Raw genomic sequence first — 109313 nt, 5'->3', positions numbered from 1 at the left:
CCCCTCGCCCAGCTCGCCCAGCTCGCCCCGCGCCTCTACCCGGAGCCCAGGGGCCTGGCGCGTCTCGCCCGCCTTTCCTGTCGCCCCCACTTGCCCAGAAGATGTTTCTCTCCCCCGGAGCACAGACTGGCTCGCTGGCTGCTGCGGGGACCCGGCCACGGTGCAGCCCGGTAACCTTGAGCCAGACCTCGCCCTCCCTGGTTCTCAGTTTCCCCACCTGTACGAGGGGGCCCAGCGCGCCGCCCAGGGACCTGTTGTGCGAGGCGGCGGGCGGCGGGGTGGGGGCGCGGGCCGCTCCCGCGCGTGGCCGGGCTCTGCAGTGAGGGGGGGCCGGCGGGGAGGGAGCGCTCGGCGGTCACGTGACGCCCCCCTCCCCGAACTGCGGCGGCGGCGGCGGCGGCGGCGAACGCGGAGCCGCGTCCCGGCAGAGCTGCAGCGGCCGCCGCGGGCGCCGCATCCCGAGCGCAGGACCCCGGCCCCGGCCCCGGCCCGCGGTGAGTGCGCCCCGCCCGGGCGCCGCCCTGGGGAGGGAGGGCGCGGAGGGCTGTGGGGGGCGGCGGGGACGCGGCCCGGGGGTGGGCCGGAGGGTGCGGGCTGTTCTTGGCGCGGCTGCCGGCGGGGAGTGAGGGGCCAGGCCTGGGCTGAGCCGGCGAGCCCCCCGCCTACGGGGTGGGGCCAGGCCGCCGTGGGGGGCTCGGGTCCCACCCGCCGGCGGGGGTGGGGGCACCTCCCGCTCCCCCCTGCGAGGGGCGCCTCGGGCTCAGAGAAGGGAACGAGGAGAGGGCAGGAATGGGCGCGTTCCCTGGTCCCTGGTCCCTGGGGCAGGGGGCTAACACCGCCCAGGATGAGGCGCACGGGTGCCCCGAGGGAAGTGGGGCCCCCAGGGCCAGCGCCCCCGAGCTGAGAGGCCGGTGATGCCCTTGCGTCCTCAGGACAGAGCGCGTTCCGCCGCCTCCTGCCCCTGCCCCGCCGCCCGGCTGGACTCGCGCATCACGCAGCGGGGCGTCCCCGCGTCGCTCCCCGGGCTCCGCAGGATCTGAGGACTCGGTGGGAGCCCACAGGGCGGTCCCCGCGCCCCGCAGGCGCCCCGGTGCCAGTCGTGGGGCGCCTGGGCTGGGGAAGACACACACACACACACACACACACACACACACACACACACACACACAACTAGCGCCCTCCATGGTCGTCAGACCCTGACCTGTGCGTGACCCCCAAGTTCCCTGGGGTCATACCCAGGCCTGGGGCAGGGCACCCGGGCATCTGTCTCCTGGCTTCACTCCCTCCCTCACCAGTCCGCGGCCAGCAGGAGGCACTGGGAGAAGCGGGGTCAGGCCGGAGCAGGGAGGAAGGAGGGGACATGAAGCAAGGAGGCGTCTTTTCCTTCCAGAAGGGAGCAGGGTTGGGCTCCCTGCCCACCCGCCACAGGACAGGGTCCCTCCTTCCCCAGGTGTTTGAGGGAAGAAATGAGGATGGGGAACAGCCCTGAGCTTTCTAGCGAATGAGAAGGAACTCAGTCAAAGGTACCCTGAAGGGCATCTAGGCCGGCATAGCGGGAGGGCAGCCTCTGGGTGGTCGTGCCTCAGCCTTGCTCCGAGACCCCCGGCAGTTAGAGGGCCGGGGCAGGGGAGGGGGCAACCCAGAGGCCTGGGAAAGAATTCCAGAGTAACGATTAATCCTCCTCCTCACCCACAGCAAGGTTTCAAGGCGGGGGCTCACGTCCCCATTGCACAGATAAGGAAACAGAGGCTCGGAGAGGCTGATAACCTGCCCAAGGTCACAGTCGCCCTCTGCCTGATCCGTGTGCATCTCTACAGCGGCGGGGTGGAGGAAGGTCATTGACGGGGTAGAGTGGCCACAGTGGGCCTGCTCCCCTGTGCCGTCTGGGGTGCATCTGGATGGAGGCGGAGAAGCTGGCACAGGTTGAGGAGAACCCCTCCACCTTCCTCAGGGTCCAGAACTCAGATGATCTCCCCCTTTGGAGCCCCATGCACGCTTTGCCACCCCTTCTCACAGCCAGGATGGTGTGCCCACCCTGGGACCTTCCCAGCTCACTACCTCCTTGGGCAAAGCCCTCTCCTCTTCTCTCTGCCCCATGGGGGGAGGAGGAGTGCGGGGGTCTCAGGAGGTCTCTCTCCTGGATCTACCCAGCAGCCCCGAGGGGACAAGAGGACTCTTCCTTGGGCCTCTTGAAATGCAGAGGGTCTCCTTTGGCTTGGGGGGTCTCTGCTGCCGTGGGCCTCAGCCCTTCAGCAGGATCTGCACAGGCCTGGGGTTAGAGAGTCCTGAGCCCTCTCTCTCACCTGGCCCTGCTCCCCCACCCCCCGCCCCCGCCTGGCTGTCCTGTTGCTGAGCCTAGAGGCCCTTGGAGGACTCCTGGGGCAGGTCTGTCTTCCGCGCCACCTGTCTGTCTACAGAGGCCTTTGTCCTGGCTGTCGGAGGCTGCCGAGCAGCCTCACATGCTGCTCAGACACCGAGACCCGCGCACAGCCAGACGCAAACGCCAACAGGATTCAACTCACAAATATCTGAGACCCAGACACAGGAACCCATGGGCACACCCAGGCCAGGACCCCTGCCTCCGACTCTGAGCGCATTACAAACACGAAACACACCATCCGGACGTGTGCACACAGATCGGAGGTGGTTGTCAGCAAGAGGAGCTTCCTCCAAAGCCCTCCACCGCTGATGTCTGTTCCCATGATCTCCTCCAGGGCGCACACATGATACATACACACGCGGGCAGGAGTACAGGAAAGCCCCATGCCCTCAGAAATGAGCATGGCAGACGTGCCCAGGCACCCACCCACGCCCAGGCCACCGGGGGTGTGCACACCCGTGAATGACATCAGCTTCCTGCGTGTGGGACGTGAACTCATCACCCGGGAGAGGGTGGCACAGGCCCCTCTGGCCACCCCAGCAAAAGCTCACCCCCTTCCTTCTTGTCTGCCTCGTGCGAACCCAGCTTGGCTCAGAGAACTGGAAAACTGCCTGGTGTTCCCCCTGGTGGACCCTCCTCACCCCCCCCTGCCCCCCCCCCCCCACACACACACACACCTACACCTGCCAGGTTGTGGGAGGAGCCTCTCCCACCAGGCTCCCCCTGGCTGCCCCTGAAGGTGCTGCTGCACAGGCCCCTCCCCAGTCAGAACACTCTCAGCCCAGACTCCAACAGCCCTGGGTTTCATTTCCTTTGCCACTTTTGCCAGGAGGCCTTGCCAAGTCTTTCTAGGGGCCAGCTGGTGTAAAGGGAGGGGAGTCCTCCGAGCTCCCCTCTGCTTACCTCCTCTCCTGGCAGAACCTCTGCAGGCTGGGCCTCTGGCACCGCTGGGGAGCAGCTCCTGTGGGCTCAGATGACCTCCAGGGCAGACTGGTGCTCGGCGGGGAGCAGGGAGGGGCTCTGAGCTTGGCCGTTCGCACTTGGGCACTCACCCTAGGCTTGCCAGAGCGCTGGTTCTGGGTCCAGGCCTGGCCCTGCCTCTCGCTGGCTGTGTGGCCCGTGCCAATCATTCCCCATCTCTGGCAACCATCTCCAGCTCTGGGAGGCAGCTCCACCTGTGTAGGGAGTGTGAGGTGGGAGGTGGCAGCCCTGTGCTAATGAGGAAAGGAAGTTTGGCTCAGTTGGGCAGTGTGGGCAGATTGGAAACTCTAGGCCCACACTAGGTCAAGCAGGGGTTGCCAGTCTGGGACTTCCTGGGGGGGGTGGCTACCCTGGGGTCAGCAAGGGAGGACCTGAGAGCAGGGGGCTGCAGGTATAGTTTATCTGTGGGTCTTTTTGTGCCCCCAAATGTGCTCTGTTTTTAGGGCTGAAGACTAGTACTTGCAGACAGTGACTCAGAGAGGACGAAGGGAGAAGCAGGAAGGTGCTGGTGGGGAAATACCCCAAAACAGGGGAGTCCCACTGCGACCCCAGCCTTCCCCACTGGAAGGAAGGAGCCAGACCTCGGAAGCTCATGCTGTGTGCGGGCACAGTGGTGGGGACCTCACTTGCACACTCACTAAGCGACGCTGAGTGTGTAGTATGTCCCAGGGACACAGAGATTAGCCGGCTGTGGCATCTTGGTCCCACCACGGCCCAGGGTGGTTTTCCTGTGGTCACATCTCAGAAGAGGAGGAAAGGCTCAAAGAGGTGAAGCACCGTGCCCACACCACACTCTGTTAGACAACGCCTCTGCCGGCATGACCCAGCTTCCCTTGGGCCTCCTTTCCGAAGAAGAAGACCTGAGTTCAAATTCTGACGTTGCCACTGACTAGTTGCACAACGTGGGGCAAGTTACTACATCTCTCTGAACCTCTGCTTCTTTAAAAAAAAAATATATATATATATATATATATATATATATATATATATATAGATTTCAGAGAGGAAGGAAGAGGGAGAGAGAGATAGAAACATCCCTGATGAGAGAGAATCATGGATCGGCTGCCTCCTGCAAGTCCCCCACTGGGGATCGAACCCACAACCCGGGCATGTGCCCTTGACCGGAATCGAACCTGGGACCCTTCAGTTCGCAGGCCGACGCTCTATCCACTGACCCAGTGAGCCAAACTGGCTCGGGCGTGCCTCTGTTTCTTTATCTGTAAAGTGGGGATCACCCACTTCATGCACCTGATGGGGTTGCTTCCAGGGTTAAGAAGACTAACGTAGGTAAGTACCCAGGGCCATGCCCACCTCCTCCTGGGCACTTGTGGACTAAGAGGATATGGGCTGGGGCTTGTCAGGAATCCCAAGTCCGGTCTCTGCTGTGTGACTTTGGACAAGTCACTTGCTCTCTCTGTGCCTCATTTCCTTCTCCATAGGAAGGGGTGACAATACTCACACCTGGGAGTGCTGTTTGTGCAGATCAGACATGATGGCTGGGAGCCGCTGTGAAAAACAGAGCTGCACCCAGAGATAGGAGAGCACAGAGGAAAAGCAAACACCAGAATAATGTGGAGAAAAAATGTTTTTTAAAAACCTTCAAGTATTTTATTACAGCAAGAAAAAGAATAAGTCTTCAGTTTTTTGGGGTAGTGGGCAGCTTTTTCATAATTTCACATTTACAGGGCAGTTGGCCTTGCTATCATCATGTGAGACGGGTAGTGTTCCCCCTGAGGAGTCAGTGTCTGGCACATAGTAGGTGGTCAGTAAAAGGTAATGATGGCTCCGAGGGGCACGGTAAGTTCTGTAGTGAACGGAAATAAGGTGTTTCTGGGTGGTGACTGCTGCACCATGGCAACCAGGACACTGGCTTTGCTTCCGTGGAAGGTATGTGTAGGGTTGAGCTGGGACAGTTTATTAGGACCTTGGATGCCAGGCTAAGGAGTTCGCATTTTCCTGGAAGCCAGTGAGGGAACCGACGGAGGGATTGGCTGAGCCTCCTGTGGGCAGGCCGTGGGTGCTTGGCCAGGCTCACCAGCCAGGAATGAGGGAATAGCCAGCACCGTTCTCTGCCCTGTCCCTGCTGGGTCCGTGTGGCTGTTTCCCTGGGCCTCCTTTTCCCAAGGAAGCCTCCAGCACGTTCCATCCAGGGGCAGGCGAGACGGCCTCGCACCAACCATCAGGGCAGGAGGGGGCTGTCATCTGTGCTGGAAATCAGGAGACTCGGGTTCCTCCCCTGACCCTACCCCCTGGCTGGGTGATCTTGGCCAAGTCGCCCGCCTCTTCCAGCCTCCCTTTCGTCTGTGCAATGGGTGTTTACAGTTTCTGCCGTTGCCGCGTGACACTAAGGAGACCGAGCTGGTGACCGTGTTAGATGAGCCTCAGGTGTGTCATGTCTCCGGGGGACTCATGCTGTTTCTTATAATTATGTATTCCCCAGGCTCCTCTGAGAAATTGGGGCTGCTGGGATTGGGGGGGACAGCAGGTGAGGACAGACTCCTTAGACACCAGAGAGGCCGTGACCTTCTCAAGGCCACAGGAGCCACATGCCTGCCACAGCCAGGCTGTTGGAGGGAGTGGGGGCCCAGCCTTCTGCTCTGCTCCTGAGTTCTCGGCCCTGAGTCTGTGCAAGAAAGACATCCCACCCCAGCTCAGAGGACAGCCCTCTCCAAAGCCCCGCTCCTCTGAGTTGGGGTCTTCGAGGTGGGATGGAGGTGGCCGACGGAGAGTGACCTTGGGAACTCCTCTGCTTGCAAGCTCCGTCAGAACCGAGGGGGCAGCCCTGGGTCTTCCGTTCTCATAAGTGGGGCGTGTCATTGACCTTTGAGGGGCTGCCGGGACAAGGCCCAGGCTGACGATGGGAAAGGCTTTTCCTAACCTCGGAGGTCCCCGGAGAGGCCATCCACCCTGGCAGACTGCTGCAGGCCCTCGGGCCAGCCCGGGCCGCAGGCTGTGGATGCCACTGGGTTGAAGGCTCTGAGTAGGTGGCTCCAGCCTTGCCCCATTCATCACCTGCCTCCACCTCACCTTAGACATGGGAGCTTTGCCAGGCACAAAGGGGTCCTTTCCAGTCCCTTCCCCGGGGCTTCAAGTCCCCAGAGGCGGGACTGGAAAGAGCCCTCACCTGTCCCAGTCACCAGGCAGACCCCCAGACCTCTCTGGCTGGCTAGAGAGGGATGGCTCTCAGTGGTCCTCAGAGGGGCAAAGAAAGCTGGGGCCTGCCCCCCCACCCCTGCCCTTGCTCCCACACGACACTGTTGGGGCCTGCCCCGTGTCTGCCAGGTGAGCACTGGCTGGCTGCGGGTCTCCAGGAGGCTTCTGGCAGGGGAGAAGCAGAAGGGAGGAGGCTGGTGACGGAACGCAGGTGGGGGCATGAATTGAGTGCTTACAGTATGCTGGGCCCTGTGCTAAGCACTTTTCACGGATCTATCTCATTTAACTCTCAGAGCAATCTTTATTAGCTGACCAAGGTCACCCAGCTGGTACGTGGCTGGGGCTGAGATTGAATTAAGGGCTGTCTGATCCCACTGTCAATCACTTTGTGCACTGCATACAGAATTAGGTGGGGAGGGGCGTGCGCAGTAGAGAAGAGCGGGCTGTGCCCTAGGGAACGGGGGCAGTTGGGGGCAGGGGCGGGGGCAGCTCCGACTCCCGGGCTGTCCCCACACTTTCAGGACCTGGCCCTAAGCCTCCAGATCCTCCTCCCTCCCTTTTCCCTTCCTATGGTCTGTCCTTGGGGCTCAGAGGCCAGGACGGGGTTGGGGAAAGAGGATGAATGGGGAGATCTGTTGGCAGACGTTCCCAGGGACGAGCAATCCCACAGACGCTGGCTTCTCCCGGCCCCCCTGTCTGCATGAAGTCCTAGCTGCGAACCCGGGAAATCCTCAGCATCAGAGCTGGAGAGGAGCCCGTGGAGATCAGCTGGCCCAACCCCCTCGTTTTACAGATAATAATTATCATGATTACGCTCGATGGTGGCAATTCACAAAGGGCTTTCACATCTGGGTTGCCTCTGTGCGTGCCAGAGCCCTTGGGGCTGGCAGAGCTCTGGTGGTAGTTTGTATGCCCCTCCCTGCTTTGTGACGGAGGAAACCAAGGCTTAGAGGCAAGGAGACGGGTCTCCGGCACACACCTGGCTTTGGTCCTGGGCTCCAAACCCAGATCCCTCTTTCCCCTGAGCTCATCCCACCATCTTGGGCCCCTGAGGCCCAGAGCCCACCAGGTGTGGCTCAGGACTACATCCTGCATTGGGGGCGGGGCAGGGCGCTGGTCCTGAGAGGTCAGCAGGGGAACAGGGAGGGATCAGGTGAAGCTCTGGGACTCCCAGTGCTGTCCACCTTGCCCCTTGTTGTGAGAACACAGTCCCCTTCTCCATGACAAGAGCGACAGACAGAGGGGCAGACCTGTTCTCTAGAGGCCTCCCCCCCACTATGCCCATGGGGACCAGGCCCCCCCCTAAAACCATGGGGACCAGGCCCCCCCACACTAAAACCATGGGGACCAGGCTGCCCCAGAAAATCAGACTTAGAAGGCACCCTGGAGGGCCCTCATTGTACAGAGAAGGAAACTGGGGCTAGAGGGGTAGGGACCTGCCCACAGTGAGCCAGTGGCAGAGCTGGGCCTAGGACCCGGGTCTCCTGACTGAACGCATGGCTGTGCCAGCACGTGCCCAGCAGCAGGAGTCAAGACAGTCCCTGTTTAGAGTTGCCAGGGCTGAGCACGTTACACTGAGTCCTAAGAACAAGTACTATTCTTATCATTACCACCCCCTTTTACAGATGAAGACACGGAGGCTTTGAGAGGTTATGAAAATGCCCCAAAGTCACAAACCAGGAAGTGACAGAGGCAAAGATTCAGACACATGTTCATCTGACTCTAAACCCATGCCAACCCATGCATATGTAATATGACAGGAATAGAGTTGATGTTATCTTTCTCCTTGTTCATGGCCAACCTAGGACGTCATTCATTCATTGAATATTTATGGAGGGCCTGCTATGCTGAGGAGACCAGGGAGCTGATCTGGGGTGAGAGGCTAAGAGCTAGTATAGCTCCCTTTTCCAGATGTGAGGACTGAGGGTTAGAGTCCCACAGCCCGAGACCGAGCCAACCCCTGCTCTGTCTGGCCTCACGTCCGTTTCACGTTTCCTTCCGGGTGGCTCCCTCGGCCACGCTCTGGGCCCAGGCTCTGTGGTTATGCATTTGGAGTCCTGGTTCCTGGCAGGCAGGGCTGCAGCCAGGCAGCAAGCATTCAGTGAGCACCTGCCCTGGGCCGGGGCAAGTGCTTCCTGGAGCTAAAAAGTGTGAGGCATGAGGGGCCCCGTGCAGCCACCCGCCCCGTGCCCTGAGGTAGAAGAGGCTGCCAGGCCTCCAGGGGTGTCAGGACGGGGCAGTGTGAGCTGGTTGAAGGGCTTTCTTCTTGGCAAGAGTGTTCCCCAGAGGGACTCAGAGCAGAGCTAAGACCTCAGAGGTCTTTGCAGCCACTTCTGCTCTCACCCATGCTTGAGCGGCCACTGGCCCAGCAGGCCCGTTCCTGGCCTGAACGGGGGATGCTCACAGCACCTAACTCACCGGGTAGTCATGAGGGCGGAACCAACAAGTGGGCTTGGCACAGGGCCTCGGAACTAGGGCTTCTCTTACGGAGCCGGGGTGCATGTCTGACGGGGTGCAGAGGTGGGGAGGTGGGGGGAAGAGGGCCTGAGGTCTGGAGGAGGCATCAGAGCGGCAGGATCTGCTTGTTCTCAGGCCTCAGTTTCCCCATCAGTCATGGTTGTCACGTAACTGTTGCAGGATCTGCCTCACGGGTCTGTCGTTGGGATCTCAGAGGTCCCAGGGCGCGTAGGTGCGGTTCGTGATCTGCGCACGGAGCGAACGGATCCCGGGCGAGGGGGCGGCCGAACGCGGTGGGCGGCGGCACATGGTGGCGCTCAGGTGTGGCATCGTGTCCCGGGAGAGGCGCAGCAGTTCGCATCAGGGAGAGGGGAGAGGGAGGGCAGGCTTTGGGGGCCGCCTCCGCGCAAGGGGGGGAGTGAGAAGTATGGGGGGAGCGGGTGTGGAGCGCAAGACCGGGAAGGCAGGGCGCTGCCTCCTGGCGCTCCCCGGGCCCCCACCCTCCTCAGGGGGAGACGCCCGGGGCGCTGTCCCTGGTCCTGGAGCCCGCCCGCCCCTTGCCCTGCAGTTCCTGTGATGGCCATTGGAGGTCGCCCGGGACCGCGGCGGACTCGCAGGCCCGGTTAGAACACGTTTTTTAACGAGCATTCCTTTTCCTGTAATGACCTACCTACACACCCAATTTCAAAAACCGAAAGATATCCTGCGCTAAGAGAGTAAAAGCCCTCGCCCTGGCTGGTGTGGCTCAGTGATTAGAGCGTTGCCTCGCAGACCAAAGGGTTGCAGGTTTGATTCCTGGTCAAGGGCATATACGTTGGTTGCAGGTTCCATCCCCAGCCCCAGTTGGGGGTGCATGGAGAAGACAACCAATTGATGTGTCTCTCACATCGATGTCTCTCTCTCTCTCTCTCTCTCTCTCTCTCTCTCTCTCTCTCTCTCTCTCTTTCTCTCTCTCTCTTTCTCTTTCTCTCTCTCTCTCTCTTGCCCTCACTTCCACTCTCTGTAAAAATCAATGGGAAAAAATATCCTCAGGTGAGGATTAACAACAACAACAAAAAGTAAAAGCCCTCTTTTCCATAGATACTCTAGCATGATCACACCCCAGGACCTAATAAAGTAATCAAGCACTTCAAATATAAAAGGCTAATATGCTAAGTGTCCTTCCCACCTTCCATCTGGTCGCTATGATGCACACTGACCACCAGGGGGCAGACCCTCAATGCAGGAGCTGCTGTGACAGGCACAGAGAAACGGCACCGCAGAGCTGACACCCAGAAAGCAACGCTCGGCTTCCCCCAAGTGGGACACAGGCCACACCACTACCCCGGAGTGACACCCCACCAAATCATTGTCGATGCTGCTGAGACCCCATGGTGCAAAATGAAGCCCATAGCCCAGCCCAGCCCTGAAACAGTCGCTGTGGGTGCTGGGTAATGACCTCACGTAGCAATGCCCGGCTTCCTCTCCCTAGCAACTAGCCTCCTTGGAGTTTCTTCAGCCCAGGAACACAGGTGGAAACATTTTACACTTTAACCCTGTGGTCGGCAAACTGCGGCTCTTGAGCCACATGCGGCTCTTTGGTCCCTTGAGGGTGGCTCTTCCACAAAATACCACGTACCCTAATTAAGTTAATAACAATGTACCTCCCTATATAGTTTAAGTTTAAAAAATTTGGCTCTCAAAAGAAATTTCAATCGTACTGTTGATATTTGGCTCTGCTGACTAATGAGTTTGCCGACCACTGCTTTAACCAAATGTCTGAAGCGTTTTCCCGTGCCTCATCTCATTTGGTCCTCACAGAAGTCCTGGAGTAGGTAGATACGAGACACGGTGGAATCCTATTTTCTTTTCATTAGCCAGAAAATGGAGATTTAGAAAGCTTGGAAACTTGACCCAACTGAAAAGAAGTAAGAAATGGTGGACCTTGAAAATGACTTCAGGTTTTCTCACTGCACAGAATATAGTCAAACACTGCTGCAGTTAAATATTTTACCCTTTGTTCGCCAGTCGCACACGTGTGTTTCCATTTGTCATTGTCGATCGTGAATTTGGTTGACACTTCTATTATAGAGAAAGGGCGAATAGCGATATTAAAAGATTTCTTCTAATTAATTTCCTTTCATTGTGTACGAATTTGTGCACCGGGCCACTAGTACATATATAAACCAATTAGGTTCTAGAATGGGATCAATGGGCTTTTCGCCCACATGAATATCTGGGGGGATATTTGATGCATGGCAAGTCTTCCTTGGGTGGAACCCTTCCCAGCTTAGCTTTCCTAGCCCCCACCCACTGAATGATAGTGGGAGTCCCCAGTAATTGCCAAGGACAAAAACCATCCTCATGTATTAATGCCCTCTAGGGAGCAGTGACACCCCCATTGAGAATGACTGTCAAGGTGGGGGACCTTGGCTGGGTGAAGAGGGGCTCACAGAATCCTGGACTGGCGGAATGGGAGGGTGGCACCTTAAGAAATTGTCAGGGCATCCCATCACCCATCTTACAGATGGAACAACAGAGGCTCAAAGTGGGAAGAGTCTGTGCTAAAAAACACAATGAGTGACGAGCAGAGCTGGGGCCACAACCCAGGTCTCCTGCCCCCCTGGTACAAGGCTCAGTAAGCCTAGCTGCACTGGGTAGAGCTTTGGGCATCAAGCAATCTCCCTTCCAGCTCAGCCTACATGCCCCTGAAGATGGGCGGCGGGGGGGCCTGCCCTTAGCAGGGGGTAGCAGAAGAAGGCTGTCTGGACTCCAGCCTACAATGTGTGAGAAGGGCCCTAGCTTCCCCTCTCATTGGGGTGCAGTAATTGCACAACCCTCAACCCCCAAAAAGCCATCCTCTCTCCTACCTTTATTTCTTCCCAATAGTTATCTAGGCACTGTGTGTGTGTGTGTGCGTGTGTGTGTGTGTGTGCACAGTGTGTCTGTATATTGCGTGTGAGCATAATGTGATCTAAGGGCGTGTAGGCCTGTGACTTCTGTGCATGAATCTGTTGTCATTGGTGTGTGTTCACATGTGTGTACAAACCCAGCCACAGTCGGGAGGTGAACACACACTGGTTTTGGAACGTATGGGTGTGAGCTTGATTTGACTTTTGCATGTGTATGTGCATGTGGGCTTGCAGTGTAGGGACTGACGTTCATGTGGGCATATCTGCATGAATTTGATCTGCTATGGCCTCTGGGCATGAGTTAGATGCCTCTGTGCACAACACAAGGGCAAGGGCATGTGTGTCGGTGAGGTTCCTGTGCAGGTGTGCACACAGACCCTCCCAGACGCGATGCCTTGTTTACCCTCTGTCACGAGAGCCTGAGCAGTGTCAGGTGCACAGTGGGTGCTCACTGGGCGTTAGTTGAATGGTTGAGGAAGGAAGAGACTCGCCCTTTTGTATCTGTGTTTCCAAAAGCACTTTGCTCTCAGGGACCTTTGGAGGCACGTGGTCCCTATGGTGACCAGAGCACGTCCTTAGGGGTGTTGGCCTGAGTGGAGGCATTTATTCTGCCCATTGTGTCCAGGCCAGATTGTCCTGGTCCCTGAAGGGGACCCGTTGAATAGGCAGGTGTCCCAGGAACCCATTGAATAAAGTAGGAGTCTTAGAGCCAGGACAGGGGATGGCTGGGTTGTTAACCTCACTGGACAGTTGCTGGGGAAATGGTGTGAGCCAAGCTGCACCCACTTCTCCCTCCCTCCCCAGGGCCTGGGGTCCCCCCCCACCCACCCAGACTCTCTCTCCAGGAGCTCAGGGTTTACAGCATGTGATTGGGTGGGTGTGGCTTGGCGACAAAGACCATGGCTAAGGGTAATGATACTTCGATAATGGATAGTGGATAATGGAATCCTCCAAAGGCAAATGCATGTTTCCATTATTTTGTCTCAAACCCAGCAAGGTGAGAGTGGGTGTTTATCAGATGAGCAAACTGAGGTCCGGGGAGGAAACCTGATTATTGCAGAGCCACACAGGAGGCTGCTGGCCAGGCAGCCGAGACAGATACCCTGAATGGGAATGACTGGGGCAAGGGAGGTTACTGGGGACCCCGGTAAGAATTGACCCCAGCAGTCCCACCTGGAGCCCAGGCCTGAGATCTTCCCAGGAATCTGCGCTTCGCTCACATTCCCTGCTGTGGGTTGGGAAGTGGAAGCTGGAGGCAAGTGGGTGGGACTCCCAGAGCTGAACCCAGGGTGAACTTGGAAAGAGCTCTGCAGCACTCCATCCTGTACCCTCCCTTCCTTCTGCACCGTGTCTGGCACCTGTTAGACTCAGGTGCAAACCTGGGAGGTCCAGCAGAGGGGGCTGCCTTCTAGAAGGAGGGCCTGACCCCTGGAGGGCAGCCTGGCTCTGGTTTCTAGGTGAGAGGCTGGAGGGAAAGGGAGGAGGGAGCTCTATCCCATCCCAAAGATGGCAGTGACCTCCTGGTGCCAGTGGGCAAGCACGGGCTCTGTGCTGACTCCTGGTCACAGTGGGAGGTCGGCTTTCGGGGGGCTATTAACTAATGTGTTTGAGATCACAGAGCTAGGGAGTGTGAAAGCCTTGCCCATTGCCTCTGTGTGTGTGTGTGTGTGTGTCTGCCTTGTAGGTTGTTCCATATGTCCACACCTAGGTCTGCCCCATTCCTTCCAACCGCTGGATGGCATTGCATGGTGTAAATGGATCTTAATTTATTTGTCTGACGCCCTCGGGATGGCCATTAGTTTGTTTTGGAATTCTTACTCTAAATCTTTGCTAACTACAAAAATCGTGATTTCATGTAGTTTAGCCCAATACAGAGGATGCTACAGCAAGTGCTTTCTTTAATGAGCACATGCTATTCAAATACTATTCTCAGTGCTTTATAAGTATTCATTTAAAGCCAATCCTTGGCAAAACCCTTTGAAGTAAGTACTGTTATCTTCATCATCAACCCCGTTTTGCAGATGAAGAAACTGAGGCACAGAAAGATTTAAGTGACTTGCCCAAAGTCACCCAGCTGACAAGTGGGAGGGCTGGGATTTAAACAGGGCGAGGTGTAAATTTCACAAGCATGAGGACATAAACTAGTGCTTCTCTGTGCCTTGTCCTTGGCCATTTATCTTCAGGCTCACATGCCCTGAAGTAGAGGCTACATTCTTGGAAGTGACCTTGCAGGTTAAGAAGGTGCTTTTCAATTATGCTGTTGCCTGAGGGGCCAGGAGCTGGCCAGGGAGTGTCGGTGCTTTCCTGGCTAAGGGAACGTGACCTCCACCCCCACCCCCACCCCCCACTCTTGCCAGTGAGGCAGCTGCAGCTGGTCAGAACCCAAGAGGCGGGAGCCCACACTGGGCTCTTTGTCTCCGGTGGGAACCCTGTGGCCCCCACGGCCCTTCTCAAGGGCCCACTGTCCCAACACCAGCAGGACCTCCCAGGGGCCAGGCCCGGCTGGGAAACTTGGCACATTGGAGGCCCTTGGCCAGCCTGCCAAGTGGACATGCAGAGCCCACTTATGAATCATTCCTACTGAAAAGACAGACTCGAGACAGAGGGCCATGTCCTAGGGGGTGCGGCAGCCTGGATGTGGCTGGAGTCCTGGGTCCCAGCCCTGGCACTCTGCACACCCCCATAGCCCAGGCCTAGCTTCTGGTCCTGCCTCCCTCCAGCTCTCTGCCCCCTTTCCCCACTGCCACCACTCAGGAAGGAGAGACTTCCTCCCTTCTCAGGCCAACCTCAGTGCCCCTCGGGGCCATATTGGATTGCCCTGTGAGGAGTGGGCATCCCTCACTGCCCTGGGGACGTCCCTCCACCCAGGAATCTGCCCTGGTTCCGGAGCACCCTGCCAAGAGGGAGCCAGACCCTCCGCGGAGAACCAAACCCAGCGGGTAGTTCTAACGCTGCAAGGGGCTCTCGAGGCCTCCTCTGCCCACCAGAGTGGGTAGAGAGGAGATGGATCCAGGGTGGGGGCAGAGAAGAGGCGGGGGTGGACCCCCCAAGAGAGCAGTGATTGCTGTGATCTGGGGTCTTCGTCTGAAATGGGGCGGCTGCTGCACCACCTCCCCCTGCCTGGGTGAGGAAACGGTGGAGCCTGTACCCAGACCGGGGAAGATGGCGCTAAGTGAGCCCAGGCCCAGGGCGCAGGCCGAACAGTTCCTGAAAGGCTTTTGAAGAATCCCTCTCACCCCGTCATCATGCCCCTGGCCGTCCTTCCTTCCTTCCGTGTCCCCCCACTGCATCTGCTCCCTGTAGTCCTTTTACCCAGAAAACCCCATGGAAAACCTGAAAGCTCGGGTGGCTTCCCTGGGTGCAGGGGGGTGGGGAATAACCCCCCTTCTTTGGGGCGCAGAGTGGGCATCTGGAAGGGGGAGGTGAGCCCTGGGGGGCAGGGCCAGTGTCCCCTGTCACCTGCCACATTTTTACTTGGGGCAGGAGAGGCAGCTTCCTGCTGGGTGGGCTGAACTGTGAGCTCTGGGGCAGAAGAGGGGCTCAGCGTGTTTGTTGAGTGAATACGTGACCAGCTGATGGACTCCGCGGGTAGGACCCCAGACTGGATGAATATTCAAGAGGAGGGCGGGGCATCTCCATTCCTGCCCCTGTGCGCCTCCTCCTCACCAGGGAGAGGGGGGTGAGAGTGAGCCATAGAAGCGCTATTGGAGACTCTGTTCCTTCTTGTGGGTGTTTTTTTTTTTTTTTTTTTCTTTTTCAAGTTTTACATATTCGTTCCTTTTTTAACACTTTATATTTTATTTTTTCCTTTTTCTGGGGTGACACTGGTCCGTTCCTTCTTTCACGCTCTCATTTGCCTGAGCAGAGCTTCTAACTAGTGCGGGACTCTTGCAGCTGCTATTTATTAAGCATTATTGTATTCACTCCTTCCATTACCACAGGGCGGGGGAGGGGGAGGGGGAGGAGATTAGTCCCATTTTACAGACGAGAAATTTGAGGAACGGACAGGGAGGGTACAGACCTGCCCACATTGCGACCATTGACCCCGGATTCCAAGTTCTTGACCCGAGCAGCTTGCTGTGATGACGGGGGCAGATCCACCCACAGCGCTAGCGGGGGATGGAAGAGGTGCCGCCCCCGAAGGAGGGTCTGCAGCCCAGTGCGCCCCCCTCCCTCCCCGGGTCTGGGGGTGAAGGGTGGGTCTCGTCTAACCCCCCTCCCTCCTTCTTCCCCGCCAACCACCCTCCCCCCGCCCCCGCCGCCCCCCAGGTCCCAGCTGGGAAAGTCCAGCGAAGCCCCCGCCCCGGCCGGAGGGCGGCGTGAACAAGCGGCCCTTTCTGCGCGGCCGCCCGGCAGCTGGACCGCAGCCCGCGGGGGCGCGGACAATCCCGGGGCCTGTGGCCGGGGGCGGGGCGGCCCGGGTTGCCAAGGTGACCCGGGCGGGCGCGGGGAAGTCGGCTCCGGCTCGGCTCCGGCCAGATGGGCGGGCGGCTGCGGGGGCACCATGAGCTGCCGGAAGCGCAGCTTCACCTTCGGGGCCTACGGAGGGTAGGTGCGTCGGGCGGGGGCGCCCGCGTGCGCGCGTGGGCACGTGCGCGCGGCTGCCCGTCCGGCTGGGGTTGGGGCGCCTGGGTGCCTGGCTGTGACTGTGACTGTGTGCTGGTGGAGAGGTGAGCGGCGTGATGGCAGTGTGGCGGGCAGTGCTGCTCAGTCGGTGTGTGCGTTCCTGCGTGTTGCGGTTGGGTGTCCGTGGGCACGCGTGGGGTGGGAACTTTCTGTGTTTGGGTCCCAAGTTCGTGACGGCTCTTAGGCATGAGCCTGGTGTGTGGACAGGAGGCTGGGCCTGTGTGTGTGCACTCCTGGCTGCATGCATGTATAGTGGGGTGGGCGGGGGCAGGTCAGGGAGGCCCTGCAGGGGCCCCCACTTGGTCTCTGAATCAGCTGGGCCCCTGCACTGTGGCTTTGGAAGAAGGGAACCGAGAAGCCATTAGCAGGCCCCGCCCACCCCACCCCTGGGCCCTTGGGCCGCCCCTATGTCATGCCCCCCGTCTCTCAGGGACCCCCTCCTCCCAGGGCTATTGGCTGCCGGGGCCTGGAGACCTGGGTGGAGGTAGTCACAGTGGTGGCTGTACATCTTGGGGTCACCATCCTTCTTGACCTCAAGTGCCCACCTCAGAGGGGTGCAGAGGCATGCCGGGGGTCCTGGCCTCAGGCAGAGATTTGGTCAATGGGAAGGGAGATGGGTAGGCAGACTGGGGCCAGACCCCTTCCCTGGCTGGACAAGTAGTTGCATAACCGTCACCAGGCCCTGCCTCCCTGCAGTCAGAGGGACACACACCTTTGGGGTGTGGAGCAGTTGGGGTTCACGCATGTCACGCTGCTGGTGCAGACTAGGTGCTCTTTGAGCTGTGGGCAGTGTGTCCGACGTGCCTGCCCTCTCTGGACACCCAGCCTCCCAGGTGCCTTCTCTGTTGGGGGCCTGGTAAGCCAGCAGGTGAGGAGAGGAGCCTGGGTTGAGCGCTGGCTGAGGTTCTGGTCAGCGGACTCGGAGAGGCAGGACAGGGCGCGGGGCTGGGCTCTGCTGTGTGACCTTGGGCAAGTCCTGGCTTCTCTGGCCTCACTTTCCCAGGCTGCAGAGTCCACCTCAGCTGACCCCCGGGAGACCCCGGTCCTGTCCCCCCAGAGGGTGCCCCTCGCTGGCGGAGTCTGGCTCGGTGCCCCTTTGCCATTCTCCGCTGGGCTCTGGGCAGGAGGCAAGAGTTGTTTGTTGTCCCAACAGCTGCTGAGCCCCTAGGCCCCCCGCTGGGCGGGAGGGTGGAGCCCTCTCCAGCCCTCCCAACCCCAAGGTGCCCTCAGAGGTGGGTCGGGGGAGAATCTACCCATTCTCTCTGGAGGGGGACCTGGAGGGGCTGGGGGGATAAAGCCTGGGGGTACGCTGAACTCTGGGAGCTTGAGGACTTCCCCTGGCTCTGCTTTGGGGGCAGGGTGTGCGTGTGTTGGGGTGGGGAGGAGAGGAAGCTCCTGTGGACCTCCAGCTCCCACATTCCCCGGCTTCTGTCCCCTGGTGGCTGTGAGTGAGCTCCAGCTCCAAGATCAAGGCAGGCTGGGGGAAGTGTGTGTGGAGGGTTCTTCCTAACCCCCACGTGTTTAGTCCCGTCTGGAAACACTGTGAGCGGCCTCAGCCACACCCCACATCTTTGCTCTGACCCCAAATGCTGTGGTCACTGTTCCTCTTCACCTGCTCCAGGACCTCCCATGCTGACCCCACCCCTCTGCCACCCCATAGCCTGGCCCCGGGCCCCTGCTCCCTACCCCCATGTCCCCAATCCTGCCTTTTCCCTACTCCTTTACCCCACACCTTCCCGTGCCCCTCATCTGACACTGGGGCTCCTGTAGCCTGTGGGGGACAGTGACATTGCGTTGAGCACCTCCTCCGGCCTCCTCTGGGTGGGGGGTGAGTGGGGTTGGCCTCACATGCTGGGCAAGTCCGGGTAAGAAGGGGCTGTTCCCTCACCTGTTGCCCCTCTTGCTGTGTTTCAGGGTGGACAAGTCCTTCACCCCTCGCCGGAGTGTGTGGTAAGTGCTGGGGCGGAGCTGCTGGGCTGGGCAGTCTTGAACTATTCATTACCACCCCCTATAATGCCAGACCGGACCCCGCCAACCTCTGGACACTCTCTCCAGGCGATGGGGCGGACCGACCCTCTTACCAGCTCTGCCCCCACGTATTGTCCCCCCAGGTTTCCTTCTAGAGCTCTCTGCCGGGGAGTCAGGCAAATCAGGTTACATGTCAGCTCTGCCACTGCCTGTGTGACCCTCAGCAGTCCACTCACCCAGTGGTCGGCAAACTCATCAGTCAACAGAGCCGAATATCAACAGTACAACGACTGAAATTTCTTTTGAGAGCCACATTTTTTAAACGTAAACTTCTTCTAACGCCACTTCTTCAACATAGACTCGCCCAGGCCGTGGTATTTTGTGGAAGAGCCACACTCAAGGGGCCAAAGAGCCGCATGTGGCTCGCGAGCCGCAGTTTGCCGACCACGGCACTGACCTCTCTGCAGCTCAGCGCTCCCATCTGAGCAGTGGGGATAGGATTGCCTGGGTAACAGTGGAAGTTGTAACAACAAAACCAAACGGCCGGGCATCCTGGAGGCCCTCGCTGAAAGGCTGTCCTTCCTTTCTCTTCTCCATTCCTTCCCACCTCGTGGCGGCTCCCGGCTGGGCTCGGGGTGCCCTTAGCCTCTTGGCTGACTCCCAAGCCCTCTAGTTCCACTTCATGCACAGCCCTCAGAACCCTCTCCTCCAGCCCGTTTCCTAAGCGGGAGCTGCCCTCTCTGTGGAGGAGGAGGGCAGAAGGCGGTTGTGCCTGCAGCTTCCCCAACACTGAGAGCCGTGGGTGGAGGCGCTGCCTGGCTTCCCTGGCCCCCGCACCACACAGGCCCAGCTGGCTGCTTCTGCTGCCACCTCAGCTCCATCAGGGGAGCCCCCGAGGGCTCTGGCTCCTGCTTCCTGCCCCTGCGGAGGGCTTCCCAGGGTCCCCAGGCCCTGCGGTGCCCCCAGCTGCTGGGCGACTCCTCTCTGGCATTATTGCCCCAGGAAGCCCTCTCTGGGGTGGGAGACACATGGGGTGCCCAGGCTGAGCTCCAGGGCCTGCCCTTTTCTTTTCCTTTGATGCGCTCTGTGTAACCCGGGGCCAGTTCCTCTCCCTCTCTGGGCTTAGACCCTGCTGCTGTGCCCAGTCCCTTTGAGGCTCTGCTCTGTGCCAGACTGTGTGCTGAGCCCAGAGCAGAGGTCGGGTGGAGGTGAGGAAGATGCCGTCTTTTCCTCAAGGGGTTCAGCAACGGCACCCCCACAACGGCCATTTGTCAAGCACCTGCTGTGACCGGCTACCGCCAGGTGCTTGAACTACATCACCTCACAGAGTCTTTCCCACCTCCCTGTGTTAGGGACTGTTATCTCTATTACAGATGAAAACCGTGATGCAGAGGGGGGCATTGACTTCCCCAAGTTCACACAGCTAGTCAGTGGCAGAGCTGGGGTTTAAATCTCGACCTTCTAGACTCTGCAGAGCCCAGAGTCTCACCCGCTCTGTCCCAGGGCCTCCAGGCCACAGAGCGGGTCTGAGTGAAGGATGCGCTTGGGGAAGACTTGAAGATGGAGGGTGACCCAGAGAGTCCACTCAAAGGAGCCCTGAATGAAGAGTCAGAGATAAGGGCCCAGAACTGATAGTAACTAACCTGCTCTATGATGTTGGGCAAGTCTCTTTTCCTCCCTGTGCCTCAGTTGACATCTATAACGTAAGATTCTGAAATCAGGATTTGCCCATGACCCACAACACCTTGCCCCACAACCTCCTTGCTGGAGTTGCTGTCCAAGGTGCTAACACCTAGATCCTCCCCCCCCCCCCATCCACCCCCACTTCTGGAAGTCAATTACTTAGCCCCCACCCTGTGCCTGGCATATAATTAGTGTGAAACGGGGGTCATTTTGACTGTTAGTTATGATTCCTGGCATTCAAGGCCTGTCTCCACCTCCTTTTCCAGCCTGGGACTCACGTCTCCCTTCCCTGCATTTCTCATCAGTGGGAACACGGCCCCTATGAGCGCGGCCTCTGTGCTTTTGCTCACATTCGCCCCTCCCCTTGCTATGCCCTCCCCTTCCATTTTCACAGGTCTTCGCCTCCAGCCCACCTTTGTCACCGTTTGCCGAGTGTTTTCTGTCCTGATCCCTGCGCCCCATCTTTCTCTCCTTAGAACACCTCCCCTCCTGCTGATCATGCCTGTAGAGCGCACATTAGGCTCTTTCCTGGGGTAGTGGGGAGGCATGGCTTTCAGAGCCTGACGGACATAGATTTGAAGCGGCCTCTGCCACATGTTAGTGATGTGACCTTGGGCAGTTCATTTCCCCTCTCTGAGCCACTTGGTGCTCAGTACGTACTTGTTGAATTGGATCTTCCAGGGAGCTGACCTCAGCTGAGTTGAATGTGTCTACATTATACTGCAGTGCAGGGCAGGCTCTAAGGTCCTTGGAAGCAGAAGTTACTTAAAAAAAAAAATATGTATTTATTGATTTCAGAGAGGAAGGGAGAGGGAGAGAGAGATAGAAATATCAATGATGATAGAGAATCATTGACTGGCTGTCCCCTACTGGGGATCAAGCCCGCAACCCAGGCATGTGCCCTCGATTGGAATTGAACCTGGGACCCTTCAGGCCACAGGCCGACGCTCTATCCACTGAGCCAAACCGGCTAGGGCAGCAGAAGTTACTTTTGACTTAGGCCCGCTTTCCAGCTCTAGTTCCATACAAGTTGGGCTCTGCTCTTCTGATCTTTCTGTCCTCCACACGGTCTGGCACAGCTGTCCAAACCCAGCAAATGCCTAATGGATGTTTGTGGAATTGAATCGGATGTGTCCAGAGAGTGGAACAGGTAAAACTTGGTCAAGTAAGCTGGGAAGGCTTCCTGGAGGAGGTGTAGCTTTCCCAACTCCTTTAAAAAAGGGGACTAAGAGATTGGGGCTTGCGTCAGGGGAGCAGTGAGGGCTGGCAGAGGCCAGATGTGATCATGACTGGATTCCCCCACCCCCTGCACCTCGTCAGCAGGTTATTTGCCGTGGAGGAGCTTAGAACAAGTGTGCAGATGTCGGAGGGCTGAGGCACGAGGCCCAGTGTGAGGACTGGGAGCCAGTGGGACAGTGGGTAACTCTGGTTCTGCAGCTGTAATGGGGGCTGGACATGTTTTTTCTTTTTTGTTGAATTTATTGTGGCGACACTGAGTAATAAGGGGGCTGGACACGGAAGGTGGGTTCGAATGATGGGGAGAGGGAGTGACCCTCGGGTGGGGGAATGGCGGGGTGCCGTTGTTCAGGGAAGGGGGTTCTAGAAGAGAAGAGTCAACTTTGACCGTAAAGCTGGGAGCCTCGGAGGAGGAGGCGGGACCCAGCAAGGATCAGGTGCCCACAGTGTGCCGGCCATTTTACTACGGTCGTCGCATTCAGTCATGATGGCAGTCCTGCAAGTTGGCTTAGTGTCCCCATTTTAGAGTCCAAAAACCCAAACTGAGGATGGTGAGGGAAGGCTCTGGCCCAAAGTCACAGAGCTGGTGAGGGCTGGATGTGAGTCCAGATTTTTCTCTTGCCAAGCAAGGGACCCGGCCAGGGATGAGGAAGCCACAGAAATGAGGGAAGTCCTGGTTCAGGGGTAAGCAGAGGGAGATGGCCCGCAGTACCTCCAGAACAGCAGTCACTGCACAGCCCCAGGTGCCCCACTGGGAGGGCCCATCTGGTCACTGAGATATCCCCCCTTGACAGTGATGGTCCCAGTTGCTCCCCATATGAAGCATTTCCTGGGTCCCACGTTCTGGGCTGAGCACTTCATCTGAATTATTTTATTCCATCTTTAAACAGCTTCTTCCCCATCTGTCTCCCCCATTTTATAGATGAGGAAACTGAGGCTCAGGGGAGGGACCTGTCTGGCGCAGAGAGGCACAGTCTAGGAGAGGCACGGTGGTCAGCCTGAGCCCAGACCTTTAACCCTTGCTCTCCTGCACGCTGCCTGTGACGAGTGCGGGGCTTGGGTGGGCAGCTCCTGTCCTCAGGTGGCTTCTCCCTGTAAGGACTGAGCCGGGGGCCCTGGGGGTAGGTGTGCCACTGCAGGAAGCACGAGGCTGGCCTCATTAGTGGCTCTGAAATGCCAGGCAGGCACAGCCCGCTGGGCCTCCTCATCTATTATGCATCCGGTAGGCAGGCCCCTGGCGGGTAGCTGGCAGAGCACAGGATGAGGGAGCTAGCAGCTGCTTCCTGAGCCCACACCTGCCACCATACCTCTGGGCAGGGATCCCCCAAGGCAAATGCCAAGGCAGCTCCTGCCTCATCTGCTTGGTCCAGCTGGGGAAAGGGGGTCCCACTGGGGACAGAGGCATGGAGGCTGGTCCCTACCTCATTAGCCTGCCTGTTCCAGTGGCCACTTCTAAGAAAGTCTGGGACCTTGATTGAGCTGGGGGTCATTTGGGACTAGGGTGGGAAGAGGTGGGCTAAAATAGAATCTTAAGTGCATAGCTTCCTATCTGTACCGCACCTCAGGGTGATAGAGCCACAGTCATGAATACATCATTCATTCATTCAGCCACAAGTTATTTCTGAGCACCTGCTGTATGCCACCCTGCAAATTCAGTGGAAAGTGAGGCAGGCCCAGCCCCTATCTCCGGAGAGCTTTGTCTGGCCAGTGCTTCACATCTTTGAGCCTCAATTTCCCCATCTGCAAAATGGGGAGTAAAGGACATGGCCTATAAATAGGTAAGAAAACAAACTGTGTGGTTGTGCTGAATTTTGAAGCAAGGGTACACACCTAGGAGAGCTGACCCTCACCTAGAGCCTTCTGGGTGCTGGGCTGTGTCCCAAAGCCCTTGCATGTATGGATGGATTTAACCCTCACAGCCGCCTCATGAGGCAGGGGCTGTTAGTATCCCTGGTTGAGAGCTGAGGAAACGGAGGCGTGGAGGGGTTACATAGCCTGTGTAAGGTCTCTTGGCAAGGCTGGGATTTGAATCTAAGCAATTGGCTCCCGTTTGCACATTACCCTAAGCCACAGGGATGGAGGATGACCGAGGAAGTCACAGAAGGCCTTTTTGAGGAGGTAGCGTTTGAACTCAAACCTGAAGAATGGGAGGCGTTGACTGTGGGAAGAGTTAGCAGGAGCAAGGGGGTCCGTCCTGGGAGAGGGGGGACAGGAGGTGCAATGGCCCTGAGGCAGGAACAAGCTTCGTTTGTCTGGGAGCAGGGAGGAGGCCGGTGTGGCTGGAGGGATGAGGGGGAGTGAGGGCAGGGGTGGGTTTGGAGAGAGTGGAGGGGCCCGATTGATCAGGGTCTTGCAGGCAGTATAGGAGTTAGGATGTAATGTCAGTGACTGACGTGCAGAACCACTGAATCTTAGACTTCTGGCTTTGTAAATATTAGAATCAGAAAATCTGGGTCTCCTAGAACCTTTGGAGATGGAAGAGACCTTTGAAGTACCCTCCTATGGCCTCCTGCTTAGCCAGAGACCCCTCCTTTGGTTCATGACCCCTTTGAATGTTGGAAGAAGCCTTTGGGGTCTCCTGAGAAATATGCAGCTTTTTCTTCAGCGGCTTCATGAACCTCTTGAAACCCATCATCCCTGGTTGAGACCATCACGACCGCTTCGCAGCTCCTTGACCAGCCCTTCCTTGCTTCAAAGTAGCCTGTCCCATTGTTGGGCAGCTCAGATGGATATCAAAAGTTCTTGCTTACTTAGAATTAGCTGCCTGAGCCTACGCGCACCCCCTGGGTCTCCCATCCCCCACGCGGGCTCTTCGGTGAGGGAAGGATGGGGATTACATGTATCTCCCCAAGTCTGCTCTCTCTGGTCTGATCAGTCACTGGTCCTGGCCTGCCCTCCTTTTCATTCTCTCGTCAGCTCAGCCCTTTGCAGGCCTTGAAGTCCCTTTATTCGTCTCTCTCTCCCTTCCTGTGGGGCCAGGAGATGCCCACTTCAGGGGAAGGGCACATCCTGGGAGAGGCCCCAGACCAGGGAGACCCCGTCTTCCACGAAAACGCGCCGCTAGCTTCAGCAGTCGGGAAGGTCCCCTCCAGATGGATTTTGGTCCTGGGCCTGCCATAATTTTCCCGCGTGATCATGGGAAGTGAGTCCCCATCTCTGGGCAGTTTCCCCATGCCCATCGTTGGCACAAGGAAGAGGCACAGAAGGCTCCTCGAGTCTCTTGCAGCTCTAAGGTTCCCAGCCTGGTGGCCCTGCTTGCCTCTACCTCCCGGCGGTGCTCAGGCTCAGGCATAGAAAGATCTGGGTTCTGTTCCGGGCAGACCTGACTTCCAATACCAGCTTCGACTTTTCTGACTTCCTGTCAGTCCAGGCGTGTAGGGTAACTGCTCTGGGTATTCGTCTCTTCACCTGTAGAATGCAGACACGAAAAGCACCAGCCCCGTAGATCGTTGTGGGGATTCAATGAGGCAATTTGTGCCACGGGCTAAAACCAGGGCCCGGCACAGAGTGATGCCGGGAACGCAGTTATTGCGAATCGTCTTATGTGCTGGGCCCTGTGAAGGGGGTGGAATTACTCCGTGTGTGGACTCTGCCCTCTGGAAGCTCACCACCTGCCTGGAGGTGAGACCTGCTTACATGTGAGCGTGCTGTCTGTCCTTGGGCACTGACCTTGACACCGGCCTGGAGAGCACCGGCCCTGCAGCCACACAGGCTTGTGCTGCGTCCTGGCTGGGTGACCTTGGGCGGCACCTCCCTGGCTGAGTGGTGGCACTGGTTTCTTTCTTTGCGCATTAGGTGGGGGTATTAGTAGTCCCCACCTCGGGGTGAGTGAGAGGAGTGAGGAGGTGTTTTAAAGCCCTGGCCTAGCACAACTGTGTGGTGGGGAGCCCAGGACCAAGGGTAACAGGTGGAGAGTACAGTGTGTGCAGAGGCCTGGAGGTGGGGCAGACACGCAGGGCCGAGTGGGCCGAGTGAGGCAGCTGAGTCTCCATCCTGCGTGCAGCGGGAAGCCGCTGGGGGCTTTTAGGCAGGTAGGTGATGATAAATAACACGTGCTCGCACAAACCCACGCACGCCCCAGACAGAGCACTTTCTCTCCACCCACATGTTACGTTCCTGCCAGGCCTTCCCTCCACATGCTCACCCACAGAGTCACACCCTCTCTCCACCAGGCAGGGCTGTAGAAAGCCTGGTGCTGGCTGCCAGCAAAAGTGTCAGACATGTATCCCACCGGCCTGCTGATTCTGTGGGGCAGGGTCCTCCACTCCATCCAGGAGCCACCTGTGTTCGCTCCACGTTTGCACAGGCGTGCACTTGTCTCAGGCGCACGTGTGCAGGATTGTGACACTCCCCTGCACCTGGCAGGTGGCCCCTAGCTCAGGGAATCTCACTCAATTCTCCCAGCAGCCCTGCAGAGACAGTGATCAACCCCAGGTCACGGCCCGGGGAATGGAGTCGCGGAGGCTTGGAGAGGCGAAGGGGCTTGCCTCACTCCACAGCGGGAGCCAGGATTTGAACTCAGTCCACCTGACTTCTGAATGTGTTCCCCGGCCCATCCAGCCATGGTCGTCCTCTTTCCAGGCTCTTGCTGGGAAGGTGGCAAGTGACCTTCAGTGCCAGATTGTTCCAGAAACAGGTTGATCAACATGGAAAGTTATTTAGAGTCCCAGCTCATGCCCACCTGCCTAGTGACCCTGTGGCCTTGGGGGGAGTGCCAGGGCTGGGGCTGGGTACCTGCCAGCCTGCCAGCCCAGGGCAGCTCCGGGCATGGAGTTGAAGCCTGGAGCGGGGCCTGCATTTGCATTTGCAAATGAGACAGACAGCGCTGGCCCCGGACATGCTAGCCTCAGCTGGCCTGGCTCCCAGGATGTGACAGCGGAGGTCCCAGGGCACAGCCCTGTGCCCCGTACCCAGACTGCTTCTCTCCTGCCTCCTCTCTTCCCTGACCCTCAGAGTAGGTTGCCTAAAGAGTGTGAGCTGTAGAGTCAGCCAGGCCGGGGTTACAGCCCAGCTCTGTCTCTCCTGGCTGGGGGACCGTGGCCCTGTGGTCCCTCGTGTCAGAGTCTCCTCCTTGGAATTCAGAGTGAAGGATATCTCCTCAAGATGATTGAAAAAGATAAAGGAGTCAGGTACTCAGAGAGCTGACTCATAGTAAATGTTCACTTTTAAGAAATATTTTTTTTTTTTTCTGGTCACAAAAATAATAACTGCTCATTGTAAAAATCCAAACCATGCAGACAAATAAATCCTGTAGAAGGCAGAGTTCTTTGTGGTCCTGCTTCCCAGGGAATAAGCCATGTGAACTTTTACATGTAATTTTAAATTTTCACAAGTGAGATGCTTGCTGTGCAACCTGCTGTTTTCACTTACTCGTAACCATTATGCCTCAAGCCCCTTTTCCTGCCAGGACCAGAGACCTTCTTTGCCATGACTGAGTCTCATGGTATTTCATGATTTGCATGTACCGTGATATAGTTACTTAACCAGCCTCCTTTGAATGAACGTTGGGGGTGGTGGCTTCCAGACTTTAACTGTTGCGTACCCTGCTGTAGTGAATGTTCTTCGTTCACATATTTTTGTGCATTTGTGTACGTATTCTGGAGGATAGATGTCTAGGAGTGGAGTTGCTGGGCCAGTGCACGTTTTCATCTTCGACAGGGATGGCCAAACAGCCCTGCAGAGACGTAGTAGCAACCTGTGTGCCCCAGTCATCCTGGGAAAGTCCATGTCCTCAAAATAATGGGAATGACCCACCGCCTCGGTCCTCAGTCACAGGGACCTAGAGTCATCGAGGCATAGAAACCACGTGGAGGCTCCCGGGAAGTCACCTAGTCACGCCCCGGCTTCATTCACGCCTCCCGTTCCCACACGTCTGTCTCTCACCCACTACACCCCGGAGAGGCTCTGCCTGCCTTCGCACGACAGGGAGCTCAGTACCGTGCACGGCCCGCGGTTTTACTCTTGAGCAGCTCCGGCACGCTGCTTCGGTGTTGTCCTCTAGTTTGCCTTCTCACCACTCTCACCTGGAATCCTGCCTTGCTTCTTAGCAACCTGCAGAGAAGGAAAGAAGGAAGGAAGGAAGAGAGACGGGAAGGCCAGGAAATGTTCATACTTTCCATGTAGTAATTTAGTCCTCATGACAACCCTTGGAGGCAGGCACTGCTATCCCATTTTATAGATGAGGAAACTGAGACTCAGAGAGGTTAAGTAACTTGCCCCAGGTTACACAGCTGTTAGGTGGCCGAGCTAGGATACAAGCTTCGGCAGTCTGGCTCCAGAGCCCACACCTCTGATGTTATACCTCTCCAGGCCGGAGCCTAGGATTTATTGAACACCTAACGTATACAGTTATGCGCCACTTAGCCACAGGGACACATTCTGAGAAATGCATCGTTAAGGGGATTTCATCGTTACGCAAACACCATTGAGTGCACGTCCACAAACCCCAGTGGGATGGTCTACTGCACACCTAGGCTAGCGGGTACAGCCTGTTGCTCCAAGGCTACAAACCTGTACAGCATGTTACTGTACCGCATACTGTAGGCAACGGTAACAAAATGGTAAGTCTTTGTGTATCGAAATATATCTAAACATAGGAAAAGTACAGGTAAATACAGGATAAAAGATAAACAATGACACCTGGGTAGGGCACTCACCATGAATGGAGTTTGCAGGACTGGGAGTTGCTCTGGGTGAGCAGGTGAGTGAGTGGGTGAGTGTGGGACCCAGGGCCTTGCTGGACACTCCTGCAGACTTTGTAAACATGTACATTTAGGCTGCACTAAATCTTCAAAACAACAGGAGATTAAATCAAGCTCGAGAGAAAACGATGCAATCAAGAGACTTGGTACACATGAGGTGTGTGCGGCTGTTGCCGGCATAACACAGCACACTGTTTTACAGCAAACTTCCCTGTATGTCAGTAGAAAGAGGGCACTCTGAAATAATGATAAAAAGCACAGTACAGTAAGTACATAGTCGTTCAGCATCATTATCAGGTGCTATGTACTGTGCATAATTGCATGTGCCGTGCTTTTATATGACTGGCAGGGCAGCAGGCTTGTTTACACCAGCATCGCCACAAATATGTGAGTAATGTGTTGCGCAGCAACATTAAGACGGCTACAGCGTCACTAGGTCACAGGAATTTTTCAGCTCCATTATAATATTACGGGGCCTCCAGCTTGCAGTCCATCATTGACCGAAACATCATTAGGCAGCACGTCTCTACTCAGCCCTAGGCTAGCCAGACTGCACATATAATATCTAATTTACTTTACACAACAACCCTGCAAAGTAGGTGTTACTATCCCATTTTGCAGATGAGGAAACTGAGGTTCAGAGAAGAAAAGCAGCTTGGAGAGGAGGCACCCTCCACAGCCCGCCAGGGTTCCAGTTTCAACCAGTCTTTGGCAGACTCCACTCCCAGTTTCCCAGCCTCCCATTCACCCTCCTGCACAATGTCTGAGCCAGATCTCAGCGTCATCTCGTTCAAGTCCCAGCTACCAGTGGAAACTGTTTGAAGAGGTTATGGTGACTTAATCTGGAACACAAGCGACTTAGAGACAGAGCCAGGGCTTTTCCCGCCGCCTTTGGTTAGGAAATGGTGACCTTGTCCCTCTCCAAGGGAGTTTTTCACCTTGGCCTGGCAGGATCTTCTGTCACCAGCCTGGCCTGGGGCCCGGGAGGCAATCCCACTGGCTAGGGTGGGAGAGGGATGGATTAAACAAGGCCTCAGCATGGGAGGGTTCAGTGTCTGAGCAGTGAGGCCCAAGCAGTGCCAGGAACAGTGAGAGAACAGTCGGGGCCTGTGCCGCCGGGGCTTTGCTTTGAGGTGGGGGAGGCCTGGCTCACCCAGCTTGGATGCCAACACCCAGCCCCATTGTCCAGCCGGGAGCCGGCAGCAGGACATGTGTCCTAAATGCGTGACTGAGCGTAGGAATGAAGGGCAAATGGGGGAGTGGGTGGATGATGGAGCGAGTGAGTGAAGGAATGCATGGAGTTCAGAGGAGGGAGGCCGCTGGCTGCGGAGGCCGTGAGGCCGGCGGGGGAAGGACAATAGGTTAGTGAGGGAGGTGGGGCATAGCATCGGGCCCCAGCCAATGAGTGCTGGGGTGGTCCTTTGGCATGGGCACTAAGGGTGCGCATCGCGTTGCAGGCCCATCACTGGCGGGGGGTTGTCCTGCGTTGATGGGGGAAGGGGTAGAGCAGCCGGGTGTGAGCTTGGGGCCTGGTACCTTGGGCAAGTCCCCCGGCTCCAGTTCTCTCCCGGCGGAATGGAGGTAACGTTACCGGACTTAGGTTCCTGAGAGGCTGTTGACAGGTCTAGAGGGAAGGCAGTTTGTAAACGGTGAAGTGCCAGGCTGGACAAACATGTTGTTACCTGAGCAGACGCCCCACGGCTAGGTCATCTCAGTGTCACTCCCCCCCCCCCCCCCCCCCGCCGCTGAGCAGGGAGGAGTCCATCCCTGGGAGGCAGGGAGGGGGAGGCTTGTGCCACAGCAGGGCTCAGGCCGCCTGGGCAGGGAGCAGGTGGATGGGAGGACCGGGCCCCAGGTGCCGTGGCCCCGGGTGGGGGCCGGTCCCATGACCTCGTCTCAGGGCTGCCAACCTGTTGTTTGCTCAGGAGGCTGCTGCCTGGCCCAGCTCCGGGATCCGGGTGTCTCGGCGCACAGCCAGCTCGGGGTGAGGGTGGGGGCCCCGGGTGCCACCTTCCAGCTCACCCCTCTGCCCGGCCTGGAGCCTGAGGCCCTCTCCTCCACCCGCGGGGGACCCTGCCAGCTGTACCCCTCAATGGCTGTGAGACTGAGGGCCCATCTTGCAACCTCCCTGAGCCTCCACCTCCTTATCTGTGAAGCGGGGTGAGGATAGCAGCGCCCTCAATCAGGGTGGTTGTTGTAAGGATTACAGGATATCACAGTGCTTGGCTCCCCCGGCCCCCAAGCGCCCCCTTCAGTCCTGGCAGAGGTCAGAGGTGCCTGGAAAAAGAGAGTCAGGGGCGGCCATGCCTGTGGCCCACCCCGAACCCCTCCCCGTGGGCCCTGGAGGAGGGGTCAGGCTCTCTGGCCTCACTTCAAAAACTCACTCACCAGGCTGCCCCTGGCCACCTTCCCTGGCACCTTGGCAGGGCTAGGGGCAAGCAGGGGGGCAGTGCCAGATGGTTAAGCTCTGGAGACAATGGGCCTCTGTGGCCCCTGGGCAAGGGGCAGTTCCAGGGCAGTGTCTGGTCTCTGGTTTCAGGAGATTAGAGTTCTCTCAGACCTGATACCAGGACTGGGAGACGGGGAGCGCGCAGGCCCCATCCAAAGGGGCTTCGCTCAGGGGCCCCTCTGCACCCTCTTCTCACTTGGCGGTCCCTGCCCCTCCCCTTTCGTGAATCGCCATAGAACCAGCTGGTCGCATGGGCCTCTGGTGAGGAGCGCTGGGCTGGGCTGGGCCCCTCAGGCCCCTGTCCTGGGCTGGTCCCCCCACATCCTTCTCATCCCTACCTTCGCTGGCTGGCTGAGCCCCTCCTCTGCCCCCGACCACCCAAGTCTGGTTTCCCAACATGCCTGTGTGCTGTCCAGCCCCCCTGCTCCCCATCACAGGCTCCCGGCCTCAGGGGTCCTGTGTCACCTGCTCTGGCCACCAGTTTCACCTGTTGGAGTTGAATTTTCAAGCACGGATAGGTCCCCAGGCAGCAAAGAGGGAAAGGGAGCCCCGGCGAGGCACGGCCTGTGCAGGGCCCTGCTGTGTGAAACTCGTGCTTTGGTTGAAAACGGCCTGCGGCCCGGCCAGGCTAGAGCAAGGCGACTGGGGCGGACAGAAAGGGGCTGGTGTGTGTGGAGATGCGGCTGGGAGAGCCAGCAGCAGCCTGACCCACCTGGGGCCTCCATCCAGAGCAGCAAATTGTGGATGGGCAAAGGGTCAAGTCCTACCCCCAGGACAGTCCGGTCCCCCCTCTGGTGCCCTGAGGGGGGGTCTCCAGGAGAGTGGCTCATAATAATAATAATAACAGCACACACTTCTGCAGCGCTCACTCTACTCCATGGCTCACAGTGCCTATGGGTGGGCACCTCATCTCTCATTTCACAGGTGAGAGGAAAGGGCAGGAGCTTCCTACCCACTCTCCAGCTGGTCAGCAGGTGGGAGGCCACCCAGGGAGGCCTCTGGTCACCTGTCCTCCGTCTCCCATATCTCCCCACCACGGCTGGGTCTGACCTGTGTTTTGCAGAGTGTAGGATGCCCCGCACCCCAGTGTGGCCTGTGAAGCCCTGCACTCATGGAAGGCCTGGGTTCTGGTCCCCGGTCTGCCCCCACCTTGCTGGGTGGCCTTGGCGTGGTGCTTTAACCTCTCCAAGCCTCAGTTTACCTTATGGGAATTGGGGATGCTAGCGACTGCCTTATCTCCGGATCCGACTGCCTTATCTCCGGATCCAGTTCCGGTGAGTCTCCCAGGGGTGAGCAGATGAAGAGGGCTTTTGAGAAGTACAAAGAGCTGTACTCACCACGGTGAGATTATTATTGTTACCTTGATGTGGAGATAAGGGAGGGGGAGGAGGTGCAGTGACAGTTGCCAAGAAACCCTGGCGCTGTCAGCAGCGGCTTCCGGCCTGGCCCATCCCACTCAGGAGCTGGGCCCCTCCCCCCACGCCCCTGTCGCACCCTTTCCCTGGGAGAGATGGGTGCTCGGACAGGGAAGGGAGCTGGGGCCAGCTGGCTGGCGGCCATGTATCTGCGGGGCCTGAAGGTGACCCAGGAGTGTGCCTGCCCCGAACTCCAGGTCGGCTCCAGCTTTCTCTGTGACCTTGAGCAAGTCACCTCCTCTCTGGCTACCACCTTTTCTGTGTCCAGGTGTTCTGTGCCTGTAGGCAGGTGTCCAGGCCAAACAGGGCAGGATTCCTGCTGGACCTAGGGAAGATGCCCGGCGGTGGCTGCAGGGTCAGGACCTGCGGTGAGAGGCCGCTGGGGGCCACGGCTGGGCAGCAGAACGGAGGGCCTGGGCTGGGAGCAGCTGTGATGTGTGTAGTGAAAGAACCCTGGGCTGGAGTCAGACCTTGGTCCTGCCCTTGTCTTGGTGTGACCTGGGGCTTGTCCCTTAGCCTCTCTGAACCTCAGTTTTCTTATTTGGAAAAAGGTTGATAATAATCCAACCTCACAGAGCTGCTGTGGTGATCACATGAGACAACGCCTGTGTAAACCGTAGAGTGCTGTGCAGATCCACGCCTATGGTCATGGCAGGGAAGGCATGCTCCAGGCACCTTCCAGATGCTGCATGTGCAGCAAGAATGCAAAGCATTTTAAGCTGGGCCAAGCCATAGCGTCAGGAAGGTTGTCAGAGGAGTGGGGAGGGGCAGAGGCCTGGGGACCTTATGTGAACGGAATGGTGGAGACCAGGAGTCAAGGGTGGGATAAGAGAGAGAGAGAGGTTCTAGTTCACGAGGAGGGAGGACACTGACCAAACTGGGGGAGGTCCGCAAAGGCCAGAGGCAGAGGGGAGGGAGGGAGGGGCCAGAAAGGTGGGGGAGAGAAGGTGAGAGGTAGGAAGGCTGAGAGGAGGAGGAGGCAGCAGAGGAGGAGAGAGGGGTGGGGAGGGAGGCGAGAGGCTAAGTTTATTCATTCCTTCAAAAGCATTGAGAAATTGCTATTTACTAAGAGACAGCGTAGTGTAGAGCGTTCGGGCACAGTACCTAGACCTGATGGTCAGGGGTTCAAAGCCTCCGTATTTCACTCACATTTACCACCAGCGCGACCTTGGACAAATTGCCTAACCTCTCTGTGTCTTAGTTCCCGCCTCTGAAAGGTGAGGATTAGGTGAGTTAATACAAGAGAAGCAGCGTTGCTGCTGTTGCTGTTGTCACGGTGAATATTACCTCTCCAGGGTGCCGTGCTGGGCCTCTCGTTATGTGACGTTCAGAACTTGGGCTCTGCACTGACAAATGTGGGTTCAAATGCATGCTCTGCCTCATGGACAGTGTGACCTTGGGCAAGTCAGCATCCCTGTCACCAGCCTCAGTTTCCTCACGTGTAAAGCCAGCCATCTTTGAGTGCCTGTCCCCTGGGGAAGCTCTGAGGATTGAATAAGGTCATACAAGGCACCGGTCAGCTATGGCTTTTGTTCTTATTGTCCTTCTAGCCCTCAGCTGGGCTGGTGGGCACAGGCAGGGCCCAGGGCCTCCGACTTCCTGCTGTCCTCATCCTGGATTCCTTTCCCTCCCCTGCCCTTTAGGACCTAAACATGACCTTTTAGGTGGAATTACCTGGGGGAGGGGGAGGGGGAAAGGGCTGGGCATTTCTTGTGAGGAGCAGGACTCTGGCCAGCCAAGACCTGGAGAGCCGAGGGCCTCGAGGCTGGGCCCTGGATGGAAGCCAGAGCCCCCTTGTCTTTGCAGAGTTCCCTAGTCCTGTGCCCACATGAACAGTCCTGACTGAGATGGGCACCCGGGCATGGGGAAACTGAAGCTGAGAGGGTTCTGGAAGGGGACCATGTTAGGGAGCTGCTGCCAGGCTGACCTACAGTGGCATGGCGGGGAACAGACAGGAGGACACCACCCAAGTAGCTCCATCGTGGGCAACAACCTCCACTCAGCAGCCAGGCCACGCCAAGACGGTGGTCCCTACCACCAAGGGGGCCAGCCTCACCCGGGCTTCAACCGAGGGCTTCCTGGCCCCTGCACACCCTCTGCTCTCCGTCCCACTGGCACTGGCCCTGCTCCATCAAGGGCATGGGCTTAACATCTGGCTCTGTCACCCACTTGCTAGGGGAAGTAGCTTCACCTCTCTGAGCCTCATTTCCCCCATCTGTAAAAATGGGGATAAATGATGCCAATCTTGTAGCACTGTAGTGAGGGTATGATGTGCTTGACACAGTTACCGCACACAGTAGGTCTCAATGAAGAGTCCCCATGGCAGCCACAGTGGGACTTGCTGGACCATTTCTATAGGCCTCTCTCTAGCCCCTCGTCTGCAGTCTCTCCCCAGGTCTTGCAATCTATAGGAACCTGTGTTTGGGCTGTTTCCCCGCCCCCAAACCTTCAATATCTCCCTGTTGCCAACCTTCATTGAGCCATTCAACTCCTCAGCGAATACTTAGTGAGATCCGAGATCCTAACTCGGGGAGCCAGAGTTTACCATGAATGAATGAATTAGCGAAGAATTTGTAGAGTGGATAGTAGCTGCCCAGGCTCTGTGTGAATTTTTTTTGGAAACTGAGGCCGAGAGGAGTGTGCCAGTGTTGGTCACACAGCAGGTGAGTGCCTGGGAATACTCCCCCACCCTGGTGCCACCGGCTGGAAATGCCACTGTCCCCATGTCCATCCTTCTGGGTCAAGACCTTCCTTTTAAGTCGCCCGCCCGGGAGGTGGAGAGGCAGCTGCCGCAGGGCTGTGGCCGGTTCCTCTGGGCCGCTGCTCCTACTAGACTCGGTGGGCTGAGGGGAGTCAGCAGGGGGGCCCAGAGTCCCTCAGGGTCTCCTTCCTGGGCCAGGTTCCTGCAGGCTCACCCCCTCCCGGGGTGTGGCAGTGCCAGCTTCACCTGACTCAAGCAGCTGGGTGCTGCTGAGGATCACCTGGCGGCTGAATGACACAGCCTCTTGGCGGATGGGCGTGGATACAGCCACCTCAGGGTGGCCCCAGGCAGCCAGCGGAAGCCAGGCTGCTCCCCGAGCCCTGGGCTCCCTGGGTCCCAGGAAGCACTGGCCCTGGAGGTGGCCTCCTCAGCAGGCTTTCTAGGATGACGGCGCTGACTTCACCCTCACCAGACCAGTTTCCTTTCCTCGGGGAAGGGCGTGGTGTGGGCACAGAGTTCGGGCTTGCCGTCGGTTGGGCCTCAGATGCTGGCTCTGCTGCGGACCAGCTGTGTGACCTCCACATACCGCTGGGTCCTTGTCTGTCGAGTGGGAATACCAGTGTGGTGAGCAGTCTGTGCCTCCGGGCCAGAGAGCGGGGCTTGGCACAGAGCCTGGCACCCAGTAGGCCCAGTGAGAGTCGGCTAATGCTATTCTCAATAACAACAGCCCAGTGGCCTCTCAGTCCTAAGGCTGCTGTCTCCCTGAGGCTCAGGAAGAGGTCCACAGAGGCTGGAGCATCCTGCTTAAACCAGAGGCCTGGGCTCAGCCATCTACAGCAACCCTCACTGCCTCAGTCTACCCATCTTCAGAATGGGCTATGGACATCCTCGTGGCTGGAGTATGTGTGAGGGAGGCCCAGTGGAGCGCTTGGGGAGAGACCCTGTCCGCATCTCTGGTCTCTGGGGAAGGAGAGCCTGTTTAGCAGCCCTTCTCAGCAAGCTCCTCCTCCCCCTCCTCCTGGGCAGCCCAGGACCCACGCCTCCGTGGAATCTGTGTCCCCTCACGTCCCCCAGCTCGGAGCTTGACTCTTCCTCCCCAAGTTCACCAATCTCCCCACTTGAGGCTCTCCCTGACCTCAGACTCTTTTTCTCTCCCAGGAGGAGTGATGGGCAGAACCAGCGCTTCCCTCAGGCACTAGACCTACCGAGAGTGGACTTAGTCTCCCCACCCGCTGCTTCACCCTACCCAAAGGTGAGTGCCCGCTCCCCACTGCCCTGGTCTGGAGGCCCCCAGGGCTGAGAGATGCCCCAAATGAGCACTGGGCAGAGGCAAAATGTTCAGGCTACCACTCCTCACCCCTGGGTGGGCCTGGGACAGGCTAGGAGGTTGAGTGGGGGTCTGTGGCACGGCTGGGGGAGGGGGAGAACAGCTGGGAATAAACTGGCCCAAGTATTCTTTTTTAAAAATTGATTTTAGAGAGAGGAAGGGAGAGAGAAACATCTATCCTGCATGTGCCCCGATGGGGGATCGAACCCACAACCTGGGTATGTGTCCTGACCAGGAATGGAACCCACCACTTTTTGGTGTACGGGTTGATGCTCCAACCAACTGAGCAACACTGGCTAGGGCACAACTATTCTTCATTTTCTTCATCATCAACATCACCATCAGTTTCCTCATCTGTAAACTGGGTATAATGACAGCACCCACTTCACAGGGCTGTTGTGAGGGTTAAATGGAAAAGTGCCCATAAAGCATTTCATACGCAATACCTGGACCAGAGGAAAAGCCCTGTAAATGAGGCTGTTGTTGTTATCATGGAAATCAGATGTTCACCCAGTATCTGATTTGTGTCAGACTTCGTGCTAGGTGCCAAGTGGCCAGTAATCAACCAGACACAGACCCTGCCCTCAAGGAGCCAGACTCCAGATTAGAGAGAAAGAATTAAACTTTTGCAGAGTGTCAAATACCAGTAATAAAGGCTAGCATTGATTGAGATTTACTGTGGGCCCCGTGGGTACTTAATGCTCTACATACAGTATTTCATTTCATCCTCAAGTAATAGGTTCTATTATTAGTCCCATTTTGCAGATGAGAAAATCAAGGCTCAGAGAGGTTAAGTTACTCATTCAAAGACACACAGGTAGGATGTTATGGCGTCAGGACTGTAACTCAAGCTACCTGACCAGAGGGCCTGGTCTTGTGGCCTCTCTGATGGCAAGGATCATAAGCCTGTACTGCAGTACACTTTACAGTTCTAAAGCATGTCCACAAGCATCATGCCTCTTGGTCCTGTCATTAAACTTCAGGTGGTAGGCATTGTCCAGATGAGGATCCAGATGCTCAGAGAGGTGAAGTGGTTTTCCCAAGGTCACACAGCCAGGAAATAGCAGAGGCAGGATCTGCCAAGCTCCTCTCCAAGCACCCTGGCCTGGAACAAGGCCATGTTCCTCTCCTGGGCTGGGAGAGCAGATAGCCAAGGAATGGTGTCCTTGTGGGGGACCACCACCACCAAGGGGGTCCCAAGTGGGGGTCCTGTGGACAGGACCAGGGGGATCCTGTCCTACTTTCTGTGTCTGGGCAACAGCTCAAGACGGGCCATGTGGGTCCTGGGGCTCGGCAGGAAGGGAGTGACTCGGCGGCAGCTGGGTTCGTGAGTGAGCATCTGGGAGGAGGCCTGTGTTCGCACCAGTGCTGCGTGCCCTTGGACTATCCCTTCTCTTCCTGGGCCTCAGTCTTCCAGCCGGAAAACGCGGGTTGGAGCAGCCCATCACCCGAGTCCTGCCTGCTCAGACAGCCTGAGGCTGCCCTTCTTGGATAAGTTCTGAGATGCCTCCCCTTGGGTTTCCTGGCCTCCACCCAGTCTGTCTAGAAACCTCCACTTGTGCCAACACAGCCCAGATGGGCGGCTCCCGACAACCCACCCCTCCCCCAGAATCAAGTGGACCACAGTCTGTGGATCACCCTCCTTCAACAGGAGGAAACCAGGGTCCAGAGAGATTGAGTGAGTCCGCTGGATCCCCAGCAAACCAGTAGTGGAGCTGAGGGAACCAGGCCGGAGACACACTCTCCACCCGCCTCGCCCAGCACCCCTAACTCTGCACACGTTTATAATGTTGATGGAGCCAGTTTGAGGGGCGGGGGGGTCTCCCTGTGCCAGTGGGCACATCCCTGCCCCTCTCTGGGCCTCCGTTTCCTCATCTGTAAAATAGAGGTGACACTTTCTTTTCTACCCACCTTGCCAGCTTGCAATTGAGTGATAACCCTGAAAGTAACTTTGGAAAGTAGAAATCAGGAAGCTGAACTGTTACCAGCATTATGTTCCCAGGATAGGACAGAACATCCAGAAGGGACTCTCTTCATTGAGAAGCCACACTTGAGATACCCAGGACCTTCCTACCCTGCCCCCTTATAGGGGTTTCTTCACTTGGGGATTCCGAAATCTGCACAGACATATGTACACCGCATGTATGCACGTGGACACAATCATGTGTCTGCACATGTATGCTGAAACTTGCACATGTACACATGCAAGCATGTACAGATACATATGTACAAACACACATACCCAGGATGTCCAGGCACACACAGTCACATCCTGTCCCAGTCACACACACACACATACAGCTGCTGCACCCCTTCCCCCACCCCCTCCACTCCACCTGGCACACAGGCATCTCCAGCGATAGGAGCAGGTCTTGCCTCCTCCCAGCGTGGGAATGGATGATTTCTCTGGTTGCTTTTTGCTGGGTGCCCGGAAGCGCTCAGGCCTGGAAGTGCCTGCATAAATCAATATTTGCTGCTGTTAATTATTAAAAACAAAGCTACACCATGTCTGGAACACACATCTCTGGAGTTCCCACTGGCTCCCCGGGCTCCAGCCTGACCCAGGGCCAGGTCTGGGGGAAAGGAAGGCGGAGTGCCTTCCTTCCAGGGGCCGTGGTTTGGAGATGGAGGGTGGTGGCAGCTCAGTTGGTCACTGAGCTGGTGGGAAGCCCTGCCCCTGCAGGGTCCAGAGCAGCTGTAGTGACGTGACCACAGCTCAGGAAGGAGTTGCTGCTTTCCCAGCATCTGTCTGGGAAGGGGTTGCTGAGGCCCCAGCCCTGCCTCCAAGGGACAGTGGCAGACACAATGCAGGGTCAGCGGGAAGGGCCTGCAGAGGCCTATTTTATAGGTGGGGAAACTGAGGGTTATAGAGATGGCAGGTTCTCATTCAAGTTCACCCGGCAAGTTGTAGCAAGGCCAGAGATGGAACCCGTATGTCCTGAAGTCTGCTCCATATGGTGGCACCTTGGCAGGCCCTCCCCAGGCATTGTGGTTGTCTCCCCCAGGGTCAGGGGCAATTAGGACAGAGGTGGGGTTAGTTAGCGCCAGGTATGGCCTGGGGCCTGGGGAAGGGAGAGAACAGGCCAGCCACTGTCAGGCATTAGGGAACAGGAGGAGAGGAGGAGGGAGGGGAGAGCAACTCCAGGCCTTCCCCTGGATTCCGAGTTCTGCCTTTCCTAGCTGTGTGATTACATATATATTTTTTATTTTATTATTTTATTTTATTGACTTCAGAGAGGAAGGGAGAGGGCGAGAGAGAGAGAAAAATTATTGTTCAGCTGTCTCCTGTACGCCCCACATTGGGGATCAAGCCCTCAACCTGTGCATGTGCCCTGATAGGAATCAGACTGTGACCTGGTTCACAGATAGATGCTCAACCACTGGGCCACACCAGCCAGGCGCGCTAGCTTTGTGATCTTGAGCATGCTTTCACCTTAGAATCAGTTTTCTTTTCTGTAAAATGGGAATGACACCCGCATCTCCTGGGTGGTGGGGAGAGAATGAGATTTGTTAAGGGTCCAGCGTTCAGTAGGTACTCAAGAAAAGTCTCCAAGGTAACCCCCTTATTATCCTGCCTGGCTTCACAGCCGGTCCCGAGAACCCCGTCCCGGAGGCCCTGAGGCAGGGTACCCAAAGTCTGGGAAGATAGAGAAGGCGGGGTGGGGGCGCGCTGGGGCGAGCCTGGGGGTGCCAGAGACCCCGTGGGCTGAAATCTTCAAACACTCCGGCAAGTGCGCGCAGGCGCAGTGTCCGGGGGCCGCGGGTCTGGCCGCTTGGGGGTGAGGGGAGGGCGGGGGGGCGGGATTTCTGTGTCCCCGCCCCGGATCTCCGCAGCCCCGCCCCCGCCCCGCGCTGCCCGTACCTGGCGCCCCGCCCCCTCCGGGCCCGGCCGCCCGGCGAGCCCAGCGCAGGCAGCGCGCCGCCGGGAGCCGGAGCGCGGAGCTGGGCGCTGCGGAGCCCGGGCCGGGGCGCGCGCGGGCCGGAGCCGCTGGGCCAACTGAAGCGCCACCGGGGCGGGGGCTGAGGTCGGGCCGGTCTCGGGATGGCACAGCTGCGGTCCCCGGCGCCCCCCAGCCGTCCGCGGAGGGGCTCGCTGCCCGCTGGGGCCGGCTGGCAGGTGAGGATCGGGACGCGGTGGCCTGGCCGAGGGGCGCTGCGGGTCAGCCCGACTTCCTTGGAGCCGGCAGGCTCTGCCCCAGCCAGGGCGCGTGTGCGAGGCACCGTCATGGAGGGTGTGCGAGCTTGCTCCCGGACCGACACCGTGCCACGGCGGCCGCAGGGCACACCCCTGCCCGAGGGTCGGGCCTCGGGCTCTCGCTGCCACTGCCCACGACAGAGAGCGCTAGTGGTGGCACTGTGGCCGTGTGTGTGTGTGTGTGTGTGTGTGTGTGTGTGTGTGCGCGCTCTAGCTTTGGGACCATTTCTCCATCCCCTGCCCCCTTTCAGGTGTGTGTCAGTGTAACTTTGCCTGACGCTCTGGGCCGCCTGGCTCAGTCCTCCATGTATCAGGGCATCTGGTGCTCCCGTGAGGCTGTAACTGCGGGTGTCACTTGTTGCTGTGTGAACACTCTGGTGACACTGCCATGTGTCAGTGTTGATGTGACTCCCGCTGCATTGTTCCTGGCCCTGTTAGGTCACCCTGAGGGGGTGGCTCTGGGGGAACATCAGTGCACCCCATCACTGCTGCGCTGAAGTTGTGTGGGCATAGATGCCGATGCCGCTGCCGCACAGGGTGCCGGGTGCACAGGCATGTTTGCCGACCTGCACTGCAGGTGTGTGTGGTTTCTGCTCTGCCTGCCTGTGGGATTGTATCGTCCCAGCTCAGAAGCAGTGGGTGTGGCCATAGGTGGCCATGGGTCAGTGTCTCCTGTGGTGCATTTCATGGGGTGGGTTTTGTCCCTGTGGTCAAGCCTCAGAGTGTACACATGGGGTGTTTGTGTCTCATGATTTTTAACAGAGGTGTGTGTGTGTGTGTGTGTGTGAGAGAGAGAGAGAGAGAGAGAGAGAGAGAGAGAGAGAGAGAGAGAGAGAGAGAGAAATGAGTGGTGTGTACTCAGCTGGGTGTGAGGGTCATGCCCGTGACCCTCACCCTTGGTGATTAACCACTCCGCAGGTGCTGTGCGCGTTTCCTTTTTATCGAAACTCATTGAACGTTGTGGGATCAAGTCCTTCATGCTTGCTCCGCAGGGTGTGTGATTCCGGTGGGGAAAGTGCGTGGGAGTGGGGCTCTGTGGCGAAGTTTCCATGAACGCGCCTGCCTGTGTCGTGAGTGCCTGTTCTTGTGTCTCCACACGCAGACCTGGTGTTTGTGTAGCTTCGTGTGCGATGGCTGGCGTGCAGGTCTGCACAGGGGTGGGCTTGCGTGTGTGTGTGTGGTTCTTGCACATGGACCTGTGTAGGAGGGGTGTGCTGTTGTGTAACTCAGGACACCAGCACGGGCATTTGCGGGTTAGGGTGTAGCTTGGTGGGTGTGCAGAGACCGTAGGCTTGTGTTTGCTTTCTTTGGTGCAGTGAGACCGTTTCAATATTGGTGTGTGGGCCTGTGCGTGTGTGTTTGAGCAAGAGAGAGAGAAGGAGTATGTGTTCCCTGGTGCACAGCCCCATAGCACATGTGTGTGAGCTCAGGTGGTGCCCCCACTGGGCGGCAGGAGCTGGGAGGGGTTGGGGGAGGGGCGCCCTCCTGGAGACTCTGGGGGCTTCCCAGGCCCAGCCCCCTGCCCCACCAGCCTGCACGGGTGCCGCCTTCCAGGAAGGCTCACAGGGAGTTGGCGCTGGAGAGGCCGAAGCTGCCAAGGCAGCTGGCAGATGCCCGATTAACCCTGCGTGTGCCCTGGCTAGCCACGGGAGAGGCTGTCTGTGAGGGGGGCACGTGGACTCGCACACACGCATGTTGGGCCAGTGGGACACCCCAGCGCCCTCGCCCCCAACAGCCCCCGACCCACACTGCTTGAGGGTGAGGGTGGAACCCCAGACCCTCCTGAGGGTCCCAGCTAAGCTCCTCTCTGGAGCTGGGACCTGGGGCTCTTCTCGGGTGCGTGGGCCTATCCTGGCACTGCCAACCTAGTAGTGACATGGGGAAGCTGTGTCTTTCCCCAAGGGTCACACCCCTCTGTCTGAGGCGCCAGCCTCCTCCTTTGGGGAGGAGGACTGAGTGGGGTGTGCTGCCCTGCGGGGGCCCGGGTTCTGGGTTGACAGGTCCAGGGTGGCTGGTCAGAGTTAGGGGGACCAGGACGGATGGGTGCAGACACCCTGGGGGCTCAGCAGGATCGGCTGGACCACCCTGAGGCCTCACCTGCTCTCTCCCCATCTCTGTTGCAGAACACAGATCTGTTTGAGATGATTGAAAAGATGCAGGTGAGGCTGGACCCACTGCCCCTTCCTGGGAGCCGCAGGCGGGCTGGGCTGGGGGTGGCAGGCCCTGGCTACACCTCTCTGAAGACAGGCCATGCAGGGCGGAGAGGGGGGCAGTGTGTTGTCCGGAGCAGAGGATGGGGACTGGCAGGGCCCAACTCCCTGTCTGACCCTGGGGGCCCAGGTTCCACATGTGTGCCTCCCTACCTTCCATCCGCCTCCTCTCACAGAGCTGGGGTCTCCACTCCAAACCCCCAAGAGGTATTACAGACTCTGCAGGACCTTCCTGTACAATGGGAGGAGGGGCAGATGCCAGGGCTCGGGGCAGCCAGAGCTGTGCTGCAGGGAGGGGGAGGTGTCGATGAGCTAGGCAGCCCCGCCCCCTCTGCCTGACCCCTGCCCACCCTCCACCGCCCTGCCCTGGGCTTCCAAACTCTTGTCTGTTTTGTGCAAGGGGATGTGCTGGGAGATGGTCAGGGGCTGGGATGAGCTGAAAAAGCCGCAGGAGCTTTCCCTGATGTCAGTCCACCCCCTAAACCCTCTCTCCTGCCCCTTCCTGTTTCTCTGCCTCTCTTATTTAGTCCTTCTGTGTCCATCTCTCCCCTCCTCCTCTCTCTTTTTCTTTCTCTCCCCCTCTCTCCCTCCCCCTCTCCGGGTCTCTCCCTCTCTCCCTCTCTCTCTCTCAACAACACGTATCTGTGTAGATGCAATAGCCTCCCTCCCAGCTCCCCACACTCACACAGGCACGCGCACACCACCCCTGCCCCCACTCCCAGCGGCAGGCATTCCCGCACAGAGCCCCCAGCCCCTCCCTGCTGCCGCCGCCTCCCACAGCCCAGGTTACTTACCAGCAGGACCGCCGGGCCTGCAGAGAGGCCTGAGTGAAGCAGCACCCTGCCCGGAGTACCCCACATCGGTGGGCTTTCCCCTTCTACACAGGAAGGGCTGTGAGCCCAGGGGAGGTGGCCCTGCAGCAAGCAGGGGAGGGGTGTGAAGGGGTGGGAGGGGTGTAACAGGAGGTTCTGCCCTCTCTTTGCAGGGAAGCAGGATGGATGAACAACGATGCTCCTTCCCACCACCCCTCAAAGTAGGTCTGGACCATGACCACCCTCCCACCCTTGGGCTTCCTCAGCCTCCGCTCCAAAGGGCTTGGGGACCCGGGCTGGGAAGAGCATGCAGACTCCCTCCCTCGGGTGGGGGTGGGCCTGGGAAGTCTCCCCACAGCTGCCCACCCAGGCAGCCAGCCCAGGAGAGCCCATCCCCTTTCATGAAGTAGTCCTCCTAGGGGCTGGGTGCTGGGGTACCCAACTCCATCCGGCCCTGTAGGAGTTCTGAGATGTGTGGAGCACCCCTCCCTGGCTGTAGGCCTGGGGCCTTCATTCCAGCTCCTCCCCACCATCTTGGGCACTGCAGACTCCCCCTGCCTCTCCAGGCTGCCCTGCCCAGAGTCGAAGCCCCATCCCTCACAAGATGGCCTGCGTCAGCCGTTTTCCTGGAGGCCAGTTATGATAAGCAGTTGTAGAAAGACTCACACTCCTGCTCCCTGTAGCTCCTACCTGAGAGGCTGAGGGGGAGGGGATTTGAGGAGGGGTAGCCTGGTTGCCCGCCCCCCCATCCTCCCATGAGGAGCCAGACAGGAAGCCGGGGAATGAAGGCGATGCAAGGAGGCTCTTGTTCAGTCTCAAATTTTTCTTGGGGGGCAAGGGGGACTGGCATATAGCCTCTCCAGGTAGGCATACGGTTCTCTGGTTGGTAATTTGGGACCCCAACCGTCCAAGAAGACTGGCAGCTGGGCCTGGGGGAGTGGGCTCAGGGCTGCAGGGGTGAGAATTAAAAGGGGGTGCATGGGCATAAGCCTGATCTTTGTCCAGGGCAGGGGTTTTCAGAGCGTGGTTCTCAGACCGGCCCCATCAACACCAGGAGCTGTGAGAATGTGAATTCTTGGGCCCCCCAGACCTAGGGCATCAGAAACTCTGGGGTGGCTTGTAGCCTCCTGTGTTTAATGAGCCCCCAGACTGTTCTGATGCACTGAGAACCACTGGTCTGGAGGTTCCTTCCCCGGGGGCAGTGAGCCGCCTCCTCCCCAAGCAGGCCCAGGCCCAGAGGAGGCCGCCAGCACTCAGTGAGCTAAGCCTGCTTCAGCCCAGCCTCGTGGGGTCACCCCAAAGCAAGCCCTGCCCCACCTGTGAGGTGGGGAGATGCTCCCAGCCTGCTACTGGCCAAACAAGGAGCATTCTGGGGAGGCTGGGAGTAAGGGGCGTGGACCCATCCCCGCTGGGCCTCGGCCCTGCTTGTGTTTTGCAGACGGAGGAGGACTACATTCCCTACCCAAGTGTCCACGAGGTAACCCGCTGGAGCCCCCTGAGCCCATCCTCCCCCCCAGCTGGAAGGCACTCACACGGGGAGTCGGGATGCCCCTTCTCCTCCCTCTCAGGAGTCTAACCTCCGTTAGAGACTCGGTTTAGAGGCCAAAGACTTCAGAGCGCCTCTGACCCCAAGGCCTCTGAGCCAAACATTTCAGCCTCTCTGCCAGGGTCCTGCTCCGAGCTCTACCCGTCCCCACCCCCACCCTTTGAGAATGGGACTTGGGGCTCCGTGTGGTCTGGGAGCCATGTAGTCTCTGGGTTGTCCCTAGGTCTGAGTTGGGGAGTTGTCCTGGGGTCCCCGGTGGGATGTAGTGTGGGTGGCTCTCAACCGAGTCCCCCTTCAGGTCCTGGGGCGAGAAGGGCCTTTCCCCCTCATCCTGCTGCCCCAGTTTGGGGGCTACTGGATTGAAGGCACCAACCACGAAATCACCAGCATCCCGGAGGCAGAGCCGCTGCAGTCACCCACGACCAAGGTGAAGCTGGAGTGCAACCCCACAGCCCGCATCTACCGGAAGCACTTTCTCGGCAAGGTGGGTGGCCCGCTGGGATTGGGGTCTGGGCCTGGGAGGGAGAGAACTCTTGGGCTGAGGCTGGGTGACAGTCCCAGAGCCCGGAGTCTCAGGGAGCATGCGTAGTGGATTCACTCATTCATTCAACAAACATTTGTTGCAAAAAGCGGTCTTATGGCGGAATGGCCAGTAGCAGAGACGCTCCCAGGGCCTGCGTCCTGGCTCTGCTGCTTGCTGCGTGGGACTTGAGGCCAGTGGCCGACCTCCCCGCGCCTGTTTCCTCAGCTGTGAAAACGGAGGTGATGGCGGCACCCGCCTCGGAAGGCTGCTGCAAGGCTTTCGTGACAGGGTGCTTGTGGAGTTTAGGATGGCGTCTAGCGCAGCGTGTGCCTGGCCCTGTTCAAGGCACCAGGTGTGGAGCAGCAGACAAAACATACCCAGGCCCTGCCCTCAGGCAGCTTGAGGTGGGGGTGGGAAGACGCAGTCATGTCATGGCGTGACCTGGATGGATGCAACCCCACCCCATCACCAGCCCCAGAGCAGGGACCCTGCCTGGTCCCAGCTTGTCAGAGGGTCACCCAGCGGTGTTCCAGGCCAGAGTTATTGGGCCAGTTTGTGGGCGTGGGAGGGAGGTCCCACGCTGGGACCCTGTATGTGCCCAGGTGCCGTCTCTGCGTCAGTTGTCTCTGAGGTGACAGGTGGTAGCGTGGCTCCAGGATCTCGAGGCCGGGGCGGGAATCTGGGCTCTTCCGTGTATTAATGGTGTGACCTCAGGCAAGTTATTTGACCTTCCGGGGCCTGTTGCCTTATCTATAAAAACGAGGTAATAAAAGTACACTAAAGCATAGGAAACCATACCTGAACCATAGCAAGTACTTGACAAACGTTAGCTGTTGTTATTACATCTTAATTACTCTGTGAGATCAGGATTGCCTAGTCGTTCAGAAGAGGAAACTGGGGCTCAGAGAGGGAAAGTGACTTGGTCAAGGTCACACAAGTACTGGGCTAAGAATTGACTTAGCTCTGGCTGACCTTCCATCAAGACACGCTATGGGAATAGACAACAATATTGTACTATAGTTATGTAATGCGATGAATACTGCTACAGTGACAATCATATTACAGTACACGAATGTGTCAAAGTAACCTGTTATAAACCTTAAATTTATAGTTATATGTCATATTTTTAAAAGGACATGCTTTGGGAAGGGTCCTGTTGCTAGGCGTGTGTGTGTGTGTGTGTGCGTGTGTGTGCACACACGTGTGTGTTGGGAGGAGGGGTGATTCCTTGGGGAGTTAGGAGCTGTGTGACCTCAGTCTGAGCCCAAGGCATTGGCCTGGCCCTGGTTCTGGAGCCATTGCCTGGGACAAAGCCAGTACAGGGCATGGGATTCTACCTCCAGCTGAGAGACCTGCATCCTGGCACCTCTGTCGGGAGGCGCTTAGCTGGGTCTGGCGGCTGGTGGGATCTGGGGGACTGGGTCGGCCTCGCACATAGTTGGCACTGAGAAAAGCTTGCCAAGGAATGACAAGTGACAGAGCGAGTGCCTCGAGCACAGAAGGATCTGAGGAGGCACACGTTGGCATGATGACCAGAGTCGGGTTGGCAACACAGAGCGGAGGGGACCCCGGGGGCTGGTAGAGAGCCAGGGCCACCTCTTGCCTCCAGGGGAGGTGACTGGGGAAGCACTGGGGCCAGTTCTGGCAGAGGGCGGCAGTTAGGATGACTTTGGAGACTGACTTTCTGGGACCCTGAGCCCACTTTCCCACTGCATGCTTGGGCTCAGGCCCGGGGTCTGGGGAAACTCCCCACCCTGAGGACTTGGTGCAGCCCTCCTTGCCAAGTGCCTGCCACTCCCTCTCTGCCGATGGTGCCAAGCACTTGGGGTTTTCCATCACTCTGTGCCCAGGCAGGGCTGAGGGGGACTCTGCCCCAGGTGCCCTCGGACTATCCCTGAGCACATCCCCGGCCCCTGCCTCCTTCTCTGCCTGCCCTCTGAGCACAGGCGTTCATGTTTAAACAGGACTGACTTCCAGGATGACTCCTGGGGTGGGTGTGGCTGGGGAGCCTGCACACTCCCAGAGTCGGGGCTGGCAGGGGGAGCCCAGACCAGGCTGGGGTGTAAGCTCCCAGCACTCCTGGCCCTGGGCTTTGGGACTTCCCCCCCCTGGAGGTACCAGCCCTGGGCTCCTCTCTGGGGGAACCGTCCCTGCAGCAGCTTCCCCTGTGGCCGCTGGGATATCTCTCCCAATCCTTCCCACCTGCAGCTTCTTCCGGTGAGGCAGGAGGGTGGGAACCTGCCCGGTCAGCCGCCCAGTGTGTTCATGAGATGTTTCACTTCCTGTTTCCCACGGGCCCTGGCTCCAGGGGCCACAGGTTGAGCAATCAGTCAGTCAGCGTATTTTCATTGAGCCCCTACTATGTGCTCAGTGCTAAGAAAGGCAGGGCTGGGACACAGATATGGAGATACCAGATGTGGTCCTGAAACTGTGAGAACCCTGAGAGCCGGGGCTTCTATAAACGTTCATTGAACACCGGCTCTGTGCCAGGCACTTGACCCCTTTCAGTCCCTGCCGCCTTCCCACAGGGAGGAGGCCTCCCTTCCAGTTCATAGACTGGGAAACTGAGGCACAGAAGCTGAGGTGACCTCCTCAGGCTCCCCAGCTGGCAAGTGGCCAAGTGAGACTTGAATGCAGGTCTGTCTGGTGCTGTTGGCCGGGACACGTGCTGCCTGGTGAAGGACCCATCTAGGAGCCAGCTGGCTTTCTCGTTTGGTTCCCAGAAACCCCATGCTCAGCCTCACCCACTCCCCTGGCCTCTCCCGCCCCCCACAGGAGCATTTCAATTACTACTCCCTGGACACTGCCCTGGGCCACCTTGTCTTCTCACTCAAATATGATGTCATCGGGGACCAGGAGCACCTGCGGCTGCTGCTCAGGTGAGGGTGGGGTGAGGGGCCCTGTGACAGCAGGGAGGGCTGAGGTCTTACAATCTGAGAATTCATCTCATTTTACCCACTCTTCTAATGGAGGCCCAGAGAGGGCCAAGGATTTGCCTGGGGTTGCACAGCACGTTAGTGCCCGAGCCAGGCCTGGCCCTCCCTGGGGTCTTGCTCTTGTGTGGAGGGGCTCCCATCTCCCTTCCTACAGCCTAGCCTTTCACCGTGGGCTTTCTCCTCCCAGGACCAAGTGTCGGACATACCACGATGTCATCCCCATCTCCTGCCTCACCGAGTTCCCCAACGTGGTCCAGATGGCAAAGGTAAGGCCTCTGCTCCTTCACGCGGGCCCCCCTTTGCACACCCCTGGGGGCGGGGGCACACAGCGTGAGGGCTGTGGCTAAGCCTTAGCATGCGCTCATCTTCAGCTCCAGGTCCTAGCCCTGTGTGCTGCGGCCCCATCTCTGAGGTTCTGCCTCTCACCTGTCCCATGACGTCCCTGTGCTGGGCCCTGTCCCCTGCCTCTGTGTTTTGGCGCTGTTTTAGAGCACTTTCAGAAACAGGGGACCCCAGTTCTCCACACCCCATTCTGAGCAGCAGTGAGCCCACAGTATTGCTTCCACCTTGGTTGTTCTCTTTCCTTTCTGCACCGTGCGTCCCGCCCCCCTTCCCCCTTAGCCTGGGAGGCCCAGAGGGCCCCCCCTTCTCCCGTCCTCACCTCCAGGCACCCCCATATCTCCTCCTGCAGCTGGTGTGCGAAGATGTGAATGTGGATCGATTCTATCCTGTGCTCTACCCCAAGGTATGGCGGGCCCTGGGTGCTGCTCACTGCAGGTGGGTGGGTAACCAGGGCACCGAGCATTTATGGGCACCTGCGGTGTGCAGGGTATTTTTCTTAAGTTTCTCATTTAATCCTCACAATAACCCTGCAAAGCCCACCGTTTATAGAAGAGGAACTGCAGCCCAGAAAGGTTCTGTGTCTTACCCAGAGCTGCACAGCAGATAATAAAGGTCTGCATTTAAACCTAGTGTTGGCGGCCCAAGGTGGGGGGTGGGGAGGGAGGGGTATGCCTTACCTCTGGAAACTCTCCGTGTGATTTGGGGACCCTCCCAAGGGCAACTGGTGTTCCCAAGCCAGGGGACTTCACTGGCCTCGCCTTCCGACCCCAGAGGGAACCTGGTGAGAGAGAATAGCACAGGCACCTTCCTCAGTGCTGCCCACAGACAGCAGCTGCACTCCCAGGCGCTGTAACCCTGTGGGGAAAAGGGTGGGACTTCTATCTTCAGCGAGCCAGGGGGCTTCCGGAAAGAGGTGGGCCCTGGAAGACACGTGAACCCTGTAGCTCTGACTGAATTCCGGAGCAAGATGCGGTGCCTGAGGGGTCATGTGGTCCAGGAAATGTCCCTGAAGGAAGGGGCCTCAGAAATTAGATTCCGTCTCAGTTACAGAAGAGGAAACAGAGGCCCAAAGTGAGGCGGGAACGAACGAGCTCGAGGGCCCACAGCCAGTTGGTGGGCCTTGGCCTGTGGTGGACCGATGAGGTGGGTCTACAGAGGAGCCAAGGAGGGAGCTGGGCGTTGTGGCATCGAGTAGGGGTGGGGGGTGATAGGCAAAACTCAGGAGCAATGAGCTTGAGCCTTGGAGTCCAACCGACCGGAGTTCAAGTCCCAGCTCTGCCTTGCAAGCCGTTGGCCTTAGACAAGCTCTGAACCTTGGTTTCTTCATCTGTAAAATGGGAGCGGCAGGAATGTCTTCCTCATGCGTTTGTTCTGAGGATTAAATGAGAGGATGCTCGTGGCAGCCAGCCACCGTGCTTGGCACCTGGTAAGAGCGGTAAGTGACAACCTGGAAAAGCCGTCTGCTCACCCACTGTCCTCCCCCCCAGGCTTCCCGGCTCATCGTCACCTTTGATGAACACGTCATCAGCAACAACTTCAAGTTTGGAGTCATTTATCAGAAGCTTGGGCAGGTGTGCTCCCCTCCTCCCCCCCCCCCCCCCCGTCCCCCACCCACCTGGCCCTGTACCTGGGACCGCAGCCCTTTGCCTCCCCAGGGACTCAGTTTCCCGGGGGCTGCCAGAACTCTTCCTTCCAGACTTCTCTGGGGTGGCGGGGGGAGGGGCGGCTCAGGTGCGGCAGCTCCATGACCTCTGCCCTCTGTGTCCCCAGACCTCCGAGGAGGAGCTCTTCAGTACCAACGAGGAAAGCCCTGCCTTCGTGGAGTTCCTCGAATTTCTTGGCCAGAAGGTCAAACTGCAGGACTTTAAGGGGTGAGCATTGGCGGGGGGGGGGGGGGGTTGAAGGGGGGATAAGCAGACTATAATCTTGGGCAGGGAGGGAGCCCCTGTCCTGGCCCCAAGGAGGCCTGGCTGGGGCTGAAGACTGAGCCGTGGCCTGGGGGGCCTGGGGCAGGTTCCGCGGCGGCCTGGACGTGACGCACGGGCAGACGGGGACCGAGTCTGTGTACTGCAACTTCCGCAACAAGGAGATCATGTTTCACGTGTCCACCAAGCTGCCCTACACGGAAGGGGACGCCCAGCAGGTAGCCTGGGCACCCACCCACCTGCTTCCCACCTGTCCTCCTGTCCCCCACTACCTGTCTGTTCAGTGTCCACCCCATCCGGCTCAGTGGGCCCTGGGATGGAGAAGATGGAAGTGATCCAGTCCCCCCTACTTATGGGCTCTAGTTGGGGCAGGGGAGACAAGCTGTTACAAAGTTGCAAAAGCCTCAGTTTCCATATCTGTGAAATAGGATAATAATGGCACCCACCTCATGGGTGAGCGTAAGTGAAGGATACACATGCAGTAACTAGAAGAGTAGCTGGTACAGCAAAAGCTCAACAAATATGAGTATTTTTACTGGGAGTGAAGGGCATTGTGGGGTCATGTGGGGGTACTTAGACTTGGCAGAGGTGAGTCAGGAAAAGCTTTCAAGATAAAGTGCCGTTAGGCTGTGGAGCAGCTGGGAGACGTGAGGGGGTATTCTGGGTGTCGAGAACAGCTTCTGTGAAGGTCCGGAGCTGAGGAAGGGAGGGCGTGTTCTGGGAGCTGAACTTAGGAATTTGTCACTTTGCCCTAAGCTGCCTGCAGGACTCTCTGCCTCCCCCACTCCACCCCCACCCCAGGGGAAGAAAACGGTAATGTGAGAAACAAATGAAAATATTTATTTCTTACTTTTACTGTCATTTTCTTTTAAGAAGATTTTCTGTTCATTTTAGCCACATGAATTTATACTGGGTGGAACTTGTTTGTTCAGGAGGGGCCATGTTTGGGGTATTTAGAAGGGCTGAGAGGTAGGGCCTAGGGACCAGGAGCCCTGGGTTCGAGTCCCCTAACTCACTGTAGGGCCTTGCAAGCCCTGTCTCTCTTGGCCTCAGTTTCCTCATCTGTCACAGGATTCTAAGAAAACGAAAATAATTTTAAGACAAGTTCCTCACCACATTTTTGGAGGGAGAAGCGAATCCTTAGCTGTGTCCCCTGCCTACCCCAGAGCTCTCCCACACCCCTGCGCCCCCCACTCCCCCCCCCCCGTCGCCCCGTGGGCCCCCCCCCCCCCCAGCCAGGTTGTGAAGGCCGTGGCCCTGTGCTCAGTTGCAGCGAAAGCGGCACATCGGGAATGACATCGTCGCTGTGGTCTTCCAGGATGAGAACACGCCCTTTGTGCCCGACATGATTGCGTCCAATTTCCTGCACGCCTATGTGGTGGTGCAGGCCGAGGGCGGGGGCCCCGATGGCCCCCTCTATAAGGTGGGTGACCTCAGAGCCTCCCAGGATGCGGCCTCAGTTTCCCCAGCTGTAAATAGGGGGACTGTCCTGAGGGCTCTAAGTCCCCCTCTTGCTCCAATGATGGAGGCTGCCCGTCCTGCCCTCTCTGCTCCCCAGAGTTTCCCTCTCACAGAGGCCGGGGAGCCTCTTCCCCCTTCATCCTCCCCGATGACTCCCGAGACCCCTTCCCACCACTCACATTCAGGGCCCAGCATGGAGGAGCTGAGATCCTGGGGTTCAGTCACTCTATCAGCAGCCACTGAACATCCCCCACCCAGGAGCAGGCCCTGTGCCCAGCATGGGACGGGAGAGGGAGGTGGAGTAAGGGCTCTGGCGGGTGTGGGGCCCCACAGGGACCGGTCCCTCCCTTCCAGGTCTCGGTCACGGCCAGAGATGACGTGCCGTTCTTCGGGCCCCCGCTCCCGGACCCTGCTGTGTTCAGGAAGGTGAGAGGCTGCCCAGCCCTGTCACGGGCAGGACCACTTTGGTGGGGGCTGAGAGGGGGACCCACACTCTGCCGTACGAGGTCCCGAAGCCCCACTGTGTGCCAGGGCAGCTGGGCTCCCCTAACTGTGCACCTGGGGCCTGGCTTTTCTGGTTATCTTGATAAAAACCGATCTTTATTTACAGTCCCAGAACAAACTATGTCATTGTTTTACGTTTTTTACGTGTTTCATAGCAGACTCTGTGGCCCTTCCTCATTTCTGGTATCTTTTTGACAGTTAGTGTTCTTTCGTCTAAAATGTCTGGGGAGGGGGCCCACGTCTCTCTCCTCTCTCCGCCCAGAAGCCACCTGGGAGCCTTGGCTCCAGTCCCCCACAGGCTGAGGCAGTCAGAGACCCCGACCCAGCCCCTGACGTCTGTGGGTCTGCTCCCCTGAGGGGTGGGCAGCCAGGAAGGGCAGAAGGGGCCCTCGCAGGGGCATGGGCTGCGGAGCTGAGCCAAGGAGGGGCCCTGGCGTGAAGAGGGCGACTTCTGGGCTCCAGCAGTTGGGGCTCCGGGGACTCCAGCCCGGGACACAGGGCTCAGCTCCTGTTTCTGTTCCCCTGACCCCCCCCCCTCTCCCTTTCTTTTCTCCACACTGGGGGCTCCCAGGGGCCCGAGTTCCAGGAATTTTTGCTGACAAAACTGATCAATGCGGAATATGCCTGCTACAAGGCAGAGAAGTTTGCCAAACTGGAGGTGAGGAGGGGCTGTTGGGGCCGAGTCCCTCCCCGCAGCTTGGCATTTCAGACCTGCCCCTCCCCACCCCCCCCCCGCCCCGCAGGGCAAAGCCTGTTCCGATCTCGGCCTTAGGGAGGCTGCCAGGGGGAGCGGGACTAGGGCTGTGCACGGCTGGGTCGGGGAGAGGATGCAGGCATCTCTGGGGATGCGTGAGGAATGCCCGGGCGGGCGGGGCTCGGAGCGGGCAGGCCCACAGAGGACTCCGTGGGGCTGGGGACAGGCGGCCAGATCCTGGGGCCTGAGGGAAGCGGAGGGGAGGCTTGCGGGGGCGCAGGCCCACTCCCCACTCTCTCGGAGAAGGTGGTGGGACCAAGGGCTGATCACTGGGTCCCTCCTGACGCGGCCCGGCCCCCAGGAGCGGACGCGCGCGGCCCTCCTGGAGACGCTCTACGAGGAGCTGCACGTGCACAGCCAGTCCATGATGGGCCTGGGCGGCGACGACGACAAGCTGGAGAACGGCGGCGGGGGCGGCGGCTTCTTCGAGTCTTTCAAGGTGAAGGGCCGGGTCCGCCTGGGCTCCGAGGGCCAGGGACCTGGGTATGGACACCTGTGGGGGTGTGGTTAGAGGCGGGCTCACCGTGGGGGTGGAGTTGGGTGGGGGCGTGGTTCTGGGGGTTACGGACACCTGTGGGGGTGTGGCTAGAGGCGGGCTCACGAGGGGGTGGAGATGGATGGGGGCGTGGTCGGGGTTATGGACACCTGTGGGGGCGTGGCTAGAGGCGGGCTCACCGTGGGGGTGGAGATGGGTGGGGGCGTGGTTCTGGGGGTTACGGACACCTGTGGGGGTGTGGCTAGAGGCGGGCTCACCGTGGGGGCGGAGATGGATGGGGGAGTGGTCGGGGGTATGGACACCTGTGGGGGTGTGGCTAGAGGCGGGCTCACTGTGGGGGTGGGGTTGGGTGGGGGCGTGGTTCTGGGGGTTACGGACACCTGTGGGGGCGTGGCTAGAGGCGGGCTCACCGTGGGGGTGGAGATGGGTGGGGCGTGGTCGGGGGTATGGACACCTGTGGGGGTGTGGCTAGAGGCGGGCTCACCGTGGGGGTGGAGTTGGGTGGGGGCGTGGTCGGGGTTACGGACACCTGTGGGGGTGTGGCTAGAGGCGGGCTCACCGTGGGGGCGGAGATGGATGGGGGCGTGGTAATGGGGGTTACGGACACCTGTGGGGGTGTGGCTAGAGGCGCGCTCACCGTGGGGGTGGAGATGGATGGGGGCGTGGTTCTGGGGGTTACGGACACCTGTGGGGGCGTGGCTAGAGGCGTGCTCACCGTGGGGGTGGAGATGGATGGGGGCGTGGTCGGGGTTACGGACACCTGTGGGGGTGTGGCTAGAGGCGGGCTCACCGTGGGGGTGGAGTTGGGTGGGGGAGTGGTTCGCGGTGGACTTGGGCTTGAGGGTGGGCGTAGATTAGTGGGTTCTGTGACCGGGTGGAATTCTCAGTTGGGACTGTAAAGTGGGGCGCTGCCCAGGGAGGAGTTAATGGTTGGCGGCGGGGCCTAGGCTAGTGGCCGAGGCTCCCTGAGGGTCGGGCTGAAGGCTGGAGTGTCTGGGTGGCAGTAGGGTGTCTCTGATGCCAATGTGGTGGCTACCAGGTTAGCGGGTGGAGGGGAGAGGAGGAGGCCTCTGTCCTGATGGAAGTAAAGAAACAGGTCCTGGAGGGGCGTGAGCCAAGCGGCCATCGGGGAGGGACCTGGCCTGTGTGACCTTCAGCTTGTGTGACCCACCCTGGCTGTCTCTGGTTTAGTTTCTGTTAAGAGCACAGACTCCCTGGGTTCAAACCCCAGCTCTGTCACTAGCTTGATCATTCCCTGAGCCTCCGTTTCTTTGTCTGGTGGGGTAATGACAACTTATACAATTGTTGACATTGGTAAAGCAGTTAGATCAGTACAATAAAAGTTAATGAGCAAAATGCAAAATTCTGTCCATCTATCTCAGCAACTGTTGTCCAAAGTGAGAGGCAGTTCCTTTTCTCCTCGGATAGTGCCCGCCCCCCCCGCCCCCCCCCCCCCCCCCCCCCCGCTCAGGCTGCAGGTCCCCAGGTGGTGGCTTCCTTGCCATTGTCTCCTCACCCACAGGAGGAGGATGCCCATCCTCCAAGGGCCCAGCCAGGCGGGCCGGGCCCCACCTCATCCCAGGCAGGCCACAAAGCTGGAGCCCTGGGCTGGCTTAAGGGGCTTAGCCCAGCCACTCAGGCCTGCCCTGAACGAAAGGGAACAGACTGTCTTTGAGAAAGAGGCCTAAGGAGGAAGCCTGCCTCTGCCCACTGGAGGCAGGGCTGGGTGGGGTGAGCATGGGTGTGGGTGTCTTCTTTGAGAGAGGGCTCCAGGGACCCCACATCGTGTGGGTGCTAGATGGTGGACCTGGATTGGTCCGAGCCCACAGTGAAGGATTTGGGTTTGACACGGGCTCCAGACTTGCTTCTGCTTTGGTTTCAGCCTGTGTAAAGTGGGCGTGGCAGTAGTGCCTGCCTCGCAGGGCGATGGCACGAGAGAGCCAATGCAGAGTGCCCGCCCCCCCCGTAAGCATTCGGTACGCACTGGCTGAGAGAAGCAGGGAGGGAGGACCAGAAGCTTTAGGAAGGCTTCCTAACAGGGGAGAACTGTGTTGGGAGGGCTCTCTGTGCACACTTTGGGCCATGACCCAGTATTTTCTTTTCTTTTCTTTTTTTAAATATATATTTTATTGATTTTTTACAGAGAGGAAGGGAGAGGGATAGAGAGCTAGAAACATCGATGAGAGAGAAACATCGATCAGCTGCCTCCTGCACACCTCCCACTGGGGATGTGCCCGCAACCAAGGTACATGCCCTTGACCGGAATCGAACCCGGGACCTTTCAGTCTGCAGGCCAACGCTCTATCCACTGAGCCAAATCAGCCAGGGCCCAGTATTTTCTTTAATACTCACCCCAGCCACACGAGAGGCTCACAGGCTCAGGGGGTGGGTGGCTTGTACCAGGTCACCCCGTGAGTTGGTGGCAGAGCCAAGGCCCAAACTCCCCTTGGCACCATGTGGACCTGACTCTTGTGCGGCCTCATGGGAAAGGACTTCTTGCATTCCGAGTGGCATCGGTGGGGAGGAACCAGGTGCCTGGGTTCCTGGGTTCCCCTGAGGAGCAGGTGTTTAAGAAACCTGTGCCTCCTCCGCCCCAACCCCACCTTCACAGCGGGTCATCCGGAGCCGCAGCCAGTCCATGGATGCCATGGGACTAAGCAACAAGAAGCCCAACACCGTGTCCACCAGCCACAGCGGGAGCTTTGCACCCAACAACCCTGACCTGGCCAAGGCCGCTGGAATAGTGAGTGCCTCCCCGGGGGCCTTCAGCTCTCCCCTGCCCCCAGTGTCCTGCAGTCTAAGGGTCCTCCATCCTGGGGCTCTAGACGCCGTCTAGCCACTGCTCTCCAGGGGGGTCAAGGGCCCAGGCCATGCACTGTGATGCTGAGAGCCTCCCGTCTCCTTCCCAGCTTCTCGACCCTCCACTCCTCCTGGCCCCTTATTCAGGCGTGACTTCGGGTCAGCTCTGGGGCAGCCTCTATATCACATTCCTTACTGAACACCTACTGTCTGCCGTGTGCTGGGGATTGGCTGCTGTGTGGGCACCTACTTGAATTTCTGGGAGCACCAACTGTGTGTCAGGCTGTGGGCATGCTCTGTGTGTCAGGACCTGGATTTCTGTGTGAGCACCTGCTGTGTGCCTGGCTCTGAAACACTGGTGGTGACCTGGATTGTTGTGTGGACATGTACTCTGTGAGCACCTACTGTGTGTCAGGTCCTGGGCTGTTGTATGGGCATAAACTCTGTATGCACCTACTGTGTGCCCAGCCCTGGGCTGTTGTGTGAGAACCTTCTGTATGTCAGAAAATGGACCGCTGAATGAGCACATCATGTGTGCTAAGCCTGAAGTGTCAGGAAGTGAGCTGCTGTGTGAGCATTGACTCTCTGAGCACCTACTTCTGTGTGCCTGGCCGTAGGCTGCCGTGTGAGCACCTGTGTGCCAAGGCCTATGTGGCTGTGGCTACCTAATGTGTGTCAGGAATTGTGTGGGCTTCCGTGTGAGCATCTCCTGAGTGAGTACCTACTGTGTGATTACTTACTGTCTGCCAGGCTCTGCGGGTTTCTGCTACTAATACTCAGGGTGGGTGCTGGGCACACAGGATGGGCAAGGCCTTCAATTGTGGGCCTCTCTGCTTTCTGCCGCCCCGTGGCCACCCCTGGCACTGCACCCACTGCTCTGCTCCCCCATCTCCATCCACCCTTCTTTATCCATGCATCCCTCCATCCATCATTTATTGACTGCTGCATGCCAAGCCCTGTGCTCAGTGCTGTGAGACTGTGTCACTTGTGGTGAGAGGGACCTCCCACCCCAATTCCTGCCCCATGATCTGGCCTGGCCAGGGAGCAAGTTCCTCTGCTGTCCAGCACTCACCAAGCCCACTCTCCCCCCAACCCAGATTTACAAGCTACCCCCTTCCTTGCTGGAGTGGCCCAGCCTCCCGTGGGTGGCTGTAGAGGGGCCCCAGAGACAGGGCCAGGCCAGCAGCACCCACCATGGCAGTAACCAGACCCATTTTGTTTTTGTTTTTGTTTTTACACAACTCTCCCCTCTCTTCATGTTGCTTCCTTTCCTTCCACTCTCTCCTCTCTCCTTGTTCTCTCTCCTCTTTCCTCCGCCCCTTGGCCTCTCTCCACTTCTTACATGTTTATATGTCTCCTGTCCTCTGGCACTCCCTCTCCTCCTCCTCCCTGCCACTACTCCCTCCCTTGCTTCTTCCTTTTTGTCTCTCCCTTGCTTCTTCCTTTTTGCCTCTCCCTTCTTCTCATTTTTGTCTGTCTCCTCCCATCCCTGTGTCTGTCTGTCTGTATTCCACTCTGTGCCCCTCTCGTGGGCTCTTCCTGTGTGTTCCTGTTGCTGTATAACCGTCCATTTGTCCATGTCTCTGTCTCTCTTCCCACCTCTCCTCTCCTCCCCTCCCCCTGCCTTTTCTTTCTCTCTCCCAACCCCCCTGCCACTCCCTTCTTCGTTTCTCTCTGTCTTTCGCTCTTTTCCCTGTGTCACCTCTCTGTTTCCCCTCCCGCCATCTCTCTCTCTCTCCGACCCTCTATGTCTGTCTGTCGGTCTCTGCCCCTTCCTCTGCTGCTTGCCAGTCATTGCTTATTCCTGGGAAAAGTGCGAGTAGATTCGGACGCCGGGGCAGTGCCATAGGCATAGGAACCGTGGAAGAGGTTGTCGCCCGTGGGGCCAGCGGCTCTGGAGGCTGCCTGCACGCGCTGCTCTCTGCTCGCTCTCAGGACGAAGGCCATATTGGGGATGTTGCCCCCTTCCCCTGGGACAGGTGCAAGGGCATGCAGGTCGGAGTGCTTGCAGCTCTGATGGCGCCCAGCACCTGCTTTGGGGCCTGGTACCTGTGCCAGAGCCAGTGCCCCCGGTCAGAGGCTTCTGGCCCTGTCCTGGCCCCTGGGGTCCTGGTCCAGTCCCTGCCAGGATCTGACACCCAAAGACCCTCTGCCCAGCTGCACGTCCCCCAATATCGCCAGTTCTGCATGAAGTTCCATCCCTCTCCTCTGACCTGGCTCCCCCTCCACACCATGAGCTGATCTGGGGGTTCCTGCCCTTCATGCCTCCCTGGGGCCCACCTTCCTGATTTCCTCCAAGAAGATGGGGGCCTGCTTCTGTGTGTGTGCAAATGGGGGTATCTGTCAGCTGCTGGCCCAGAACCTCCCCCAGCATGGGGTACGGGCTTGGTTGCTATACCCACTCCCCATTGACCTTAGGCTGCAGGTCCCCTGAAGCCCTGGGGGTGGGGGGATAGCCATTGTGAGGACTTGGCCTCTCCCACCCCAGCGGAGTGGCTGCCAGCCCCTGGGCCCCAGCCTGCAGTGTGACCTCGGGGGGCCCTCTCTCTGCAGTGGGAGGGCTTTCTCTGGAGATGGACGTTTTCTCCTGTTCTTTCTTGCTCGTTGCCTCTGCTTCAGGGCCTGGAGCAGCAGGGCTCAGGGTGGCATGTGGGGGGCACCAGGGCTCCCAGGGCAGGTGGGCACTGAGTTGGGGGCTCTCCTCGCAGTCCCTGATTGTCCCTGGGAAGAGCCCCACGAGGAAGAAGTCAGGTCCGTTTGGCTCACGCCGCAGCAGCGCCATCGGCATCGAGAACATACAGGAGGTGCAGGAGAAAAGGTGGGTGGAGCGGGCGGCTGGGACCGGTCTGTCTCCTCTGACCCCCATTCAGGGGCAAAGCAGAGCAGGCAGGAGGGAGTGCCTACCCTCTGCTCTTCTGTCCCTCACTGGTGACAGCTGTACATGCAAGTTCCTGCTGTGTGCCAGGCATCATGCCAGCTCGTCACCTAACGTAAAATGCTTTCATCTGCTCAGCAGTTCTGCTGGCTCCTTGGGGTCCCGCCTTGCACACCAGGACGCTGTAGGTCAGTGGGCTCGGGGCTTGCCCAGCTCACACAGCCAGTGGGGGGCAGAGCTGGGATTTTCGGCTAGTCTGTGGGGGTCTGTGAGTACATCTGTGTGGGCAGCATGCCGTATTAACAGCATGGCAGCTCCTGGGAAGCTGAGAACAGTTCTTGGGTGTGAATCCCATCTTTACCACAATGGGGCTCTGTGACCTTGGGAAAGTCACTGCACTTCTCTGAGCCTCACTGTCCCGGTCTGAGAAATGAGGATAAGAACACAACCAACATCATGGGGCTGGTGCGGGGGTGTGGTGCTGTGTATGTGAAGCAGGGTGGTGGGCACACCGAGGCTCAGGAATGGTGTTGGCACAGTCCTCATGGCCACGAGAGCCCAGAATCCCGCAAATCCTGGGTTTAAGTCTTGGTTTTGGCACGTTCTAGCTGTACATCCTGGGCAGGTTCCCTCCCATCTCTGGGCTCCAGTTTCCTGATCCATAAGGGACAATTACACCTGCTCCCATGGAGAGGAGGGCTTGGGGGTGTCCTGTCTTATGAAGGTACTCCGAGGTGCCCGCCCAGGCCTGGCCAGTCAGCTGCACGGACTGCTCTGGGTTTGGCTCCTGAGTATACAGGGTGTGGGTATGAGGCAGGAGGTGCCCATGACCTCTTCTCACCACCTGGGCCTCATTCTACCCTGATGCCAGGCCTGGTGCTGAATCCCCCCGCTGCCCCCATGTGCCCCGCAGGGAGAGCCCCCCGGCTGGCCAGAAGACCCCAGACAGCGGGCACGTCTCACAGGAGCCTAAGTCAGAGAACTCCTCCACTCAGAGCTCCCCAGAGATGCCAACCACCAAGAACAGGTACGCTGGGGCTCAGGGCTCACCGGGCCGGGGCTTGGGAGTGGTGGGCTCACTTTTTCCATCCCCACCTGGGCTGGGAGGCCTGGGCACTCTCTCAGGTCCTCCTCTGACACCCACCCACCACCGCTCTGGAATACATCGGTGACCTGGGCATACATGGAGGTGTAACATAACCTAGTAAGCTATTTCCAGAGAGTTATGGTCAGAGGAAAACAAAGCAGGGGATGCGATGAAGAATGACTTGGGGGGGGGGGCGGGTTCATATGGATGCTCAAGCAAGACATTGACAAAGGGGTGAGGGAAGAGGCTTCCAGGTAAGAAGCACAGCCAGTGCAAAGGCCCTGAGGTATGCTTGGAGGATGGAAGAGGGCAGTGGATTGAGTCGAGTGCCTGAGGGGCCAGGCCCACCTGAAGGGTTGGGCCAAGGGCAGGAATGGAAGCAGGGAGGCCGGCAAGCAGGCGGCTCCTCCGTTCAGCTCTTGTTGGCTGAGCCCTTCTTTGCTGACTCTGACTCAGCCCAGATGGAAAGTCAGGCAGGTGAACAGAGAAGCAGGAAGGAGTGACAGGGATGGTGAGAGACAAGGTGTGCAGGACCCAGAGCTGGGAGGGCCACCCTACCATGCAAGGAGGAATCAGGGAGGGCCTCCCTGAGGAGGAGGCCCTTGCTGGTTTTTGAAAGATTAATTTGCTTTGAGGGGGAGAGTGGGACTCCCCTCAGGAAACACAAAGTCCCGAGCATGGAACAAAATTGTGGGAGGGCCGAGAGCACACTGTGGAGTTGGAAGCTGGGTCCTGTCTGTTCTCCTATCCGGGGCTGGGTGACCTTGGACCCTGTGCCTACCCTCTCTGTGCCTTGGTGTCTCCTCAGCTGTAGGATGGGTCCAATAATGATAACAATGGGATAATTCGGGCAGAAATAACGTGGAACAGTGTCTGGCACAGAGCAAATGTGCACTACATGATAATATTAGTAATAGTTATTATCGAGCACCAAGTCAAGGAAATGAGACTTTATCTGGGGCCGTGGGAGCCTGAGAGGGTTTTGAGCAGGGGCGGGACAGGACCAGGTCTGCATGTTAAGGAGGACAGTGGAGGAGGAGGCTCAGCGGCCTGGGGAGCTATAAAGCAACCACAAAGGCGCTGGGCAGGCTGTAGGCAGGCCTCCCTGGGCCCGGCGGGCAGAGGACCGGGGCCTTGGCCCAGGAGGGGCCCTGAGTGGGTGCTGGCTGATGGGGTGCTGTCTGTGGCAGAGCGGAGACAGCAGCCCAGAGAGCAGAAGTGCTGAAGGACTTCTCCCGCTCCTCGTCCAGTGCCAGCAGCTTCGCCAGCGTCGTGGAGGAGACGGAGGGCGTGGACGGGGACGACACAGGCCTGGTGAGAGGCCCAGGGAGGGGGGTGCTCCACGACGGCCTGCAGTGGGGGCTCTTTGGTAGAAGCAGGAGCCTGGGTGTGGCTGAGATGCGATCAGGGGACCCAGCCAGAAGGAATAATGCAGACTAACCCTCCCCTACTCTGACCTTGCATGCTCCCCAGCGCAGGGGAGGGGGGGCCTACTCCTGCACACAGAGCCCAATCTCTGAGACCTTTGAAGACCCTCCCCCCCGCCTCAGCCTCATCTCTTACCACTCTAGCCATTCTGCACTCCTTTGCAGCCCCCCAAACATACGAGGCTTACTCCACCTCTGGGCCTTTGCACCAGCCATTTTCTCTGGAACACACTCCTCCTCCTTCCTCTTTGTCTGACTGAGTCCTGCTCATCCTTCTCGGCTCAGCCTCACATGGCCCCTTTTGTAAGCCTCTCCTGATGTTCTAGGCCCTCTTTATGCCTCACAGACCCTGGGCTTTGCCCTTAGCCCCTGTTTGTCATTCTTCATTCCACACACCTGCACTGGGCACCTGTTCCTTGCCGGGTCCTGTTCCAGGTGCTTCAGGTACAGCAAGGAGCAGTGCAGACCGGCCCTGCCTGATGTACCGAGATCTGGGGTGACCATAGTCTCTTCCCAGCTGTCTCGCCTCTTAGACTTCGGTCTCTGAGGGCAGGGACCCTGCCCCCTGTCTCTCGGTGGCTTGGCCCACGAGAACGTCTGTGAATGATGGTTGGTTGAATGAATGGGCGAGTGTGGTGTGTGCCTGTTCCCACTCTGTCCTCCTGTGCCCTCCCTGGAGCGGACGTTGGTGGGCCCTCCTCTTCACAGGGAGGCACAGGTGGCCTAAGGGGCGGGGAGCCAAGCCAGTGCCATGGCCCAGGCTGACCTCCCGCTTACTCTCCTCCCTGCGTCCCCAGGAGAGCATCTCGTCCTCGGGGACTCCGCACAAGCGGGACTCCTTCATCTACAGCACGTGGCTGGAGGACAGCGTCAGCACCACGAGTGGGGGCAGCTCCCCAGGTACCAGGCTGGAGCCGCTTCCCCGCCAAGCAGGGCCGTGCTTATGGCCGGAGGGGTCAGGGCTGGGCACTGAGGGTAGAGACCACGTCTCATGCCCCAGGTGGTGGGTATGTCGCGGAGGGGTCATCATTGAGCCTAAGATGATGGGGTGGCTTGGAGGGCTGATCGCTTCCGGAAGGGTCTTGGCGCATGATGGGAGTGAGGGGGTAAAGAAGGGAGTGAGAGTGGGGTACCCTGGGGGAGGGACTTGGCGGGGTTGGGGAGCACCAACTAGTGCCGACCACCCATCCATACCCGTCTCCCTGGTGCCTCCCCGCGGCCAGTGAGGTGGCTCCCTCCTGCCCCCCTCCCCAGGCCCCTCGCGGTCACCCCATCCAGACGCCAAGTCGGGGGACCCTGCATGTCCGGAGATCAAGATCCAGCTGGAAGCGGCTGAGCAGCACACATCCCAGCTGGTGCGTGCAGTCACGGGGGAAATCAGGGATGGGGACTGGACTGAGAGGTCCCCCTAGGCCGGAGGGGTTGGGCTCATCCGGCCTGGGCACAGCCAGTGACTTCTGCTTGCCTGTCTTCTGCTCCACGCCGTCTGTCCTGTCCCCTGCCTCGCCGCCACTCTCTGTGCAGGGCTGTTAGCCAGGCTCCCCTCGGAAGGTGACTGAGCAGGTCAGACCCAGCCCTCAGCTCTTGTTTGGGGGGAGAGGGCGGGAGTGGCGAGGGAGTGGGCCAGTTTCTCCCTGTCCCTCTGTCCTGTGTCTCGGCTGAGAGCTTTGTATCTGGGTTCGAATCCTCTGCCACTCAGATACTGAGTGACTTGGGCAGGTCATTGGCCCCTCTCTGGGCCTCAGTTTCCTTATCTGTGCAATGGGGCTAATAAATGCTTCCTCACTTCTGCCCACAAGCTACTGGGAGGATTTGATGGGAGCCTGAAAGGGACTTGGGAGTTGCTGGGAGGGGTGGGTCTGGGGGGTTCCCAGTGGGGTGGAAAGACCTAGAGCCTGGACCTCCGAGGGTGGGCCTGCCTCCCTGCTCCGTGGTGTCTCCATCTCCCTTTACCCTACAGATGAGGTCGAAGAAACACAAGGTGAAGATGCTGTGTCAAATCCAGGCAGATAGGACCTCTGCCCCCAAGGCCACCACCAGCCTGTGGGCTGCCCCCCGTCTCCCCAACCCTCCCCTTGGCCCACCATCTGGGCTGTCTCTGCAGGGCGGAGCCATCCGGACCTGGGAGCGGGGAAGCTGCGGGCATCATCCTCACTCCCAGGGCTGGGGGCCAGGCTGGGCAGGGAGTGGTCAGTTGCAGCAAGACTCCAGGCCTGGCTCGCCCCGACCTGGGCCCTCCATCACACCTTGGTGCCCCTCTCGACTCAGGGGGGGCAAGATGAGAGAGGGGACCGAGATCTCTCAGTGCATACAGAGCCTGCAGGCAGCGGGGGGTGAGATGTGATGGAGTGAGCCCCAGATTGGGAACCCTGCGTCCTGAGTCCTGGCTTCTGATTTGGGTTCTGCTGTGCGGCTCTGTCTCTGGGCCCCTCTGCGACCAATGGACAAGATCGCTTCAGAGGTCACCGAAGACTGCGATTCCGTGCACCTGCCCAGGAGGGGGGCTGTCCTCCCAGGGGCCTCCCGTCACCCTGTCCTGCTTCGTGGGGCTCTGGGGCCCCCGGTGGGCTGAGGGGCAGGGAGCTGGTGATGCCTCCTGCCCCTCCTGGACCCTCAAGCTCTACCACAGATCTGCCGACGCCCTGTCCACTGCCTCCACGTGACAGACGAGCAGCCCCCTTGTGGGAGGAGGGCACCTCCTCGCTCCTCAGCCAGCACCCAGCTTCACCTCTGCCACCCCACGTTCTGGGCGCTCCAGGCTGAGTGTTCTCGGCTGGCCTGGAGTTACAGGTCTTGCCTCTGCAACCCCCCATTCCCACGGAGGGGGCCGCCAGGCATAGCTGCTGTGCGTCCACTTCCTGTGTGTGTGTGTCCTCACTTTTTAGGCGCCACGCTGGAGGCCCACCTTCCCGCCCCAACACCCCTCTGGGAAGCCCCGTGGCTGTGTGTATGTTGGTGACAGTTGTACAAAATAAATTCTATTTATCGCTATTGTACCCCGAGATGGACCTGGCTCTGCGTGAACCCCGCTCCGACCTTCCCCAGGTCTCACTGGCACTAAGATGGAGGGAAGGCCCGGCCCCCAAACCCCCATCGGAGCTGCTGGGTCCAGGGCGCCTCCAGGAGGCCAGGCCGCAGGCTCTGCAACCAGCAGCCGGGGCTTCCTCCCGAAGGCGCTGGCTGCGCCCCCCTCCGCGCTGGCCCCTTCTCCGCGGGGAGGACGCAGCTTTGAGCCGGACCGACCCAGGTCTGAGTCCTGGCACCATCTGCTCGCTGGGCAGCATTGGGGGACTTACTAGCCTCTCGGAGCCGCGGGGTCCACTTCTGTCCAGTGGGAGCGGCAGTGCCTCTCCCAAGAGGATCCAGTGGGCGCTCAGTGATCAACTCACTTCCCCTCCTCACGCTCCTCGAAGCCCAAGAACTTCTGCTTTGTGGCCACCAGGGGACGCCCAGGGACCGCTTACTGGGACCCTCGGGGACGAGTCCGTCCCACTTGGGAGGAGCTCCGTGCGGGGCAGTCACAGTGAAGGGTGATGAGGGAGGGGTGTGCGTGAGCAGGGGGCCCGGCCTCCGTGAGGGAGGCGTGGGGAGGACGGGGCAGTGGTGCCCGAGCCCTGGAGAGGCTGGGGAAAGTGTCCCTGTGGGAGGGGAGAGGGCTCTTGGGGTGGAAAGTGGCAGACACTGATGACGGGATGTAATGGCTGAGGGGACGGAGGTGGATGGAGAAGAGCCGCAGGGGCTTGAATGCCAGACCAAGGAAGAGGGCTTTGTGCTGAGGGCAACAGCGGGGCATGGAGGACTTAGAACAGGGAGTGCCATGGCGAGAACTGAGGCTTCTGGAGAGACCGGCTGAGCAGTGCCAGGGCAGGGAGGGGAGGACCAAGGGGGCTGCCGGGGCCAGCAGGACCCTGGAAGGTGTTAGGAGGTCTGAGCTCCTGATGAAGGGCTGCTGGGATGTGGGGCCGAGGGGGAGTGGAGGGGGCTCTCCCGGGTCGGCCTGGTATTGGGTGAAGGGGGCGGGTCTCTGGGATAGGAGCATGGGAGGAAGAGCAGGTGGAGGTGAGCTGGAGGCTATTGGGCTTGGGGGTAGGCACGGGATTGGGTTCCAGTGGGATCAGACATGCCCTGGTCTTCCTGACAGCCTTGCAGCCCCCTCCTGCCCCGCCACCAGCCCCACACCCTCCCCAGGACGATGCTGAGTGCACCCCAGGGGCTGCCGAGCTTTTCCTGACAGGGACTCCCCTCTGACCCTCAGTGTCTGGGGCTACCCAGGGGCTGTGACTCACACCCCATCCACAGCCCCACCCACTGAGTTTGGCTCTAGGCTGGCCTGGGCTCAGTGGGTCCCCTCCTAACCCTGTTCAGCCTCATCCCTGTTCTCTGACCTCACACCCCTTCCCGGGTCCCGGGTCTTCAGAACTCTGTCTCAGTCCCTCACCTGTGACCTCCCATCTCACCCCAAAGGGTCAGCAGCCACAGTTCAGCACCCAGGTCAAGAGCTTGGCTCTGAGGTCATTCTAGCTCTGTTACTTTGGGTCTTTGGGCCTCAGTTTCCTCATCTGTACAGCGGGGATGCGAATAGTCCTGACCTTGGCACCCTGATGTGAGGGTTCAGTGAGGTGATACTTCATAAGTTTCTTGGTTCAGCCCTGGCCCACGGTGGGCTCCAAAAATAGTGTGTGTGGTGGCGATGAGCCACGAATGAGGACCACATCCTTAACCCACATCAGAGGGTGCAAGGTCACTGCTCAGCGTGGAGGATGGAGTCCCTGGGCCGGCCGGGCACAGACGTCCGACCCAAGGCTTTGGGGCTGGGCGATGGTCCGTTGCTTCCCTGAGCCTCAGCTTCCTGCTTTTACAGGGGGTTGGTGACCCTTTTATAGACGAGCTTGGGCACCCACTTGTGTCGCTTTACAACGTGCCCCACCCCACGGCTCTGACCCACAGCCGAGCCGGAGCCCTGGGGTCTGTGGTGGCAGACGCAGGGCAGCTTGGAGAGCAGAGCCTGCCTCTGCCCTGGGTTGTGCCAGTCCCGCCTGCAGCCTCTGGTTCAGCTGGGCCCCCGCCCCGTCCACCCCTCCTCTGGGCTCCAAGGTGGGGCTGGGGGAGGCTGAGGACCAGCCTGGCCTCTGGGATCAAAGTGTCCAGGGCTGTTGCTCTTGCACCCATGCCAGCTCCGTGCTCACCCTGGTTATGAGGTGGGGAGGGCGAGCCAGGACACGGTCCGAGGCTGGAATTAGGCTTGGGCGGGGGGCACCGGGTTCCGGGAAGTGCTGGACTCCGCTTAGAAATAGCTCTGGTGGTGGAAACGGCAGCCAGAGGTTTCTCCTGACGCCGGAGGCAAGCGGCCTCCCGTGGAGGGACCTGGGTGCCTGGCAAACCTGGCACCCCCGTCTCTGCCTTAGAGCGGGAGCCCGTCGCCCCAGGCCTCAGTGTCCTCACCTGTAAGATGGGGACAAAGCCCTACCTCACACTGTGAGGAGGCTGGCGTGGCCTCTGGAGCACATGGCATAGAACCCACGCCCAGCAGGTTCTACTGGTAGGGGCCTCTCCGTGTCGTCCCTGGACACCCGTGGCTGGCCCTGGGGCCGCGTGACCAGAGAGATGCCACAGGCGCAGGCCCGCCCAGTGCCAGGGGACTGGGACCTGCATGTTCCCTGCAGCTCAGGCCACAGGGGTGCTTAGCCAGGGACCCTGGCATGTGGAGGTCCCTCCCTGCACCCGCCCTGCCAAGGGGACAGCCGGGGATGGAGCCTCCTGAAATAACCAGATCTGGTTAGCCAGGCTAATTTTAAAAGCCACTCTGGCTGCCCATGGGCCCTTCCGGGACGCCATGAATGTCCTTGTGTTTGTTCCCGGGAGGCATGGCAAGGGGAGAAGAGCGGGGGCTGGGGAGGACGCCCACCCCTGACCGCCAGTCAGGAGACCCCCCGCTGCCTCCCCGGGGCTGCCCAGCCTTGGCCCCCGTCCACTCAGAGCAAACCCGGGGGGGCCCCGGAGGCCCTCGGGCGCTCTCTGCCTCGGCGCTCCCCATCCCAACCCGCTCCCTCTCCGGGCCTTCATCTCTGTGTCTCTGCCTCCCGGTCTCGGACACTCACAGTCCCTCTCTGGTCTCCTCTCTCTGGGCCTGTCAGGCAGGAGGCCCGGCAGCATTCCTGACGGGGTGTAGGCTGGACGGTGCACGCCAGGTAGGGGCAGGTGGGGAGCTAGGGCTGCAGGGGGAGGGCGGCGGCGCTGGGGTCCAGCAGGAGCTACGACTGAGCCGGCAGGGGCCGTGTCCAGGCATGGCCCGGGCCATCTGGTCAGGCCAGGTGACAGCGGCAGGAATGAGCTCTGGGGCAGGGTGGCCAGATTTAGCAAGTAGAAACACACCGAGCCCAGTTCAGGTTAAATTTCAGATAAACAAGGAATAATTTTTAGTTTAAGTATACCTCATGTAATATTTGGGACATACTTAAATAAAAATTATTCCTTGTTTATCTGGAATTCAGGTTTAACTGGCCATCCTGTGTTTGATCTGGCAACGCTGGCCGGGGCGGCTCTGGAGGGAGGGGGAGGGACATCAGGAACGGCAGGTTTGAGAGTTTCGGCCTCCGCCTGGTGGCTGTCTCATAGCCACGTCCTCCCCCTCGCCCCTCCGAATCGGTCTGTGGGGGAGGCCGCTCCTGCCCACAGGGAACTTTCCGTTGTCTGGGGACGGGGACGGTCCCCCGGAGCGTGGACGGGCACATGAGACGCCAGTCACCTCGGCGGGACCATAGACATGAGGAGGGAGGATCCGTGTGTGTTCTCTGCTGAGCCCCAGGGCCTAACCCAGGGTCTGGCCCACAATAGAGGCTTCATAAACATTTGCTCAATGAATGAATGAACCTTCCCCACCTGCGGCGGTGAGGGGGCACCTGGCCAGCAGGGGGCTCCAGCACTCTACCTCCCAAGGTCCTTGGAACCCAGCGGAGTGTGCACTGCCTCCACCCCAGGGGCTCCCCAAAGTGAGCTACAGAGGGGGAGGGCAGGGGAGGAGAGGGGTAGAGGGGAGGAAGAGAGGAGGCCAGCTTTTCCCTCTCCCTCCTCTTCCCTGGACCCAGTGCCAACTCGGAGTTCTGCCTGGGCAAGGGTGCAGGGATTGGGGTCTAGGGCAGGGTGACCTCGGCCTCTGACATTGGGAGACTGGTTGGGACTAAGGGGGGGGGGGCAGGCCAAAGACATGCTCTCAGCACTCCTTGGGGAGCATTTGGACAGTATGGGGACCCGCAAATCTGGCAGGTCCCACTTCCTCTCGGAGCGTCAGCCCTGTCCGCCCTATCCTTCCTCTCCAAGGGAGGTCCGCTCCCTCTAGGTGCCTGTGGCTTCTAGATGCTGTGATCAATCCTTCCGGAAAAGCCAGAGGTGAGGAAGAGCTCGGAGTGACCCTCAGGAGGCAGGGCGCGGTCCTGGCCCCCGTCTAACCTGCAGTGTGAGCCGGCGCGCGTCCCCTTCTGCTCAAGGCCTCGGTTTCCCCAGTTGTACAGCAAGGGAGCAGGGCCGGACTTCCTGCCATGCCCTGGTAGGGGCCTCTGTGTCATCCCGTTAGTAACAGTTTAGCGCTAAGCCTATAATCACATCTGCCCTGGGAAGAACTAACACAGCGTTTCTTTAAATTGGGCTCTAATTGCGGCTTTTAGTGGAGTCAGATGCGTCCCATCCCCCAGCTGGTCTGAATCAGCGAGGTTATCCCGGCCTGCCCTGCCAGGCTCAGGAATCCCCTGGGATTGTTCTGGCTCCCACTGATGGGGCAGGGACTGATGTCCCTTGAGGACCTACTGTGCGCCATGCCTTACGCAGGACAGGGGACTCTAGATCATCTCACCACAGTTCTGGGAGGCAGGGGTACTGGGGCCACTTTTCAGAAGGGGAAACTGAGGCACGGAGAAGTGAAGTCTCTTGCCGGAGGCCGCTTAGCGAGGATGTGGCAGAGCGGGAGGGGAGGGGCAGCCCTGTCCAGCATGGAGTCCCAGGCCCAGCCCATTGTACAGATGGAGAAACTGAGGGCTTGGACCCAGACTTGGACCCAGATCTGTTTGACTCCCAGGGCTTTGTTCTCTGCCTGAGGCTAAGGAGATGTGTCCCCCTCCCCGCACCCCCCCCCCTACCTCAGTCGAACCTCCCTTCTAAGAGGCTCTGAGGGGGTGCCTAGGATCACCTGAGCCCCCAGTCCCAGCCCTCTCCATCCACATGTGACCGAAGCCATTCGGCTCCTTCCTCACTGGTGGCGACTGGACAGCGGAGGCAGGGGGGTGGGGTGGGGAGGGGTGGGGGGAGAGGGGATGTTGGTGGAGGAGGCCAGAGGCAGTTCCCCTCCTCGGTGGGGTGAGGGGTTGGGTGAGGGGGTTGGGGGGGACTGCGGTTTGTTCTGTTTGTTCTGGAGATCCCAGCCGCTTCCCTGAGGAGACAGCCAGTGGTTCCCAGGCCACAGTCCCCCGGGCGGAGCCAGACCGCGGCTGGCCAGCCCGGGAGCACTGCCCGCCAGCCCTGCCCTGGCGCTGGGTGGTCTGGGCAGGGGCCAGGGGGGCTCGATCCTGGCCGAGGGGCAGGAGCCACAACTGGAGTCAGGCTGGAGGCTGCCCTGCCAGGGACCTAGGTTTGAGAGGGGTCGTGAAGGTGGGGGATGGGTGGCACAGGGGTGGAGGCAGGCATGGGACAAACACCCCCGTGGGAGTGGGGGAGACCTGGAGGGGAGACTCCAGGCCCCAGTTCCATCTGGAGGCCTGAAGAGAACCTACTGTGCACCCACCCACCCCCACCCCCCACCCCCGGGATTGTCACTGGTGGATTGTTTCGACTCCGACCACGGAGTTGGTTCAGGCAGGATCCCACGTAGAGGCTGGTGGAGAGGGCAGGACGAAGACCTAGATCCAGCCCCGCCCTCCTCTGGCCCTCAGTCTCTCCATCTGTACAATGGGCTGGTCCCGGGACTCCATGCTGGACAGGGTTGCTCCAGCCAGACAGGCTGTAGTTAGGGTTGGGCAGCCCGCGGTGGCCCACATTGTTCCCAGACTCATTCTCGGGGGCTCCTCCTGGCCCTCCAGCCTTGTGGCCTCCCTCTGCCTCAGACAAAGCCCACTTTGCTCCCCCTTTGAACACCTGCTGCCGTGGAAAGAGCTCCTACGGCTTTTGGAGTCCGACCGGCTCCAGCTAAATCCTGGCCCTCGGCTCTCTGTGCACTTGGGCACAGCCTCTCTGCGCCTCGGCTCCAATACCACGGTGGCCCTCGTCTTTCCTGGCTTCTTCCCGACGGCCTGCAGCACATCCATCCGCCGTCCCACCGCATCCCTGAGCTCGCGTCATCCAAACCAGCTCTGTTTTCTCCCCAGATGTGCCCCCCCGCAGCCACTGCTGTCACTTTCATACCCCCGGTGCTCAGGCCAAAGACTTAGGGGCATCCCTGATTCTGCTGCCCATGTTCAGCCCATCCACCAGCCCTGCTGGCTTCCACTCCAGGCATGTCTGGATCCGGCTCTTTCCCGCCACCAGGGCACTGAGCTGTTCCAACCCGCCACCACCTCCACTCGGGCACAGAGAGGCCTCCGGCATCTGTTCCTGGCGTGAGGGGCCCCTCTGCATGGCAGCCAGCGATCTCCCGAAGCATGGAGCTGGTCACAGCTCTCCCTGCGCCGAACCTTCCAGGCTTCCCTGGCGACAGGAGATGCCCGCCCCTCCCACCTCATCCCACCCACTGCCCCCCTTCCCCTTCTCTGGGCTCCAGACACATCGCCTGACATATTAAGTCAATCCCCCCTCGGGGCACGTGCTTTATTCCTGCTTAGAACAATCTGCCCTCCAGCTCTTTGCAAAACCACCATCTTACCAGCGGGTCTCAACTCAGACGTCACCTCCTCGGGCAGGTCTCCCCTGACCACCAGCTACAGCAGAGCCCCGGTCACTCTTGGTTTTCTCATCTGTGAAATGGGGCCAGTGTTGTGCAGAGGGTGGAAAGACAGTTGGGAAGGGGGCGTGGGGCAGGCTCTGGGTCCCTGCGAGTCCTCCCTTCTCATCAGCACCCACAGCCCCAAGGCATGGCTGGCCCTGAGTTGGCTGCACCCAGGAGAATCCTTTGCCAGGGGTGGGCGCTGGGCTCTCCTGCCCACTTGACGGTGTGACTTCATTTTGGCGTCTGACTCTGTCTGGGCTGTCTCCCTCCTCTGGCCTGCAGACGCCCAGTGGCCTGAGCTTTGTCTGGGGCCTGTGGAAGGAGTCCCGTGGCCCAGGAGAGCCCTCAGGAGCGGAGGGCTCAGGGCTGACGGAGGGCCCATCCGCACTGAGCCAGGCTGCCAGGGTGCGTGTGGGGACAGCGCCTGCTCCTGCCCTGAGCGGCTAGGGCTGCGGCTCCGATCTTGGCCCGGGGCTCTGGGGGTGAGGGGTACGTGATTACGGCTCCAGCCCCTCCGGATCCCGCCCCAGGGCCCTCCTTCACCCTGCCCCAGCCAGCTGGCCTCGGGGCACAGCCTCACTGCAGCCATTGCTCCCCAACCAGGTGTCCCGAGTGGGCAAGAGGCTGGTGACAGGGCCCTCAGCCAGAGTGTGCCAGCCCAGGCTGACCCCCAGACCCTGGAGCCAGCCTGCCCTGGCATGGGCAGGTGGAGGCCACTGGGCGTTCCCACCGGGACGAGGGCACTGGCCCAGGATAACAGGATCTCCGCCACGGACGCCCCGCCCCGCCCCGCCACCCCGAACCTCTGCAGTTACATTCCTGACGCCTCCTTTCTGCTCCTCACCCGGTGCAGCGCCAAAGGACACAAAGGCAGGATCAAATCCGCTCCCTGGAGCCGCAGGGTTTGGCTTCGAGTCCTGCCTGCCTCCTGTTAGCGCTGTGACTTCACACGAGTTACCCAGTTTCTCTCGGCCTCTGCTTCTTCACCGGGAAAATGGGGACAGTGGGAACCCCTGCCCTAGGGTTAGGAAGGGGCGTGGGAGGCTTGGGTGGGCAGCTCGTCTCTTCTCGGCTTCTCTCACCCTCGGAGCACCTTCCCACTCACATGCTCCCCAGACGGCACAGAGCACCCTCATAGTGTTTTGAAACATGGGGGACTGCCCTAACCGGTTTGGCTCAGTGGATAGAGCGTCGGCCTGCGGACTGAAGGGTCCTAGGTTCGATTCCGGTCAAGGGCATGTACCTTGGTTGTGGGCACATCCCCAGGGGGGGGCGGGGGTGTGCAGGAGGCAGCTTATCGATGTTTCTGACTCTCTATCCCTCTCCCTTCCTCTCTGTAAAAAAAATCGATAAAATACATTAAAAAAAATAAAAATAAAACATGGGGGACTTTCACATAGGATTGGATTTGGGGCTTTTTTGAAAAGGTGGAAGGGGTGGCCGGCTCGCTCTGCCCCCCATTTCTGCGGGGCGGTGGTCAGCGGAGCTGAGCGACGCTGCTCTCAGGCGTGTGCTCTGCTGCTGGCCGCCGGCCCCTTACGGAGGGCCGGGAGGATAGAGGAGTTAAGGGCTGTGAGGCGCTAGGAATAGTGCGTGGCCCTCGGGAACCCCACAGAAATCCTCACAGTGTTCCCATCGCCTCGATGATTCTAAGCCTCGATTCCGGGGGCGGGGGGCGGGGAGGAGGGAGAAGTTGCACTGGCCGATGATGGACCCCGGCCGGGCCTGCCCATGGTTGGCTGGGGGGCCTGTGTGGGCACCCATCCCGAGGTGCTGAGGTTTGGACACAGGTGGCTGGGGAACCAGAAAAGGGCCTGGTGCTGGCGCTGTCATCAAGGCAGCATCGCCAGGAGGTCGTAGGAAGCCACACAGGAACTTGGGAGCCCAAATCCTCTTCTGAGAACTGAATTCCCATCCCCCACCGGCTGGCTAGATCTCGGTGGGAGGTCCTGGTGAGCCACCAGGACTAATTATAAACTCCCAGGCTCTCACTGCCCCATGGACAGGCTTCTGTGGCTGATGGGCTGGGGTTGTTTTCCTTGGAGAGATTAGCATCCCAGAGGCAAAGTGGGGGGACATGGGCTGGGAGTCGGGCAGACCTGGGTTCAGCTTGCCGCAACTCTCTCATGTGTAGGATGGGAATAGTGTCCACCTCCCGGGACGGTGTGGGGGGGTGTGAGGAAATGTACCCTCACGGTGGCCACGTACAGTCACGTCTCCGGTGTTCAGTGGGCGGGTGCGTAGGAGGTGTGCTACTCCCTCCCGCCCTCAATCTGAGCAGTTCCCAATGATCTATCCGTTCACGTGATGTCCTAACTTCCTTCTTGACCAACAGGAGCGGGGACCCTCGTGTGTTCTGGGGGCTTGTCCAGCCTCCCCAGCTTCTCCTGCCTGGTCTATTTGAACAGCCTCCTTGCTGGTCCCCCAGCCTCTAGTTCCTCTTCCTGAAGCTGTCCTCGAAACCGGTTGCCAAGATGATCTTTCAAGAAGGACACTCACGTCCCCGTTCCAGAACCTTCCATGGCTCCCCAGGGTCTTCATGATCCACTCCCAGCTTCTTGGAATGGCACTCGAGGTCCTCCGACCGTGTGGCAAACCTGATGGGCAGCCACCTGTCAGCTCCTCTGACCACGGCCCTGTAGCAACGTGGCCCAGTGGCAGCCACACCTTCCAGTTTTCCAAAGAAGCCCGAAATCCAATCCTATGGGAAAGTTCCCGGTGTTTTAGAACACGGTGCGGATGCTCTGTGCCGTCTGGGGAGCGTGTGAGTGGGAAGGTGCCCTGAGGATGAGCGAAGCTGAGACAAGACGGCCTGCTGACCACCCCCTTCTCTCGCTCTTTTCTTACTATAGGCGGCGGGGGCGGGGGCGGGGGGGGGGAGGCTATGGTTTTGCCACCTAGAAATCTAGTGAGTAGATGCTGCTAGACATCCCTGGCCTCTACTCCTCACAACAGAGAAGTATCCGGCCCCACGTATCCGTGGTGCCCAGGTTCTGGAGAACCTGCTATAGAGTTGTTGGTGGCAACTAGCTGCTCAACCAGCCCCCATTGCATCCAAGTGGGATCATGTGATTAGTTCTCACCAATGGACTCTGTGTGTCACTTCCAGGAAGAAGTAGTTAAAAAAGATGTCTCCTCCAATGCGTCCCCTCCATCAATGTGTTGGTCAGATAGAACTTAGTAGGGAGACATTCTGGTTTAATAGGACATCTGGAACTTAGAGGAGGGAAGAGCCACAAGGTGGAAAGAGCCTGGGTCCCAGTCACCTGACCAAAGGCACCACCAGGTGTTTAAAACAGAAATGAACTCTTATTGTGTTGAGTTGTGGATTTATCTTTAATAGAAGACAGGGTTATCTGGATGAATAGAAAATAATTTGTCAGATCATCTTTATTCTTTTTTTAAAAAATTGATTTTCAGAGAGAGAAGAAGGGAGAGGGAGATAGAAACATCAATGTGAGAGTGAAACATCGAGTGGCTTGCCCCCCAGTTCCTGGAAACAAGGAAACGGTGGAGCAGAGACTTGAAGCCTCATCTCTCTGAATCATGGCCTTTTTAACCCATCAGTGTACCCCTGTTTTCCTCTCAGTATTTGAAGTTCCAGCACAGGCCTGGGGGGCTTTCTCTCAGCCCTTCCAGGGGCAGGTTGGCAGGCTCAGGGTGGTAATTTTTCCGGGAGCAGATTTTAGCCAATGTGGGGTGTACTTGGAGAATAAATACCCCAGTTCCCTCGCCCCCGTGGCGGGATACTCTGAAGTGCATCTTCCACCCAGTCTCCTGGAGGCCCATGGTGGATTGACTCCTAGTGGCTCATAATGGCAACTATGAAGATGGTATGAAGATAACACCTTAAAACACCACACATGTAGTTTACTTTTTAAAAAAAATGTTTTTATTGACTTCAGAGAGAGGAAAGGAGAGGGAGAGGGAGAAACATCAGTGATGAGAGGGAATCATTGATTGGCTGCCTCCTGCATGCTCCCTACTGGGGATGGAGCCCACAACACAGGCATGTGCCCTGACTAGGAATCTAACCATGACCTCTGGTTCATGGGTCAACACTGAGCCACACTGGCCAGGCATGTAGTTTAATTTTTTTATCTCAGCATCAGCTTGGCTGTATTTCTCTTTTTGCTAGGACTGCTAGGAAGCTCAGAGGGAAATCTGCTCAGTTGCATTTTTACTTCTGAAGGATCCCCCACTCCTGACATATGGTGTCTCAGCTTTCTGAGTTCATGTTTAACTGGATGTGTGATGGGTCATTCATATTGGCCGCCTCAGAACCTGGTTGATAGGAAGTTAGAAACGCATAATAAACAAGGGGTGCCATTAATTGTAGGAGCTTTGGAATCAAATGGACCTGGATTTAAATCCCAGCTCCACACTTGTAGGATCTTGGGCAATCATTTCACCTCCTGCACCTTGGTGTCCTCATCATTAAATGTAGATGGTGGGGCCCATTTCCTATAGAGGATTGTAAAGCATCAAGCACCAAGCTGGGCAGATGGTGAATGATCAACATTAACTGCTATTATTGTTATAAGGACGTTCATTCCAATGACGAGGGGAACAGACTCAGGGAACTCTGTATACCCGCAATGGCACGTGCCATCCTGCACCCAGGCCCCAGGCTTGACAATCAGGAACGAAGGGATTACAGTCACCAAGCCAGGCTGAAGCTCTGAGAGGGCAGGTAGCACATCAGTGTTGTTCACCATTTAGTACAGGGTCTAGCACATACTCAACATCCGTGAATGAATGAATGAATGAATGGGCAGCTACCATGGGCCAAGGTATGTAGCTCTGTTTGTGGGTGCCATGCAGCCAGGGTGTCTAAGGGCCCTAGAAGGCCTTCCTCCTGTGGGTTTCGGGGCACACAGACATTCTTCTTTAATCCTCACAGCAACCTAGGTGTGGGCTGTCTCCCATTTTACAGATGAGAAAATGGAGATGCAGAGACACAAAGCACTTTGTCCAAAGTCACCCAGGTGATGGGTGTTAAAGCCCCCAGGCCAGGAGAACCCTCCCCCCTCCCCCCATCCCCACCTCCACTTCTGGCCTAAGTTCCTCCCTGACCACAAAGACTCAGCTCTGGCCTCAAAAATATTTGGAAATTTTTATTTAAATGTTTTGTGTTCCCTTTTAACCAACACCAAAAAGAGAAAAAGTTTTTTGCCGTTCCAAACAGGAGAGTCATTTCAGAGAGGAGCTGGCGAGTGTGTGTGCGGAGCTGGGAAGTGTCTACCCGCCAGCCTGCTCTTCCCAGCCCAGGCCACCTGGGGCGGGACAGCCAGTCCCAGGAGCTGGCTTCCTGGGAGCCCTGGGAGGCCTGGGATGAGTGAGTGAGTGAGCAAACCCCCATCCTGAAGAGAAGATTGGTCTCCCCTTCAGGTAGGGACATGAGCATGGAGGGCCCTGGTAGGTTCCAGACGGAAGGTGAGTGGGGGTGGGAGGGTCAGATCTGGAATGTTCCAAGGAAGCTCCAGAGCCTCCGGATCTGGAGAAATATGTTGCTAGAAAAATAAGATGCTTTGAGGATTTCTGCAGTCTGTTCTCTGCCTGCCCCAGAGAAACCTACCCTGTTGGCCAAAGGGGCCGTGGGGTGGGGGTGGGGGTGGGGGTGGAGGCTGGGCGCTGGTCTGGGCCCAGAGAAGGACCGGAAGGGAGCGAGGCGGGCAGCAGACTTTGGTTCCTGGGTCCCCTTCCTTGCAGCTGCAGAGGCTGTGGGTGCCCCACCTCCCTGCCCCTTGAGGTGTGGGCTGCAGGCGGTGTGCAACGCTGGGAGAGGGAGGCTGGCCATCTGTCATGGGCTAGTGGGTGCCCCGGCCCTGGGCCCTCAGAACAGGATGCCCAGGGGGAGCAGGGCCAGCAGGAGCACCAGGGGGCCCGGGGAGGGGCTGCCTGAGGAGCTGGCTGAGGCACAGTGGTCGCGGTTGGCACCGATGCAGGCCGCATACGCCATCACGTGGGGGATGTAGTTCTGCTCGTGGACGCCGTGCAGCAGGTGTGCCATGGGGCCCTTGGCGAAGACCGCCACGTCCTCCCCGCCGTGGGTCTCGTGGCGCAGGGGCACGGCGGACTGCGCCTGGTAGTTGTTGTGAGCTGTGGGCCAGAAGAAACACTTGCAGAGAGCCTGCCAAGGGCCTGGTGCTAGGCAGCGGCTTCTCCGTGCCCCTCCCAGGCTGGCCGGAATGACCCATTTTACAGAAGGGAAAACTGAGGCTGAGTGCGTGGAAGACATTCCACACAGGCCACAGGATTCCGGCCTGAGTCGGTTCTAACATAGAAGCCTATACTCTCAACCTCAGAAGAGAAAATCGGCTTTTTGGATTAGAAGGAAAGTCAACCTAGGAGAGGCTCTTACCATTGGCTGCACATTAGACCCCCCAGGGGCCTCTGGGGACATCAAAACAAACACACATTCAACAATAGGGAATTGGATGAACACCCTGGAAAGGCTTGTGCATTGGAATATTATGCAGTCAGTAAAAACGACTTTGAATAGCAAACACCTGTTTGTGCCAGGCTCCATGCTAAGCTCATCAGACCCCTTTAGGGTGACCGTGGGAGGTAGAACCCGTTTAGGGAGGAAACTGAAGCTGAGAGCTGATGTTATGGGCCCAAGGTCCCAGAGCTAATGAATGGTACAGGGAATTCACGCTGAGACTGTTCTGACTCAGCGCTGGCTATTCTGAGACCCCGGACCTTGACCACAAGGCCCATCCCCGAGGGGCGTCCTGTCCCCTCCCAGCCCTGCGTCTTGGCAGTCTCACCGTAGTCCACCATGGAGACATTCTCTCGCTCACCGCCCACCACCTTGTAGCCAGGCCCGTTGCCATACAGGATAGCAGTAAAGGGCTTCTTGTCCGTGTCGCTCAACATGGGGGCCAGACCTGCACAGGAAGACATGGGTCCAGGGGTCCTGTTGGAGCACTGGGGGTACAGTCCCTTCGAAGGGCCCAACCCACCTCCCTGAAGCCACCTTCCAAACCTGATTTACTTCCCACCAACCATCCCTCAGTTTTCGCTGTGCCCACATCCCTCCCATCCATCTATCCATCCTCTCTCTCATTCTATCCATCCATCCATCATCTAGGCCAGTGGTCGGCAAACTCATTAGTCAACAGAGCCAAATATCAACAGTACAACGATTGAAATTTCTTTTGAGAGCCAAATTTTTTAAACTTAAACTTCTTCTAACGCCACTTCTTCAAAATAGACTCGCCCAGGCCGTGGTATTTTGTGGAAGAGCCACACTCAAGGGGCCAAAGAGCCGCATGTGGCTCATGAGCCGCAGTTTGCCGACCATGGATCTAGGCAGCTGGCCACCCACTCATGCACTCCCCTCGCTCTGTCCTTCCACCCTGCACTCCCCCAACCACCAGTAAATCCTCATGAGTGCCACCTGTGCCAGGCGCTGGGCTTGCTGGCTCTCCAACCCCCTCCTGCTCCCAGATGCCCACCCCACTGGAGGCCCACCTACCAAAGATGGAGTTGCCACGGGGGGTGTACCCGCCAAAGGTGAACACGTGGGAGTGGTCAGCAGTGACGACGGTCAGTGTGTCATCCAGGGAGGTCATGGTGCCGGCCAGCCCGATCGCCTGGTCCATCTCCACTGCCTCGTGCAGCGCCTGCTTGGCCTTGCCCTCGTGGTGCCCATGGTCAATCCTGCCTCCTTTGGACACCAAGCAAAGGCCTCGGGTGAGGAGGAGGGGAAGGAGATGGGCAGCCCCGAGCCCCACAACACGACCGCGGGGTCATCTTCCTTTGGTGGGGAACTGCCGCATGCCAGACACACGAGGCTTCCACGCAGCCATTCAGCCTGGACAGCAGCTCAGAGGGGCGAGTTGCTGGGCCAAAGGCTTACACGTGGAGAGTGCAAAGCCAGGATTTCAAGCAGATCCGCCTGACTGAAAGCCTGTGCGCCTTCCACCACCCCACGCTGCTCCCAGCACCCCTTCTTCAGCTGCTTGGAGTCCCCGAGACGTCGGAGAGGCAGGGAGGGAACCAACGTGCCTGAGTGCCCCCTAGGTGCCAGGCATGACAAGCCGGTATCTTGTTTCCCCTTCACATCAATCCTGGGCAGAGGTGAGTACAATCAGCCCCATTTACAGATGGAGCCACTGAGGCCTAGAGTGGGGAAGTCACGTGCCCAACGTGGTGTTTGCTGGGATCTGAACTCAGGGGTGCCTCACTGTAGATCACCTGCTTTTCCTCCTGCACTTCGAACAGTGCCCCCTGAGTGAGAAGCACAGTCCTAATGCATCCCATGCTGCCTCCACAGTGAGTACAAGAGGCCTGGCACAAAGCCGGCTTCAAGGTCACAGTCAAGGGCTGTGTGACCTGCGGGAGCGCCTCCTCGTCTCCCACCAGGAGATGCTGCCTGGGTGGACCCTCCCAACTCGGAGGGTCCTGAGCCTGGGGCCTGGCCACCCTCCCTGCCGCTGGCCCGAGCCTCACCACTCTGGCCTGGCAGGCTGGGAGGGTGGGTCTTTCCTTTGTTGTGGCTCTGGAGCAGCTGGCCTGGCGGGCCCAGTCCTGGCCCTGCTCACAAAGAGCTCTGCTCCCGGGGGAGCCCCTGCTCACCGCCGCTGGGTCTTGGCTGGGTCCTCGGCGTCAGAGGCCTGGTCGTGGCCAGGCCGAGACCGAGACCGAGACCGCCATGCTTGAATGGGAACCCCGGGGTTTGGCAAGAAAGTGGTCAAGCCGGGCTGGCGGCCACTGGCCTCTGGAGGGCGGAGGGGTCTGAGTGTGTCTGTATGTGTGGAAATGTGTGTGCGTGTGTATGTGTACATGAAGACAGTGGCTGTTAGAACTTCGGGAGATTCCAGGAACTTTATCATGTCCTCAAACTTCCTACTGTTATTGACTTAGCTAGTATGCAAATATCATCATCATCAGAATAGCAACACTGAGGATGTATTCTCTGCCGGGCCCTGTTCCAAGTACTTTATGTCTCTGAACATAATGGATGCTAATAACCCTTCTATGAGAGGGGACTGTGTGGGGCCTCGTTAAATAGAAACATCCTAGTGGAGGTCACACAGCCAGTGGAGGTCACACAGCCAGTGGAGGTCACACAGCCAGTGGGTGGCTGCATCAGGACAAGGGCCCAAGTCTGACTCCAGGGCCTCGCCGCCGCCCGGGAAACTATGACTGCCACATACAGCACTGTTCACTCCCCAAGGGTCTGACTCTCCCAATCTGGGGGGACCTGGGATGTCGCAGGGCCTGCCCTGGCCTTTTCTTCTCAGGGACAGGACTGAGGAACCTGACCTTGGCCCCACACATGCCTAATAACAATAGAAGTCCAGCTGTGAGGGCTCCCGTGGACCAGCAGGCATCTGCAGAAGAGGCTCCTGGGCCTGCGTCCTTGAGCCTTCAGGCAGCTGCTCCGAGTGCAGATGTCTACTGGGCCTGCGGGTTTGTCTTTTGGGAGGGGTGAAGCTTAGGGGGCTGCACACCCCTCCAGAGCCAGGCCTCCGGGAGGACCTCCCAGAAGGAAGAAACCCGCCTCCTCTTCCAGGAAGCCTTCCTGGACTAGGAAGCCTGGCGCACATGCATGTGTGATGAACAGCTTGTTGGGCTGGGAGCTTCAGCACTGCCCTTTTCTCCCCCAACCCACAACCCATCCTCCCAAAAGGACTTCCCCCCCATCATCCCAAACTGGACAGTTCCCTTTGAGAGCTGGACCTCCCTGTCCCCTGACCTCAGGGCTGTGCACCCACAAGCTCTCGGGCAAGTGGCCCTGCAGCCAGGCCTGAGCCCTACCTTCCACCAGCAAGAAGAAGCCTTTGGGGTTCTTGCTCAGGATCTTGATGGCCACCTCCACCATCTCGGAGAGGGAAGGGTCCGTCACGTTGTTCCTGTTGAGCTCGTACTGCATGTCCCCCGGCTCAAAGAGGCCTGAGGAGGAGGTGGGTGGTGAGACCTCATGACCTGCTAGGAGGATCCCCAAGGAACCGGCGGTGTCTATGGGAGCACGGGTCCCCCACCCACAACTTGGGGGCAAAGTGGAGGGAAGGAAGCTCATCTGGATGGCTCGTGGCACCCAAAGTGTGGTGTGGGCACACCATGGAGAGAGGTCACCATGACCGTTTAAAGAGGAGACTGAGGCTCAGGGGGTCAGTAACGGCTATTTTCAGCTGCTGAGCAGAGGTCTGGGAGTCAAGTCCATCCGCCTACCTCCCAGCCTGAAGGGCCCCGGACACAGCACCATGTCCCTCAGGCAGGACTGTGCCCTGGACTGGACCGGGCAGCGTGGCTGTGTGTTTACATGCCAGTCACAGGCCAGGTTTGAAGTGCACAGAGCCCTGCGCAGGCAAACAACAGGAGGTTTGGGGGCACTGTCCCTTCTGCTCACTGAGCTCAGTTTTCCCGTTTAGGAAGCAAGGAATGACCCATTTCTTGTCCATGTCACAAGATGGCATGTGTACCGGCTGGTGTGTTAGGTTCTGGGTCTCCTTCCAGAATAATCGCCCTTCCGTGAGTGTGTGCACAGCCAAACAAGAGTTCCGATTCGCAGAATGCCCACTCTGTATCACGTGCCACTCCAAGTGCTTTGGAAGCTGGTAGGTGCCAGCCTCCAAGAGGGCACCCAATAAGCCCTGGCGGCCCCCCTCCCTCAATGACTAGGGCTGGCCTGTGCAGCCAACGGAATTCTGCAGGAATGACGATGTGTGACTCTCAGGTCTGGGCCTGAGACACGGCAGCTTCTGCTTCGCATGCTCTTGGGTTTCTGGGAGAAGCCAGCCGCCATGTTGTGAGGACACTCAAGCAGCTCAATGGAGAGGTCCAAGGGTCAAGGAACGGAGGCCTCCTGCCAACCCATTAGCCATATGAGCAAGCCGTCTTGGAAGCCCAGACCCAGGCTAGCTTCCAGATGACTGCAACCTCCTGAGAGACCCAGCCAAGCTGCTCCTAATTCCTGACCCAAAGAGATAGCACATGCAACAACAATGTACTCTTATTTTAAACTGTTAAGTTTTGGGATAGTTTGACACACAGCAACCGATAACCTATACAGTACATTAGCTCATTTAATCCTCATGACAACCCCGAGGTGGGCCCTGTCCTTATCCCCATTTTATAGAATTATTCCTCCTCTTAAAGAGGAAACTGAGGCACAGAGAAGATAAACCACCTGCTCAAGGTTGCACAGCTCCTAGGTGGTGGGAGCTGGATTTGAACCCAGCCCTCTGGCTCTAAGAGCCAGGAGTGGCACTGTCTTGCTCCGTGAGTGCGTACACAGCTCCACACAGCCTGTGTGGGGCAGAGTCTGTGCCATGTGACCCAGGCAAGCAGAGGCTGTACGTATCTGGGGGATCCTCCGGGCGCCCAGCTCTGAGCCCATAATCACCAATGACACACCCAGGACCTGAGGGCTGAGCTCCTCGGGAAGGTTTGCAGGAGGCTTTGCCGCCACTTGCTGGGCATGATAGGCGGGTGGGAAAGAGGACTCGGGTGTCTGCATGGTGGTGCCCACGTCTCCGGCCACCCAGCCCAGGGCCCTACCCTGGCTCCCTTCCCCCTGCGGAGGAGGACGCACCCCCAGTCAAGACCGGCAGAGACAGCCAGGCCGGCTTCCGCCCTGGCCACACAGCAGGGCTGGCTCCGGGCCCCCGCTCCATGGCTGGGACGTGTCTGCCTCAGCTCCGACTTACCTGGGCCGCGCTAATCAGCCGGGTGGCGTGCCAGAGGTCGCTCCCCCTCTCTGACCCTCAGTGTCCCTTTGTGCTCAATGTGCTATTCACCCTGCACAGCCAGCAGATTTGGGGCCGAAATTCTATGAACCAGAACCCCTTCTTCACCCCTCCCAGGCCCTGGAGCCTGAGGGCAAAGATCCCTAAGTAGCGGGGGCGGGGGGGGGGGAAGGGGGGCAGGCTGAGACCTCACCCCCAGATGCTGGGTCACACAGCTCTGGCCCCAGGGCACCCAGCCAGGCATCCACCACTCCCACCCCCGGCCCCCTTACCTAAGAGGTAGTCCACGGTGTTGGGGTTGAGGGCCAGGAGTTCGGTGCGGTTCCAGACGTAGTGAGAGTGCTAGGAGGAAGGGCCTGTCAGTCGTGCGGGGGCTGGGGGAGTGACAAGGACTGACCCCAGCTGGTCCCCGAGTCTGGGACGTGTGTTGGTTTCCTTTCATCCTTTAACAATCCTTCCCTGAGGACCGACCATCCCTACCCTCAAGAAATGACCAATAAATAGGTAAGTCTAATGTAGGGGAAGAATTCTGAGAGACCAGGGAATACTGAGCCCAACGGTGAGATCAGGGAGGGCTTCCTGGTGGAGGTGATGTCTTAACGAGGCCCTGGAGGACAAGTGGAAATTGATCAGCCTGGGGTCAGGGAGTTGAGTTCTAAATAGAGGAACATGGGGCAAAGAAGAGGCAGGCACAGGTCACAAGGAGTCTTGAGTGCCCGCTGAGAGGTATGAGCTGTGTTCCTGGGCCATGGAGAGCCGGCGGGGTGGGGGTTGGGGGGAAGCGAAGCCCGAGCTCTGCCCTGGGGACCCCCTATGTGCTGGGTCCAGGGCACAGAGGCCACAGGAAGAGGCCGGTTGTCTTGCCTGGAGGTGGCAGCATTCAGGGCCTGGAGTGGGGGTCCTCGCACTGCCAGGAACCAGCTGTGAGTCCTGGGGAGTGTCCTCTGCCTTCTCTGGGCAATGACATTGGGATCAGTGGTTTTCAAACCTCAGGGGTTATTATGGGAAGGAGGCTATTATGGCTAAGGCAGGGGGGCTCTGTTCCCCCACTCCCATCCTGTCCTCTGCTTCCCTGAGGTGTGTTATCGCATTAATCCCCACATCGGCCCTGTGAGGTCGGGATTATTATGCCCGTTTTACGGATGAGGAAACTGAGGCACACAGATGACATAGCTATTCGGTGGTGAAGACACTCTAGAACCCACTCTTAAGGCATGGTTCGCAGTGAATGTATGGCCTCCGGGAGCCCACGGTGATGCCCTGCCTGGGCCAGTGCCGGGGGCCCTCTCCTTCCTTTGGGGGTCTAGACTGAGCTCCTTGGAGCTCCCTGCCTATGCAAGAATTAAGCTCTGGTCCTATGTCCCAGGTAGAGGAATCGAGGCTGTCTTGCTGGCCTGGGCCGGGAGCGGCTCTGGCCCAGCCCGAGCTGACTCAGAAGGAATGGGAAAGGTTCAAAGCAGCTCACCAGCCCCACGGGGGCCATTCCCCAGCCCCTGCCCCCAGCTCACTCCTGGCCCAGCCCCAGCCCACCAGGCCTCCCCTGGGGCCAGTCCTGGAACCCTCAGAAACCCAACCCTAGAGTGACATCAAAGTGGCTGCCAGGCTGCTCCCCACTGTCTTCAGCCCTGACCACAGTCATCCAGACCCCAGCTGCCCCAGGCCCGGCGGCCGGCAGCACAGATTACAAAGGCCACAGCCGCTCCGGGAGCCAGAGCCCGGGCCCTTCCCACGTCCCAGCCTCCCTTCCCCAGCACGTGCCCTCGCCCTGGCCAGAGCCAGCTCACCGCGGAGGGCTTCTACCGCACGCCCTGCGCCTCTGCCTGCAAGACCTCCCAAAGCTGCCTCTCCTTCTCCCCACGGTCAGGCCTTCTCAGCCCCTCCCTGTGGCTCGTCCCCTCTGGGCACCAGTAGGTCCTGGGCATCCACCGTGCAAGCACAGTGCTCCACGTTTCCTTGACCATCCGATCCATCACTGGACCTCATGCCAGCCAGGGGCCCTGCACACAGTAGGGGCCCTGCACACAGTAGGGGCTCAGGGGACTGAACGTCCATGCAGGCTATTCCTTGGCCCACCCCCCTTCGTGCTGCCTAGCTCTCCCATTGCCCTCCCCTGAAGGAAGGAATTGATTGATTGCTACTATGCGCCATTCGTGTATCTGTTAGGCCATTTGAGCCTGCTGAGGTGAGAAGTATGACCACCCAGCCCCGGCCCCACCGCAGGCCACCCCGCATCGGTCCCTGAACGGCTACCTTCTGTCTGGGTTTGAAGCTCTTCCAGATGTCGATGAGGTTTAGGCCGTCCAGCCTCGTGCCCCTGGCCTTCTCGTCTTGCTCATACTCCACGTCGGTTCTATTCTTGGGGAACATGTACTTCCGGCCGCCCCCCATGATCACCTAAAGGGGACAGGAGCCATCAGGACCCTGGGGTTCCAAGCTGCCGGGCAGCGCCAGGGGCCCCGTGGCGTGGGTGCCTCTCCCGCCGGAGAGTCCTGGGTCAGTCTGCCCTGCTCTCGGGACCTCCCTTTTCCAGGTGGGGGAGGACAGTGAGTCTACGGGATGGTGAAATGTCAGAGCTGCGGATACTCGCCCTCACTTGCTCTCCAGACGCCTGACAGAATGCCCCTTGGGTAAGAACAGCGCCGCCGTTCAGCGCCGCCTGTGTCAGGGCCTGAGCGCCCCAGACACACTCTCCACTCGACTTCACCCCAGGCCGCAAGGGAGACGTGTACTGTACTCTACTTTCCCCACGAGGACGTGGCCGCAGAAATCGGCTTTCTTTTCCCCAAGGCCACACAGCCAGGAAGGGGCAGAGCCAGGATTCGAACCCGAGCCTTCTCCGACCCTGGCACCGGGGCCCCGCGGTGTCCGCAGAGCCCACGGGGGAGGCTCCAAGGGCTTCCTCCCCGGAGGCCTCGCCGGGAGGTCCTGGGGCAGCCCAGCTGGGAGCCGGGCAAACAGCGGGCCAGGGCTCCCGTCTGCGGAGGCACCGCCAGGCTAATTTTACCCGCCGCTGCCTGCGCGGGCGGGGACGCGGGACTGTTTGTTTTCCTTGGGAGTCCATGTTTGAAGTCCTGACTATTTTTAAAACGGGGCCAAGAGCATAACAGCTGCCGCCCACAGTCACCACCACACCGGTGTCCTGTCACCACAGGCGTCAGCCCAGGCCGCCGCCCCTGGCTGACACCTCGGGGCGCAGAGCCGCCTGGCATTTCCAGGCCCTCCTCTACCTTCCGCTCCATTGGCCTCCCGGGACCCAGGTTGTGCGGGGAGGTCCAGATGGGCAGGGCGCCCCAGGACCAGCCGGGATCATGGGAAGCCGGTGGGGACATGGCTTTGGATCCGGACTCTGTCCCTTCTTGACCGAGGGCCTGTCACTCCTCCTCTCGGAGCCTCCGTGTCCTTCCCTATAAAGTGGAAATAGCACCCGCCCCCCCAGGACCGGCGCAGGAGGCCTGCAGGCACCCAGGGGGGCCCTCCGCGGGGGTGTTCCCATAGGGGCACATTCTCTGGGGGTGAGCAGGCTGTGAGAGGAGAAGGAGAAGGGGCCCGGGTCATTGACCCCTTGCCCCCCCATTCCCACAGAACCTGACCCCTTGGCGTCTTCGGCGTGGAAACGAAGCCCCCAATCTTCGTGCCCGGAGCCTCCTCGTTTCCAGCCCGGCAGAGACTTCACACGGGCTCATTAAATCCCAAATAACAGACTTGCTGTTTGGCTTTGGGGTTTGGGTTTGTGTCTTTCTTTTTTTGTTGTTTTTTTAGCAAAGATATTTATTTTCAGGGCGGACACCGGGATTTTTGTTTCATGTGCAGCCTGGGGCCGGGGGCTTTGGGGTGGCGGTGATGCAGGGCCGATGGGACAGAAAAGGATGAGGAGAAAGGAGGCCAGGGAGGAGGGGCAGTATTTGCCCGGCCCTCCCGCCTCACTCTCCCCCACGCTCATCCCCCAGTGGCTCCTGAGGACCCCCCTCCACCCACCCCTCACCCCCACTGGAGAAATCTTCCCTTAAACTCCTGTCCCCTCTCAGGCTGCTCCTGCCAAATCTCTCTAAAGAGCAGTCCCATAATTATACCCTGTGCTTGTACAACAAATGTTCTCACATCATGACCTCATCTCGGCCTCCGGTGGCCCTAGCAGGGGGCAAGCGGGCTCTCTATTCTCGTACAGGTGGGGAAACTGAGTTGGGGAGGAGAAGTGACTTGTCCCAGGACACGGGTCAGGATGGCGGCCGGGCCTTGGATATATGCTCACTAAACGGGTCAGCAGGACAGTTTGTCCTGAAAGGGTGTTAAGCCATCGCTAGGGAAAGGGAAGGCATGGGCTGGTATAGAGGCTGGGGGGCACTTTGAAATTGGGGGACTCTATGGGGGACAGAGGAGGGTCTGGGAGCCAGCGAGTTTGTCTGGTAAGGTTAGAAACAGAGGTAAGGGGTAGGCAGGACCTGGAGCTCCCTCTGAGCCTCACTGAACCCCTTTTAGGCTCGGGGACGGCGGGGGGGGGGGGGCAAAGTCCCATTGCTCCCCCACCTGATCCCCACTGAGAAAGGAACAAGCCAGAGGTTCTCATTTAGGGAGAGAGAGTGGGGACCCCTCTGGACATGTCTGGGTGGCAAGCGTTCACGCACCTGCTCGGGGTTTTAAAGCTTGTGTTTCGGGCAAGGACAAGTGGCCACTCATCAATGCCATCGCTTTCTGAGCACTCGCTGGGTGTCAGGCCCTGCAGCCTCTACAGGGACCATTGTGTTTAGATGTTGCAATAGGCTTACAGAGCGATAGGTACATTTCACAAAGGGGGTGTGAAAGGGAAGGCTCAGAGAGGTTAAGTAACTGATCCAAGGTCACACAGCTAGCAAACAGGGCAAGGATTTGAACCCAAGAAGTTTAAAAGTGAGAGCTGGTGCTACCCCGTCCACACTACCTTGTCCCTGGGCATTCTGGATGAGTCCGTGGGGCACACACCTGTTGGTGCACGTGGGAATGTGCAGGGCAGAGTCCCCTCAGATGGCCACCCCACCTCTCTGTGTTGTGGGGGTGCAGTGCCAGGCTCCAATTGACAAAATAATCCCTGGGCGCCTGGTTCTTGCCGTGTGGTGGCGGCCACATCAGGGTTTATCCCTCAGCCCCACCGTGGAGAAATCCTACAGAGCCTCCCTGCCCCGACCACAAATCCTCTAATGGGCTGGGAGCCCTCCCAGGTGTCTGGGGAGCCAGGCCAAGCTGCTTCTCCCGTGCCAGCCTGTACCTGAGGCCTCAGCCCCCCCGCCCCCCCGCCGAGATCCTGCCTCCCAGCCCGGGGGCCCCTGCACTGACTGCACCCCCCGAACTCGCCTCGATGTCCCTGATGTTGTGCATGAGCTGGTAGGCGATGTCCTTGCAGCCCTGGCTCAGGGCCTCTGGGGGCATCTCGTTGTCCGAGTACCAGTCCCGGTCGGCGGAGTGGGCGTAGGAGGCGCTGGGGGTGGCGTGGTTCACTCGCGTGGTGGTCACGATGCCCACGGATTTCCCTGGGGGTGGGACAGGAGGGGTTGGCCTCACCTGGAGACGGTGGTGTCCAGGCTGCCTCTCCCTCCTCCTGGCTAAAGACTGGCCTCCTGTTAGCTGCATGACTGCCTGGGCCTTAGTCTCCCCATCAGTACTTAACGGGGGTGGGGTGGGGTGTTGTGGCTTCCGTGTACTCTGGCAGCTCAGACACTCTGCCTCCCGGAGGACCCTGAGCTGTGAGCACCTGGGCGGAGTCCTCTCCTCCACCGAGGAGCCTGCAGGAGCACAGCGGCCCCCTGTGGGCTCTCAGGGGGTGGTGTCACCCGTGTCAGCTGGCCTCGTACCCTGACCCTAAAACTCCAGGGGACGTGGGCCAGAGCCTCCCGCTTCCAGGAGGAAGGAGGAGGAGATGTTTCCTGACCCCCCACGGGCTGGCACTGGGCTGGGCCCCTGGCCTTCCTCACACCAAGCCTCCGAGGGGCGATGATTTCGTGCCCGTTTTACAGAGGGATGAACAGCCTCAGGGAGATGCTCCAGGACCAGGACCCACACCGGAGTGGGTTCCTAAGCCACCCGCCTTCCTGTCCTGGGCGGGATCCCATGAATAGTTCAGACTCTCAGAATCGGAGCTGGAAGAGCCCTGCAGAGCACCTTTTACCTACCCTCTCCCCATTGTACAGTTGGGAAGACTGAGGCCCAGACAGGTCACAGAGCTGGGCCCCGTTCCCCACCACCACCCCCACTCACCGGCGTCCTTGGCCCAGCGCAGGATGGAGGTGACCTCGTTCCCCTGAGTGGTGTTGCAGTGGGAGCGCTGGGTGGCCGCGCTCACCCCCACGGTGCCCTCATTGGCCTTCACCCCACACAAGTAGGCAGTGGCGGTGCCCGCGCTGTCGGGGACCTGAGCATTGGTGTTGTATGTCTGCAGGTAGGGAAGGAGGGTTGGAAGATGGCCAGGCCCTGGCTCACCCTGCTGCCCACCGACCCCCACTCCCACCATGGGGCCTGGGCATGAGGGAGACAGAGAGGTCTCCCACAGCCTTGGCTGAGCCCTGCTGCCCACTGAGGTCCCCCCAGAGCCACAGCATCACCTAGCTGCCCACTTCCTGCCCCCACTCCCTCTGCCCTGGCAGCCAGGGCAGCAAAAAGGAGCAGGAAGGCCACTCTCCAACACGTGGAAGCGTTTGGCAGAGGAGAGGGGCTGGGCCAGCTAGGCCTCTCTCTGAGTCTGGGACTGTAGGAGCCAGCAAGGGGGAGGGGAAGGCAGGTGAGTTCTGGAGAAGGGAAAGATGAGGGGCGGGAGGCTCAGTTCTTGAAGGAGGCGGGGGGGAAAGCGAGGGGAGGCAGGATCTAGAATGGGGACATGGGGACGAGGCCTTCCCCTGCTTCAGACCTCTAGTAGAGACCCTGAAACTGTCTCCCTTCCCCACCAGCCTGAGAGCTCCTTGAAAGCACAGAAAACATCAGCCAGTCCCTGCTATTCCCTGGGAGTGTCGCAAGCATGTCAAACTCGTTTATTACGAGGCATGCGGCCCGCCAGCCATGAGTTTGACATGCTTGGTCTAGAGGATCTTTATTTCAGAGCACCACTGCCAACAATGACGACACCAGTAACAACAGCTACCACTTTACAGCAGTCATTGAATTAACGTCCCAAGCCACCTTGGGGGAGAATGAATGCAACAGAACCACGTGGACGAGTAAATACCGCCCGATTCCCTTTATATCAAGTACAAACGCAGGGACAGCTAGTCCACGGGTGGGCGGGCGGGGGCTCGGGCTGCGACGGGCCCGCGGCCTCTGGTTGCTGTCACGTTCATCCACCCGGATGCCGGTTATACCGACACGGGCAGTTTGTGAAAACCCACGCTGTGTGTGTGTGCACTTTTCTCTTGTATGTTATTCTTCAACCGATTTTTAAGAATCAATGAGCTAAGCCCTCAAAATAAAGTCTTGGGAAGTAGCTGCTGCTGCTCCCATTTCACAGTAGGGCCTTGGAGGCGCCAGGAGGGCCGAGCACTTGGCCCTCCCTCTCCTGCGAGCGGCACGCGGAGGCGGGGGCTGGAGCTCACCTTGGAGAGGGCCACGTGCGGGAACTTGTCCATCTCCAGCCTGGTCTCCTCCCCGGTGTTGTGGTGCAGCTGGCCCTTGAGGATGCGGGCGGCCGTCACCGTGGAGACGCCCATCCCTGTGGAGGGGAAAAGGGGGCCTCAGCCTCTCCGGCCATTCTCCTCGGGCACCCAGAGCTCTCTGGTTCGGTGCCAACTCAGGCTGGGCACCGGGCACCAGAGAACGGCTCTGGAAATGTGACTGGGCTCCCCTCCCCTCCCCAGACCCTCAGGGGAGCGCCTCATACGGCCGGTCTCATGGGTCCACAGCCTGGCCCCATCCTCTTAAAATGTCCCCAGGGCTCCAGCCTCTTCAGCACAGTCCCCTTCACCTCTGCCTGGCCCTGCGGCCCCCACCCTCGATGCCCTGTGCAGCCCCTCCCTCGGCCTCCGGCCTCACCATCTCCCAGGAACATGATGGTATTCTTAGCCACGTTGGTATTGAGATTCTGAAGGCTCAGGGCATGTTTCAGGGTCTGCTGAGCTTGGTCTCTCCAGTACTTGGGGTTTTTCTCTTTCTCTGTACAGACAGAAAAGCAGAGTCATTGGGCAGGGGGTGGGCCGAGCTTCTCATCCCCAGACTTACAGGTACCTCAACTTCTCATGCCTGAGGGCAGGGTGCCAGGACTTGGGGGGGGGAGCAGTAGGTGCCCATCTGACAGTCATGGTGTGGTTTGTAAACCTATTCCCGTCTAATCGTCCAAACAAGCCTGTGGACCCTGGGTCTTCTCCCCACATCTCACAATGAAGAAACCAAGGCTCAGAGACACCAAGCGACTAGCCCAAGGCCACACAGCACGGGCAGACACTGGCAGAGCTGAGTTCCACTCCAAAGCCCAGGCTCTTTCCTCCAACCCAGTAGAGGGACATTTCTGCTAAGGCAGCAAGTGAACTGGGCTGGCGCGAGGTTAGGAAGGTAATGTTTAAGCCGTTCAAGAGAACAAACTACTTACAACTGCGGGAGTCCCCAGACGTCTCAGTCATCAATTATAAACTCTGCATGGCTTACTGATTAAAGGAGGCTCAGCAGGAACCTGGCTTAGTGCTGGAAAGTGAAACTTGTCTTTTGTTTAAAGACTTGCCTTGTGTTTAAGGAACCAATGGAAAGAGCTACGCACAATCTCCCTCCTGTCAGGATAACTTAGCACGTTCTGGATCTCCAATCTTGAGATAAAATGGAACCAGGAATGCTCTCTTTTCTTCCTCTTTTTCTCTCTCCCTCTCCCTCTCCCTCTCCCTCGCCTGTGCTGTGTCCAGTAGTCAATCCTCCAGTGGAAAGAACACAGCTGTGGTGTCTGTCGAACCTCAATTGCCCCCCTTCCCCACATGGCTGTGCCAAGTCCCGGCTGTGTAGACGAGTCACCTCCCTGAGCCTCAGTTTCCCCCCCTTCAAATGCGTTGTCTGTACCTTCCTCTCAGGGTCTTATGAGTGGATTAGGCAGTGACTCACCTGGCCCACAGGAGAAAATGAAAAGCGCCCCCCCCCTCCCGCCCCCCAGTAATTCCACCCCCAGACCTGGACTCCCATGTTTCTCCAGAGGCCCCGCTCCCTGTCCCTGGGCGTCAGGGGCCTTCCCGTGCCTGCTGGGCTCCCCTCTGTACTTGGGCCCCTTAAACCAGCGCATGGGGTACAGAAGCCCGGAGATAGGCTCTGTCTTCCATTGCCTCCCGGTCATAGAAGGAAGGCTGAGGCCGGGAGGAGCGGGAGAGTCTTGTCCAAGGCCAAGCTGCATATTTGTGGGCTGAGGACACGCGCCTCACCCCTGGGCCCAGCTCAGGCCTGCGCTGCCCTGCAGGGCTTCCGGGCGAGTGCCAGGAGCCTTGCACACAGCAGCCTGGTGGGCGGCCACCGTATTTCCTCCACGTTATGAAATGCAACAGGGGGCATCGAGATTAGAGCTGGAAAAGAAAAACAGGAAACCCACACAGCTAGGGGCTGTGCCCCTGCCTCAGGTGGGGGAGGAGGCAGAAGGAAGCCACTCTTGGCCTCAAGCCTTGGGCCCATCCACACTTCACTCCCTCCCCCCAAGAGGTCTCCCCTTAGGTCACCCCCCCAACCCCTTAGCCCAGCACCTTCCCTGGCAGCCGCCAGCACTGCCTCTCTCCTGAAGGTGTCTGCTGAGCTCACTAACTTCAGACCCCAGGCAAAGCGGGGGACACAGCTACCTACAGCAGTGCTAGGACTGAATGAGGCAAAGCCTGGGATGCCACTGGCTCAGGAGATCTCCCACCCCCACCCCCACCGCAGTGCCCAGCTTTGGTCCAGGAGCTTCTTTGGCCATTTGGGTGCCACCTGGTGGTGATGCACTCCTGCCCTTCCTGGCACCTGCAGCCTGCCGCCCCACTCGCCCTGCACCTGCTGCTCCTTCCCCACACAAGCTCTGCCACCAGTCTGCCCAGTTCCCCGCTGTGCTGCTCCCTGCGGAACCCGGGCCATTCTCACCAGAGCCCTCCCAGGGCTTGCCCCTCAGTCCGGTTCAGTGGATGCCAACCGGACTTCATTGTCAGAGAACCGAGTGAAGCCAGGACGGCGTTGGACAATTGAATATCAGGAGGCCATTGTTTTCACAGCCCATTTCTTTTTCAGCTCTAATCACCATGCAACGCTATACTTGTCAGCTTACAGCACGTACTGTGGGATTTTGTTTATGTGAAATTCAAAAGGCAAACCTCGTCTGTGGTGGCAGGAATGTACCTACTGGGAGTCACTTCCTTCGGCGTGGGGGTTGGGAGGCAGGGAGAGGCCCTGGGTGTCCCGTGCCTGGAAGTGTTCTTCCCTGATCTGGGCGGGGCTTACGTGGATCTAAAACTGTATCTATAACTAACTTGGTGTAAGTGACACCAAAGGTTTTTAAAAAGAAAGAAAACACTGTGTACCACTCTGCACACTCACCGGAGTGCCTAAAATGAAACATCACCAAAAAAAAAAAAACTGAATTGCTGAATTTTTTTTAATTGCTGAATATTTGAAGGTTTTTCATTTCATCACTTTTTCATTCTTTTTCCTTTTCATCCATCTGCTCACCTCTCACCAGCTGGGTGCTGAGAAAGCAGGGACTCAGTCTTGGGTCCCCAAAGGTACACAAGGAAAGGCATCCGGGGGTCGCAGAGGGAGCGACAGCCTGGGAACCCAGCAGCTCGGGTTCTCATCCCAGCTCTGTACTGACTCGCTGGGTGACCTGGCAAGGCCAGTCCTTCTCTGTACCCCAGTTTTCTGATCTGTTGAAATATCTTCTCCCTAATAGCCCCCCTCCCTGCTGGACACTGTGACTGTACCCTGATCTTCCCACAAGAGCCTCGAGGAATTATCTCCACTGGACAGGTGGAGAAATTAAGGCTCAGTGAGGGCCGTGGGGGTGTTTCCAGCCACGTGGTGGATGGAGCCGGAGAGGCTCCCCGCTCTAATCACAGATTCTGAAATGCTGGAAACAACAACAACAAACCCAACTCAAAACAATTAAAAACAGTACATAGCTTGAAAAGGGAGGAAAAGAGGGGAGGGGTATACCCGGAAATTCAAAACCAGAGACGTAAACAGGAGCGGATGCTGAGGACCCTGGGATGTAAGACAAGATGCAGGTCTAGGTTGAAGCTGTTTAATGTGCATGTTAGACCTCGGAGCGATGGAAGGGACAGGGAGAGGAGCCAGTCATGAGAAATGTGAACTCGACTCCAAAACGGAGCCAGTGCTAAGTGGGCTCTGAGATTATGGCGTAAGAACCCCGAACTGAGAAATTAACATAAAAACTTATCTAGAACTCGTTGAAAAATCTGATATAATCTGCGCTGTAGAAACACTTCCATATGACTGTCCAATAGAAAACAAAAAAACGAACTCCTGTTGGAGATGAGTTACAAACCACAAGGAAATGCACTCGCTGCTCCAGGAGCTAAGCAGACAAAACCGACAGGAGTCTTAGCGTACCACGCCTTGGAAGAGTTTATCGGATAAGTTATATTTCAGGTTATAGAGAGATGAGAAAAGAGAAACCTCAATTAAAGAACAAGAAAATACAAAGCAGGGAAGCGTGACCGACAACACGAGCATGTGCAGTAGCCGAGCTGGGACTTTCCATTCTGAACATTTGTTTCCTGCTCTTAAATACTTTGGGTGATTCTGTGACCCTGAACATAGGCAATGCCCTCATCCTACCCCGCCTGCACCAGGTCTTCCCGCCCTCCGTCTGTGCCCCCCAATCCTACCTGGCACGAAGGAGGTGGTAAGGCAGGTGCCAATGGCCAGCACCAAGAATGGTGAAATCATGATGCGCTCCAAGCCCTGCTCTCTCTCTGGAGCCCAGAGGTACAATCCGCGTGGGTGGGAGGGGTGGGCTGGCAGGGGTCAGCCGTTAGCTGATGTTAGCTGATGTTCCGATCCTAAAAATGAAAAACGAAAACTTTTTTAAAAGGACACGTGGGCCACAGCTCCAGAGTTCATATGTTCATTTACTTAATTCCTTTGTTGGTTCATTCATTCACGAAGTCTTTGTTGAGCACCACGAGCCAGACCTGGGGATGCCAATCTAGGTGGTCTCTCCCTCAGGAAGCTTAATCACACGGCGGTAGAATCATGAATGAGTGCCGTGCCACAGAGTGGTTCCCTCCCATTTCCCGAGTGAACGCTCACTGTCAGTCCGCCGGAACCCACCAGAGTTGGGGCGTTCTGCGCACTGCTCCTCAAATTGTAGCATGAGTCAGAACCTCCTGCGGGGCTTGTTAAGCTAGACTCTGCCCCCATCCCCATCCTCGACCGGAGATTCTGACCGCATTGCCAACAAGCTCCCGGGCGACGCCCCTGCTGTCGGCCCATGGACCACACCTTAAAAAGACTGTTCTAGAACATCAGTCTTCAGGCTCTTGAGCGTTTCCCAAGTTTTCTTCTGCGTTGAGATGTTACCTTTATTCTTTTGTGGGAATGTGAACAGATGCTCGGGGAGTTCCACATCCTTGCCAACACTGGGGCTTTTCTGCGCTCACATACAGGAAGGATTTGGGGCGATTCTTTCCTTCCCCTCCCCTCCCGCCTGAGAGCTCTGGCTTCCGACTGATGTGAAGATGTCCTGTGCCGACCACGGGGCACCGACAAGCAAGGCAGAGCCCCTGGCAGCTCCCAGCGTGGTGGTGCGGCCAGCGGGGAAGAAGGACTGCTTCCCACCCATGGAGCCAGGCACCTGCAGTGATGGCGACGGCATGACGTTCAGAGGCAGGGTCCTGGCATGAGGGACCAGGCTGGGGGCTTCCTGGCGTCAGCTTTAAACGATTTTGAATAATAATTTACTGCATCGATGTTGTATATTAATTTAACAGCATTTTTTACGATGTTGGGATTTACTCTAGAAATGTTTAGAAGCTACGGTAGAATAAAAATAGTTATAAAACACCCAAAACCCCACCATTCAGTGCCGAGTGCCTGCTGTTAGAAGTTCCATGTCGGCTATTTCAGTTCCGCCCTTCCTTTCCCCACTGCCAAGCTGGGTGTTTAAGGAGCCAGGAAGCGGGGGCGAGGCGGGGAGCATAGGGCTGTGCAATTGGACGGCGTGTCTGGTGAACTCGGGGTGTTTCGTGGGATGCGGTGCCGGTGGACCCTCGCCTCTGGGCACTGGGGTGGGTGCAGCATGTACGGTTTTAAGGTTGACTCAACCTCACTTTTTCCGGAGGTAGAGTGCTTCTTACCGATCATGACACTCCAGCCATGCAATGCTGTGCACCCTGCTGTTTCCCATGTGAAAGAGACTATAAAAGGGACCGCTCCAAATGGAGTTGGAGCTGCCATCCCGGAGGGCCTGCCTTGCACGCCTCACTCCTCACACGTGTGGAGCGTTAGAACTGGGCCAGGTAACCCTGGGCGGGGCCTGAAGCAGCGCTGTGGCGAAATAGCTGTTTGCAGAAAACGACAGGAAAGCAGGCATTGTGACTATCATGTCTGATGGAGAATTAACGGCACTCTTTACAATTACCATCACTCCGTCAGGTTAGCTGCACCTGCAGAGAAATTCCTTCCTTGGTTCACATGACGCATAAAAATTCCTTCCTTCCACTCCTGTAACTATTCCCCTTCCCTTTCTCAGAAATCCCCTTGCCATCAACTCCTAATGCTTCCCAGTATTGCAATTCTTTTTTTAATATAGGATTTGATTATTACTATTATTTTAAAAAAACATTTTTATTGATTTCAGAGAGGAAGGGAGAGGGAGAGGGAGAGAGAAACATCAATGATGAGAGAGAATCATTGATTGGCTGCATCCTGCATGCCCTCTACTGGGGATCGAACCCCGGACCCTTCAGTCAGCAGTCGGACTCTCTGTTCACTGAGCCAAACTGAGTAGGGCTACCATTCCTTTTGGATCTCAAATGCTTGTTGCCTCTCACCTTGACTTTTTTTATTTTTAGGTGAACATTCCCAACCAATGGAAGAGTCATTTTAATCTCGGTTTTGGTGGAAATCATCACATTATTTCCTATAACTAGGGAATTAATTCATAAAGGGTGGCGGTGGCACTATCTGTGGCATTAAAACCAGACGTCAAAACAGTGGTGCGGATGGAGCTCACACACAGGATGGGGTGAAGAGTGCAAAGAAGAAGATGCAGTTCCCTGTGTATAAACGTAGGCCACACCCGCATACAGAAAACAGCATCATTCCCGAGGACACACACACATTCAAGGCCATGTTCAACCCATTAACATGAGGACCTGGGGGAGCTGTGGGGAGCAGGGAGCAGGAATGAAGAGGGAAATGAATAAACAAGAAGTGAGCTCATGACAGTCCACCATACACTGAGACATGACTTCCTCAACTCTCTCCGCACCAAGGGTCCACAGCAAACAATGGGGAAGGAAAAGGAAAGTGGAGGGCGGCCCCAGGGGGTCTGGAGGCTCATCCAGCCCCCAATGGTGGCACTTGCTTGCCTCTCTTCTCTGTTGGACTGACTGCTTTGTGACAGTACAGACCGTCGAACCCATCTCTGAATCTCTAGCCCACGCACAGCCCTGTGAATGCGGACTGAGTGGAAGACCCCATGGTAATGGCTGGAATGTTCTGGATGGGACATTGAGATGGGCTGGTCCTGGAAACGGGCAGGTGCCTTCTCCCATGGCCTCCGTTTGGAAAGGAGAGGGGGTGGGAATCCAGGAAGCCAGCCTCCCCTGCTGGCTCCCCTTTCTCGCCCCCACCCCCACTCAGAGGCTCCAAGTCTGCAATCTGGCAGCCCTGGGTGTCGGGCTCCGTGGGGCCCAGTCTGGGGCTGCGGGGGACCCGGCTGCCCACCACCCTCTGCCAATGCTCTGCCAGCTCAGAATGGAGCATCCGAGTGTGCGCCAACCCCATCACCCCCACTCCCAGCCGGTCCGTCTCTGCCAGGCTCCCAGCTACGTGCCCTGATTATTCATGACAAGTGTGCAGAAGCCCTGGCGGAGCCCGGAGCCCGGGGAGGAACAGCTACTTGGCAGGTCAGGGGAGGGAGCGAGGGGCTGGCCTTGGCCCTGAGTCAGCATCCTGGGGCAGAAGGCACGGGAGCTCCGGGAGTTGGGCAAAAAGCCAGCCCTGGGCTGGGTCTCAAAAGGCCCAGGACAAATGACAGAATAATGGAACTGATAAACATCACTACCGCTTCTCGGGCTCTCTTGTACCCAGCCTTGGGCTGCGATCTGTGACCTCACTTCATCTTCCCGAGTGTTGTTAGCCCCCGTACCCCCATTTTAATTTAGGAAAGTGAGCGAAGCTTGTGCACAGCCAAGTGCCACTCAACCCCAGCTGACGCAACTTCTCTGGGCCTCAGTTTCCCCGCCACGGAAAGGTGCCCGCCCTTTCCCTGCCCCACAAGAGCAAACAGAAGCGAAAGGAGTTTAGGCAGAAGGCTGGCAGCAGAGTCGGGCCAGGTGAGCTCTCCTACCTGAGCGGCCTGGCCAGGCGGCAGGTGAAGAAGCACAGCAGGACCAAGGCCAGCGCCAGGAGGAGGAGGCTGAGGACCCCTGTGAGGACCATGTCCAGGGTGGGGGTCAGGAGGGCCATCTTGAGGTGAGGAGGGTCTCCAACCCTACACACGCCTGGCCACACTCGCCTTGGACGCTCACGCCAAAGCCCTGGGGCAGTGGCCAGTGTGACCTGGCTTTGTCCCCAGGTTAATCTTCGGGGATTAGCCCACAAAGCTCCCCTCCCCCAGCCCAGGCCTTTCACACCGGCTGCTGGTTCACTCATTCTTCATTCCCACACATTTCCTGAGCACCTGCTGTCTGCCCAGCTCTGTCCTGGGTACTCAGGGCTCAGAGGGAAGAGGGCAGACATAGTCTCTGTCCCTCTTGGACGGTCCTGACCGGCCAGGGTAGACAAGCACCTACCATGCACCAGCGCTGTGTTGGCACCTTGTGGGTAAAAACAACAGCAGGAAAGGGACCCTGGTCTGCACGGCCTGGGAACTGGGCCGGCACCAGCCTCGCAGGGGCGCAGCGAGGCTCAGTCAGGTCCCTGCCAGGTGTCGGTCCCGAGCCAGTGGTCACCAAGACGCAGGCTGGAGGTAGCCTAGCGGCATGCCGCCTGCCTGGAGGGGCCTGAAGTGCGCCCTCCCCGTTTTCATTTTCTCTTGGGTTCCCACATCTCATGAAGTCAGGATGGTGAGTATGGTTCCCATTTTACAGACTCAGAAACTGAGGCTCAGAGAAGTGAAGCCGCTTGCCACATGCAGAGCCTGGAAGGAAAGCCAGCGCTCCCTGCCTCTTTGGGCACCGCAGACCCCATGGTACAAGTACCCGGGATCGGGGAGATGCTTTCACCCTGTCGGTGCCAGGGGAGGTCCTCTCTTCTTGGCCCCAGAAAGGCCACTGAAGTCACCATGGGAACAGGAAAACCAGTGACATTACTGTATCAAGCCTTTTTCTTTCTCGATAATCCCTTAACTTGAATTGCATCAGGTCCTCACCACATCCTGGTGATAAAAGGCAGGGTGGGGTTGTTAGCCTCACTGACATATGAGGACACTGGGGCGTATCAGTGGAGTCATTCGGACAAGTAGCATAGCCAGCAGATGAGGTCCAGGCCCCGCTCCATCACTTCCCGGCCTCGGGATGCTGGGTGGGTCCCTGCACCTGAGCCTCCCTCTCGCGCTGAGGAAAGCACCTATGGTGTGGTGAGCTCAGTATCACATCGCTGACCTTGGCTTAATCCTCACTAATCACCTGGAGAGAGAGCCAGGGACAGTTGTCCCTCTTCTCAGGTGAGGGAATGAAGTGAAGGTAACCCAGGGCCACAGAGGTGGAAGGCACTGAGCCAACCCCTGCACAGGGACCCGGGAAGTCACCCCTGCCACAAGCTCCCTCCACCACAGGCACATCCCCCCCCTCCCTCTTTGCTCCCGGGCCTGGGCCCCCCTATAAAGCTCCACCCCCCGCCAGCCTAATAACTCCATCTGAGACCCAGGGAGTGTCACCTCGTGCTTCCAGAGCGCCTAGGTGGGGTCAGAGGGAGCCCCGGTCCAGAGATCACGCTCCTGGAATGGCTGGGCTGGGAAGGGTCCTCTGAGCAGCTGTCCCCAAATGTACGGAGCACAAAAATCACTTGGTGTGACTGGGGACAAAGTCTTATTCCCAAGTGTTACCGGGGAGGGGTAGAGACTGGGAAGTGCGCGAGGGAACTTCCTGGGGCGATGGAAGTGTCTTTACAAGATCTGGGAGGTAGTTACTCGCCCATATGCTACAGGTAGCAGTTCGTCTGGTGCCTAAGAACCCCACCTGCTGCGTCTTTGGGTGTTGTGAGGGTCTGATAAGAATTGAGTTAAGGGAGTGTTGGGGGAGGAGGAAAAGGTTTAGTTTAATAGAGTGACTGTACTCAAATTTAAGAAGAGAAATTAAAGAGACATGACTCCCTAAATAAATTCCTGTTCCCCCCACCCCATGCCTACTCACTCAGAATCTCACAGGCAAACTGTGCCTTAGAGATTTTCCCATTGGCCAGATGGTTAGGCTGAGGCTCCAAGGAAAGGAAAGACTTACCCGGCCTCCCAGCTCCTAATCCTGATAGACACACACAGGGAACAGTCAGAACCAGCCCGGAGCCAACGGGGAGCCAGGCCTCTGGGCTGTCGGCTGGGCCTTCTTGGCTCTTGCAAGGAGCTGTGGCTGAGAAGTGCTGGGTGTCCTCTGAGCTCTCAGGGGGTGGAGGGGAGAGAGGGGGGGGGGAATGGAACAGGGGTTGGGGGCTCCTGCAAGACCGAAGTGGGCTGCGGTAGCTGCCCGGGAGAGGGAGAGCGCGGCTGAAGACGGGCCCGGGAGCGCTCCAGCTCAGGGTCAGGGATAGGAGACATGCCCCTGTCTCAGCCAAGCCCAGTGTCTCTGGCAAGCCTGGTTGGCCGGCACTCGATTCATTCACTGTCGGAATTATTTATGGCTGCCATGAGGCAGCCTCTGAGTGCAGGGCCCAGAAGGGAATTCGTGGTGGTCAGCGTGGGCTGCAGGTCAGCCCAAAGGAGGGACTTCCCCCAGGGGGCAGGGGGCCAGGTGCCGGGCACGGAGCACAGCTCAGACCTCTGGCTGCTGACAGCGGTCAGCAGAACACAGGAGTGGGAGTGTGCAGGGAGGCTCGGTGGCAGCCTGCCTGCTTCCAGGCCATTTTGTCGTAAAGGCTCTGATGAGGTGCCAGCTGTCCCGCGTGCACCTCCAGCCTCTGCACACTGCGTTCCTGGTCTGGAATGTTCCTTGCTGTTCACCCGATGAAGTCCTCCCACCACCCCTTTCACCTCGACCTCAGCTCTGTGGAACTGCCCCACCCCACCCCACCCACCCCACCCCAGCCCGGCAGCAATTATAGCTCCTCCCCAGGCGCCCAGAACCCCAGGAGGCACTTGAGACCTGGTTGAATTGATCAGACTCCGTGTTGCCTCCTCCCTACGGTGTGAGCTCCTAGAGAGCAGGGATCTGGCTCTGAGGATGGTGGCCGCCCCAGGGCAGGCGGAGCCTGGCGCCCGGCCCCCTGGGTGGGGGTGTCCAGCCCGCTGAGTGGGGGTGTCCATAGGTGGGGGGAAGGGTGGCGGGGTCCATGGTGACTGGCTGCAGAGGCCACTCAGCGGCAGGAAGAGCTAGCTCTGGAGCCAGGGCTCCAGGTTCGGATCCTGCCTCTGCCCGTCTCAAGCTGGGGAGTTCAGGGCCAGTGACCCCTCGCCTCTGTGCCTCAGGTGTCCCACCTGCAAAGTGGGAGAGCAATAGAAGCCAGAGGGTGTTGGAGGGATTCTAGGAGTTTATACATGGAAAGGCTTAAAGCAGAGCCCAGGTCAGGGTCAGTGTTCAATGAATGTTGGCCAGCGGCTATGGTCACAGGGTGGGGAGGATGGACTGATGGGCACGTGGGCAGACGAGGGGCTGTAGCTGAGAATGGGCAGACCCTTCTCTGCCCACTCGGCCATCTGGCCATTTGCCGACCTGTTCACGTGGGAGGCCCGCAAGGTCTTTCGAGATCTAAGATTCTAGGAGCCTAAGCTCACCCGCCTGCTGTGCACCTCCACTTGGTGTGGGTATCTGACTAAGGGGAGAGGTCCCAGCCCTTACAGTCAAAGGGGTCTGTCTGTGCTTCCTGAGAGACCAGATCTGTATGTCTGTCTGTCTGTCTCCGTCTCTCTCTCTCTCTCTCTCTCTCTCGTCTCTCTCTCTCTCTCTCTCTCTCACTCACACACACACACACACACACACACACACACACAGATTCGCGTGGGAGGAAACAACCCACCAGGGAGCCTGATGCTTTCTTTTCCTCTTGGCGGACAGATAGAGAGAACACCCAGGGTCAGCCCGGAAGGTTCCATGGAGTGGTGGGCAGACAGCGGGCTGGAGGGTTTGAGAGGAACAGAGAGGGGACGCTCCCAACAGGAGGACCCGCATGTGCAAAGGCGAGGAGGCAGCAATGCAGGATTGAGGTCAGGGAGAAAGACAGGAGCCAACAGTTGGCGACAGAGGCAGCCTGGACTGACCACAAAGGGCTTTGCTCCCAGAGCTCAGCCTGGTCGAGAGCAGTCCCTTTGCATGCCCGTCTCATTGACAAGCCTCGTCGCCAGCCCATTTTACAGGTGAGGATGTTGACGCTCAGATCTCTGCCCCTTGCCCAAGGCCATGCGGCAGAGCTGGAACCAGAAGCTCCAAGGGTCTGGGTTCTAGAGTCAAATATTTTTTCTGGGGCTCCCTGAGGTGCCGGCCCTGAGGGCAGAGGACTGGGCCAGTCAAAATTCAACTGGTGGGAGGAGAGCTGGCAGCCTGGAGGCGGGGAGGGGGGGCCGGGCCCAGGGACGGCGCTCCTCAGGCCTGCGTGGCTGGGGCGCCCACGCAGAGCAAGGTCAGGGAGGCTGCTCTATGGACACACAGGCTTCCACCATCCCACGGAGAGGCCGTGTTCTGTTCCAGGCCACCTGGCTCGGAGCCAAGCCTGGAAGCTGGGAGGGGGTAGGGAGGGGTGTGTTTCTCTGAGATATTGGCCACCCCTCATGCTCTGGTCCTCAACACTCCTATTGCAGGACCTCCTCAGGTGCTAGATGTGGCTCTCCCATCCCCGCTCTCACAATCCACAATAAGGAAGGCACAGAGAGGGTACATGACCTCCCCAGGGTCACACAGCACCTGATGGCAGGATAGGTCTCCCATTAACCAGCTAAGAATTTGGGGAGCGTTTACTGGAAGTACAAGGTAGTCTGCAAGGCAACGTGGATGCCGGTGTCTTGGAATTCTAGACATTAATGATTTGTGTCAACTGAAGAGAACATTACAGACTATTCTAGAAAAATCCTTATTTTACTTACTCTGCCTTTGTATTCTTAATAATAGCGAACCTTTTCATAGCTCTTACTATGTGCCGGCATTGTTCTAAACACCATGCCTATATTAACTCACTCAATCCCACAACAACCTATGAACTAGGCAATATTATCCCTGGTTTTTAAGAAAGAGGCACAGAGAGGGTAAGTAGCTTGCCCAAGGTGACAGGCCAGTAAGTAACTAAGCCAGAATTCGGCGGGACCTGTGGATGTTCCTGTCCCCAGAGGAAGAGGGTCACCTCCTAAAGCCGCAGGCAAGACCTGGAAGGAAGCACACTGTTTTCGCCGCCGTGCGTAGATGGCGTGTGTGTGAGGAATGGGTTTCCTGCAGCTACTATTTGACTCACACTCACTGCACTCTTCCCAGATGGCATTTCACTGTGTGTGCACCACAGCCCCCGGAGGGAGGACTTCCCCTCGTCTCTACTTTATTTTACTTATTTATTTTTACTCATTTCAGAGAGGAAGGGAGAGGGAGAGATAGAAACATCAATGATGAGAGAAAGCCATTGGTCGGCTGCCTCCTGCACGCCCCCTACTGGGGATCGAGCCCTCAACCCATGCATGTGCCCTTGACTGGAATCGAACCCGGGACCCTTCAGTCCGCAGGCTGATGCTCTATCCACTGAGCCAAACTGGCTAGGGCTATCTCTATTTTACAGAAGATGCTCCCAGAGACTTGCCAGAGGCCACATCTAAGACCGACCGAGTCCAGGCCCCTGAGCTGTGCACCACCCTATGTGATCCTGGACACACACTCCTCCCCCACGACCCCTTCAGCTGGGCCTCGCGCAGGACACTGGACCACCATGGCTCTCCCCGCTTCTGGCCCCCAGTGCCCACACACCCCAGCAGCCCTTCCCTAGGAGAGGAAGCCTCCATTCCACAGATGGCCCCACCCGGCCCTGGGAGAGGAGACTGAGGCGGCTCTGGACTGTGGGGAAATGGGCCATGAACTTGTAGCTTGCTGGGTGGTGGCCAGCATAAGCAGCATTCCTGGGTGGCGTGTGCCGGGGGCTTGTAAATGCCCTGCTCGTGTCCGAGCAGGGAGTGCACTGATGCCTCCAGAGATAGCGTTGCAGCAGCTGGGCCCGTGGGTAACGATGTCCTCACATTCCCAGAGAAGCTTCCAGGCGGCGGAGGCTCCTGGCCGCTAGGGCCCTGACCTCCTCCGAGACCCTGGGAGGGAGCAGGGCAGGGGCTCCTCCCCAGACAAGAAGCCGAGGGCACACAGCTTGGCAGAGACCCCCTGCTTACTGGCTTCCTCCCCTTTCTGGGCCTCAGTTTCCTCTTATGGTCAGTGGGGATGATCCCAGGGCGTGCCTGTCACTGTACTATTGCAAGAATGAGAATTCAGTAATAAACAGTGAGATAAAGGTCATGGATTTGGCACGTATTAAACATTCAGTAAATGTTAGCCAGTTGTAATAGTGATAACAAGTGAGCCAGGCACGGGTCTAAATGCTTTACTTCCTCACAACAACACTATGTGGTAGGTGCTATCATTGCTCCCAGAGACGACAAGTAACTTGGCCAAGGACACACAGCGATGAGCAGGACACTATGAAGAGGGAAGGGAGAAACTCTTAATGGAGCACCTACCATGTGCTGGGAGCTTTTTGTTCAGCTTCCCAAGATCCCAGTGAGGCGGGACTGACCAGCTCAGGGTCAGAGAGAAAACTGAAGCTCAGATAGGGGGTGGAAGGTGCAGGGTCACACAGCAACCACGTGGGAGAGCTGGGATCTGGCCAGGCCTGTCTGGCTCCATATCCAGTGTGCTTGCTGCCCCCATCACAGTCATATGCCAACTTCCGTCACGGCTGGAAGACCCGGTGTCTCGGCCACCCCAGATACAGGAGGCCGGTGTGAGCGTGGCAGGTGACCTCACTCCGAGAGAGAGAGAGAGAGAGAGAGAGAGAGAGAGAGAGAGAAGTGACTGCTGCCCGACTCCCACTGTGTATGTGCCCACACTGTCTCATGACCACCCTCGTCGGGCTCTTCCTGGGCTATCACGTGATTGCAGCCTCCCTGGGAACTTTCCTATCTGGACAAAGCACTCCTTCCATGAAGGGAGGGCCTCCGTCACATTGGTCCCCAGCCTCCCAGGTCAGCCGCTCTGGGTTTCTAATTCTGCACAGAGAGGCTGAATGCTCAAGGGCTGTGTCCTCACCTGCAAACCAGGGGTAATTAACGCCATTCTACCTCTAATATGGGCTTCTGGGGGGGGAAGGGGTGCGGGAAGGCATGTTTCTATGGTTTTCCACTGCCCCCCTCTGATGACTGTAGTGGAGATTTGCAGTAACTTATGGCCACTCAGAATCCATTCCTCCTTCCTAAGAATACAGCAAAGCTCCCTTTGGGAAGTGACTCCCCCTTTCAGCCAGTGGTTCAGGTGGGACTGATCCCACCTCCAGCAGCCCCAGGTGGGTCCTGACTGGCTCAAGCTGGAAGACTTTCTCCACCTGGATGGCGTGTTGTGGGGGTGTGAGGTGGTGGGGAGGACATTATGTGGAGCCTGAAGATAAAGCAGCCCTCCAGCAGGTTGAATAGCAAGATGCAGAGAATCTGAGTCTTGGGTGACATTGTTTGCGCTCCTTGGTGCAGCCAGGCCTGAAGCCTACCTCTGAACACCACAGTTACATGAGCTAATCCCCTTATCGTTTGCCTTGGACTTGTGGTTACTTGAAACACTGAATCTGACCTCAGCTCCGGTTCAGTTTTTCTCTGCCATTGTAAGCGAGCACATCATGGCATGCTCAGCCAGTTGTTCGCACCAACGAACAAATCTTGCAGACAAGCTCACTGTGGGTCCATACGTTTCAAGTTCATGGTAAAATAGGAGTCCAACTGAATACAAGCTGGGTTCTCTTCGAATCTATAAACTTGCAGAAGGGCCTCCTCGGAGGGACTCAGACCCTCCCCTCGCAACAGGTTGCTGTCAGTTGAGTTTGACAACTCTGACCACCAGGTTCCAAGTGCCGACTGTGTGCCTGGCCCTGCGCTTGGGGCCGCAGGTGCAAGCTCTGACCTAGGCACTTCAGTCTAATGACGATTGGTCATGATACACGTTTACTGGGTTTTACACAAAAGCCCTAGAAAGTCAGTGTACAGGGGAACACTTCTGCACCCATTTCACAGAGAAGGAAACAGCTCAGAGAGGTGAAGTGACTTGCCCAAGGTCCTTCCGTTAAAGTGGGGCAGGGCCAGGCCATGCCCATGAATCTACCTGGCTCCAAACACAGGGCTTATTCTCTTAGCCTTTGGGGGTGGCAGGGATGGCACTGGTCATTTCTTTGAGGTAGTTCCACTTGGGGGCAATCAGAGTGGTTTAAAAAGCCAAAGGAAAGAGGAAAACCAAGGATCATGGACTTCCTGTTTCCCAAGGATCTTTGCTCCTTGAGAATTCCCAGTGCTCAGGCCCACCCAGCTCTACTCTCCTACAGGGCACACCCTCTGCGACTGTGGCCAGAGAGGGGCCAGGCACTACCCTGAAGTCCAGGCCCCTTACATGGGCGGCCCTTGGCACCCCAAGCGACCTGTCCTGGCTTTACTCGTGCCTCTGCCCTCCTCCGCTAAGATCCAGCTGACTCTGATTCAACATTCCCTATGCACTAGGGCCTTCCCTATGTGTTATTCAACCAACATTCATGCAACCACTGTTTACTGAGCACCTACTATAAGCCAGTTGCTGCTCTAGGTGCTGGACAAAATAGCCCAATTCCTGCTAGTGGGGAGAGTGGACAACAAGGAAAATAAGTAGAATACCACGTGGTGGTAAGTTTGATGGGAAAAGGGCGGCAGCGGGGAGGATGGGGAAGAGAGGTGGCATTTACAGTTTTAAACAGACAGGTCGGAGAAGGTCTCACTAAAAAGGTATCCTGCTGTCGCCTTGCAATAATCCCAACCGAGAATGTGATTTCCAAATTGCAGAGAAGAGAACTAAAGTTCCAGGACTGAATCTCAGGCTCCTGCGTGCCACGGGCCCTCTCCCCTAACAGTACCAAATGTACTAGGAGCCCTTTTGCAGATGAAGAAGCTGAGGCTCTGAGAGCTGAAGCCATGTGCCCAGACCCACAGGAATACACGGCAAGGCCAGGGTTCAGCCCCAGGGCCGTCCTCTGGAACTGCCTCTTGGCAAGACCCACATCTGCTTTCGCAGGCCTCCCGCTCCCGCTCCCGCTCCAGCTCGGGGCTTGTTGAAACTCGATCCTCCTCTTTGCTGATTCCACGTCCTCCAAGAGTCCTCCTCCCTCTCCCAGAGGCCCTTTGGCTGGCTCTCCCAGGTCATATGAGCCCCTCATTGTCCAACCCACCCTTGCTCTGCCTCTTCAATTAACTTCTGGCCCATCACTAAGCCCACATTTGCTCGAAACCTACAAAAGACATCTTGGGCACGGCCCAGGGCAGGCAGACAGCTGGAGCACACGTGTAAGGCGGCAGGGAGCTTCTCACTGAGCTTTCCCCTCTGAGTGTGTTCAGTAATCCCCAAACCCCAATCTAATCCTTCTGAACACGGCGGTGCTGTAGAGAGACCTTGGCCATGGAGCAGGTGGTCCTAGATTCAGTCCTGGCCAGGCAGCTTCGTGACCTCCAAAGGTCCCTGAAGCTGCAGACTGTTTATTTGTAAAAACAGTACCAGTCATCCCTAACTTGCAAGGTTGTTATAAAGATAAAAGGCAATGGAGAGCTTCCGTCAAGAGATAAGATTTAATAGACCGTGTACTGAGAAAACCCCTAGCAGAGCCCGGCAGACAAACATCAAGAATTTGTTGAACTGAATGGAGAAGTCTGTATAATGGTGCACAACCACCACCAGCAGAACAATAGCTGCATTCATCGGGCTCCTACACTCTGAGGTAGGCACTGTTAGTATCAATCCAATTTTACAGAAGAACGGGGGCGGGGGAGAGTACAGAGAGGTCAAGCCACTTGCCTACAGTCACACAGCAGGCAAGTGGTAGGGATCATGCACCCAAACTGTCCGACTCCAAAGTACAAGCTCTTAACCGTTATGCTAGGCTAGTACGTTGAGGCTTCTCGGGTTGAAATAACTGCTTACGGAAACATAGTGATTAAGTGCTGACCCAGGAGGGGATCATGGCCAGTCCCACTCCAGAACCTCTGTTCTTAAGCAGCCACCAGCTTGTCAGCGCTAATAGAGACTAGGAATAGTCTAGCCCTACCCAACACTCCCTTCTTACCCCCAGCAGGAGCCTGAGGTCCAGAGAGGTAGTGTGACCTGCCCAAGGTCACAGAGCCAGTTAGTAGAAGAAGCAGGGCAAGGACCCTAGTTTCCTCATTCCAGAACCCCACGCCATCCCTGAGTATCACACTGACCAGAGGGGCCATCAGGAAAGGAATCTTGAGGATGCACAAGAATTTTTCCAGCAGAAATAAGAGAAAAGGCAGCCTAAGCAGAGGGAACAGCCCATGGAAAGGTCTAGAGGCCATGGAGGCCTCTTTTTTGAGAATA

General features: G+C 58.3%; 2 protein-coding genes across 2 annotated transcripts; one reads left to right on the top strand and one right to left on the bottom strand.

Annotated features, from left to right (window-relative positions):
- Window positions 1–42288: 42288 nt before the first annotated feature.
- RAP1GAP (RAP1 GTPase activating protein) lies at window positions 42289–63408 on the top strand. The gene is given in 23 exon segments (XM_054720600.1): window positions 42289–42322; window positions 43359–43406; window positions 44624–44662; window positions 45030–45215; window positions 48030–48133; window positions 48378–48456; window positions 48882–48935; window positions 50020–50103; window positions 50303–50403; window positions 50546–50675; window positions 51725–51880; window positions 52273–52344; window positions 52994–53080; window positions 53478–53615; window positions 56284–56415; window positions 58263–58440; window positions 58443–58516; window positions 59180–59289; window positions 60260–60373; window positions 61624–61747; window positions 62658–62760; window positions 63115–63215; window positions 63385–63408. Coding segments are annotated over 23 exon segments (2241 nt in total). The 5' UTR covers window positions 42289–42304; the 3' UTR covers window positions 63394–63408.
- Window positions 63409–77386: 13978 nt separating this feature from the next.
- Window positions 77387–95376, bottom strand: ALPL (alkaline phosphatase, biomineralization associated). Its single transcript, XM_008148124.3, has 11 exons — window positions 95259–95376; window positions 91456–91575; window positions 91020–91135; window positions 89695–89869; window positions 88795–88970; window positions 85720–85863; window positions 83742–83811; window positions 81539–81673; window positions 79251–79442; window positions 78541–78660; window positions 77387–77869 (listed from the first exon to the last, which is right to left on the bottom strand). The coding sequence occupies exons 1-11, from the start codon at window positions 95317–95319 to the stop codon at window positions 77604–77606; spliced, it is 1575 nt and encodes a 524-aa protein (XP_008146346.2). The 5' UTR covers window positions 95320–95376; the 3' UTR covers window positions 77387–77603.
- Between the last annotated feature and the right edge of the window lie 13937 nt (window positions 95377–109313).

This window comes from Eptesicus fuscus, chromosome 9 (genome assembly GCF_027574615.1).
Source record: "Eptesicus fuscus isolate TK198812 chromosome 9, DD_ASM_mEF_20220401, whole genome shotgun sequence".
NCBI lineage: Eukaryota > Metazoa > Chordata > Mammalia > Chiroptera > Vespertilionidae > Eptesicus > Eptesicus fuscus.
The sequence above is the reverse complement of the archived record's forward strand: the minus strand, read 5'-3'. Positions and strand labels throughout refer to the sequence as shown.

Excerpts from the sequence above, each read along its gene's own strand:
- ALPL (XM_008148124.3), bottom strand. The coding sequence starts at position 95,319 with ATGATTTCACCATTCTTGGTGCTGGCCATTGGCACCTGCCTTACCACC. Across the intron at positions 91,576-95,258 it reads TACCACCTCCTTCGTGCCAG|AGAAAGAGAAAAACCCCAAG; the intron begins GTAGGATTGGGG and ends CTGTCTGTACAG. Across the intron at positions 89,870-91,019 it reads CGCACGTGGCCCTCTCCAAG|ACATACAACACCAATGCTCA; the intron begins GTGAGCTCCAGC and ends CCCTACCTGCAG.